At 40.2% G+C, this 144179-nt stretch overlaps 1 protein-coding gene across 2 annotated transcripts; it reads left to right on the top strand.

The window, feature by feature from the left end:
- The first annotated feature begins 46170 nt into the window (after positions 1-46170).
- Positions 46171-108243, top strand: SLC6A17 (solute carrier family 6 member 17). Of its 2 annotated transcripts, none has more exons than XM_075195923.1 (12): positions 46171-46294; positions 70504-70887; positions 74789-74946; positions 77709-77835; positions 81610-81791; positions 82378-82488; positions 82570-82811; positions 85448-85640; positions 90181-90373; positions 97600-97759; positions 99298-99460; positions 107276-108243. In XM_075195923.1, the coding sequence occupies exons 2-12, from the start codon at positions 70605-70607 to the stop codon at positions 107642-107644; spliced, it is 2181 nt and encodes a 726-aa protein (XP_075052024.1). In that variant the 5' UTR covers positions 46171-46294; positions 70504-70604; the 3' UTR covers positions 107645-108243. The 2 variants fall into 2 exon arrangements, with proteins under 2 accessions (XP_075052024.1, XP_075052023.1); XM_075195922.1 differs by lacking the exon at positions 46171-46294 and adding an exon at positions 46346-46544.
- The last annotated feature ends 35936 nt before the right edge of the window (positions 108244-144179 follow it).

Here is a 144179-nt window from a genome sequence, read left to right as displayed (position 1 = left end):
ATCAGCAGGAGATGGACGATAGCGCTGACCACAGCGGCAGGACTCAGCGGCACACGGAGGTAACCAGTAGCAACCACAGGAACCAACAGCGATGGGAAACAGGAGTGCAGCGCAGGGCCGGAGCTGTAGATCACGAAGTGTAGCAGATGGTAATGAAAAGCGGCAGTCTCGAGGAAGTCACAGCAAAGATGAGATGAGAGTGTAGTGCACGGAGGCAGCGGATAGTAATCAGCTGGCAGTCACGATGTTGAACACAGGCGAGTTGCAAGCAGGAGACTGTAGTGCACAGAGGCAGCGGATAGTAGTCAGCTGGCAGTCACGATGTTAAACACAGGCGAGTTGCAAGCAGGAGACTGTAGTGCACAGAGGCAGCGGATAGTAGTCAGCTGGCAGTCACGATGTTGAACACAGGCGAGTTGCAAGCAGGAGACTGTAGTGCACAGAGGCAGCGGATAGAAATCAGCAAACAGACTTGATGAGAAGCAGGTGAGTGAGGTAAAAGCTGGAGTGCACGGAGGCAGCGGATAGCAATGAGCAAACAGTCACATTGATATAAAATAACGTTGAAGTGGTGTAGAAGACTGTAGTGCACGGAGGCAGCGGATAGGAATCAGCAAACAGTCATGATGATAAAGTTGATGGTAGAAGTGGTATGGAACCACAGTAGTAGAAGTGGTTTGGAAACCACAGGAATCAGCAGCACTGAATACACAAGTAATACAGGAACACCTTCAGAGACTCATGAGGAATGAGACTCCAAGATCAGGCAACGTGGTAGTGACCACAGGTGCTTAATATAGGGAGGTTGCCTGATCTGCCAATTAAGTTAAAGGGGTATACACTGAAGTATAGAAAAGGGCTGCGCATGCGCAGACCCTCAGGATGGTGGACGGCCACGGTTCCTAAATGTCCGGGAAGAGGCACTCACGGTCCGGTGAGTGACAGTACCCCCCCTTTTAAAGGTGGGCACAGAACGCCTGGAACCGGGCTTGTCCGGATTTTTGGAGTAAAACTTCTTCAAAAGGGCAGGAGCATTAAGATCTTCAGCTTTGATCCAAGAGCGCTCCTCAGGACCAAAGCCCTTCCAATGAACGAGGAAGTGGAGGACTCCTCGCGAAATTTTTGCATCTAGTACCTCGGTAATCTCAAAATCCTCCTCCTGATGGACTTGAACTGGCTGCGGAGCTGAGGGAGGAGTTGAAAAACGGTTGATAATAAGAGGTTTGAGCAAAGATACATGGAAGGCATTAGAAATCCGAAGACTCTTAGGAAGAAGGAGTTTCACACATACTGGATTGATAACTTGAATGATCCTATATGGACCAATAAAACGAGGGGCGAATTTCATGGATGGAACCTTCAAACGAATATTTTTTGTGGATAACCAGACACGATCTCCAATTTTTAGTGGTGGAATAGCCCGCCTCTTCTTATCAGCGAAAGATTTATATTTGACAGATGTCTTCTTCAAACAGGTTCTAACCTGAGACCAGATATTTTTAAAGGTCTGACAAACAGTCTCCACCGCAGGAACTTGGGTGGGCGGGAGGGCAGGAAATTCCGGAAAAGACGGATGGTGACCGTAGACCACAAAGAATGGAGTTTTGGATGATGACTCATGGTACATGTTGTTATGGGCGAACTCAGCCCAAGGGAGTAACTCTACCCAGTTGTCTTGATTGGCTGATGAAAATATCCTTATAAAAGTCTCAAGATCTTGATTGACACGTTCGGTTTGTCCATTGGATTGTGGATGGTAAGAAGATGAGAGTGCTAATCGTATGCCCAAGGTTTTACAAAGGGCTCGCCAGAATCTGGACACGAATTGTACTCCTCTATCAGACACAATCTCAGATGGACATCCATGGATACGGAAGATCTCTTTAATGAAATGTTCAGCCAGGATAGACGAGGAAGGCAAACCAGACAGAGGGATGAAATGAGCCATCTTCGAAAATCTGTCCACTACGACCCAAATAGTGTTATGGTTCTTACTAGGTGGTAAGTCAGTAACGAAATCCATACTAATATGGGTCCATGGTTTGGACGGAATGGGTAGTGGTCGCAGCAACCCTGCTGGGGTTCTGCGGGAGGATTTGAATTGCGAACATAATTCACAGGAAGCAATGAACTCTTTGACGTCTCTCCTCATTGAAGGCCACCAGTAACTTCGAGAGAGGATCTCAAAAGTCTTGTGTTCACCGGCGTGTCCAGAAAAACGAGAGGCATGGAACCACGAAAGGATTTTCCTCCTTAGAGTAGGAGGCACGAGGGTCTTCCCAAATGGTAGCGTTTTGGTGGATGAAGCAGCCAGTGAGATACATTTGGGGTCTAGAATGGTATGGTTGGAAACCTCTTCTATATCAGAGGATGTAGCAAAGGCTCTAGATAAGGCATCAGCTTTTTTGTTCTTGGCAGCTGGTTTGAAGGTAATTATTAATTCAAAACGGGAAAAGAAAAGAGACCATCTTGCTTGACGAGGGTTCAAGCATTGGGCAGACTGGAGATATGACAAGTTCTTATGATCCGTGAAGATCGTCACCGGATGGCGAGCTCCCTCCAACAAGTATCTCCATTCCTCTAATGCGGCTTTGATAGCCAGTAATTCCTTGTCTCCGATGGTATAATTCTTCTCTGCGGGTAGGAGACCCCGAGAATAGAAGGCACAAGGGTGGAATTTTTGCTGTTCCGAGCGTTGGGAGAGAATAGCTCCTAAGCCCACATTAGAGGCATCTACTTCTAGGAAAAAAGGGAGTGTCACATCAGGCTGACGAAGGATTGGAGCCGAAGAGAAGGACTCTTTTAATGTTTGAAAGGCTTGAATAGCCTCAGTAGACCATTGCTTAGGATTAGCCCCTTTACGAGTCAGGGCCACAATAGGAGATGCAATGGAAGAAAAGTCTTGAATGAAGCGTCTATAGTAATTGGCAAAACCTAAAAAACGCTGGATGGCACGAAGAGTAGTTGGCTGGGGCCAGTGTAGTACAGCATTTACTTTGTCAGGATCCATCTTCAGACCAACTCCGGAAACAATATACCCCAAGAATGGAATCTGGGGTAATTCGAATGAACATTTTTCTAATTTACAGAACAATGAATTTTTCCGTAGCCTGGAGAGGACTTCTGCCACATGTTGGTGGTGAGAAGGCAGGTCCTGTGAAAAAATCAATATGTCGTCCAGGTAGACGACGACACATACATATAATAAGTCCCGAAAAATCTCATTGATGAAGCCCTGAAAAACAGCGGGGGCATTACATAGCCCGAAAGGCATTACCAGATATTCGTAATGCCCGTCTCTGGTGTTAAACGCCGTCTTCCATTCGTCACCGGAACGGATTCTGATTAAATTGTAAGCACCACGAAGATCCAACTTAGTAAAAATACGGGCTCCCTTAATGCGGTCAAATAGCTCAGTGATCAACGGAATGGGATACCGGTTCTTGATAGTAATGGCATTGAGTCCACGAAAATCTATACAAGGGCGTAATGATCCATCCTTCTTTTTGACAAAGAAGAACCCAGCTCCAGCGGGCGAGGTGGAAGGTCGAATGAACCCACGCTGGAGGTTCTCCCGTATATATTCAGATGTAGCTTGAGTTTCAGGTAACGAGAGTGGATAGACCCGGCCTCTGGGAGGAGTCTTGCCAGGAAGAAGATCAATCGGACAATCCCAAGAACGATGAGGAGGAAGACGTTCAGACTGAGCTTTATCAAAAACATCGGTAAATGAAGCATATTGAGGAGGGAGTCCCGGTGAAATAGCTGAAATGGAAGCTTGCTGTACCTTGAGAGGAATGACTTGGGAAAGGCAATGATGGTGACATTCAGGCCCCCAAGACGTGACTTGAGGGGTGCGCCAGTCAATCTGGGGAGAATGACACTGAAGCCATGGAAGGCCTAGGACAATCGGACTTGTCGTAACAGGAAGAATTAAAAACGATATCTCTTCATGATGCAGAGCACCAATCTGAAGGGTTACTGGAGACGTACTCTGGGTGATGAGACCGTTGATGAGACGTGATCCATCGATAGCCGTCACAGTAATGGGAGTTTTTAAGGTAATCATTGGTAGAGACCATTGATTAACTAACGATTTGGAAATAAAATTTCCTGCTGCTCCGGAATCAATCAATGCCTGTGACTCAAAGGTCTTGGTAGCAAAGGAAATAGTCACATCAAAAGCGCAGACTTTAGATTTCATAGACGATGGAGAGGACTCCAGGGACCCTAACTTCACCTCTCCAGAACTAGTTAGGGCCTGGCATTTCCCGATCTCTTAGGGCAGGAGCTGAGGACATGAGTGGAATCAGCACAATAGATACAGAGTCTATTCTTGACTCTTCGTTTCCTCTCCTCAGAAGATAACTTGGAACGTCCAATCTCCATGGGAATCACAGCGGGTGACACTGGACGAAATTGAGGGTTAGAGCGAAAAGGTGCTTTAGCAGAAGTCGTTTTCTCAGCCTCTCTTTCACGAAATCTCATATCAACACGATGGCATAGAGAGATCAAATCTTCAAGTGACGAAGGAAGCTCTTGGGTAGTCAGTGCATCTTTAATTTTATCGGAAAGCCCCTGCCAGAAGGCGGCAACTAGGGCTTCAGTGTTCCACTGAAGTTCAGAGGCTAAGATCCTAAATTGAATGACGTACTGGCCTACAGTATGAGATCCTTGTCGCAGACGGAGGATGCTGGAAGCAGCGGAGGTCACACGACCTGGTTCATCGAACACACTTCGGAATGTAGAAATGAATTTGGCACTATCTTGTAATATTGGATCGTTCCTCTCCCACAGAGGGGAGGCCCAAGCCAGGGCTTGTCCTGAAAACAAAGAGATAAGATAGGCCACTCTGGAACGATGGGTAGAAAAATTTTGAGGTTGGAGCTCAAAATGGACTGAACATTGGTTAAGGAAACCCCTACAAGTTTTGGGGTCTCCATCGTACTTTGACGGAGTAGGCAGGTGAAGCGTGGAAGCTATAGACACCTGGGATGGCAATGGGGAAACGGAGGAAAGCACAGGAGCTTCAGTAGTAGCTGTCACAGTCTGTCCAGATGTACCTTGGGAGGTTAATGACTGATAACACTGAAGTAACAGCTGTTGGCGGGCATCCTGTTGCTCCACACGGCTAACCAGATGTTGCAGCATCTCTTTGGCGGTAGGTTCCACATCTGGGTCTGTCATGGCCTGATCTTACTGTCTCGGGCACTAGGAGTCTTTACCCAGGGATCACCAGATGGTAGGCTTACCAGAGCAATGTAGATGGTAATAGGGTACTCTGGTAGCTGGGTGATCACGGAACATGAAATGATGGCCGATGAGATGCTCAGGAAAGTCTATGACTAGCAACACTGGTAATAATGAGGTAATGATACACAAGGAACTGTATGGACAAGGACACGTGAAGGTAGTCAGTGGTCTGCGATAGCAAGTTGTACCACTGCTATAGTGAGGTGGAATGTCCAACAGAAACAAGGAGGTGATGAGAGTCAGCGGTCTGCGGGTAGCAAGTTGTACCGCTGTCTGAGTGAAGGAATGGAATCCAAGTGGAGGTATCCAGGTAGTCAGTGGTCTGCGGTAGCAAGTTGTACCACTGCTCTGTGAGAGGATAATGGAACAGGTGATACCGGAAACAGGGATCAGTGGTCTGACATCAGCAAGTTGTACCACTGCATATATATGTGAGGAGGTGCACGGGGGAAGACTGCAACACAGGATATACACAGGCACCTTATACACGATCCACAGTAATATGCACAATATAGGTATATATATATGTAAATGACTGATCAGGTCTGCAATCTAGAAAGTCTCTTGAAGTAGTCCAGCACAATGATAACACAGTCAATGATGGCAATAGACTCAGCGGATAGCAGACTCCAGAGAGAACCAAACACAGTCCAGCAAGATATGCAATACACAGCACAGTCAATGAGAAGTATGCATACCGTGGTTCAGCAGTAGCAGTCAGATGGGATTGCAGCGGTACCTGAGCGGCTGGAGGCCGACTGGATAGGAAGTCCCTGGATAGGAGAAGCAGCGGTCTAGCAGGTGCAGCGCACAGGTGAGTAGACCGACAGGGACACGAATCCACAGGAGTCAGCAACACGTGGAACTGGACTCATAGGAAACCCAGGAGAATGGAGATGATCCAGCAGAGGGTAGTAGAAGAGATACAAATCCAATGCTGACAGGAGGGTAGAGGCCAGTGGAACACGTGAAGGCGTGGAGAGTGGATCAGCAGGAGATGGACGATAGCGCTGACCACAGCGGCAGGACTCAGCGGCACACGGAGGTAACCAGTAGCAACCACAGGAACCAACAGCGATGGGAAACAGGAGTGCAGCGCAGGGCCGGAGCTGTAGATCACGAAGTGTAGCAGATGGTAATGAAAAGCGGCAGTCTCGAGGAAGTCACAGCAAAGATGAGATGAGAGTGTAGTGCACGGAGGCAGCGGATAGTAATCAGCTGGCAGTCACGATGTTGAACACAGGCGAGTTGCAAGCAGGAGACTGTAGTGCACAGAGGCAGCGGATAGTAGTCAGCTGGCAGTCACGATGTTAAACACAGGCGAGTTGCAAGCAGGAGACTGTAGTGCACAGAGGCAGCGGATAGTAGTCAGCTGGCAGTCACGATGTTGAACACAGGCGAGTTGCAAGCAGGAGACTGTAGTGCACAGAGGCAGCGGATAGAAATCAGCAAACAGACTTGATGAGAAGCAGGTGAGTGAGGTAAAAGCTGGAGTGCACGGAGGCAGCGGATAGCAATGAGCAAACAGTCACATTGATATAAAATAACGTTGAAGTGGTGTAGAAGACTGTAGTGCACGGAGGCAGCGGATAGGAATCAGCAAACAGTCATGATGATAAAGTTGATGGTAGAAGTGGTATGGAACCACAGTAGTAGAAGTGGTTTGGAAACCACAGGAATCAGCAGCACTGAATACACAAGTAATACAGGAACACCTTCAGAGACTCATGAGGAATGAGACTCCAAGATCAGGCAACGTGGTAGTGACCACAGGTGCTTAATATAGGGAGGTTGCCTGATCTGCCAATTAAGTTAAAGGGGTATACACTGAAGTATAGAAAAGGGCTGCGCATGCGCAGACCCTCAGGATGGTGGACGGCCACGGTTCCTAAATGTCCGGGAAGAGGCACTCACGGTCCGGTGAGTGACAATTGCGAGCGGTGTCCCGGGTACCTCTCGCTTGCGATCCCCGCTCTACCAGTAAGACACACAGGTCTGATAAGGGAAATCCTCCGCTGGAGACGTCTGGCGTCTGATGTCACAAATCCCCCGTCACCAACGCGTTTCGGCTCATCTAGAGCCTTTGTCAAGGCGTATGTACGGGGTTAAAAGTCAGTGTTCCTTAAATAGTCTGAATAAGTGGACACTAATACATTAAAATTGGGCAGTATTCAAAAACAGGAAATAAAACTAAATAGCCATATACTCAAAATCTAAGTCTCTGACATCGAATTTATCTCTATGGGTAGATCATCATTTACAACCTTTAGTAATTAAAAACCCTTCTTATCTTAAAGATACAGGAGATGTTCTGAGGAAGCTAGGGACTATTTAGTGGCAGGAGGGGTGGTTCCTAGTTACTGCAGACATTAAGTCCCTTTACACGGTTATTACACATGAGGACGGATCTATCAAAGATCTTATAGTGGAGAGCATTCACTTTATTTTGACTAATAATTATTTTTATTTTGAAGGGCAGTTCTATATTCAGCGGAATGGGACCGCCATGGCCACCAGGTTCATATACATATATAAATGTAACATAATAAAAGTAATACAATACTGCTTCGGTTATAAAACATACATATTATAATAGTCAGAATAGGAAGTAAATATAAATAAAATTCCTTAAACAACCTTATAGAAGGAGCGACATCTATGTTACATGTTTGGCTATTTATGCCATTTTGTGAGTGCATACCCCTGAGGGGTTAAGTGAACCCTTGATAGCACGTGGTGTTTATGTCCACTTACCAGTGCACGGATATATACCCTAAATCATCTGATTATATCTACAGTTTGCACTATGTTCTGTTTTATTCTCCTTTTTTATGTTGATCCACGTTGAAGCATAAAGTTATTGGGATCCTTTCAGAAGACTCATCTTTATTCTGTTGGAATGTAGGACATTGAGGAACTGGTTACTTATATTTTTTAATATTTTTCATTTAATGAATTTTGGTCACAATTATTTGTGTTCTGTTATTTGACCAATACTGTTTTGTTTGTCATTCTATCTCTTGATTGGCGCCTGTCAGCAAATTTGTTGTTTGTTTGTCTATATTTATAGGTACTGGTGTGATCTATTCTTTGTTACAAGCTGCCTTTCAGTTTGATCAGTTGTTGCGTCTTTGGACTTATTAACCCTTATTGCCTTGTTGCCAGATATGACAGGACACCTTCAGAGGTCTTGTGGAGTCCATGCCTTTACCAGTCAGACCTGTTTTGGCAGCACGAGGGGGAGGCCTTCAAAAGGCCTCCAGGAGCCAAACCTCAAATTTTCATAACTCTAAACAATCCTGCTGCTTTTTAATCCTTTTTTCTCTTTTTTTAAACAACCTTTCACTTCAAAGCATTTGCAAAGGAGGATACAATGGTCAAGTAAAATAAGATTAATAGGTTTAAGAAAATTCTAAAGATCAAGATAACATTAAATGATAATTTCAAAATTAAAAACTTAAGGTTTTGGTGGCATTAGGCGGGCTTTGTAAAATAGCAAAATGCCAATTATCTCTACTCCCTGAATCCTGTGATCTGGTTTGTGCCCGTGGTGCCTCTAATTCACTGTGGCACATACCAGAACAATGTAACATAGTCACCCTGTGCATTTTTAAAACAACTATCCCAAAAAATGCAATGTTATATACCCTTACAACGAAATTTGACATTTGTAGTACATCACTAAACTTGCTGGTGCAGAAAATCCAAATTAACATTCCCAAGAGAAAACAAGAACAGAAAGACAAAATATATTGATGAAATGGTAATGTGCTATTGTCCAATACCCCATATTACTGTCCCTTGGAATAACATTTACTATAAAATAATGTACACACATATCTTTGCTAAAGTAGAAAAAAGGTCTGGTTTCCATTAACTCCGAGCCCTGATCAATTAAGAGTTATGCATGTATGGTGGTATGGCTTAGCCATTTTATTATTAGGATAAATGGAGACAAAGAGTGCATTTTGAATTGCTTAATGAGGGAAGAGGTCTTAGATGGAATTATCCAGGAAAATATATAAAAATAACAGATAAAGTGGACAAATATGTGGGTGTATGAAAGGTATGTAACAAACAATCAACAATTAAGCATTATTATTTTATACCATTTACACATGTCTGAATTTTACAGAAACCTCTGCAAGATTCCAGGCAAATGTTATATTTACATAGTAACATAGTAACATAGTTGATGAGGTTGAAAAAAGACACCAGTCCATCAAGTTCAACCAATTTTGGATCTCCTGCGATCCCTCACTTATATTTGAAATTGATCCAGAGTAAGCAACCGCCAATCTGTTTCATTTGTGAAAATCCCCCCAGACCCAATATTGCAGTCCTATTTTTACCCTATATCTACTACTATCCTTCATTTTAATTAACAGTCGTATCCCTGGATAAACTTTTTTCGCAAAAAAATTGTCTAACCATTTCTTAAACATATCTATTGAATCTAGACACACAATAGAAAAAAAGGATGGAGATTATGCGCTCACCTCCTGGTGATTGCAGGAGCTGCAAACAGGACCAGGGATCCCTCCCTAGTAATACAATAACAAGCAAAGATTTTTCCTGTGCGCTCACTGGCTAAATGAAAATAATGATTTTGTTGTGTGGTGTATCATATATAGGTATAGGTAACCTCTATTATAAATCAATGCTTATGGCTTAAATAATTGTTTATTTGTCCCTAGATATTATAAACTAAAAAAGGTAAAAACAACAGAATAAAACAAAGGATACATGTACAGGTGCTACCCTGGATAAGCCAAGGTGGAATAAAACACACACTAAAAAACAATAACAGTAGATAGGATCCAAGAATAAAATTGCATATATCTGAGTATGCTGAAAAAGAGTCCAAAAACCACAATAATATATGTGGTGCAGCCGATTGTATGTAAAGTTAGTGTTCCTACATAGTCCAAACTTCCAATAAGTAGGTGTTCAGATGTTACATAGTGTCTTAATTCAACAGAGGGTTGCCCAAGGTATAATCACAAATGTATGGTGTCTCATTTGAATCCTGGAGATAGACGTGAATTATCACGTCCTAATGATAGAGAGATGGCAATAACGGAGGGGGTACTGGAAATAATATACCTAATAAGAGATGGTATTAGGTTAATATGTAACCCACAATTAGTGGGACTAATACTTGCGATTGCGTGACTGCGAGTAATAGGGTCAGTCTCTCGTAGCGGTCCTGCTGATGGATTGCAGCATGCAGAGTGATATTCCAGATAATCCAGACAGCAGTGGGTGATCAATTCCACTACTGTGAGGGTGAGTGAGCGGTCCACATGAAGCGTGCGACTCGCTTCCGGTCCTGACTTGCGCGTCTGAGGTCACTTCCGGTTGGTTGCTATTGGCCAATAGATGAAATGGGGGTGGAGTCCCAACGCGTTTCGTCTTAGAAGACTTTTTCAAGGGAGATGATTACGATGTTGATGGGTGTTGATTTATAGAGCTCCCAGTTGTGTGTTGATCTCTGATTGGGTAATCGCGCTATAGGTTTATCTTTAGTCCGTGGTGTACTCACTCACCATCTCTTATTAGGTATATTATTTCCAGTACCCCCTCCGTTATTGCCATCTCTCTATCATTAGGACGTGATTATTCACGTCTATCTCCAGGATTCAAATGAGACACCATACATTTGTGATTATACCTTGGGCAACCCTCTGTTGAATTAAGACACTATGTAACATCTGAACACCTACTTATTGGAAGTTTGGACTATGTTGGAACACTAACCTTACATACAATCGGCTGCACCACATATATTATTGTGGTTTTTGGACTCTTTTTCAGCATACTCAGATATATGCAATTTTATTCTTGGATCCTATCTACTGTTATTGTTTTTTAGTGTGTGTTTTATTCCACCTTGGCTTATCCAGAGTAGCACCTGTACATGTATCCTTTGTTTTATTCTGTTGTTTTTACCTTTTTTAGTTTATAATATCTAGGGACAAATAAACAATTATTTAAGCCATAAGCATTGATTTATAATAGAGGTTACCTATACCTATATATGATACACCACACAACAAAATCATTATTTTCATTTAGCCAGTGAGCGCACAGGAAAAATCTTTGCATATCTATTGAATCTGCCATCACAACCTTCCCAGGCAGTGAATTCCATATCTTGACTGCCCTTACTGTAAAGAACCCCTTCCTTTGCTGGTTGTGAAATTTCCTCTCCTCTAACCTTAGGGGGTGACTGCGTGTCCTGTGTATAGTCCTTGGGGTAAAAAGTTCCCATGAAAGTTCTCTGTATTGACCCTTAATGTATTTGTACGTAGTAATCATGTCTCCTCTTAGACGCCTCTTTTCTAAAGTAAACATGCCTACATTGGCTAACCTTTCCTCATAACTTAATGACTCCATACCCTTTATCAATATTGTCGCCCTTCTCTGAATCCTTTCTCGTTCCAAATTATATTTTTTATAGAGTGGTGCCCAGAACTGTACTGCATATTCAAGATGAGGTCTTACCAATGATTTTATACAGTGGCAAAATTACACTGTCTTCCCTTGCATCTATACTCCTTTTTATCCATGCCAATACTTTATTTGCCCTTGCAGCTTCTGCTTGACATTGAGCACTATTGCTAAGTCTACTGTCTACGAGCACTCCCAAATCCTTTTCCATTATAGATTCTCCTCAATTAATTTCATTTAATTTATACATTGCGATCTTGTTTTTGATCCCTGAATGCATAACCTTACATTTATCTATGTTAAACCTCATATTCCATTTGGCCGCCCAATCCTCCAGTTTATTTAAGTCCCTCTGTAGAGAAGCTACATCTTGCTCTGATTGTTATTACCTTACAGAGTTTAGTGTCATCTGCAAAAATAGAAATTTTACTCTCTAAACCATCACCAATGTCATTAATAAATATATTAAAAAGGAGTGGCCCCAGCACGGAACCTTGAGGTACTCCACTTAAAACTTTTGACCAATTAGAAAATGTTCCATTTGTCACAACTCTTTGTTCCCTATTCTCTAACCAGTTTTTGATCCAAGTACAAATGTTGTTTCCTAGACCCAGTTCCCTTATTTTGTAAACCAACCTCTTGTGTGGCACTGTATCAAAGGCCTTTGCAAAATCTAAGTAGACCACATCTACTGTGCTGCCCTGGTCTAAATTCCCACTAACTTCCTCGTAGAAACTAATTAGATTAGTTTGACATGACCTATCCCTCACATAATCCATGCTGATTCCCACTAATAATCATATTGCGCACCAAGTAATCCTGAATAATATCTCTAAATATACCTTCCAGTAGTTTCCCCACTATTAATGTCAGGCTTACAGGTCTATAATTCCCTGGTTGTTATCTTGTCCCCTTTTTAAACGACACCACATATGCTATTCGCCAATCCCTTGGTACTGAGCCTGATGAGATTGAATCTATGAAAATTAAGTATAGCAGTCTAGCTATTTCTGAGTTTAGCTCCATACAAACCCTTGGGTGTATGCCATCTGGACCTGGAGCTTTATTTATCTTAATATTCTTCAGTCACCTTTGGACTTCTTCCTCTGTCAACCAAGTATTAATTAATGGTACGGTTTAATTTCCATTTTCATGTATTATTCCTACCATTTGTTCCTCTCTAGTACATACTGAAGAAAAGAAAGTGTTTAATACCTCTGCTTTTTCCTTAGTATCATTTATCAATTCACCCATCTCACTTCTTAGAGGTTCTATATTATCTTTTTTAATCCTTTTACCATTTATATACTTAAAAAAACTTTTTGGGGTTTGTCTTACTTTCTTTTCCAACTTGTTTTTCCTTTTCTAATTTAGCCAATCTAATTTCCTTTTTGCATGTTTTATTACATTCCTTGTACCTACGGAAGGACTCCTCAGACCCATCTGACATAAACAATTTAAATGCACGCTTCTTACTTTGCATTTCTTCTCTTACCTTTTTATTTAGTGTCATTGGTTTAGACTTAATTCTTTTACATTTATTTCCCATAGAAATAAACTTATACGTGTATGTTTCCAACAACATTTTAAAGACAGCCCCACTTTTCTTCCATATTTTTTCCTTCAAAAACTTTGTCCCAGTCTATGTACTTTATAGACTCCTTTAGCATATTAAAATTTGCCTTTCTAAAGTTTAAAGTCCTAGTTGATCCCTTATACCGTTGCTTCTGGAAACTTATTTCCTATGAGACCATATTATGATAACTATTTCCCAAGTGTTCCCTTACTTGAATATTTGATATTACGCCTACATTTTTTGTTGTTGCTATGTCCAGTATAGTCTGGTTCCTAGTTGGTTCCTCTACTAATTGGGACATGTAATGGTCTTTTAGCGTGCTCAGAAACCTATTTCCCCTGGCTGGATCGCAGGTCTCAGTACTCCAATCAATGTCCGGATAATTAAAATCCCCCATAATTGAAACTTGACCTAGTTGTGTAGCCTTTTCAATTTGCTGTAGAAGTTGGTCTTCCTTACTCATACTAATATCTGGCGGTTTATAGCATATTCCTATCAACAACTTCCCTGAACTTTTTCCTCCGCTGGATATGTTCACACACAATGCCTCTATATTATCACCAATATTCTAGCAAATAACTTCCTGAATACTTGGCTTTAACTCTGGCTTAATATAAAGACATACTTCTTCTCCCCTTTTATTTATTCTATCCCTCCTGAAGAGAGTATAGCCTTCCAAGTTGACTGCCCAGGCATGTGTATCATCCCACCAGGTCTCCGTAATACCTATAATATAATACTGCTCATTCATTGCTACTAGTTCTAACTCCCCCATTTTACCTGTCAGACTTCTTGCATTTGCAAGCATACACTTAAGTCTATTGCCTCCCTTAGGTATTTCTTTTTGCTTTAAAAAGGACCTCTCCTTATCGGCTATGCTTCCCTTTCCCCCCTCTCCACCCCCTTGACTCTTGTTAAATTCCTCCTTACTACTCTCAATGTCTATCCCATAAAAACTTGCTTGCCCCTCCCCCCCCAGAGCCTAGTTTAAAATCTCCTTTAACCTTCTAACCATCCTCTCCCCTAGCACAGCCGACCCCTCCTCAATCAGGTGCAATCCATCTCAACAATAAAGATGGCAACTGACCGAGAAATCAGCTCAGTGCTCTAAGAATCCAAAACCCTCCTTCCTACACTATTATTATTTATTATTATTATTATGAATTTTTATTTATAGGGCACCACTAGGTGTCCATAGCGCTGTACAGGGTCAAACGATTACAGTACGAGGTGAGACGGCACAGTACAGTAAACAATAAGCACAGTAACTCAGTAAGCTCAAAACACAGCTAGAGAGGGGGGGAGGGGAGAGGGAGATCCGCATACGATGGAGCCCAAGAGAGAGGGCGTGGATGACAGGGAGACCCCCAGAGGGGAGAGGAGGGAGCGAGAGGGAACGGAGGGCAGAGGGTTCCTCGAGGAGGAGGGCTAGGTAGCTGGAGAGCAGAGTTAGAAGTGGTGGAAACAGGAGGAGAGATGGCCCTGCCCAAAGGAGCGTACAATCTAAGGGGTGGGGTAGACAGACAGAGAGACACAGGGGTGAGAGGGAGAGAAGGAGGAACGGAGGCAGATACAGGGAAGGGGAATGAAGGGGGAGAGGCACAAGATAAGGCAGGAAGTTAAGTGGGAGACCGGAAGGCTTTAAGAAAAAGTTGGGTTTTTAAAGCCCATTTGAAACTGGACAGGTTAGGGGAAGTTCTGATGGAGGGGGGAGCTTGATCCAGTGGAGGGGGGCAGCGTGGGAGAAGTCTTGGATACGAGCGTGTGAGGTGGTAATCAGGGGGGAAGAGAGGCGACGGTCATTGGCAGATCGGAGAGGGCCGGATGGAGCGTGAATAGAGAGGACGCTGGAGATGTAGGGAGCGGTGGAGTTGGCGAGAGTCTTGTATGCAAGTGTGAGGAGCTTGAACAGGATTCTGTAGGGAAAGGGGAGTCAGGGAAGGGCTAGGTAGAGGGGGGAGACAGAAGAGGAACGGCGAGAAAGGAAGATAAGCCTAGCAGCAGAGTTAAGTACAGATTGAAGGGGAGCGAGATGAGAGTGGGGGAGGCCAGTAAGGAGGAGGTTGCAGTAGTCCAAGCGGGAGATGATCAGAGGTGAATAAGACATTTGGTGGCATCTTGGGAGAGGAAGGGCCGGATGCGAGCGATGTTACGCAGCTGGAAGTTGCAGGATTTAGCAAGAGAGAGAATGTGAGGGCCAAAGGAGAGAGAGGAGTCAAGGATCACACTGAGGCAGCAAAGTTGGGGGACTGGGGAGATAGAGGAGTTGTTCAGCGGTATGGGTGCATTTTTGGAGGAAGCGGATAAATTTGGAGTGCCAGGGTTGGGGTTTGGAGCAGTGAGAGTGGACGGAGTGGGCAGGGCGACCGCATCAAGAGCAGAGATGAGGGTTTGATTGTAGAGGGAGACCGCCTGGTTGGGTCAGGCCTGGGAGGAGAGGGGAGAAAGGAGGGCATCGAGAGAGGAAGACAGAGAGGCCGGGTCAAGAGTGTCAAGGTTGCGTATGGACAGAGTAGGTTTGGGCAGGGGGAGAGGAGCAGGAGATGAGGAGAGAGAGAAGGAGAGGAGATGGTGGTCGGTTAGAGGAAAGGGAGAGATGGAGAAGTCAGAGAGACTACATAGGTAGGAGAAGACAAGATCAAGGGAGTGACCAAGGCAGTGGGTAGAGGAGGAGGTCCATTGGGTGAGAACAAGGGAGGAAGAAAGGGTGAGCAGTTTGCTGGAAGCTGGGTCAGTGGGGTTGTCGATGGGGAAGTTAAAGTCGCTGAGGATGACGGAGGGGAGGTCGGAGGAGAGGTGGTGAGGAAGCCAGGCAGCAAATTTGTCAAGGAAGAGGAAGGTGGGGCCAGGGGGCAGTAGGTGACAGTGACACGGAGATGGATGGGGTAGAAGAGGCGGATAGAGTGGGCTTCAAAGGAGGAGAAGGAGAGGGAGGGTTCACCAATCTTTTAGCCACGCATTAACCTCCCTAATCTCCCGCTGCCTCCGTGGACTAGCGCGTGGCACAGGTAATATTTCCGAAAATACTACCTTGGATGTACTTGCCTTAAGTTTGCGACCTATGTCCCTGAAATCTTTCTCTAGGACACCCCTTTTTTCTCTAACTCGGTCATTGGTGCCAACATGCACCAATACCGCCAGGTCATTCCCAGCCCCTCCCAACAATCTGTACAGCCAATCCGCAATATACCAAGCCCGAGCACCTGGGAGACAACACACTGTTCAGCATGCATGGTCCTGGTAACAGATTGCCCTATCTACCTTCCTAATAACTAAATCCCCTACCACCACAATATGCCTGGGTCCCTGAGTAACTGTGGTCCCCTCTTTGCTTGAGAGACCGTTCCCCTGGTTGCTAGAAGAAGCAGTCTCACCCAACTCTACCAATTCTAAACTCCCTTCCACAGTATATTCATCCAATCTGGCAAATCTGCTGGGATTGCTTAGCTCAGAACTGGTCTGCCTCTTCCTCCCTCTGCTACCCCTAGTAACTGTTACCCAGCTGCCTACCTGTGCATCCTCCTCTTTCTCTGCTCCACACTGCTCAGCTAACGCATCAATGGTGAGCTGAAAACTCTGCTCCAGGTTGGCAATCTCTCTCAATGTTGCAATGGTCTGCTTTAGATCAGTTACCTGGGCTTCCAAAGAGACCAATTGCTCACATTTCTCACAGAGGTATAAACCTTGGAACAATTGGTCCAAGTGTGCATACATATGACAAGATATGCATTGAGTGAGATCATCAAGCCTGCTACCACTCGTCTTATTATGACTAACCTAACTTCTTATAGCTTACAGTGAATTTGAGAGTACTAACCTTTGCTAGCCACTTACCAGATTAAACCCCTTACTGGAGACAACTCCACACTTTAAACAAACAGCACACTATTTTAAACTGAAGTTATACAAAACTGAACTGGCTTTAATACATCCTTAAATGTCCGTAATTTTCAACAACACTCTCAACACACCTATATCCGATGCTTGTATTCTCGGACTATTCTTTGACTCTTGCTGCGTTCATATTTGCCACACATGTGCTGTTTTCAGAAACACAAATCCATTAAAGTCTTAGCTTATGTCCTCATATTTTGCCTTGACTACATTAACTCTTTTAACTGCCCTTCAAATCCACAAACTGTTCCCACTTCACTCCAATATGAATACTGACGCCAAGCTTAGTCCCCTCACTGATCACATAACCCATACTAGTTAACTCTCCTGGAATGTTCGGGAAACTTCTGAATTCCAGGTAGGTGTCCCGGACTCCCAGCAGAGCAAGCAAATCTCCCACATCCTGCCCACTTCCTAGTGAAGTGATGCGAATCGCAGGGAATTGCGTGATTTTGCTCACCCCCTTCGACAAAATGACGATTTCATCACAGGAGAGTGGCCAAAGGGACGCAAGTGACACTAACTTGCCCTCCAGCCAGGCCCTCCTTTCCGGTATCTCCCAGAGTTAAAAAAAGAAAAATAGGCAAGTATGAGATAACCTCAGATGCCCTACTCTGCCAATCCTTGCACTTGTAGCCATTAACAATTCCCTCCTATCCTGAAAATGCAAACGCATACTCTCCCATTAGCTCTCTATGCTTATCTTTAGATCAGCTGTTCACAATCAGTGATATAAGCACATTACTTTGTCTTCATGTCACCTGTGGAGCAATTACTTAACACACATAGTGACCTTTTAATTACACTTCCATTGAACATATTGATGCTGAATTCATGTGTACAGTAATAAATCTACTAGTGAGAGGTTTACCAGTACTAATAAGGGTGAATTGACAGCCATGCGGGGGAGTCAGTCAAAGCGTATAAAGAATATAATCTTGATAAAGAAATTATCAATTGTCATTTTCAAATACACAAGAATAAAAAAAGATTACTTTTATTGTATTTATTAAACCAGAACAATTTTTTATCTAAGGACTTGCAGTGCAATTGTGCTAACATTAACTTTATCAAAACAGCCGATCTGAGGGGACTTGCATTTAGTACCCAAGGACCAGATAATTAATATTAGGATGTGGTATGAGATGCCACACAAAGGTCTGTATTGAATGCCTGATGCACTGGTAATAACCCTTCATCAGACTTGGATAAGAGTACTATACAAGGAAACATTGCTCTGTGAATGCAAATTTCAAAGAATGAAGACACCATTTATAATTTATATTTATAAGAGCATGCCTGCACTGGGACATGAAAGCTGAATCTTCTAACAGGGATTTTAATTGAAATAAATAAAACAAAATAACAGAATAAAACTAGAATCCTTAGGAGATATAAAGTTGGTAAATGCATTTAGCATTTTATAACCTCAGTCACATGATCAGTTAATGCTCTTGTCACACACCAGCCCCTTTCACTCTGCACTATATAAACTTGCTCTCTGTGCACCGATAGTGTTTATATTAGACCATGTATAGGTTGTTCTAGGCTTCCTTGCACTACTAGCTTGTACACTCTAGCATTGGTATTTTGGTACAGTCCCATTCTGCTGGTATCCTGGTGCAGTTCTTTTCCACTGGTAGCCTAGGGCAGTTCTATTCCTCTACTATCCCGGTGCAGTTCTATTCCGCTGCTGTCTTGGTGCCGTTCTATTCCGGCGGTGTCCTGGTGTTGTTCCATATCTCTGGCATTATTGTGGTGCAGTTCCATATTGCTGGCAGTATCCCGTTGCAGTCACTACATCACTTACCTCTGGTGCTGTTCTCTGTTAGCATATCTTGGTGCTGTTCCATGCTGGCCCTATACCTCATTGACTATTATTATAGCACCTTATTCTGCCAGTGTCTTCCTTGTAGCTTTCTTCCAGTACTTTTCAAATGGTGTATATATATTCAAAATTCCTGCACACAAACCACTCTCAAGACCTACCCCAGGGGCCCGTGACCTGCGTGGAGCTCGCAGTCAATTTCATCCTGCTTAGTGGTGGGCTCTGGTGAAGGCAAATAAATAGCTGCTACTGATGATGATGATGATGACAGGCGTCACGTTAGACTCCTTGCCCTGGGATTAGATAGTACAAGCTTGGGCTGGTTTCGGATCATATTCTCAGTGCTTCCTGATAACCTTCTGTACACATCCTTACTGCAAAACACCCCTTCCCTTCCTCATACCGTTCACTACTGAAATCGTAAGCTGTTGTAAGTGTCCTTTGGGTTCGATAATGTAGCAGACAGGGCTGCATTTACTGGCATATGTCCTGGTTCTGGGCATGCGATACACTGAAATTTGGCAGATACGTGCCTTTATGAATCAGGCCCATTTTCTTAGGTTTATTGGCTAAGCAGCAAAAATGAGAGAATTTTCTGCAAAAGCAACTCAGCAAGGACATGTCACAGATGATAAACGGTATAGCTATTCCTGCTCTATCTACACAGTGGCCATATTGTATGTGGCTTCCAGTATATTATTTCCAGTGATCCACTGCATCTCATCATGATTCCACCATGGACACTAGGTCAGAATTTAGGAGGCAGGTTTAAAAAACCCAAGTGAATTGTTCTGCTTCTCTTGGCTACATGCCCAGGGAACTGCTAGTCCTATGAAAACTTTTTTCCTGCTAAGTAAATAAGAAATTTGTACTTTCTTTACACATTAATGGTATGAGCTCTCCCTGACATATGGGGTATCTCATTTAGGATGCTGGAGTACAACACAGAGAACTAAAAAGAAGGGAAGAGGTAGTGAAGATTCTAAACATAAAAACATTTCTACCAAGTACAGAAGCGCAGACTGTCCTGCCTATGAATAGAAGATACTAGAATTCTATATGAAAAAATAATTCCCTAAATTAATTGAGCCAATAATGACAATAGGGACAGGAATCAGTTGTTATACTGGATTAAAATTGCACTGCAAGAAGATTTCAAAGGGTAATTCCACAATAAATGAAAACTCATCTTTTGGTGGAATATCGTAATTTGTTAACTATCTGAGATGAGGTGTTCAAGCTTTCAGTGAGTCCCCAGACATCCTGTATGCCTCTGCTGCTGCTCCTAATTCTGCCTGACTGTAAAAATACTAGGTCAGCAGGAACAGGGAAAGTCCAGTGATGTCAGGAGAATGAGTTGCACTGAATGTTCTGTTTTGAACTGAATTATCTTTTAAATCTAAGACACCACCAAAGGCACTAGCTGTTGTATAGCAAAGAAAATAACCAACTCAAGGAAATTGGGTTATTCCAGGGATAGCCTACGGTAAACTACTCTGTCTCAAGTTGAAACAATGACCAATAATGATAACAAAGACATTCATGGAATATATCAGGAGGCCTCAAGTATTTTTAGGTATTATGCAATTTTGGAAATCAATCAAGGGTAATGGAAGGTAATAACTACTTCTATGAATCATCTATTATGGTCTTCAAGCCAGTTGTAGCCAGGTCATATGTCACTAGAACTTTGCAATCTTTGTTTTTGCAGTTTCTAGAATAGAATTACAAGGAATACCCTCTGTAAGAAGTCGGCAGAACTGCATCTAGTCATTCATTTGGTCACAGATTTTCTGTGAGATGCCTGAATTACTATGGCCAAACGAGTGTTATGGTCATCATATTGGTATGGAATCCAAGAACAGACTCTGTTTAGCAAGCTGCTGCATACATTGACAGATAAATACTCATGATGGCTCACACAATCACTAGCCGCTTTCTTCTACATTCTGGCTGCAGCTGATTGCTAGGCAGCCAGGGCGCTTTTTCCCACCTCGTTGGGGTATCTGCAATTGCAGAAATAGGCTGCGGGGGGCTTGCTTCTAATGGAGCAATCTGTTTGGGTATCAGTTGTTAAATGGCAGAGAATGCTCAGCCTCCCTGCCAGTGATAGTGTTCTTGCTGTGTGCATGTTCATGAAGCCTGCCATCTCTGCCTCAGTTCCTATTGCTCTCCTGTTGCCTAACCTACTGCCTGGATTTGGAAATTCCACGTCTGCTGTTGGTCTCAACCTATGGCTTATTTATTGGAACCTCTTACTGCTGTCCTCTCTGACCCTTGGCTTGTATTATTGGATCTTCTTGCTCACTACTTGCCTGAGTTTTGGTCTCCCTGGTTATGCCCATGCATGTCCTAGTCTACATACCCCTTTGCTAGCTGGCACTCAGATAAGTCTCTACTAGCCTGAGCTTAAGACCTAAAGGCATCTGAGTGCATGTGGGAATATTGCACTCTACAGGAAAGGCAGCTTGCTAAAGGTGAGGACCTTATTGTACTCTACCATTTTTTGTAGGGATTCATCTGATGTCCAGCAGGAACCCTAGCAATTACAGGAGAGAAACAAGGTTTGATAAGATTTGAAATGTTTTTTTTAGACCACATCCAAATAGGATATATTAAGAATAATATATAATATAATAATATAATGAGGCTAAGCTGCAGGGGCAGGCTGGGTTGAGGGGGGGGGGGGGGCAGGGTAACAGAGTGACATATGTCTCCCAGGCCAGACTCCTAATGAATTGAATGCTGCAGAAGACTGTCTATGTGCAGCATACGCATTCACTCCATTAATAAAGATTTTTATAAAAAGTGTTTTGAACATATTTTAGTCTTCTGCACTTCAGCTGTACTTCATATCCTAACATTACTCATTGATAGGGAAAGTTATTTCCTTATATGTTTGTTTCCTTCTTAGCATAACAGGTGTAAGGTAAGTCTGGCAGTGAATCAGAGTGAAGAAAAGTGACCTTATTAATCATCATCATCATCACCATCAATTTATTCAGCGCCACTGATTCCGCAGCGCTGTACAGAGAACTCATTCACATCAGTCCCTGCCCCATTGGAGCTTACAGTCTAAATTCCCTAACATACACAGACAGACAGACAGACAGAGAAGGAGAGAGAGAGAGACTAGGGTCAATTTTTATAGCAGCCAATTAACCTATCAATATGTTTTTTTTTGGAGTGTGAGAGGAAACAAGAGCACCTAGAGGAAACCCACGCAAACACGGGAAGAACATACAAACTCCACACAGATAAGGCCATGGTCGGGAATTGAACTCATGACCCCAGCGCTGTACGGCAGAAGTGCTAACCACTTAGCCGCCGTGTTGCAAATTCATGAAGGTTAAGTAAAACGTATCACCTCCATTGTACTAGATGCATTGTCTTGTAGTCTATCCACCTTTGAAAATTTTAATCTGTCTCAGAAACATTCCTGTCCTTAAAGACAGCCATATCTAAGAGACTCTGTGAACTGCAGTCCTTTAAACTGGAAGAATTATTACTGGTTATAAATGAAAGCAATGCTGTACAAAAGGCTGCCTTGCAAGTTTTCAAAAGTTTCTTCAGTTTTCCACTGGTCAGAGTTATTCAACCTGTCCCTTATGCTTCTGCTAAAATGGAGAAAGCAGAAATAGCATGCTCTACATGTGAAGACATGTCTGATAACATGTATGGAAATATCTGAATTTATTCATTTACTTTTTCGATTCCAGCTGAGATTATCTAGCCTCAAAATAATAATAGTAAAATGGCTAAAGTATATCATAATCATATCTGGTCTCCTAATGAATTTTTCCCATCCCAAAAAATATGTATTCAACGAGACCAGTTATGGGCCAAAAGTAAATCTACCAAATCAGTGACAAGAAGTTCTCCTAACACATGAATCAATATAATCGATTAGCAGGTATGGACTAGGAACCTCTTACTTTTTCCCCAAAAAATACTTCAAGAGCTGGTCTAATTCCACCCTTATTTCAGTTGTGCTGCTGAAGAGAATGTGAAAGAAATAATGAATGTTGTAGTGGCCTGGAAATTTATAGTTTAATACAAAATTAATTCTAATTTCTGGTCGGCTGTTTCAGGTATTCTCCTACATAATACTTACCATTTAGTCTTACATTGGGCTCATGTACAGTTGGATATGTTTGCACTCCCAGCATATGCAGGAGAAGATACACACATGAAAAAACGCATTCATGTGTACATGTTTAGTTGGATGCATCTCAAGATGCGCCTAAATGAACATCACTAGCATTTGTGCCTGGCGTACCTCAGTAGTAGCAAGTGTTTATACATACACCCCATTATAATGTCAATAAAGTGTAGAGATTTGGCTTCGCAGTGTTAGTAGTAAAGGTGACTTTTGCATTATCCTATTAGTGCACAGTATAGTAATTTAATGAAGTGTTATACACAAATACAAAATGGGAATCTTCTTTCATGTCATGATCTAAATGTAAATATCTGTTTGTTAAGTAATATAAATATGTGTCCTGACTTCATATAACAGCCACACAATGATTTAAGTACTCAGCCAGAGAGGTCAATCTGCAATCAGAAGTGACTAGCTAGTGTTGCTGATTGTCATCATCATCATCAGTGCATCTTGTTGCACCAGCCCTCCTGCACCGGTCTCCTGACAGGTGTACCTGCATCTGTGTCCAGGTCTATTTCAGTCACAATCACATGAACACTTCCTTACTGTCCTCGCCCTATGCGTGCCTGTCCCTTCCTTTGTCCATTTCGTCTCTCCAGTTGTACAGGGTTGCAAGTGCAAGATATGTCGGAATCTGCATATGGACATATGTGTATGTTTTCTGTGTGCATGTGCAATAAGTAATTGCCTAAGTGACAAGATAAAACAGACATACATTCAACTATACATGAGTCCCATTGTCTGCTATACAGCTCAACTTCCACCACGTCCTTTAAGTATAACATGAATAAAAGAATTCTATAAATATTATAAATACTAAAGTATTAGCATAAACATTTGATAAAATGATGAAACAATGGGCTTTTTACCACTTCTGAACTTCTGCCCCCTTATGTCTGGGCATAGTGGTTGTCCACAAATGAGAGCCTGCTGATTTCTGAACCATAGCTTCTCAAATTCCAGTTCCAAAATAATGAACCCATATTATATCTGATTTCTATAACTTGGGTCTTTCAAAAACAACCCTCTTGGTCATTTATTAAACTTGCCCTGGAGAATAAACATTAAGGGCCTGAGTCACTAAGTAACGTATCTGCTGATTTTGTGTGTATTGTTTGCAAAATCACTCTGCGCATGCTCCGAACTGGAAGATACGCAACAGAACGCAGCCACGTCCAAGTAATCTTCAAGTGCAAATGACACTTAATGTAGCCTACGATTTCAGGGAGGTAACGTGGTCGGGAATGGGCTGATGCACGTAGGTAATATACAGTAACGACATTCTTGTGCAGCCACGTCCAAGTCAAGCGCTACTTTTCTGCCATATCTCTTGCTCCAGCTAGAGGTCTACTCTAAGCACCAATTACTACTGATGACGGCTGAGGATGTATGCTGCTACATGTGTTTGCAAACAGAAGCAAAATGTCTGTTATGTACAGTATATATTAAATGCACCCTAATAAATGTTTTTCAAGGAAAAAAAGCATTTTTTTTTTTTTTTTTTTAAATGTCCATGTATAATCATAAATGTCTATAATATTGACAGGTAACATTAATTGAATATATATTTTTTTTCTGTGCATTCTTTAGAGATTTTATATCCCACATATGTATTGTACGTAACCTGCAGTGTAGGCAGGGACAGACTGGGAACTTAAAGGAGCCTTGGTAAAAAGTCTGAAAGTGGCCTAATTTAGGTGGAGCTAAATAAATGGTAGGCGAGGCCCAGTTTGTGTATGCACCCAGTGTGTCTGCCGTGTGCCCAGAGTAAGTGTGCACAGTATGTGTAGCTGTATACGTGTGTCCTGTTCTTGTCACTTTCACCTCCTGTGGCTGCTGGTGTTTTTAGCTCAGATGCTGCTTGTCTGGATCCTGGAATGTTGGAGGCCCTCCCTATTTGGAAAAAAATGGGTACATGAAATTTAGAAAACTCCAACCATGCCCACATTAAATCAATAGCATATACATTTACTAAATAGCCATCCTCTCCCCAAACTCAGCACCACATTCAATTAATAGACCCCAAGCTACCCCATCTTAAATTAATAGGCCCCACCAATAAATTAAATTGCCCCACCATCCACCCACAAATAAAATATTACATTAAATAATTAACCCCCTTCTAAACACCACCATTAATTTAATAGCCTACCTCCCACAAACTTTATATTAAGAACCTCTTCACACTCTATTTTAAGAACCCCCCCTCCCTTCCATCCCTCGCACTTAATATTAAGAACCCCCTCCCTTCCATCCTCACACTTAATATTAAGAACCCCCCCCTCCCTTCCATCCCTCACACTTAATATTAAGAACCCCCCTCCCTTCCATCTCTCACACTTAATATTAAGAACCCCCCTCCCTTCCATCCTTCGCACTTAATATTAAGAACCCCCCCTCCCTTCCATTCCTCACACATAATATAAAGAACCCCCCTGTCACTCACCGGACTGTTGGTTCCTCTAGTTCTAGACATGGGTCTCTCTCTCTCTTGCCGGTGCCTGTCTTGCGCCACGGCCGTCCACCATCTTGACCAGAGGTTTGCGCATGTGCAGACCTACAGACTGTTAAAACCTTGTTCCTATCCTCATTGGATAATTAATTACTCCTCACTACTTAAGACACCTGTTGCCCTATTACCTTTGCCTATTCTTGGTCCTCATTCCATTGAGATACCAAGGAGTTTCCTGTTCCTGCTTATGGAACCTGTTTGCTGTGTACGCTACCTGCACCTGGACAAGTCTCTACTCCACACAAGTGGTAATACATGCCCGCTGTAGACCATTCCACGCTACCTTGTATTTCACCTGCTCCTGGACAAGTCTTCATTCCACATCAGTGGTAATACCTGCCAGCCACAGACCACTCCATGCTACCTCGTACCTTACCTGCTCCTGGACAAGTCTTCATTCCACATCAGTGGTAATACCTGTCAGTCACAGACCGCTCCATGCTACCTCGTATCTTACCTGCTCCTGGACAAGTCTTCACTCCACATCAGTGGTAATACCTGTCAGCCGCAGATTACTCCATGCTACTTGTATTCTACCTGCTCCTGAACAAGTCTTCACTATATGCTTGTGGTAATACCTGCCAGGTGCAGCTTACTCTGATTACTTCGTATGTTACTTATTTTCGGGACTGAGTTCTATTGTGCCTCGGTAGTATAGCTGTGAGTCGCCGACTCTTCTACTACTATATGATTGGCTGCTCGCATAGACTTCTTTCAGTTGTCAAGCATCCGCCTGTTTTATACTACCTGCGTGCTAAGCACTTGAAACTCTCTCCTCCTATTATTACTGCTCATCATTCTGCCGAGTTACTATTGTTTCTACTGTTCAGAGACTATATATATATATATATATATATATATATATATATATATATATATATATCATTGACATTCCTTCTTCCATTCAGTTTAAGTAGTGCCGTGTATCTATTGTGCTTAGCTGTATCGTATATTCACCATACTCCCCAGGGGGCCACGACCTGCACAGTGGAAGCTGCTAAAACCCATACTTCCTTGCGGGAGTTCCTGGAGAAGACCAGCCACTGTGTTAGACTCCGCGCCTCTGGTGAGTAAGGCTACATCTGGTGAATTCTGGGTAAAACTCCTAGTGCCCGTGACACCCCCTCCCTTCTATCCCTTGCACTTAATATTAAGAACCCCCCTCCCTTCCATTCCTCACACACAATATTAAGAACCCCCCTCCCTTCTATCCCTTCCACTGAATATTAAATCCCCCCTCACAAAATATATATATATATATATATATATATATATGTATTTTAAAAGCCCCCATCACACTCACACACTATTAATATACCCCTTCTTCCCTCTCACACTATCTATATATTAAAAGCCCCCCCCAATCACACACTGTATAAACATACCCCATGTTCCCCCCTCACCCTCACACTTACCTTGTAACATCTGCTGTCTGAGAGATGCAGACAGCCTCTCCTGCCACTCTGCATGTCTGGCTGCTTCCTCCTATCAGTGCTATAGATAGGAGTCACGTGAAAGGTACCGTCCCGTGAGACTCTTGTCTATAGCTCTGATAGGAGGAAGTAGTCAGACACAGGGATCCATGCCATGGCCAAATTAAGGTGGCTGGTTCCGAAAGAGGGACCAGCCACTCACTACCACACTGACTTTCACCGCTAGCACCCATTCAAAAAATACATTTGGCGGCCTCCTGAGACCAGTGGCCTACCGGAAAAAGTCCCGGTAGGTTGTATGGCCAATGTACCCCTTCAGTGTCTGGTCTAGTAGAGCAGAGTAAACCTACACCTGTAGTCATCACCACACGTATCTTGAGATCCATTCCTTTGGGAGTTGTCGAAGTCGTATAATTGGATGAACTAAAGTATATTGGTTAATATGTCAATGGATAAAAAGAATCGGCGCTTCTCTATATACAACCTGCTGCTGAAAATAGACACATACAAATTTATAACAAAGGTTCAGCGCATAGCTAACAATATGACCAATGATGTAAATGAAGGACACAGACGGAGGTAATGTTATAGCTCTTTTGCGGAGAAAGTGATAATTGAAGGTTCTTACCCTGCTCTTTTCCTCTTAGTATCGGTGGAATTACTTCCACAATCCAGTAGCTTCCGTATGTACACTCCGGGATTGATGTCCTGATGGTTGTTATCCAAACGGTGTTGTTACAATCCGGTTACAGTGTCCTCACACGCGGTGGAACGCAAGTGGACCGCATATGTCCTTCCGGCGCTTACTTTCCTCACGGGTGCCCACTGTGTACAAAATTCAAAGATGTATTCTAATGTGTATGTTCTCATCCGACGCGTTTCGTCCTTAACGGACTTTTTCAAGGATGATGTCACTTGTAGCTGGTGTTCTTTTTATAGGGATTTTCAATTAACTTTATTGTTCATGATAAAATGCGCACATTAAGTAAAATTAAAAATGTTAAAAATCAAATTCCTGATTTAACCCTAATGGGGTTAAAGTTTTCAGTTTATATATAAACTCTGTCTCTATTTTTGATAGAGCTGCAATGTAATTTCCTCCTCTCCAAGTTTTCGGTATGTATTTTAGACCTATAAATTTTAATCCTCCAGGATCTTTATTGTGGTGTAATAAAAAGTGCTGAGGTATAGTGTGAGTATTGGTGCCATTCTTAATATTTCTTATGTGCTCACCAATACGTATTTTTAGTTTCCTTTTCGTCCTACCCACATATTGGAGGCCACATGGGCACTCCAATAAATAGATGGTACCTTCCGTATCACAAGTAATTCTGTCTTTGATGGAATATGTTTCGTTAGAGGTCCTGGATACATAGGTTAGTATTGGACTTGTTGTGCTAATATTTGAATTCCTACAACATAAACAATTGTTGCAATAGAAAAAGCCTACTTTAGTATTTTTAGCTTTTTCTTTTTGCACGGGTAAGTGGCTTCTTGTAAGCATATTTTTCAAATTATCAGCCTACTTATATATGATGGTGGGTTTCATAGGAATGATTTGTCTTAGATGTTCATCGTGTAAGAGAATGGGCCAATGTCTTTCTATGATGTTCTTTATAATGTAGAAATGACTACTGAATCTAGTGAGAAAAGTGGTGTCAAATTTCTTTTCATCTTCTCCATTATCTTTGGTCTTATATGTTATAAGTGCATCTCTATTTATTTCTTTCATACTTTGGAAAGCCTCTTGTACAGTATTCTCGTTATAATCTCTGTTTATGAATTTTTCCATCATATTTTCTCCTTGTTCAGTGTATTCACCTAGATTGGAACAATTTCTTCGAATCCTTCTGAACTGTCCTTTAGGTATGTTTTTTATCCATAACGGATGGTGATTGCTATTAGCAGGTAGATAGTTGTTACAATCCACTTTTTTTTTTTTTTTTTTGTAATTGCTGGAATCTTTTTTTTTTTTTTTAAACTCTTTATTTAAAGAGGAAACAACAGAAAAAAAATACAATCAACACCAATGACATGAAAATATTAACATTCAAAATGTCTCCTCTATGTTTTATATTTTTATATGGGTAGGGAGGGGGAGGGGGAGGGGGAGGGGGAGAGAGAAAGAAAGAGTGGGGGGTAGGAAGGCACAGATTATGTTACCAATATAGCTGATAAATAAATAAGCAAACAAACTCGGAACATTGCTAGAGAAAGCTAAACCACACACTTATATAGACTACCAAAAAGAAAACTGGTATACCAACATTTCTCACCAGCAGCGCACCGTATCCAACCCGGGGGATCCGGAGGCGGCCCAAGAGCTACATTCCGTCTGCAGGAGGGGGAGCCGTATTGGATAGGTAGCTACGGCTTTCTAATAAATACCACGGGGCCAACACCCTGTCGAAGTTATGTGATTTATCATGAAGGTAGCACGTTATACTCTCCGTGCTTGCGGCATGTCTTATGTAAGACCATAGCTCCTGCATAGAGGGAGCCCTAGGATCTTTCCAGTGCTTTGCTATTAAGGATTTAGCAGCTGCCAAGATATGGGATATAAGCTTATTTGAAGGCCCGCTCTCGTCAGGTATAGGGCGAGAGAGAAGGAATGACCAGGGGTCCAAACTTATCTGTTGTTCTGACACAGAGTTTATGAGTGAGAGAACCATGTTCCAGAAAGGAACTATGCGAGAGCAGGTCCACCATATGTGTAACATCGTACCTCTTTGGCCACATTCCCGCCAGCAGCTCGGAGTGGTCGTAGGAAACATTCGAGATAGCCTATCAGGAGTATAGTACCACCTATAGTACACTTTATAGGCTGTTTCCTTAACTAGTGTAGAGATCGAGCTCTTGGCAATCCCCTCCCTGACCCCCTCCCAGCATAAGTCGTCTGGAGGAAGACCCAGGTCCCTCTCCCATTCCCGCTCATGTCGGCCTGGAGCATCGAAAGTGTAGTCTATGAGCCAGTTGTATATCTGGGAGATCATCCCTTTAGTGAGGGGTGAATGTAGACACATATATTTAAAGGAGGTCGGGGCCCGGAGAACCTCCCGGGGGGCAAAGACATAGCGAAGTGTCGGACCTGGAAGTACTCAAAGAAAAGCAGACGAAACGGTTCAAAACTATGGTGAAGTTCCGACATAGAAGCCCAAGTTTGATTGACCACCAGGTCCGAGACCACTCATATTCCCGCTGTTATCCAGTGTTTAAATTGCTGCGTGGAATTGCCAGGAGGGAAGTGTGGGTTGCCCCAGAGAGGAGTCAGAGGTGAGATAGGGGAGGGCAATTTATATTTGACCCGACATGAGTCCCAAAGGGATAAGCAGAATTTAAGGGATTGAAGAGAGGAGGCCGCTGGTGGCCTATCTGTATTGGTCAAGCCCCAGAGTGATGCCATGGAGGGTACCCCAACATAGTGGGTCTCCAGGTCCACCCACGCTATAGACTTGTAAGGGGCATAGCTTACCGTCACCTGGGACAGATGGGATGCCAAGTAATAAAATTTAATATCTGGTAAGCCCCTGCCTCCCCGAGCCCTAGGCTTTTTAAGCACTGCTATTGAGATTCTAGGGGGCTTGGCACGCCATATAAACTTTAAGAAGGAGGAATGCAAATCTTTGAACACGGATTCGGGGACCCTCAGCGGGAGGGTTTGAAAAAGATATAGAAGTTTCGGGACCAAGTTCATCTTAATAGCAATAATCCTCCCCAGCCACGATATTATATAGCTCTTCCAAGTCTCCAAGTCCTGTTTTATTTTTGACAGAAGGGGGGGAAAGTTTTCCAGATACAATCTATCATAGGTCGAGGTGATATAGACTCCAAGATATTTGATCTTACTCGCCTGCCAGCGTAGTGCAAAATTAGTCTGTAAACTGTTCCTGAGGGATGGGGAAGCATGAAGGAGCATGGCCTCTGACTTAACAAAATAAATTTTGTAGCCAGATAGGAGGCCATATTTCTCTATAAGTTTATATAAGGCGGGTAAAGACTCCTGAGGATTTGTCAGAGAGAGAAGTATGTCGTCCGCGAAGAGAGAGACCTTAAATTCCCGCGGCCCCACTGTCACACCTGAGATCGACGCCGACTGTCTGATCATCGCCGCCAAAGGTTCTATCACAAGTGCAAAAATTAAGGGCGATATGGGGCATTCCCTGTCTCGTTCCATTGGAGAGCGAGAGAGGGCTAGATAAAGATCCGTTAACCAAGACCCTAGCTGAGGGGGAGTTATATAGGGCGGAGACCCCGGTCAAAATTCAGCCGAGAAGCCGTACGCCTTCAGAGCAAGGGTCATAAAATCCCAAGAAATTCGGTCGAACGCCTTCTCGGCATCCAGTGAGAGCATCATGGCCGGGAGACATCTTTGGTTAATGATTTGAACCAAGTCTATCGCGCGGCGAGTATTATCCCTAGCCTGGCGACCCGGGATGAACCCCACCTGATCATAATGGACCAGACCCGGAAGGACTTCGTTCAAGCGGGTGGCCAGGATCTTTGCATAAATCTTAATGTCAACATTAAGGAGGGAGATGGGACGATAGCTTGCGCAGTCGCTGGGGTCCTTCCCCTCTTTATGAATGACTACAATACGCGCCTCTAACATCGATTTAGGGAAGGGATCTCCATGTAAGATAGCATTGAACAAGGTGCGTAGATGGGGGACCAAAGTCTGGGAAAATCTTTTGTAATAAGCTGCGGAGAAGCCATCGGGTCCCGGAGCCTTAGAGGTTTTTTGGGCCTTGATGACTGCTAGTATCTCTTCCGACGTGATTTCCTCATTTAGTTGTTGAGATAGGTTACTAGAAAGGGTAGGGAGATTTGCTTGTCTCAGAAAGGCTGCTATAGTGTCTGCAGGTGCTTATGTTGAAACATTTCAAAAATTAGTAGAAGAAATTGAAAACATAAAAGAGAATGAAAAAATGAGATATAATCTCTCCAAAGGAGAACATAAAGCAATTAAAGAACTAAAGAACAACACTGAAATAGTTATAAAGCCGGCTGATAAGGGTGGTGGTGTAGTTATATTAGATAAAATTCGATATCTGGAAGAAGCAGAAAATCTTCTGAAAGACACCACCACCTATAGAGCTCTAACAGAGAACCCTACAGAGAAATATAACAAACAACTACTAGAACATTTAGAAGAAGGCCTTTATATGGGGATACTTACAAAAGGTGAATATAGTTTCCTGTATAATAAAAACCCGAGAATACCGGTATTTTATCAACTCCCAAAAATTCATAAGAATTTGGAAAATCCCCCAGGACGTCCTATAATATCAGGAATAAGATCCATCACTTCGAATCTCTCACATTATGTTGATAAATTTCTCCAAACTATTGTAACAGCACAAAGAAGTTATCTACGTGATACTACTCATGTCCTGCAAATTCTTGAAAAAATAAAGTGGGAACCAACGTACATCTTGGGATCATGTGATGTAGAATCACTTTATACTTGTATTAACCACATTGATGGATGTCAACACACCTATAAAATGTTATGTGGTAAAACTGAATTAAAAAACCAACAAATACAATTCATCATGGGTAGTATAGAATTTATACTCACCCACAACTACTTTTGGCACGAAGGTACTTTTTATCAACAGGAGAGAGGGACTGCTATGGGCAGTCGCTTTGCACCTAGCTACGCGAACTTATTTATGTCGCAGTGGGAGGAAGATAGTATTTGGTCTAACAACATCTATAAGGATCACCTTATTTGCTGGTATAGATTTATCGATGATGTTTTTTTCATGTGGAATGGGGAACAATCATTATTGAATCTTTTTTTACAAGGAATAAATCAAAATGATGTAAACTTAGAATTTTTATGGCAAATACAAGCATTGATTTAATACAATTTCTAGATTTAGAAATTTATGTAAGAGATGGAAAGATCTTGTCAAGAACTTACATTAAAAAAGTGGATTGTAACAACTATCTACCTGCTAATAGCAATCACCATCCGTTATGGATAAAAAACATACCTAAAGAACAGTTCAGAAGGATTCAAAGAAATTGTTCCAATCTAGGTGAATACACTGAACAAGGAGAAAATATGATGGAAAAATTCATAAACAGAGATTATAACGAGAATACTGTACAAGAGGCTTTCCAAAGTATGAAAGAAATAAATAGAGATGCACTTATAACATATAAGACCAAAGATAATGGAGAAGATGAAAATAAATTTGACACCGCTTTCATCACTAGATTCCGTAGTCATTTCTACATTATAAAGAACATCATAGAAAGACATTGGCCCATTCTCTTACACGATGAACATCTAAGACAAATCATTCCTATGAAACCCACCATCATATATAAGTAGGCTGATAATTTGAAAAATATGCTTATAAGAAGCCACTTACCCGTGCAAAAAGAAAAAGCTAAAAATACTAAAGTAGGCTTTTTCTATTGCAACAATTGTTTATGTTGTAGGAATTCAAATATTAGCACAACAAGTCCAATACTAACCTATGTATCCAGGACCTCTAATGAAACATATTCCATCAAAGACAGATACGGAAGGTACCATCTATTTATTGGAGTGCCCATGTGGCCTCCAATATGTGGGTAGGACGAAAAGGAAACTAAAAATACGTATTGGTGAGCACATAAGAAATATCGAGAATGGCACCAATACTCACACTATACCTCAGCACTTTTTATTACACCACAATAAAGATCCTGGAGGATTAAAATTTATAGGCCTAAAATACATACCGAAAACTTGGAGAGGAGGAAATTACATTGCAGCTCTATCAAAAATAGAGACAGAGTTTATATATAAACTGAAAACTTTAACCCCATTAGGGTTAAATCAGGAATTTGATTTGTGGCCATTTTTTATTTGAATGAAACAATGTTTCAGTCTTAATTTTTATCTTTGTCTTATTCTGTATTTTTATTTTAATCAATTTTGATAGTTTTATTAATACCTGTGATTAATGTGTGTAACAATGGATTATTCACACACTATCACGAAGATTTTTAACATTTTTAATTTTACTTAATGTGGGCATTTTGTCATGAACAATAAAGTTGATTGAAAATCCCTATAAAAAGAACACCAGCTACAAGTGACATCATCCTTGAAAAAGTCAGTTAAGGACGAAATGCGTCGGATGAGAACATACACATTAGAATACATCTTTGAATTTTGTACACAGTGGGCACCCGTGAGGAAAGTAAGCGCTGGAAGGACATATGCGGTCCACTTGCGTTCCACTGCGTGTGAGGACACTGTAACCGGATTGTAACAACATTGTTTGGATAACAACCATCAGGACATCAATCCTGGAGTGTACATACGGAAGCTACTGGATTGTGGAAGTAATTCCACCGATACTAAGAGGGAAAGAGCAGGGTAAGAACCTTCAATTATCACTTTCTCTGCAAATGAGCTATAACATTACCTCCGTCTGTATCCTTCATTTACATCATTGGTCATATTGTTAGCTATGCGCTGAACCTTTGTTATATATTGGTTAATATTGTTTTGCCGTGCGATTGCGATCCATACGCCACGTAACACGTGGCATGGTGCGATCGAAAGGTAAAATACGCACGCACACACTCGCATTACAACATTTAGTTATTTATATAATTCATATTCATATCGGTTCCGTTACACTGTAATTTATGAGCAGATAGTATTTGGTTTATTATTAGTCTATATATATATATATATATATATATATATATATATATATATATAATGATTATATGTACACTTCAGTGATATTCAAGGTTCAGGTTATAGGAAAGGTATCATGCCTAGTATCATATTAAAACCCTATCCATCAGCAGCTGTCCGGTTCCATCGCCGAAGATATCGCATATTGCATACTCTAGTTACTGATGTTAGGGAATAAACCTTTGTATGATGCTGGCTATGAAATGCTAATTTACTGAGATGTAACTGGAGCTTTGGCGGGAAGAAAGGAGCTCATCCCCTGGAGAGACGACCCCCACCTTTGGATTCCTTAGATTGAATCAGCTTTTGACCTGTTTAGCCTGGACCCATCTGATGTCTGGACCTATAGAAGCAAGCTATGTCATCTCTATTGTTCACTGTAACACTGTACTGTATATATATTAGCTGCACCCCCACCAGCCTCAGACTTCACTGATCACAGTATTCAAGGGTGAATCACTGTCCAGGCGTGCCCGTGGTTAGCGCAGCGAGCGCATGCGATAGCAGCGGTATGTATGTATCTTTTGGTATTGGCTGTACTGTAATGTATCATAATATAATAATGTATTGAATTGTTGACTATTTACATCTGCTAAAATAAATTACTCTGTGCGTTAGAAACACAATACAATCGCTTGGGCAATGCTTATTTGAAAACGATAGAATTACTTTAATAATTTGGGGGCTCGAAGATGAGTTACGTTATCGGCAGGTATGCAACGCTTACGGTATTCGGTTCCTCGACAAAGGGTGGATTTACGGACGTGTCGCATACGGGAAAGAATGCAATGTGTTTAAGACCTGTGGTTCACTTTGTGTTGCGAAACCGAATGTCCGTTGTTGCATAGACTGAAGGAAAGCTAATTTGAATCTAGGGACAAGAAAGAAAAATGTTTCTTTTTATTGTCATTTTGCGTTTTAAAAGGGTATGGCATTGCATAAGGTATGTGTATTTCCTGCATTGAGTATGTGTACTTCCGGTATTGTTGCCATGTGTGTAAACAGTCATGATCATAGTCTGTTATATATACATAGTGTAATCACTTGGTTAAATCTCTGAAAAGATAGTGCCATTGTTTGGGAAATTTATTTTCTGTAAAGAAAACAAAGGTTATGTGTGTGTATGTGAATGTTATTTATACATAAAGGCAAAAGTATACTGGTAACGGAATATAAGTTTTGTTCGCGCGCTCAATGCTAATCACGACGCTTACTGATAAATTTGAGCGGTGCGAATCGACCGCATGGTAAGGCCGTGATGGAGTATTGAGAGGGCAGCGGGGTTGTTCGCGTGCTCGGTGCTAATCACGACGCTTACTGTGACCGCATGGTGAGGCCGTGATTGAGTATTGAGAGGGCAGCGTGGAATTGTTGAAAATTGAGAGCGCTTTAGTTCAGGTGTGTCTGACGGGGCATGGTAAAAAAGGTGACCTGACAATAAAGGTTCTGTTCTAGGGCTGAGCAGGATATAAAGAAACCTTTGTGTGAGTGGTGTTCTGTTCTAACAAAGAGCAGGTGATAAAGAGACACCACAGAGTATGCATGGCAGGCATACTCGAAGCGAAAATAACAGGTTTTCACGGCATTCCCAATAGTAATCGCAAAGTTTACTGATAGTTAGTATCCGTAAGCGGTGCGATCGGACCGCATGGTTGATTTAGTACAGCCGTGATTGCGACTTGGGAGATGTGGGAGGAAATACGCTGCAACCACTGATATTCTTGATTGATATCGGTTGCTAACAGTGGTAAAGTACTCAAACTAGGAAAGGCATTGATATTTTTAAGGGGACGTACCTGTTGAAACCGTCCACGGATAAAAATCTCTAGTAGGTTCTGTTTGAAAGGAGAACAGGTAAAAAGTCTTTTTGTGTAGCGTTGAGAAATAGGTTGTTTTTACAATTGATACGAAGCAAACGCTAGAGATAGTTCATTTTGTGCTGCCTAATGAATGGCCGGTTGGTTCGGCGAAGTATGTTATGTATAATAAATACGGTGCGTATGCAACGGCATACTGCGACAAATGGGTCAAGATGACCCGGGAGTGTGTGAAACCTTTCATTGCACTGCAACAGCGATTCCAGCAACTAGTTCAGAACATTGTGATTTGGTAGGCTTATATCCTGTCCGCACAACAGCAGTTCCCAATGGGAAAGCGGACAGAGATGGTGTAGTTCCCATGAAACAGGTAGCAATGTATTTTCCATGGACTAAGACGGAACTATTTACAATTATGTCTGATTTCCCTGATCCTTGCAAAGATTTGGCCAAGTGTCAGAAATTTATTAGATACTTGCACATGAGCCTAATAATAAAGATTGGCGAGTGTTGTTTAAAGCTTGTCTTCCTCTCGATACTGATATACAAAAGTTCATTAAGGATTGTAGGTTGGAGAAGGATAAACCCTTAACTGAGGATGACAATCAGGACAATATTGGACGTATAATCACAGAGTTGGCCATATATTTTCCAGTGACAATGGAATGGGGCAAAACATACACCATCAAACAAAAAGGTAATGAGATTACAACTGATTATTTTTCTAGGGCTCTAGTGGCCATGATTAAGTACACAGGAATATCAGATATAAGGGTAAATCCACATTACAGGGAGATAGCTGTTGCAGTACTAATGGACGGCCTCCGGGAGGATCTAAGGACCTGAATACAAACCTCTTTTCCTAATTGGAGAGGTCTCACGGTAGATGATATTAGAGAACACGCCATAGAACATGATAAATATAGATGTAAAAAGGAAAAAGCACAGAATGATAGGTTAATGATGTTGGGTATCCAGGTGTTGGAAAAATTACATTCACAACCCCAGAATTATAAAAACCACTATAAGGGACGAAAGAAACAGAAATCTTTAAAGTGTTTTAACTGTCTTAAGAAGGGAGATTTGAGGAAAGATTGCAAAGAAAATATTAGAGCCAAAGCTAGGAAATTAAGACCAGACAAGGCAAATAATACTCGGTGGTAAGTATTAATGTGCAAAGTTTAGAAAACACTGATTTAAAATGTAATTTTTATTGATGTTGCTTGTTTGTTTTATGTTGTCACATGTTTGCTTTCCTAAATCGCTGGCCGATGGTAAAGAATGAGAATGTTTGGTTTGTTTGTTGTTTAAAGATAACTATCTTGTCTTTTCTTCACAGATAAAGGTAGACAAAAGAAATATAGACTTAGTGTTAAAAGGGGTGAGGTAGAGAAATAGAAGGATTACTCTTGAAAGACTAATTAACAATGGATCATTGGAGCATTCTCTGTTTTAAGCTGCAGTGACACACGATAATTTGTTTGGCTGAGAATCATTATCCAAAAATGAAAAGTATATACATACTTTGCTCCAAAATATCGTTTTATGTATTTCAGAGAAAATATGAGTCACTAAGAGTAAATTTTTCATTTCTCTATCATAAGTTAGGAACGTCCGTTGAAAAGGTATGTAGTCAATGTGATACAGAGTTCTTAATGAACAAATGACGGACAACACTGGATTGCACGGTTGGTTTAAGACCTCCTAGTCAAGTATGGGGAGGGTCATAGTTTAGCAAATAGCTAAGGGAATCAGTGGAATGAATACAGCCATTTTCCCATAGAGTCCAATCCAGCTGTCATTTGTGTTGTAAAATCTCCCTTTCTACATGTATGTTTGTATTCAAATCTTTGTATTGCCATTATTCATTGCTTTCTTATTTCTCATTCTTTACAGAAATGCTAGTACCCCTCTATCTTTCTCTCTCTCTCTCTCTCTCTCTCTCTCTCTCTCTCTCTCACTCTCTCTCTGCTCTGGTAGAGATAAAAACAGACACAGTCTCATCAATGGGGCTAAGACATATTTTTATTTTTTTACATAAGACAAATTCAGAGATACACACACTAGATTGACATGAGTTACAGAAACAGTCAGGGGTTTTGTTTTCATGTGTATAGAGACTGCTGATTTTAAGCAGAAAGGTTCTGTTGTGGAAATACGATTCATGTTTTATAGATTGCATATCTGTTTTGTTTTTTGTTTTTGTTTTGGTTCGTGCCTCCTGTACAAAAATGTGCCTTTATATGGATGCACAAAGGGTGGGGAGGACAGGAGGACAGAAGAATGCTAGATATGCATCTCTGTGTAGAACATTGGAGTAGAATTTGTGCCACAAGATACGACATAATGTGAAACCCTAGAACATGTCGAATTTTCGTGTTTTATATTTTTTCACTGTTAGACAGACATGTACTGGATACTGTTATATTTGAAGAAAGTGTTATAGAAATAGACCCCTTTGTCTTTCTCACTTAGTCAAGTAGCTGAATGTGAGGTACTGAGAATGACATGTGAGTTGGCAGAGGGAAATCGATTGATATACAGTGGTCTTCAGCATTTTTCTAGTCTAGGGGGCGATGTTGAGGTGACTGAGAAATCTTTTATAGCAATACCAGCACATGAGTAGGACACTACATAGAGGACTTTATACAGTGACACAGTTACCAACTGAAGTAGCTGCTAGTAAAGTCCACACTTACACACACGACCATACATGGCTGTCACACCAGGGCAAACATAGCTGTCAAATAGACAGCAGGGTTTTACGTGACAGCTAACAAATCTGTTTTGTTTTGTTTTTCGTTGTATTGTTTTAGTTTTAAAATGTGAACACACACACACATGCACACATACACATGTTGGTTAATATATGAAGATTTGTGTTACCTGAAGAATTAACTGTCTGGAAGATGAAGAGATGTGGTGAGGAGTCTGGTGGACTCTGAAGAGATGGACAAGGTAGACCAGTTGCTCCCAAAGTGTATCTTCCAGACCCAGCGGAGGCAGCACATGGTGTGGCTCAGCTGGGTGCAGAAGGTAGGTGCAAGCTGATAAGAGTATATTGGGGTGCACCACACATTTCGTCTCAAGCTAGTAGGACGGCAACGTCCTATCTTGATTAAGAGAATGTCAGGAAAATGATACCAATAGAGCCATCCCATATCCCTCCTGCAGATGGGTTTTCCTCCAGGTAAAACAAATCCACGTCATCCAATTACCACCATGCAGGATCCTCAAGTATACACTGGTGTACCAATGAAATATGTCTGGGTAAAGGTGTATTGTAATGTGTCTAATGTATTACTGTGTCATACTCAAAGCTTTTGTTATTCAATGTGATAGTCCTAGAGTTATAATAGATGATAGGGGTATTCATGTTATTGATAACAGATGTATAATGTATGAGTAGTGGTAACAAATCACATACTTTCAATTAGCCATAAACCAGTGTGAACATAAAGTAGTGGTACTAGGTAGAACGAATTGAATAGAATAAGAGTTGGAACTTGATTGAAGTGACTGATTGCTTCGGCCACTAGTCCTTCCCCGCTACCAAAAGATCACTCCTGGGTAGCCTCTTAACCTGAAAATTTTTGAAATGTTCTTGACCCCTCGTGAGATGAGATTGTAACTGGGAGGCTAGGTTAGACCTTGAGAGAAGGTAAATAGTGAGACAGTAACCAAGAACGTCCAAAACACTGTTTCCTGAAAAGTCACACTAACTGTCAGGATGTTGGATCGGGAGAGTAAGTTGTGGAACAGAAATTTCTTAGGCTCAGGTTATTTGACAAGACAGGAACCAGGTGTAGGCTACCAGCATCACGGCTTCAAGGGTAGCAGAGACACACTGGTGCCCATTCCACCCACTGCAGAGGGGCCAACACTCAGAGTAGGGTCCAAGGGCATTCATGAGTCTGTTCTGGAAGGCCTCGAATGTAGTTAGTAGCACCTGAGCCAAAGGCTAAGACTGTTGTCCAGCATGAAGTTGTAGTTTTTCCTGTTTTGTGTTCTCTCATTTCATTCTCTTCTCAGGACGGTCAATTGTTTTGATTACTAGCATGTGACAGAGGCTGGTTCAGGTAATGATAAGGAGGTATTGGGGATGAAGGAGAAGTTATTAGCATAATCGGTACAGCCAATTACTCTATTCAATTCAGGGGTAAAGGAAAATTTGGAAAGCTTGGAGAAAGTGCAAGGGGGTATTGTCTGAGTAGCATTACGTCTGTAAGTACGGCGACCGCATGGTTAAAAAGAGGTACACCCAGCGATGCCAGTCCAGTAATATTCGGACTTGAGCAGGCATCCTTGAGAATGATTATCATTCTTGGGTGGGTAAGGTTTTAGACCAAACATAGTGCTGGGCGTGCTCTCACGTGCCTCAGTGATTATATCAAGTAGGATTAGTTCTCTTTCCACTAAATATTCTTGAGATACTCGAATTATGGGTGGGAGGTCATTAGGGAAAAAGTACAACACCTAGGTCCCTTAGTCTGGAGTCTCCCAATAGTTTGCAAGTCGATCACTAATTCAGGTACAAAGAAACCAGAGTATTGGGAGACTGGGAATAACGAACAGACAATAGCCCACCCACAAGTGTCGATGAAAAGAACTGATGACATTATTAGAAGTGTGTATATTAACGCAAGCTGAAGGAGATTGTATATGACATTATTGATAGACATAGGATGATGCTATTGATGAACATGAATTGTTTAAATGTATTCCGAGCTTAAAGATATGCGTTGGATAGATTAACCTGTTTAACTTGAAGAACTGTAGTAGAGTATTCTGTATAGCAGATACATGTTCTATTGTACTTTGTACCTTTCCAAATAATGTATTAAGTGTTTTATTGCACCCTTGAAGGGCATACAAAAGGTTATCTCCAAGCTCCAGAAGTGTACGGTTTATAGTAAAAGAAGAAGTCGTTTAGAGGATTAAGACTCTCTCTGATAACTTGTTTAGAGCTACAAACAGCGTGGTCATACACCAAGGGGGACTTGTAGTACATAACAATGAAACGTGGTGCTGAGATCCTGCATAAAACATCTTTAAGGTGTATTAAGTTTATTATACTATCAAAGGGTGGACTGTCAAAGTCATATAATTGGATGAACGAAAGTATATTAGTCAATATTGTTTTGCCGTGCGATTGCGATCCGTGCGCCACGTAACACGTGGCATGGTGTGATCGCACGGTAAAATACGCACGCACACACTCGCATTACAACATTTAGTTATTTATATAATTCATATTCATATCGGTTCCGTTACACTGTAATTTATGAGCAGATAGTATTTGGTTTATTATTAGTCTATATATATATATATATATATATATATATATATATATATAATGATTATATGTACACTTCAGTGATATTCAAGGTTCAGGTTATAGGAAAGGTATCGTGCCTAGTATCATATTAAAACCCTATCCATCAGCAGCTGTCCGGTTCCATCGCCGAAGAGTTACGTGCAGTTTAAAACAAACACACGCTGTGCTCAGTATGCGTGCCTTAATGATTAAGGTCCAAAGAAACTTTTACATGAGTGTTTCAACAGTATCACCAAACATGTTTTTTGTTTTGTTCTATGAATTAGATATAATAGACTTCACCCACTACCACTGCCATATCAAATATCCTATGTATATGACTTTAACACACTCCAACACAAATGCACATACTTAAAATAATAGTACAAACATTTTATCTAAATGAAAGCTTGGAGTCCTTAATGCTGTATAAACAGCTACTGTTGCCAATGGCTCCTCACCGATCTATTGGCAGTCACAATGGTTCTCCACAGATTCCAGAGATGGTACTTTCTTTCAGATAATGTCCCAGATTGTCTTCAATGTGTTTCATCTATTTGACTTCCTCAGGGGGGTATGTACATCCATAATTATGGATGTTTATATAGCGTATTAGGAGTGCAAATGAGATTAATGAAAATAAGCTTCAATCTTTTCACACATTTGGTACAGGATCACTTGGTTTTATTACAGATCTTTTCGTTTATTGGGGAAATACTATACACTATTTGGGGCCTATACCTTTTCTGTTTCCTTAGAAAAGTACATTAATTAGGCAAGATGCTCAAAACACATTTATGTAAATGAGTTCAATATTTCTATACATTGCACTTTTAATAGCTATTATTATAGCAGGAAAATTTGTGGATTTTGTTTTTTGCTATGTTCCGAAATCAACAATTAGGAAAGAAACCCTCTAGAAACCAACGTTTGCCCCTGGATACACTCCCTAACCACTTTATTACACCACCATAATCCAATGGGAATTCTTGATTTTTTTTTAATCCGATGGCATTATTGCATTTTTTAATCCAAAGGGAAATGTCCTTAATTTATAATCCAAAAGAGAAGCCAAACCAGATCTTCTTGTTTTTGTTGTATAAACCGGTGGTAGTCAGCATATCGATGCTGACTACCCCAACAAGACTCACCACGACGTGACTATTCCGAAGGAGCTGGTTCCCGACCCTGCCCGATGACGACTCCTCTTCAGCCCAACCCCAGCCAATGACGATGAAGCAAGAAGGCGGCTGCAACTGATGATGTCATTGAGCATGCCAATGGCATTATCGCTGTTGTTAAGGGGATGAGGTAAATATGCACCCATGTACAATGTATAATCCTTTCTAAAATACATTGCATATTTTGTGGCCAAAAGTTTTGAGAATGACACAAATATTGGTTTTCACAAAGTCCACCTGCAATTTTGCCTAAGAACACAACTATGAATAAAGAATGGTACCAAAACATCTTCCAAGAGCAACTTCACCCAACTATCCAAGAACAATTTGGTAATGAACAATGCCTTTTCAAGCATGATGGAGCACCTTGCCATAAGGCAAAAGTGTTAACTAAAAATTTGTGGTCAATCCTCAAGAGGCGGGGGGACAAACAAAAACCCACAAATTCTGACAAACTCCAAGCATTGATTAGGCAAGAATGGGCGGCCATCAGTCAGTATGTGGCCCAGAAGTTGGTTGACAGCATGCCAGGGCGAATTGCAGAAGTCTTCAGAAAGAATGGTCAACACTGCAAATATTGACTCTTTGCATAAACTTAATGTAACTGTCAATAAAAGCCCTTGAAACTTAGGAAATGTTTGTAATTTTACTTTAGTATACCATAGCAACATCTGACAAAAAGGTCTAAAAACATTGAAGCAGCAACCTTTGTGAAAACCAATACTTGTGTTATTCTCAAAACTTTTGGCCATGACTGTACAGTGTTGGTTAAGACACTTGTGGAAACCCCTACTGGGTATGTACACAATGCAGTCCTATAGTCCTGAAGGGACTTATTTAAATGTGTTGACATGATTTGAATGCACTAAAATGTAAATAGCAGTATAAAAAAATGCACCATATCACATAGTTCACTTTTACTTTAAAGACTCGCCACTCTCCCCAAGATTCTTGCTATGTATACCACATTTGTAAACTAACCAAAGTACATCCTACATGAGAGGTGCTCAAACCCGATCCTCAAGAGCCACCAACAGGTCATGTTTTCAGGAATTCTGTCTGCAGAAACAGGTGGGATAATTACTGACCCAGAACAATTGGACACATCTGTACTTGTTACTTATGTAGTATTATTACTTTTCCCTTCCCGTTCATTTTGTAAACTTGTGAGCAGGTTCTTTTCCCTAAGGGGCACATTTACCAAGAACTGCATAAAATGAAAAATAGTTTTCAATCCTTATTGCATTGATAAGGATTAAACTATTTCTCATATTAATGAAAAAACCAACACAGGACACACCGTTCCGAAAAACAGCTGTTCCTGTGAAGTGTATGACTTACCTAATACTTTCTTTTTTCTTGTGATCCTTCAGTGATGTTCTTCGGCTTCTTTGTAATTGTTGTAAGCATGCGCCAACCGCAAGACTCTCACATGTGCACAGAGCAGCATATTGTAAAACAAAAAAGACAAATTAGCATGTGACAGGGAGGGATCACATGATCCCTCCACACATACACTATGCAGCTGCCTTCAGTGACATTTTTCAATTATGTTAATGTACTCCAGCTTCAGCTGACGTACATTAACAGGTTAAAAAAAAATGATAATTTCTTTTTTTATCAAACTTTAGTAAATAATGTTACTGAGCAATGCACATACACTGTTATGGGGACTGCTCAGTAAAACGAAGAGATATGCAAAGCAGCAGATATCTATGATATCTGCTGCGATGCAGTGATAGTAAATACGAATTTTGCGGTTAATCCTCGAAAACTTCAGTTTTCGGGGATTGAACACACTTTTTAGTTTCGTAAATAGGCCCCTTATTGTATTTCTATATCTCCCCTGTTTAGTTTTACAAACAATTATTACTATTATAGTATCGTGATATAATTAAAATCACTTCTGTGAAATAAACTAGAGCGTCAGAATCTGGAATACTAACAATTTTGTGCCTGATATATTTTTTTTAAACTGTGCAATGAAACTGTGTGCTTAATATTCATATTTAAATCTCTTTAATCTTCCATATGCAGAAAGCTCTGTGTAGCTTTCTACTGAGGATAATCTGCAGAGCCAATACTGTATGTTTTTGCAGCTGCTATTTTATAAGGTTTGATGTGTCAAGTAAAGCTCCCTGTTAGCTCACTTATTGACCAGCTGGTGTTTCTCAGACACATGCAGGAACATCTGAAAGATGCTGATCAGGTTTCCATGGTGACAGATCCTCAGCTCGGGATGCTCAGAGTCAGAAGGGTTGGAATCACAGAGCTATTTATAGGTTGCTATCAGGGCACTTATGGAAATAGGTCTGCAGAGGACACGTGCAGAAGGGCCTTCTCATCACCTTTCCTAGAACACAGTAGCCACAGCATGTCACCTGGACTATCACCTTAGTAAGACAACTGGTAGGACAAATACAGTGTTGTCAAACGGAATTGACGAATCTAAAGGTTTACTTATGGCACGATGTAGAAAATGATATCCCACTGCATTTCAACACATGTAATGGACTCCTAGGATTTGCTATACACTGGCATTTATGATAAAACTCCACATAGCCGTAAGACTTCTGATGCACAAGCCGATTGTTTTCTTAATGGAATGTGCATCTTACAAAAATATGGTCCAGATGGTCAGGCTTATAAAAATAACGGTGGCGTTCAATATCAGTGTGCTGCATGATCTCCTATTTCCAAATTAGAAGGCTCTTCATAAAATGTTCAAGTTGAGATTTAAAATGCTCTCAACATTATGCTAAATGAACGGTGTGGCTTCATGAATTTCATTTAAAGTCATATTGAATTAAATAAATAATTTTCCAGTGTGGTGTAGTCTATGTCTATTAAAAACGACATGTAAATCAATTATTTTTTATCATTATTATTATTTTATATCATTTTTTATCATTATTATTATTATCATTATTTTTGATAACTGTATGTCGCCTATTTTAACATCTAATAAAAAAAGAGGGAGAGGAGAGGAGAGAGAACGATAAAGCCCCGTGACTTTCCTCCCCCACCAGCTGCTTTCACGCTTTTCCATTCACAAGTGACAAGCATCTCTGGGTGACTCAAGCTTTGCGTCAGCAGCAACCATCAGAGCCTGGTGCGTGGGGATGAGGGATAGTGAGCTCCTTTCTGCAGGCAGGTAAGGTGATCCTCCCTGTACAAGCAGTCACTGTGAGTCTTGGGGAGTGGGCTCTAGTACTCACTGAGTGGGTTGGTGGTCTGTGGTGCCCCCTTGGGTTCCGACGTCAGGCCTGCGTGCGCAGCTCCCGTTGGCACCCGGTCAATGGATACCAGGTCCCCCCATCCCTCCCAGCCTTGATCCGTGAGCAGAGTCCCTCCTACCTGCATTAATACAAGCGCATCCATCCTCGCAGCATCACATGTAAAGGGTAAGACTACCAACAATTTACGCTCATTTCTATTTCTTTAATCTCTCTCCGCTCTTTTACTACGGTAGACAATATGGGGCAGGAGACGCCATCCTATTTTTTTTGGGGTTGCTATATGGTTTGGCAGGGTGACATTGAAGGTGTTCGCACCTGCAAAGGTCATGTCATAAAGGTTCTAATGTATTGGTACCCATGAGAACAGTGAGTTAAGCAGTGCAGTGAATGATTGAAGGAGGGTTTCAGGTAGATAAAGGACTTAGTAAGACCTTCACACTTTATGTGTGGTTGTGTCACCTGGAGGCCTGGACACACCTGAACACAAGAGGGGGTGATGTGCAGACGTCAGACACAAGCTGCATTGAAACCTTTACAGGCTGGTAACCTAGATCTCCCGAGCCTTCCCTCTCAGCTGCTACGATCAGTGTTTGACCTTGAATTCCATTCTGAGATGATCTGAATATTTAATTCCCGCGGCCATGACATTGTATGTTGACATTCGCTGCAGTCTAGTATCATCTTTCATTGGGTCAGGTGGATATGTGTCTCGTTGGGCAGCGTGGATTCTAAAATGTCAGGACAATTAAGTAATTTATGCTTTACGCTAAAAAGTACATTGCTGCTGCAGAACATCTTGGTGATGAAGCATGCAACGTCATGAATTCATTACTAATTACTTGATAGAGGAAAAAAATGATGCCTGTCTGTTTAGCTGTAATGGAAATTCTGCAGTGGCCAATGCCCTTTCTGTGTGTGGTCATAGTATTCTCCAACAGCGTGGACACATGGGCAGACATGTGAGCAATGCCGTCATATATCACCTGTAGCAAGATTGATTTAAAAGGGAGTCTATAGCCAACTGAAGACGAATAACACACAGACCCAAACTCTTGTTTTTCTTGGGAAACAAATGATGTCGTGACTTCATAGTGTTATAACAACTCTCTTTCTCGTGTCATAAATATATTAGTATGACCTTTGCAAGCAGCCATATGCAAGTTGTCAATTTCTGTGCAGTGTCCTACGGAAACCCAATACACATTTGTTGCTAGAACATGTTGTTTCCTAATTTTGATGTCATGCCACAGACAAACATCAGTGCTTTTCAGTGACCATATTTTGTTTTCACACTTATTACTACGCCATAAAAGAGGAGTGTATACCAATTTACACCTCCAAAGTCATCTTTTTTGTTTTTCCATTGAATAGGTTATAACTCTAAATGTTCTGCATTTCTATTCTCTGTAAAGATACATATGTGTAAAGGATGTTATGCAACATTCTTGCTTATACTTTCTGGTGTGTTGCTGATAAATGTATATAAATAAATGGTGATGATGATGATGATGATAAAATGTTGTATCTGTGATCCCAGCTTAATGTTTAAGATGCACTGTTAAGTTAACATGCCCCTTTGTGTCTACAGAGCCATTTGGTACTAAATTAATGTGAACAATAATTTTGCCATTGATTTGTTGCCTGGAAACTGTAATAGATGAGTACACTTTTGATTTACTGTGTATGATATTACAACTGTGAGATGCAAGGCTATATTCCCATGACATTTTAATCTGTGCTGTCTAGAGAGTCTTTAGCTTATGAATCCATGTGCTTGTTTTATGGAAAGGTGTAAAAAAATTTTTACAATCAGACCACATTTAATTGTGTTGCCCTTGTAGCCAAATGTTTGTCTTTGACATTGAAGCTCTTACAAAATCATAACAGATTGATACCTGATCTGATGCTATTAGTAAAAACATGTTTTGTTTCAGATGCATTTTTACTTAGAAAACACCATAATATTTCAAGCATTTCTCTTATATAAACTGCTTTTTTGTATACCATTTTCAAAGATTTGATAAAAACATCTTCAAGACTCCTAATCATTATTAATGTTTTCATCAAGTTTGTATGTACATATAATTTAATCTTTAGTGATTCTGTAAACTATAATTTGAGCAGAATTTAACAGGTGGATGCCTGCTTTTTTATATACAAGCTGAAAGTCAGCATGCCCATTGTATATTATTACACACTTTGTTCTGCAATAGCAAAACATGTTTATTGTTATTGCTACTGTTTATCATTCTTATTATTATACCTATTTTTAATTTATTGATTTATTACATTCTTGTTAATATATATTTAACATAACTTTATAGATTTGAAGCAGTGTAACAATGGATTATATTACTTAGTCACCAGGGTTGTACAATCCACATGGCTGTAACTGACATGCAAATCAATGCTTTGACAATATGTTAGATGCTTGACCTATTGCTTTTTTATCTGGCACAGTTGGTTTTAGCTCCAAATAAAATAATCCTACAAGTCTTTCATTGAATGTAATATTATACATTGTAAATGTAAGTATTTTAGTATATGAGACATGGGTGTGGGGGGTGAGGAAGAGAGAGAAAGAGAGATGGAGAGAGAGACAATGAGAGAGAAGGTGAAAGAGACAATGAGAGAGAAGGAGAAAGAGACAATGAGAGAGAAGGAGAGAAAGATAATGAGAGAGAAGGAGAAAAAAAGAGAAGGAGAGATAGACAATGAGAGATGAGAATGAGACAATGAGAGAGAAGGAGAGAGAGAAGGAGAAAGAGACGAGAGGAAAGGAGAAATACAATGAGAGAGGAGAGAGAGACAATAAGAGAGAGGAAAAAGAGACAATGAGAGAGGAGAGAGAGACAATGGGGCATATTTAAGAAAGCACGATAGTGCGCTTACCGGGAAATTAAGGTTCCTCCATGTCCTCCGCATATTTATGAAAGGTGCATCGCAGCAGATATCGTGGATATCTGCTGCTTTGCACTGCTCTTCATTTTTGGGAGCAGTCATCATTCAACAGTATGGTGACTGCTCCCAGCCGCAATCTAACAAGTTCCGAAAAAAAAAATTTTACGGAAACTTGTCATGTTAATGTACGCCAGCTGAAGCTGAAGCTGGCGTACATTATCATAATTGAAAAAATCCAATGCTGTCAGCTCTGTTCCGAAGAGCAGAGCTGGACAGCGCATGTGTGGAGGGATCACATGATCCCTCCCTGTCACTCACAGCTCTCTCTCTGCAACGATAGTTGCAGAGACAGAGCAGGGATCTTTGTGCGCATGTGCAGTTCTTCAAAATGCACATGCGCAATTGAAGGATGAAGAGGAGCTGGAGGAGATCCTGAGACAGCGCTTCCGAAGAGGGGGGTAAGTATGATTTTTTTTTTATCACAGAAACAGCAGTTTTTCGGAACTGCTGTTTCTGTGATCCGTTGTTCATAAATTTGAGAAATAGTTCAATCCTTATCCTTGCGATAAGGATTGATAACTATTTCTCATTTTTGCCGATGATTGATAAATGTGCCCCAATGAGAGAGAAGGAGAAAGAGACAATGAGAGAGGAGAGAGAGACAATGAGAGAGAAGGAGAAAGAGACTATGAGAGAGGAGAGAGAGAGACAATGAGAGAGAAGGAGAAAGAGACAATGAGAGAGGAGAGAGAGACAATGAGAGAGAAGGAGAAAGAGACAATGAGAGAGAAGGAGAAAGAGACAATGAGAGAGGAGAGAGAGAGAGACAATGAGAGAGAAGGAGAAAAAGACAATGAGAGAGGAGAGAGAGACAATGAGAGAGAAGGTGAAAGAGACAATGAGAGAGAAGGAGAAAGAGACAATGAGAGAGAAGGAGAGAAAGATAATGAGAGAGAAGGAGAAAAAAAGAGAAGGAGAGATAGACAATGAGAGATGAGAATGAGACAATGAGAGAGAAGGAGAGAGAGAAGGAGAAAGAGACGAGAGGAAAGGAGAAATACAATGAGAGAGGAGAGAGAGACAATAAGAGAGAGGAAAAAGAGACAATGAGAGAGGAGAGAGAGACAATGGGGCATATTTAAGAAAGCACGATAGTGCGCTTACCGGGAAATTAAGGTTCCTCCATGTCCTCCGCATATTTATGAAAGGTGCATCGCAGCAGATATCGTGGATATCTGCTGCTTTGCACTGCTCTTCATTTTTGGGAGCAGTCATCATTCAACAGTATGGTGACTGCTCCCAGCCGCAATCTAACAAGTTCCGAAAAAAAAAATTTTACGGAAACTTGTCATGTTAATGTACGCCAGCTGAAGCTGAAGCTGGCGTACATTATCATAATTGAAAAAATCCAATGCTGTCAGCTCTGTTCCGAAGAGCAGAGCTGGACAGCGCATGTGTGGAGGGATCACATGATCCCTCCCTGTCACTCACAGCTCTCTCTCTGCAACGATAGTTGCAGAGACAGAGCAGGGATCTTTGTGCGCATGTGCAGTTCTTCAAAATGCACATGCGCAATTGAAGGATGAAGAGGAGCTGGAGGAGATCCTGAGACAGCGCTTCCGAAGAGGGGGGTAAGTATGATTTTTTTTTTATCACAGAAACAGCAGTTTTTCGGAACTGCTGTTTCTGTGATCCGTTGTTCATAAATTTGAGAAATAGTTCAATCCTTATCCTTGCGATAAGGATTGATAACTATTTCTCATTTTTGCCGATGATTGATAAATGTGCCCCAATGAGAGAGAAGGAGAAAGAGACAATGAGAGAGGAGAGAGAGACAATGAGAGAGAAGGAGAAAGAGACTATGAGAGAGGAGAGAGAGAGACAATGAGAGAGAAGGAGAAAGAGACAATGAGAGAGGAGAGAGAGACAATGAGAGAGAAGGAGAAAGAGACAATGAGAGAGAAGGAGAAAGAGACAATGAGAGAGGAGAGAGAGAGAGACAATGAGAGAGAAGGAGAAAAAGACAATGAGAGAGGAGAGAGAGACAATGAGAGCGAAGGAGAAAGAGACAATGAGAGAGACGAAGAGATTATGGATTTCCTCAGTTTAGTGAATTTATTTTCCCAACTTGCTCTTGTCATACTTTTCCAACAAAAAATTCAAGTGGTGATTTTGGCTTGAAAAAAAGTGAAGGTCATTTCTGATGGACTGGCATATAAATAGTTGCATTTTTGCACAAATTTCACTCAATTTTACACTAGAGCTCACTTGTGTGCATGGGTACAGCATTCATAAATTTTCACACTGCTTTAAGTAGGGCTTAGATATTATTATGATCTCCTTGCAATGGCACAAACTTATGATTAAGCACTGGCCTTAGTAATCTTTTAATTGTTTGATAGCAAGGGATGTTTTCACCCATGTATCAAGTAAAGTATTTATAATTTTTTATTTTCATTGCATTTTAGTGAGAGATGAAATGTAAGTGCATAAACAGGTTACCCATTGAATTTTCACCAGCAAAGTTTGGTGGTTATAGACTTTCAGCTTCTGATTGGTCCTCAGGCATCCCTCACTCCACAGCGTCACACAGCTGTGGTTTTCAGATGGGGCAGTTATACAAACCATGGGGTCAGAGCTGAGGGGCAGAGTTAATTAAATCTAGATGGCAATGTAGCTTTATATTAAACAATTAATACCAATTATTTTGTTTGTTATTAATATTGACCATTATTACAATTTACTTTAAGTACAAACCCTGTGCTAAGTCAATAAACAATTTATGCCAAAATGATATTGCTACCATGCTAGAGAATACCAAATTGAACATAATTTTTTTTGGTAATATTTCACAAAATCCCCTGAAATGATACATCATCACTCCTCCAGTTAGTAGCAAATGTCCTCATAAAACCAAACAGATATCTATAATGAAGACATTTGTATATATTTTTTTAAATGTGTATGATTAAAAAACTGTTCAAAATGACAAAATAATATCAGTCATAAAATCTCTTTTGATAACACTGCTCTTTAAACCAGATCATTCCTAACCAGTAAACTTCTTAACATATTTGCCTGAAGTTTGCCTTGTACATCACAACTGATAAAATATTCTGGAGAAGAGTTTGGTTGACAGTGACTCAATCATTCTGGATTATAGTCTACACAATGGAACATTTTGAATTAATTTTCAACATTTCTGATGGAGTTAAAGTAGCTGATATATATTTTCCCTAAGTTTTATTTTAGATTTTATCCACCGTTAGTTCTTCCCATGTATATTTTAATTCCTCAAAAAACACGTATAACATTAATCAAGACTACTGACAATAAATGTAGTTTTCTTGTTATGTAATTAAAAAACTTTATTTGCAACTGTATGTAGATGAGATAATACATTAGACACGTCTCTGGTAATGTTTGTAAACCTACTGATTCCCCCCCCCCAAAAAAAATTTGCACACATGGCCTAAGTGCTTCACTGAGCCCCATAGCAAACCTTGGGTAGCGGCCAATGTTGAGAAGAGCAGAGAGACGACTACCTCTGACCATGCGTGGTCTGGAGTGTTAGCCCCTCAGAAGAGGACTCAGCTCTGCTCTTTCCAGAGCAGAAAGTGGGCCTTGCAGTGTGCTCTGAAGGCTTTGTTGGTTGGTGCAGGGGCCTTGTAGGGAGGGACATTTGGAATTTTTGGGCCTCCCTCACCTCCAGGAACCATAGCGGCTGCACCATCTGCACACACAGTAATTCCGCTACTGATAAGGCCACAACATAATCCATTGATTCACCCAAACATCGCCATAATCTTCAGGCCACTCCCCTTTTGCTCATTTTCAAAACAGGTCCCTGAAAAAATGGTACTCTTGTATGGGACATATACAGTATACATTCTTCAGTTTATACATGGGCTTGAAAGCAGGCATGATATTATCTAAGCAAGCATTAACTCAGAGAGTATTAGTATCAGCTTAAATCTACAAAGGGGACCTTTTGACCCAATGTGTGTGTATATATGCTCCGTTTTTAGCTATTATTATTTAGCTGCTACATATAGTGCAGCTCTGTTAAAAATGAAGCAGATCTGACCTCCCCCACTTTGGACGTGATCGATTTTGGTGCAAGGTGGACAGGTCAGTGTGGCGCAGCACATCTCATGGTAATGATTAATCTCATTGCGCATTATCTCTTTACAGTAACTCCTCCTCTGACAGCTGATAGTGTAAAATGGGCATCTGCAAGGCAATATGAAGGAAATAGTTGCTTTTCCTCCATATTTGCCTTAATAAATATCCCCCACGGTGTTTAACAGCAAACTTTTAAGCTTTTTAATTTTGTTGCAATACTTTATTTTCATGGTCTGTGCTATAAAGCACTTATATTTTGATCCCCCAGTAAGGAACACAAGAAGTTATATAAAACTGCAAAATCTTTTTGGACTCATGTAACGACACTCTGGTCATCTGATCCTATTCAGCCACCGTTTTATTCATTTTCACTTGTTTCTTATATAATGTATTGTGCACAATCAAAATATTAGTGTATATCAATCTTATATATTTACATATTTTCAATGTTACACTTACTAACTTTTTATGTCTGATTTTTCCATTGAAAAGAAGTAGGATACAGAATCAGTAGACATTCCAATAGCCTGAAATTAATTAAGTCTGTTGCTTAGTTTTGAAGATAAGAGTTATTTAGTTGTTTTATCTTATTCAGTGTATTTGAGACACTGATGTTCTTATATGTTCAAATTCACATAATTCACATAATATATGATATATGTTATAATAGAAGATAGTACTCAACAACGGGTGAGAATTTCCAACGTGTTATCTCATATCATTGCATAAAAAAGCATTGTATAACAAAAAACTTTGCATAGCTAAAGCAGTGAAGTACAAGCTGAAATAACTGATAACATGTATGGTCATGGTTTAAATAAACACAAAACAGCTATAGTAGCAAAAAGCACGAAACTGAATCTTAGAATAATAGACAGGAGAAGTCAGGATTTAACCTTGGCTAACAGGAACATGCGCATGCAGGGCGTGAACCAGCAATATCGATTAGCTGTTTGGGAAATGATACAAATATGTGGTTGAAGAACAAAGACAGAGTAATATCCAATATTAAATAATCAATGGGACATGAATATTTCAAATTTAGCACTAAGTATCTGACTGACTTAAAGTTATTGTTTTTATTTTTGCAATAAAGCCCCTTACCACTCACCCTTTTCAGTGCTTGCAGACCCATTGAAGCATCAGAGTTCACAACCTGGCATTGAAACGTAAACTACTGTAGATGCTCTTTATCAGCACAGCTGCATTGACAGTTTGCATCTGCTGGAGTGTACTTTCAATCTCCATACTGTACGCCCTGTAGAATCAAGGGGTCAGCAGTTGTTGGCAGCCTAAAAGTTGCGAGTTTGTCCCAAACAATGGGGTCCACAGTATTTATGGTCCAAGATTCTGCTACTTAGGGGGAACAGGGTGTATTGTAAATTACATTTTTTCTGTGAAGTGACATATCCACTTTCAATTAAGTTGAAAAAACAAAAACATAAACGATCTTCAATCTAAGCCACACTCCTCTTGATTCAGCTTTGCCCTCTTCTACTTAGAGGGGTAAATTCAGTTAGCTGCGAAGTGTCTCGTGGGCATTCCGGAGACACTATACGACGGAGATTTTAACAGAAATTTTTCCTTGCGCTCCATAGAGGTGCGAGGAAAACTGATCTGAGAATTTTGCTGTAATAACAGTAAAAGTGAGCAGCCGTGATGTTCTCAGGATCATCGCGGCTCTAATGAGAAGGGTCCTCCATACCCTTTGTTTTCATGTCTGCATTTATTTTGTCTGCCTTGTATGTCCTGGTTTTATGTATTTCCCTACTGTACACCGCTGCGGAGCACTTTTGCACCTTCCTTACATATCTACGATAATAATAATAATAAGTTGCTTCCGTTAAATTCATAAATCCAAAACATCCACATTTTCCAATACATCATTGTACTCCTTTTCTACTATGCCACCTATGGAGTAATTATGTTTAGTTTGATTTCTATGGGTATCACAGTTGGTATGTAGGTTTAGGATTGTGTTGACTGCCCCTACAACTAAAACGTTTATTTGTTAACGCCTCTCCAACTGTTAATTTTATACAGACAGTATTCAAATTAGAAATTGGTGATATTTTCAAAACAGTTCTGCAGAATATTCCCCTTCTTCTGCATTTGGCCATGATAGTTTACATACTTCATCCGTGGAATGTGGACTTAAATGTTTCCAGTCCTACTTCACCACACAGCAGAATGCATTCTCCATCATCATCCTAGCTCTATTCATAGACTATAAAAGCTACAATACAGTGCAAAATGGAATTCTGTAAAACTGAGAACCAAAAGAATAATTTGAAAGTTGTATTCCTGGAAATGTATACCTCTGCAAAATGGCCTGTTCAACGAAATTTGATATGCACAACATGTTGCTGCAATTTCGCTCATCTCTAATTGAAACCTTAGTCAGACCTATGTCAATCACATGAGTGGACTAGATACTGTTTAGTTCATAATGATAGATTTGTAAGTATCACGTGTATTAATCATAATAAATCACTAGTTTCCAAAAGAGATCATTGTGATATTCGCAGTCAGACGCTAGATAATGTGTCCATCTACTGCCTCCTAAATTAAAAGTTATTGTTACCAAATAGAGTGTCTCATGCGATAATAATTAATCAAAACATCTCTAGCAGAAAACTTATTAGTGTAATAGTCTAGCACTGTGAGCTTCGGTCTAATAGCTCAAACATATATCCTTCAGTTAAGAGGTATAGATTGATTGATCAGGAACAGCGTCTATCTAAAGGCTAAATATCTGCTAGAGAAGCTGAATAGATACTATAGTTGGTCATATAACAATATGCACAGAGATGCCAGCATTCACTTTCTCAAGTGAGAAGCACTAATGGCTGAACAGAAAGCAACGTCTGTCTGATAACTAGTTATAAATGGTCTATTAAGATGCTGAGTAGAAATATAGCGAAAAGGAGTACAGCGTCCACAGAAACGCAGACGCGCGTTTAGCTAATGAGCTTATTCAAAGGCAAACCGAGGCAACCTTTTTACTCGCTATTTAAAGTGTATGGCCACGACTCCAGTGACGCGAGTCCTGGAGACGTGCATAGTAACAGGGATCTTGGACCCGTGATTGACTTTACACTTGGCCGCGCCTATGGTGACGTCAACCCCAAAGAAAAACATAGCAAAAGTCAGGATGAGCGGGCTCGGATTTACAGAATCAGAACAGCCCCGAACAGTGCGGATCCAAGCCCGAACCGAGCACTGTTCGGGTATTCCCGACGATTAGCAAAACTCAAAACGAGGCTATGACTCATAATCCCACCGTCGGATCTCGCGATACTCGTATTCTTTAAATTCCCCGCTTGCCGCCGCCATCTTCAGCTTTGGAGATATTTGTCATTAGCAGTGCCAGAGGCTTTTCTCATATCTTTTCATAGCAGAGTTGATATAACGATCTAGCGTTTTAAATGCTTGTACATGTGTCAAATGTGCATTTCAGCTATAACTTCTTAAGTGTATATAACATAAAAGCTTCATTCATTGCTGAGTTAAGTCAGGGTTTTCAGCATGACAGACAATATCAAGCTTCTCTAAGTGAACAAATGTCAGCGAATGAATAAAAATGTTGACATATTACAGGTTATAGCTGATGTTATAAAACAGGTCAAAGCTAAATCAAACAATATTTTGAGCAAAGGACAAAGTTGAAGCAAACCCAGCCACAACCACCATAATTGTCTGAGACCCAGTGCAAAGTGGGACAGAAGACAGAAGACCTGGGATGTAAGTAGACTTCTGTCCAACTATAAAACAGACATTTGGACTTGTTTATACAAGCTCAGTTTGGACTGATATTTACTTCTCAGAAGTGTTTTATTTTATTCCTATTTTTTCATTTTGTTTTCTTCAGTGCACTGATGATGTATTCTTTTTTTGATTATTTGTTTTATTCTTATCTTCAAGTTGTTGTTTTCCTCCTGATATATACATGCACACCTAACATACATACTGAGCAAGGTATTTACTGACTTCAAACACGGTTGATACACTATCTATCACCCAACTGGTCTGGTTTGTACCATCTGCATTCATACTTATTACCATTACACTTGGGCATTTGTGCTTATTGTGGCTGTATGCACACCTATACTGCATAGTTACAGTACTTACTGCACAGGGCTATTTCAATGAAAACTTGCTATTGTCACTATTTGTTGGTCACCTGAAAACAATATTATAAATATCTGTGTTATGACAAATAACCAAGTATGACACAATTGGAAAGTCAGCACTGTTAATGATACTATATAACAGGCTTGGCTAACCTGTGGCACTCCAGGTGTTGTGAAACTACAAGCCCCATCATGCTTTGCCAATATATAGCAGCTTATTGCTGGAAGGGTATGCTGGGACTTGTAGTTTCACAACACCTGGAGTGCCACAGGTTAGCCAAGCCTGTTATATAATATTAACATAATGCATAATGTTTGGAAAACCATGTTTCATTAGATTTACTTTTAAATGAGGTATACATGTATAAATGATGTTAATAAAAAAAATAGGACATTTGGTCTCGGACTGATCAAAATATATAAGAACTACATTGAAAATTAAAATTACAATTTTGGATAGAGTTCAAGAAGTTATACATAGTTCAACTCTGGAATACAGCTTAACCGATCTCCCAAGTACTATGAGAGCTCCAATGTTCCAGTAATGCATTATGCCCCCATCTATGTGAATTTTTCCATTCAGTCCATTCTTTGAAGGAGAGTAACAGTTAGAGCAGTGTGACCTCCATTGGGTCAGAAGAAACAACAGTTTCCGAGCGAGTAGAATGATGTATTCTAGCACAACGTATAGAACAGAGATGGTTTTGGTTCTAAAATCAACTGTAACCTTAGTCAAGATTTGGTTTTACACAACAGCTAAAACACATTTGAATCACATGCATGTATCAGAGCTGCTTGGCAATGAGTGCTGCTATTCACAATATTTTCTACTAGTGTGTCTAAATCCTTTTCTATGTCATAATAACCCAGTTGTTATCGCATTTACTGTGTAAGCAGCAGAATTGTTACGACAGCCTAAGTGCCTAACGTTATATTTATCTACATTAAAAGTCATCTGCCATTATCCTTACCGACTTTCCAACCTTTTGGCCTAAAAACAATATTGTGAGGTGTTCAGAATAGACTGGAAATTAGTGGAAATGAAAGTTATTGAGGTTAATAATAGCGTAGGAGTGAAAAAAAAAATAAATCTGGATTTTAGCACTTTTTATGCTTTTTTAAAAAAAAAATCAGAACCCAAAACCCAAAATCAGAACCAAAACCTTGAGTAGGGTGTTTTGGCAAAACACATTTGAACCCAAAACCTCAAGGTAATCAGAACCCAAAACCCAAAACCCGAAAAGTGGCCGGTGCACACCCCTAAGCAAAAGAGACCCTAGAACCGTGATTGACAGATGCTGTAGCCAATAAGGAGTGCTGAACTATATGATGTAATATGTAGATGATCAGCAATTATACTGTATTAAAACAATATGTATGATGTATATAAACAATTCCTCGCACTGTGCTGAGATTGTATTGTCTTTAAATTGAGTAGATGTCCCTAAAGGGATTTATATGTAAACTCTTTAGATCCAAATACTGAGTGATATAGATTATTATGATAAGATTGAATAATGTACATTGGATTTAGATATAACTACTAATCATAGATAATAATTATCCATGAAACCAACATAATTATGATACCCAGAAGGACTATATGCACAAAAATAATAATAAATAAAAATAAAAATAAAATTAAAATTATATTGTGACTAAACTAAGTGAGAGTAATGTAACACATTCATGTTCGGATGAGTGACTGAAAAAAGGTAAGTAAACTTATTTTGTGAGAATATTAGATATATAGTGTGTGTTATTATACTATTTATTATTTTAACAAGCATTAGGAAATTATATAACAAACTACACTTCGCTGGGAAAGGAAATGTAGTTTTGTCCATATAGTGGCAGCGAGTGATAGATAAACTATGTGGTTATAGTATAACTTATTGAGTGATACTATAACGAACAAAAAATACATTGAGGACTCTAATGGTCCTTTATTTACAAAACTTATGGATAATAAATTCAACATAAGTTGTTATGTATAGTTACCATCGTACTTTAATCAGATTTTTCAGTATATAGTATGTATTACGTTTTTATTATTAACTTCCAATTATCAATGTATGTTTTACTATACATATAGAGTATAGTATTTTCGTGCCCTTAACTCAGATGTTTGCTGTAAATAGCTAGACCTGTATTTGATATACAGCCATAATAAAATAACTGACCTTAAACGAGGCTCAAAAAAAAAAAGGAAGAACAAATAAATATAATTATGGATTATGTCTATATATAGTAGCAATCAATGAGATATTACAGAAATACCATAAAGTTGTTAAAATCATTTAAACCATATGGGTTTAAACTATTCATAAGAAAAAAAATTTTTTTTACTTTCTCTCTTAAGTAGTTCTTGTTGAAGATTGCCCCCTCTTAGGCCAAGTATACTCTGTTCCATCGCAAAGGCCTGGAGTGATTTTGGGTCAGAGTTGTGGAACCTCAAAAAATGTCTTGCCACGGTTGTGAGTTGTTTATAATTCTCCTTGTCTTTCTTTGCTCTTCTTGTAATACCTACATGTTCCAAAATTCTAACCTTGAGTGGTCTAGTAGTCATACCTATCTAATATATAAAAGCCTAGCGGCGTGTGTTAGTGTGTGTGTGTGTGTGTAAAAAACTAACGGGTGACAGAGTGCTCAACCTGCAGCGCCACCTGCTGGGCGGAGTTATATACTACACTGACCTACTAAATTCTTAGCATTATCTAATATATAAAAGCCTAGCGGCGTGTGTGTATGGCGATGAAGATGACAAGAACCTTTTTAACACCTTAAGTAGCTTGATTTGACTAGAATGCATGAGTATCTTGCACGGGTTAACTTGTGTAACATAAGTTATACAGGCAAGTTAAGCAGTAAATGACATTAGGTGAATTAGAATTTAAAAATTGTTTCATTTTCCAGGTTTTTGAATGTCTCTCGTTATATTCATTGGTCAGTTTCATGTATTGACATGTGCGGCATAAGCAACATTTAAAGAACCCCAGTGGTTTATTAGTGGTTTGTTTTTCTTGGGTTAAGACACTATGGACCAAATGATCTTTCAAGTTCTTAGACCTCATTGAGATTTTGTCACCAACAACTTTATTTAAATCTTCATCAGATCTTAAGATGCTCAGATGTTTCTGAAAGATGGTGGTGATTTGTTTCCATTCAGGACAGTACTTACCAATCATACGGATTCTTGTATCAACGGGTTTCACTGTAGGAGCACATAGATTAATGTTTCCCTATCTTTTAAGTCAGGCCTGTCCAACATGCGGCCCTCCAGATGTTTGTGAAACTACAAGTCCCAGCATGCCCTTCCAGCTATCAACAGGTTGTCTACTAGCAAAGCATGCTGGGGCTTGAAGTTTCACAACACCTGGAGGGCCGCAGGTTGGACAGGCCTGTTTTAAGTTAACCATTTTGCTAGCTTTATTAATAGTCTTATTGCTATAGCCTCTACATGTAAGTCTGGATTTGAGTTCTTTCACTCTCAAATCATAGATATCATCATTAGAGCAGTTCCTTCATGTTTGAAGCATTTCCCCTTTTGGAATTCCTCGAATAACTGCCGGGTGGTGTGAACTTGTCGAATGTAGTAGGCTATTAGTGGCCATTTGTTTGTGATAAATATCGGTACTGAGCTTGCCATCCACTGATTTGAAAATGGTCAAATCTAAGAAATTTATTTTGGTCCCATGTATTTCTGAAGTCAATTTCAAATTCAACACATTAGTATTGAGAATAGCAGTGAAGTCATTAAACAGGGTCACATCACCATCCCACAGGATAAACACATCGTCAATATATCTCAGCCACATAACAATGTGACTGGTATATAGATTATTTGTGTCAGTTAATACAAATTCTCTCTCCTACCACCCCAAAAATAAATTGGCAAAGGTGGGAGCCATCCTTCAGCTATAAAAAAGCAAACAATTTGAAAAATAGCCTAGTACAAAGTACCATTCCACCAGAGATCACAAAAAGTAGCAAGGAAGGAACCTGGATGAATGAAAGTGCCACAGGATTTTACTATTGTAACAGATGTATAGCGTGCAAAACCAGCAGGGTTAAAGCTGCTAAACCAGTGACAAATTTCACATCTACTGCTACTGGGGAAAGTTTCAAAATAAAGGACAAACTCACCTGTGACTCAACAGGTGTAATTTACCTCCTACAATGCCATTGTGGCTACCAGTACATAGGGAAAATGATCAGAAAATTGTCTACTAGGGTTTCTGAATATATAAGGAACATCAAAAACTAACTTAAAACCCATAGCGTTACTGAGCACTTTCTTGAACATCATGAACATGAGCCCACCAAACTGCTCTTTTTGGGGATCAGCAAGGTTAAGAAACCATGTCGGGGAGGGAACTTCGTCAAACTAATCTCACAAGCAGAAACAAAGTGGATTTATAACCTAAAGACCTTGTCACCCCATGGTCTTAACATTGAGATCAATACCAATATTTTCCTCTAATCGAGCTACTTCATTCGCAGTTTTGAATTTCACTACACATTATCCCCTTTGCCCGTACCATCTAACGTTTAGGCAATCTGTGAGTATGGAGGGTTCTGTTTTATACACTACCTTTTAACCTTCAGAGTCCGCTACATCCTTTGAATAATGTTATATTAATCATTCGTCTTTGCCATACCATTTCTGTTTTGAGCCATCTCAAATTATATTTTATTTATTATAAGAGTCTGATTAATCTGTAGTCCACTTAACCCATGTAGGAGATCACTATTTGTTGATTAGGCAGTTTATACTCATTTATTATTTATGTATTTATTTCTGTCTATTACTGGACACTGCTTAATATCACAACCTTTTGTATATGCCACTAGCGGCGTATAATGCATATCCCTCCCATAATGCAGTGGACTTCTCTAGCATTAGGCACTGCTGTATATCAACACCTGCATATGTAACACATTCATGCAGCTACAGCTGTCTTATAGTTTGATTGGCCGTTGCAAGTAAAATATTCCTGCAATGTATCATTATGTACCTACATATAATAATCTGAATGTTAATTATACGAATAGTATTTCTTCTTTTACAATTACTCTTAACTTAAGACTGTCCAAACAGTATAGAACTTGTTTTTGTTTTGGACTTTCACATGTGCCTAAAAGGGCGAATGAATCCTGCCCAGCATGGCCCCATCTAACTGTCAATGGCTGGAGATGACCAGTGATGAAGTGTAATTGCTAATTGAGTCTCCCTTTATATTGAGAGGACTTCACCTCACACTCAATTGTAATCCAGACTTCCCTGACGAAGCTTGCATGGGCGAAAGGCACAGTACCCAGGATTATTCATCAGTCAGCTCATGAGCATTGCCTACATTGACTTTTCATTCCTACTACTATCGGGATGGAGAAACGGAGCTAATCAGCGCATGCGCAAAGGATTAAACACACACCGCAGGAGCACAGCCACCAAACACATCTGTTCGTATCACAGTGGCAAAGAGGAAGGACGGCTCAACAGACCGGATTCTCCGGGTAACATTCCAGCTACAAGGGTAAGTCAGAATGGATACCCCCGTCCTGCAACTTCTCAGCCGCCACCAGCATTACTTGTAAGTGGAGACCTTGGGGCACATTTATCATTAATCGGCAAAAGTGAGAAATAGTTATCAATCCTTATCGCAAGGATAAGGATTGAACTATTTCTCAAATTTATTAAAAAGGGAACACAGAAACAGCAGTTCTGAAAAACTGCTGTTTCTGTGATAGAAAATATCACACTTACCCCCCTCTTCGGATGCGCTGTCTCAGGATCTCCTCTTCGTTCCTCTTCTTCCTTCAATTGCGCATGTGCAGTGCACATGCGCACAAAGTCCCCACTCTGTCTCTGCAACTATCGTTGCAGAGAGAGCGCGCTGAGTGACAGGGAGGGATCATGTGATCCCTCCACACATGCGCTGTCCAGCTCTGCTCTTCGGAGCTGAGCTGACAGCAGTGGATTTCTTCAATTCTGATAATGTACACCAGCTTCAGCTGGCGTATATTATCAAGACAAGTTCCCGAAAAAAAAAAAATTCCGGGACTTGTTAGATTGTGGCCAGAGCAGTCACCATTCTGTTGAATGGTGACTGCTCGCAAAAACGATCAGGAGTGCAAAGCAGCAGATATCCATGATATCTGCTGCGATGCACCTTTAATAAATTTGCGGAGGGCATATCGGGACTTTAATTCCACGTAAGTGCACAATAGTGCACTACCCTGATTTGTTAAATATGCCCTCTTATCCCTACACGTTTGTGCAAGTTTGTTATTCTGCCTTCAGTGGGCTGGCTATAACTCTGCAACTAGACTGTGTACCCTGTGCCGTGCTAATCTGAATTGGCTTCTTAACAATCAAATAAGGATGGACTTAACAGAATAATTTGTATGCCCCCAAAGGGACAACTGTTCTTGAATCAATACTGATACTACATTTATCAGTATGTGGACTTATATATTTCGTTGGACTTGACTTGGATCTGACTTTTCATCTACACTTGAATATATTTAACTTATTCAACCATATTATCTACATAAGTTGTCATACTGTCTCTTACTGATACCTATTCATATTATAGAGTAATTTTAATCTTTACATCCAGTGCACTTGCTTTTGTCAACTGTTTAAAACTAATATACAGTTTGAATAATATTATTGTTTGTAGCTTAGTCATTTATCACCATCATCCACTACTTTTTCATCCACTCTACCCAGTTGTTCAATTTATATTGCGCCTGGGATATCTTTGTTTTTACTGTTCATTTGTAAGTGGTCAAATTTTCCATAGGAAACTACAGATGCAATTCTCATGTAGCTCCTTATACAAAATATATACACATTATTTAAAAATATTTGCATAAGCCACTCATTAAACAAAGCCCCTTTAACACTTTACTTCTGCTAATCATCTCAGTGGTATAGCTGAGGGTTCTTGTTTACAAGTGTAAATTGAAAGGCTTGCTGCCATCAATCCACCAGTGTGGATTTATAGTCCAGACCCCCCAAAAACACTGGTAGATTTATAATGCAGACCCACCAAATATCTTGTGACTTTACAAAATAGACACCCAGATCTCTAGTGACTTTACAATGCAGGCCCTATATCTCTGATTATACAAGGCAAACACCATTTATTTGTGGGTTATAGAATGCAGATGTCAGGTCTCCGGGGGTGACAAGATGCGAACCTCAGATCACTGGTGCTTTACTATGCAGGCTTCCAAGATCTCAGGTGAGGACGCAACCCAGAACATTGCAGCTGGTTTGAAGAAGAAGTAGTAAGAAGCTCTCATAACAGTAGACTGCTCCAGGCACTCAGGTGGATAGCGATTAACCATTCATCAGTCAGAGTGCCAGGAGCAGTCTAATGTGCTGTTACAACCAAAAGAGTTGATACAATGGGCAGTAAATTATATATTCTGGAAATAATGTCCCTGGAGTTAGACATGAGAAGCTAAATCTTTGACAGTGGGATTGAAAGCTTAGCAAGAAAGATGAGCAGCGAAGCTGGCATGGACAGTGTCAGGTATACAACTATCTTAGTATGAGTCATATGGATTTTATATTTTGATTAGCCCCAGGGAAAAATAAACTTACAATATCAAAGACAAATCTAATTCATTTGCCTTTGCAGTTCCAAAGGCAGCAGAGGCTGCATATATGTCTATCAGGGACACTGTACTATTCCACAAGGACATTACCTGGGATCTGGGGGCAAATTTATATCTATCCCACAACATAGTTTTAGTGTTTCAGATCTGTGGAGGTACATATTTTAGTAGGTGCATATTACAATATAGGCCTGCGGGAAATGTGAGTCCAAAGACACATATTGAAATGCCCAAAACATACACTTACAGCAGTTGAGCTACATGTGCCACTTTATAAACATTAAGTTAACTTTGGAATTCCTTAACCAACAAAATTTCTGACCAGCATCAAAATCCTGCACTGGAGCTCGGGCTTCACTTTACACCAAAGTAACTAAACATTGCTCTTTCTATGGGTGAAAGATACAATACCTTTAAAGGGATAGGATAGGATAGGATAGGATAGGGAAGACCCGAGAGCACTACTCGATTTAACTGCTTCATATAAGACAGAGTTATTTGCCCCATGTAGAGACTGGCTGTTAAATCTTATTTGCAAAATAGGTGAAGAATTCAAGGTAACATTCAAATCACGCTTTGACTCACAGAAGTTAAATCAACGGACTTCCTGTGGTTTGCCACTAATATTTAGTTTAAAGGCTAAAATGATTGAGAAAGAACTTTTAAAAGGTTAGGCAAGCTCACCACACACCAAGAAAGGTAGAGCAGCATATCATCTGCATGCAAACAGATGTTACAGCCTTTGGATACAATTTATTACCCATGGATTGAGGGAAAAATACGTATAACCTGCACCAAGACTTACATTGTTCAGCAGACCAGCATCTGGGTAATCGCCCAATCCTGCTGTACTCCCAGCTAAGCTCAAAGAAAGTGAGGACAATAGAACCTTATGGATGGCCAAAGGTTCACCAGTAGCAACACTGGGCCTGATTCATAAAGGAAAGTAAAAATTTTAGTAACTTTGCACTTTGCAAAACCACATTGCATTGGGAGGGAGAGTGTAAATTTAAAATGTGATAGCAGATTTATAGTTGGGGTAGGAAATGTCCTAGATTAACTTTACATTTCAGTGTACAAATAAAGCTATCAAGTATTTGTGTGCTACATTCTAAGTATTTAACGTATGTACAAAATAATAAACTAATTTGCACCCCTTTCATTGTAACATGGTTTTGTCCAGGAGAAAACTCACTATTTTTTATGCCTTATTTTCCTTAATAAATCAGGCCCACTGTGTGCAAGGTCAATATTTTTCCAAACATTGAAGATAAAATCATGCTCAGACAAGATTCATATTGCTTTGGACATTTAATGACATGTTTTCACAGCAATGAGTATGTTTAGGCTTTGGAATCACAGGTTGTTCAAGAGGGGAGAAGAAAAATGCATTGCTCCAACTCAACAGGGCAGGTACCACTATGCTGCTATACCAAAAATACGAAAGAAAGACAGGATCTAGTAAAAGGTACATTGTGATGATATATTTAGGGCACATCAATTTGCTTGTTTAGGTCGATTCCTGCTCTACACATATTGGAAGTGCCTAAAGGTTGATGCCCCAATAGTGCTGACTACACATCTTGGACCTCTGCCAAGAAACTTTCCCCCCAAAAAAGTAGGAAGTGGAAACTGGGTTACTGTGCAAGTCCAGGTTACGTTGGATGCACTCTATTCTGAAGGGCACACACATAGTTCCCATTGGAATATATCTGATGCAAATAGGGAACATTGTTGTTTCTGTCACTTTCACGCTAGGAAAGTATGAATTCTAAACTGTTAGTCAGGATTAGCACCACCATAAGCAGAGGCACATCCTCTAACATGCCACTGGTCTTCACCAGGAAGCCCCGCAAGGGAGTTTGGTCTAGTTTGCAAGGTGACAAGCAGGTCACAGCCATCTGCCCAGGTTCTAGACGTGACAGGCTGGTACACAAAAGCCAATGAGCATGCCAGGACAAGCCAGGTAGTAAATGGATAGGTGGAGATGACACAAAATCAGCAAGCAAGGAGAATGGTCAGGACAAGCTGAAGTTAAGCTCACAAGCAGAGGTTCAAGATCAGGAAACAAACTGGTGAACTGGTACACAGAAAATGCCATGGAAAAGCATCACAATGAATGCTGAAGTAAAGGAGACCTAATATTCTGGCACCATACTGTGCAGAGAGCTGGATTAAATAGTTAATTTGAAATAGGTGGGCAATGTAACAACAGCGTTACCAAGTGCCCACCACTAGAGGGGGTCCAACTATGGGAAAGAGGAGTCTACCTGGTAAACAGAGCACTAAGACTCACCAGGAGAGGAGTGCTGTGAATCCAGATCCCGATAAGTAATCTCCGGGCACATATATTGCAAGATGAACAGTTGAAACTGTGGTTTCCCAAATATCCACAGTAGCTAAAGTTATAAGCTATATGTACATTAAACAATGTCATCCCTCTAAACCACTCTTTCAATAAAACCCCCAAGGTAACCCCGCCAATTCCATACAATTTGGGTAGCTCTGACTAATAAAATTAGAGTACCATCCACTTTAAGAATCATCAGATGCCAGTCCTAATTTATGTGCATACTTGCAAAAATCAGATTTTGTTTTGTGAGAAGAGTTTAAGAGAATGAACTTGAAGAGGTAAAGAGTACACATTACAGGAGACCAGCCTGATTCTACAGGTGTCTACATATATGGCAGCTAGGAGCATTTGTGCAAAGTACAGAAATGGAAGTTGCTCAATCAAGTTGTATAAATATACAGCAGGTGCTAGAAGGAGAGGGGTTATCTAGAAAATAGACATACAAAGACAAATTCCACAGCCCACTTTTGTGAACCAGTAAAAGAGATGCTATTTTATTTGTACATAGAATGCAGAATTCTTAGTTACACACATTTGCAAATCTATCATCTGTGTCCAAGCATGTGTCACGGGCACTAGGAGTTTTACCCAGAATTCACCAGGTGTAGCTTTACTCACCAGAGGCGCGGAGTCTAACACAGTGGCTGGTCTTCTCCAGGAACTCCCGCAAGGAAGTATGGTTTTAGCGGCTGCCATTGTGCAGGTCGCGGCCCTCTGGGGAGTGTGGTGAATATACGGAACTGTACAAACTGGATGGAAGAAGGAATGTCAATGATATATATGCATAGTCTCTGAGCAGTGGAAACAATGGTAGCACGGCAGAATGATGAGTAGTGATAAAAGGAGAAGAGAGTTCCAAAGTGCTTAGCACGCAGGTAGCATACAGCAGGCAAATACTTGACAACTGGAGAAAGTCTATGCAAACAGTCAATCAACAATGTAATAGGAGAGTCAGCGACTCGCAGCTATACTCCCGAGAAACTATAGACTTTAGTCCCAAAAATAGGTAACATGCAAAGTAGTAGAGTAAGCTGCTCCTGACAGGTGTTACCGCTGGCATGAAGCAAAGACTTGTCCAGGTGCAGGTAAGATACAAGGTAGCATGGAGCAGTCTGCGGCTGGCAGGTATTACCACTGATGTGTAGAGAAGACTTGTCCAGGCGCAGGTAAGATACAATGTAGCATGGAGCGGTCTGCAGCTGGCAGATATTACCACTGATGTGGAGAGAAGACTTGTCCAGGTGCAGATACGATACAAGGTAGCATGGAGCGGTCTGCGGCTGGCAGGTATTACCACTGATGTGGAGAGAAGAACTTGTCCAGGTGCAGGTAGCGTCCACAGCAAACAGATAGCACAAGCAGGAACAGGAAACTCCTCGGTGTCTCAATGGAATGAGGACCAAGAACAGGCAAAGGTAATAGGGCAACAGGTGCCTTAAATAGTGAGAGGTGATTAATTATCCAATGAGACTAGGAACAAGGTTTTAACTGTCCGTGGGTCTTGCACATGCGCAATCCTTTGGTCAAGATGGCGGACGGCCGCGGTGCAAGACAGGCACCGGCAAGAGAGAGAGAGACCCATGTCTAAAACTAGAGGCACTCATAGTCCGGTGAGTGACAGCATGTGTAATAGTAGAGCAGAGACTGCACCTCAATACTCTCAATTCTCTTGGTTTCCATAACTCAGGACACTGCTATATCCCTCCACTCCAAAGTTATGTCTGTATACCGAAAGTGTACCTGACTTCTTCTGTTGGTAATCACACATCCCTTGGTATATGATGAACTATTATGACTTCTTGTACCAGATCTATGCTGACAATAATCAAATTCATCTGTTGATTCCTCAGCTCTTCCTATCTTTACCATTTTGGATGGTACATTCTTATAGTGGTTAGCATTACTGCCTCACAGCATTGGAACCGTGGTTTCAATTAAAATCTGTGTGTGTAGAATTTGTATGTTCTTCTCGTGTTTGCGTGGGTTTCCTTCATTTGCCAAGTTTTCTGCCACAGTCCCGATAAATACTTATAGGTCAATTGGCTTTTGACAAAATTGACCCTAATGTGCATCCTTGTTAGGTAATCTATACTGTAATCTTCAATGGGGTAACAACTGATGGGAAGCATTCAATATTCTTTGGAAAGCACTGCTGAATATGCAGGCAATATAAATGATAACATTAATAATCACATATTACTGAATTATCTGCCAATTTGGCTTGTATTTCCCATGGCTAGAGTGTGTTTCACTTTTCTCCATGCCCTTTATATTACCAGGTCTTGCAAACAGGATCCTCTTCAGTATTTCGGTTTGCATTAGCGTGTAATGTGGCTACTGTTTGTATATTGTGTAGATGGTCTGGATGGCAATCTAAACACTCTGCACATTCCAGAATGACCTATGTCTGAGAGTATTAGTGGGCTGGTTAGGGTCACAAAAAGTCGTAGCTTGGAGTCTATAACGTAAATGTATTAATCTGCGATTCTAGCGAATATTCGGTGACTATGCCAGGCAGTTTTAAAATGGCAATGTGTTTAAAGGCAACTTTTACATTAAAACACATTGCCATTTTAAAATTACCCTGCAAAGTCTCCAAATATTGAAGATTTGCTAGGATCACAGATTAATACATTTACCCAAATGTGTGTTCTGCACTCAGCTCTTATCTACTAGGTGGTCTTTATGCTACTATCTGGTTCACATTGTTCCCTATAATTAATCAATTTGATAGATCAATATCACACATTTCCAGTGAAGAACATGGTTGTAGCCCATGATATGCTATTTTAGTTGTACAATCCACATTATATTTAATAAAGTCTACCCCATCTATATTTACATATGATCCCATTTTTTAGCAATGCACTAGTAATGATATATCAGTATTACACCTTATTTTTGACCTGTGGCATAAAACGTAATAAGCAAACTGTATGTTGTTAAACACAAATGCTTCACCTGTCTCTTTTCTTTTTAGATCTCTTTTGCATGGAAGCCAGTATTAAATAGCTTCTTTGTGCTGGATTATTTATCTGCTGTATCCTCCCCCTCAATCTCCAGCTACCTCCTCTTCTCCAAATGCCTAAACAGAGTAAAGTGACTCAGCGAGAACATAACAACCAGCATGTCACGGAATCAGTTGCTGACTTGTTGGCCCACGAAGAGCCAATAGATCACAAGGCAAGTGCCCTAAATGTAGCGGGAGATGAATTTAAAGGAAAACAACTGGAAGATAACACAGAAGTGGAGGACAGACCAGCATGGAACAGCAAGCTACAGTATATATTGGCACAAATCGGATACTCTGTGGGTCTGGGCAATGTTTGGAGATTTCCATATTTGTGTCAGAAAAATGGTGGAGGTGAGTGGGACATGTTCTCTGAATTAGTTTGACAGGGATACAAGTTTAAGGTTTCTAAATTTTATGCAGATATATATGTCACACCACTGCACTAATGAATAGTTATGTGTTTTATATGGGGTTGTATGGGGTTTTCATTAACACAAAAAATCCTGGTGGAAAATGACAGTCTGACATTTTGCGAATTTAGCAGTATTTTGAAATTAAAGCGATTTATATGTATTGTCCTGAAGTCACAGAATGTGATACAACATCAGAGTGCACACAGCTTGTAATTAATACAGTATGGAATCAGCCAGCACCTCTACACTATTTGAAACCTTCAGGGCTTATTCACACTTTTTTGCTGTAAATATGTTTTTTAGCTGCTAATTAACTCCTGAAAACCGCATTAAAAACAGAATGAATATGCGTTTGTTTCCAGGATTGGGTCCTAAAATTTTAATGTGACACAAACAATTCTCATGTAAACACCATAGCTATAGATTGTATTGGTAAAAGTGCAATGCATCACAAGTGCATTGAAAATCTGTAAAAAAAAAGTATCTCCAAAACACATCTAGCTTGTGTTAGATTTCATGTGCAAATGGGTGAACGAACCCTCAGTTAAAAGGAATTATGGATAAACTCACAGCAAGGTTGACTAAGATCATGCAAGCAAGATATCATCATCATCATCACCATTTATTTATATAGCGCCACTGATTCTGCAGCGCTGTACAGAGAACTCATTCAAATCAGTCCCTGCCCCATTGGAACTTACAGTCTAAATTACCTAACATACACGCACACACAGACAGACAGAGAGAGAGAGAGACTAGGGTCAATTTTGATAGCAGCCAGTTAACCTACCAGTATGTTTTTGGAGTGTGGGAGGAAACCGGAGCACCCGGGGGAAACCCACGCAAACACAGGGGGAATATACAAACTCCACACAGATAAGGCCATGGTCAGGAATTGAACTCATGACCCCAGCGCTGTGAGGCAGAAGTGCTAACTACTGAGCCACCGTGCTGCCCTCTAGAACGTGTTCATGTGCTTTCATTGTTTCAAAGGATCTACACCTAAAATACAAGTTGTCATAAAAAAGAGCTAATAATAGCATCCACAAATGTAAAAGTTTTACTGTCAACAATCTCAGTGAAGGACACCATAGTTAGGCTGGGTACACACTACAGTGTTTTCAGCCGACTATTGGGTCATTAGAGCGATAAATGACAGTTTGGGCCAATATCGCATTTGTGTGTACACTTAAACGATGAACGATAGTCTTTCCAAAGTACAGATAGTCGTTTTATTGTTCAGTAGATCTGTAAATATCATTCCAAGATCGTTCCAATCCTGCAGTGTGTATAAAATCATGATAATTGCTCAACCAACTACCGGTAGTTCCTCAAACAATGAGCCCTTTCTGGGCGTGTATATTTACATTTATGAAGTTGTCTTTATGATGTTGTCTCTACGTCTCCCATGTGGTGCGGTGTCAGAACATCAGTCAAATGAGAATAATGTATTTTATTTAAATTTATTTAGCATATTGCTGTCGGGAGACCATATATTGCATCAGTGTGTACGGAGTTTTTGAGACGAGGTTATGGCAGGCAAAAAATACAGTTCAGATGATAAATTGTGCAAAAATAGTTTAAAACGTTTATAGTGTGTAGGTAGATAACACATTGGTGTTATCTACCGACACACTACACATTACATGTGTAGTGTGTACCAAGTCTTACTTTTTCAGTTCTATAACCTACAACAGCAGCTTTGTCAAGGTATGGGAGCATTTACAAATACATTTGACACAATTGCTCCCAGGAGAGACCGGCCAAGCCGCTTAGATCTGAGAGGATGGATGGATGGATTGTAAAGGACAAAGCTGAAGTTAATTGGTTGGACCATGTAGAATCATGAGAACAAAGTCAAAGTCGATGATCATGCAAATAGTAATCTGCAAGCGCTAAAATTAATCCAATGAATTCGCAAGTAAATTCAATAGTCTCCCTTCACTGACTAAATAGAGTAAGTGCCATCCCTATAACTTAAATTAAAAAACTTATACCAAAAATACAGACAGTGCTGCTAATCATATAAAGTGTGGTTCAAACACTTCTTATACTGATTTCAATTGAGCAATATTAAAAATATAGTCTATATAATATTAAAAAATAGTTTTGTAATTTAAATAATAATAACTTCCAGCTTATCTGAAACTCCATTTTAATAAATACATAAACATGATATTTTTAAAAGAATAAATATATATATATATATATATATATATATATATATTATATATATCCACATTAAAAATATATTCAGACAAATGACCACAGTACTGCAAATTAAGTTGCTTATTAAATGACTATTCTTCTTGTTATCTCAATTAAATTTGGTCAAGAATGCAGTCTTTTGATAAGAGATATTTTTTTCCCACAATAGACTTAGAATAGCAAATATGATTGAAAGTGAAGATGTCACAGTATACTCTGGGCTCAAGGAACACCATGCCTCACATAGGTTTTTATATTAAGCGGGATATTATTCTATACAATTACTTGGCTAAATACCCAAATCTAATGTCATACCAAAAAGTATTGCCTAATCATATATCTTAAAAGCATTTGGAATATCAGTCCTCATTTATATTCTATTCTTAATGTGACATTTGTTTGATACAAATTATTAAAATAGCGTAACACATTAGAGATAATACAAATAACTCCACTTGTCTTTACCCTAAGGCCAAAAGTGCAAGTAGGAGAAGAAAAAGAAATCAAGAGAATAGGGGTATTCATGTCATCAAGTAGAGAGGGCAAGGTGTACGATGACGCAACCTGCTTCATCATGTCATCTCGTAGGTGTTTGGGAGTTCTTTCAACAATATATATATATATATATATATATATATATATTGTTGAAAGACAGTTTTCATCTGTTGAAGCCATCAAATAAGTATTAATTTTATATATATATATATATATATATATATATATATATATATATATTAATACTTATTTGATGGCTTCAACAGATGAAAACTGTCCCCAAGGACTGGTGGGACTGTGAGGCATTCAATGACACATGTAATTTGACCATGGCTACCCAATTATATACATCATCTTCAATGCTTCTATCTTACGTAGCCTCCTGACTCCTTTTCTCCTTGGTGGTCAGCCTTTCATGGCTTTCAATGGTTATTAAGTGGGAGCTTCTGCATAATAACCGTAGGAAAACCAAAGTTGGCTACGGCAGCTGGTTGGGGTGCGACATATCGATGCCGAGTGCCCCGACAAGGCTTACCCCGACATGAGGACTCCAAAGGATGGCTTCCCGACGATCATCGATGACAACTACTCTTTAAAGCAACTTCAACCAATCACAATCAAGTAAGAAGCTGGCTCCATTTCATGACGTCATTCACCATGGCGACGGTATTATCGTTGTTGTTAAGGGGGTAATGTAAGTATGCACTCATGTACTATGTAGAAGGCTTTGTAAACTACACATGTACATGAGCACATACTTACATTACCCCCTTAACAACAACGATAATACCGTCGCCATGTTTAATACATCATGAATTGGAGGCGGCTTCTTACTTGATCATGATTGGTTGAAATCGCTTTCAAGAGTAGTTGTCATCGATGATCGTCGGGAAGGAGCTCTTCAGAGTCCTCAAGTCGGGGTAAGTGTTGTCGGGGTAGTCAGCATCGATATGCTGACTACCACCGAAATAGAATGTAGATGTGTTTATGAATAAAAAGAAAGAGTTCCCTTAAATATTTTATTTTTATTTGTCGTTTGCAGTTTTTATTTTGGTTATGTATTTATTTTGTTACTTTTTTGGCATTTGAACCCTCCTCTTGTTTTAGGACTCTGAATTAATTCTTTATTTCTCTAGGAGCCTACATGGTCCCCTACCTGATCTTGCTCATTTTAATTGGCATTCCTCTCTTCTTCCTTGAATTGGCTGTCGGACAGAGAATTCGCAGAGGCAGCATCGGAGTGTGGAATTACATCTGCCCTCGACTGGGAGGAATTGGCTATGCTAGCTGTGTTGTAAGCATTAGCTTCAAACATTTCTGCTCTGGTTTTTCCCCAATAAGCTACAGTTGTCATAAAGGGCTTTGATGATGTTTCTTTTGTGATCAATACTCATTAGTCATGGTTGGAAATGTTATGTATAATTTTTCAAACTGTATTCTGTGTTTGCTTACTTCTGATATAGACATGTCTATACTGCTTTTGGCAGGCCAGTCATATGTAAAACAATTTGAAGGAAAGCAATTTAACAAAATAAGTGCAATATTTATTTTATTTCTTCCCTTATATATTGTCTATCTGGATACAGTCTTCATTTTTAATCAGAATGTTATGACTTTTCAAAGAACAACAATTAAACAAGAAATGTGAAAGAAAGATACAATGTAAAAGTGGCGGTGAGAGGAAACTAGGTAGGCGACTGGCTCCAAATACCAGGTTTTGGTATTTTATAGACATATGAGTACTAAACAATGCAGTCATAAGCAATAAGAACAGTTACCAACTTTGGAATCATTATGAACAATCAGAAGGCAATCAACACACGGGGTAAATGTATCAAGCTGAGAGTTTTCTGGCAGGTTTGAAAAATGGAGATGTTGCCTATAGCAACCAATCAAATTCTAGCTATCATTTTGTAGAATATATTAAATAAATGATAGCTAGAATCTAATTGGTTTTTCAAACCCACCAGAAAACTCTCAGCTTGATACATTTACTCCACGGGCTCCAGATCTTTTCAATAGGTCATTAACCATTTTTTTTCAGTGTGCCGCAGTGGGTGATGTAGAGGATTTCCTTTTAATCCGGAATGCTTTCCTATTCTAATACAGAAGCAGAATTGGGTAGCAAGGCCACTCCCTCCACCAACCCCAGAAAGTGAAAACACAAATCCTAGCAAGATTTTAGGAAGACAGTGGGTAGAACCAAAGCTGAATCTATAAACCCAATGTTGGAATGTGAGTACTACTATCCTTAGGACAAGACCAGGTCATGTGGAGAAAATAGCTAGGAGCAAATTAAACCTTTTAGAGGAGGCTGAATGCAAAAGGCCCATTTCATTCAAAGTATAAAAAAAGTATTTGAATCAGTTTATGTGTGGCTGATTTGAGCATTGTGGGAAGTACCTCCAAGTATGATGATGTCAGTTGGGAAAACATACTTTTCTCAAGTCACGAAACCAAACCTAATCGGAGAAAATTATGTATTTATAGATTTAAACAGGCATCTATTAGTATTATATAGAATTACCAAGTGTAATGATTAATTGCCTAATTGAGGTAAAAAATAATAAAAAATGCATTTGAACAGAAATCTGTTTTGGTGCTAAAAAAAAATACATAAATAGCTATAAACATCAGATTTAGCTCATCTATCACCCTTCTTTCTGTACAAGGGCAGCTACTGAGGTACCAGACTAATTTTTAGTCCATAACAAAAACAAGGCTTGCCCAGAACCTCATTGAAACTGTGCTTAGAATTCCATCCATAGTAACCATGGTTTTCTGCCATCTTACTGACTTGGAATGGCAAATGAGGACTTCCAATCTTGGCAGATGTTTTTGATTAATAGCCCTTTGTTCCTGGAGGTTCAAATGATAGTTAGAACAGTGGGAGACCAAGGATTTCATAGTTGCCAGAGCACTGTAGGCACTGTCGGCTGGCATCAGAGAGAGTATTCGAGGATTATACACACATGTGGTAGTTAAGCACAAGTGTACTAGTGGGAATAATTTCCATATAACAAAATTAAATCCACCAAAAGTGAGGAAAGTGGGTATTAAGCAATGGAAACCTTACCACAGTAGTGTTACTCGGTTGTCTTGATCAACCGTGCTGTAGCAGTGATCTTAGTTTTATCATTTGCAAGATATGTATCAGCTATCCACAACTTTTAACGTGCATACCTGCCAACAGTGCCAATTGCCAGATTCAAAAAGGGATGTGGCTTGTCAGAAAAGGGGTGTGGCTTGGAGGGATCTGGACATTGAAGGGAGATCTTACATGGAGCTACAGATGCCCCACAAAAGAAGAAATACACCGCATAAGATTTCTTAAGTCAATATGAGAATAAAGGAATAAAGGGAGTAAACCATTTACAAATTATAAAAAAAAAATATGACAGTACAATATACCATTCAGGTTTTTCAGGTGTCGTTTAATCTTTAAAGGCTACACAAGTGCATTTCGTCACCATAGCACTACTGCCACCTAGATCTCAATGCATACTATGGCTTTATTAACCCCACTGCAGTGTTAATTACTTTCTCAATTGATGCAAATTAGACATTTTAAAGTAGTTTATTCAAATCTGCTAATAAATAGCACTGTTATTTATTAGTGTTATTGTCGTAATCAATGTAAGGACATCTTGGCAAATCTATATCTAAGCTGTAAGTAGTTCACTGTAGGCCAGTTTTAGCCAGCTTCTATTCTGTATTGTATGAACCATTCCGAAATGCAATTTTAATACTTTGGACAGCCTTTAATTAAATACTTTAAAAGAACAAGAGAACATCTGATCCTTCTGCAATTGGAGCGTAGAGATGGCTGCATGAGCCTTTTTTTATTTTATCTTTTCTGCACTATTAAAAATTCCCCGTGACAATGCTCCTTTTGAACAATTAACAAGGCAAGTCATTCTATCACATAACATAGATATGTATTCATTACTTTAATTACATTATGTGAACTGAGAGTGCATGTAATTACATTTGGTATGACAGTAGGACTTTTCAGTGATCTTGGTATCAATGTTATTCTCTCCACATTTTCCTTAGGTCTGCTTCTTTGTTGGGCTTTATTATAATGTTATCATTGGATGGAGCATATTCTATTTCTTTCAGTCCTTTCAGTACCCTCTGCCTTGGAAAGAATGTCCAACTGTGAAAAATGGAACTGTGAATAGTAAGTCATTGCTAATATGAAGGAGAGAGAGAGAAGAGAGGGAGTAGAGAAAAGAGAGGGAGGAGAGCGAGACAGGAGAGTGGAGAGGGAGAGAGAGAGATATAGAGAGGATAGAGAGAGGAGAGGGAGAGGAGAGAGAGAAGAGTGGACAGAAAGAGGAGAGAGAGAAAGGAGACGAGAGAGAAGAGTGGAGAGAGAGGATAGAGAGAGGAGAGGGAGAGGAGAGAGAGAAGAGTGGACAGAGAGAGGAGAGAGAGAAAGGAGACGAGAAAGAAGAGTGGAGAGAGAGAGGATAGAGAAAGGAGAGGGAGAGAGGAGATATAGAGAAGATAGGAAGGGAGAGAGGAGAGGGAGGAGAGAGGAGAGGGAGGAGAGAGAGTTAGAGAGAGAGAGACAGAGAGAGATCCCAGCTCTTTGGTTTCAGTCATGTTGATAGAGGACGAAGGGATTTTACATGTGTGTAACCTCATATTTATACCCCAGGGAAACAGAAAATGGTCATAACCAATAATGGTGTTCCTGGAGACTAGGGGCAATAAAAATACAGAGGTTATTGCTAATTACTTTGGTTTTACTTAAATTACACTTTAGGAGTACCAATAATTTTGCACAACTTGATTTTGAAAGAATACACTATTCTGTAGACCACTGGTTTGATTACTAGTCTCTGGTAGTGTAGATCTCTGAACATGCAGAGCTGACTATCAAGTTCATTAAAAATTATATGCAAATCACCATACTTCGTGTGTATGGTAATATTACACTCTAGAGGCATATGCAATAAATTTTATGTGTAATTTCAACTCCTGGATGAGACAACGCTTTCAAACTAAGAATGTAGGGAAATTGACATTTGGATTAGGTTGACTAAATGCTACGCATTTGGCATGACCCAAATCTTGATAAAAACTCATAGTACTCAAGACAAATTCAAGATTGAAACCTAGATTAGGTTTATGTCTGCTACAAGCATACAAATACCAAAAACTGTATAAGCAATACACAGGTCCTGATCTCAGAATAATTTGCAGCACTTTTCAACTGCTTGAAAGACAGGCTTGAATAAATATTGTCTTGTATACTAAATAGACTCTTTTTAGCTATTAACATTTCAGTGCAGACATGTGACACAGAAATCACACATTGACTAGATACAATCTCTTAAGGCCCACATCATTTCTGGGCTGCACATGCTCCACTGGGAGGCCAGAAACATAATTTTATCACAGTTTAAAACTATTTTGAAGACCTGCATTCAGATTCATTTAAATAAAAAAAAATTGCTCACACAATTACCAAGCACTCTTAGTTGTTTAGTTTAGTTTATTCAGACATTGTTTCAGTTTACATTACTACTAAGGAGTCTCCATTCAGAAGTGAGAGCTTCTAAAAAAAATCCTATGACAGCCGTTACTCTCATTTAATTCCTTGCAAAATGATGTCCCCTCCACGTAAAAAAACTTATCCCTTACTAATGGCAGTACTAAAACTATAATTCTGTATTACCTCATATACCATCTTGATTATTTTAACACTCTGCTAGGCAACCTTAAATGATTCTAACTGGCAACTGTACTAGTATGTGGCTGCCAGATTGATCTTTCTCACACTTGATTCATCAAGGGATGCATACTGAGCAGAATGTGCGTTCGTTTTAAAATGCACATAAATAGGGTAGGCGTATGTCCGAATTCAACAAGGAATGGATGTGAAGATGCGTGTGGTGATGAATTACGGGTGTAGGTCTGCTGTACTATACAGGATATGTCCAATACATATGTGGAATATAAACTCACAAAAGACTGAGTAGAAAAAAAACTATACAACTAATATCACCAGTTAATAATATAGGCATTGAATGTCTATTGTACATGAAATAATTTTTTACAGTTGCTTTGATTGCAAACACATGTAATAGCATGCATGCTCAGCCGTCATTACTAGTAATCGGCACTTAAACTAGACCTGTAGCTGGAACAAAAGATACAGCTAAGAAACAAGTACTTTTGAGATGTCCAGAGCTTGAATCAGAGGCTGCCGTAAGTAAGTGTCCCTTGCATTTGACGATGAATTGAACGTTGCTGCATTCTGTGACATTTGAGCCGGTCCTCGGAATATGCAGAGTGATGATTGTATGCACAAAATCGCTGGTTACATTCCTTGATGAATCAGGCCCTAAATGTTTTAGTAACTGTGCAATTCTTTGTCGGTCATTGCACTGGCTGCATATTGTGATGGAAGCTGTAATTTTTTTAGCAGCGCATAGTGCGGAAAAAAAAAAAAAGTCCATTATTTTATTGCCTTTGCAGCCGAGAGTTACATAACTGTCACATTGAAACATATCCATTGTGATAAAGTTACTTGTTAATTTGGAGCCCTTTTTATCTTTACTGAGCATGTCCAGGAGCCATGTGGCCATATGAAACTGGAAGCTGGTTTTAAAAGCTTGAATACTGACTGTTTTGTCATGTAACACACAAATACTTGATAGCTTATTTGTACACTGAAATTCAAAGTTGATATTTGTGTGCTACATGAAAAAACAGTCAGTATTTAACTTATGTGCAAAACAGAATACTAATTTGCACCCCTTACATTGTAACATGGTTTTATCCAGGAGACTGAAATAAGAAGTTTCTTAAGTTAAGATCTTTAATGAATCAGGCCCAAGATGTTTAAATAAATAAGGTAGTTATAATTAACAAAAAAGTTATATTATATCTAACCGCCCTGAAAGAAAATAATATTTGTTTTCTAGGGGGTCTGGACAATAGCCCTTTTCATTTTTAAATCTTACAAAAGTATTTTTATTTTATTGCAGCAATAAATTAGGTCTTTTAGCTTTGCTATTTGTTAACAATGCCATCCTTAAATGACGTTAACAGAACAGGTATCGAGTCTCTAAAATACTACCACGATAGTTGATAAATAGGCATCTCCATAAATAGTTTAGATATATCTAGATACATTTCTGCACATGTGGAAGATCTCTTCATGGGCAAAGGTACAGTACTCACAAGTGGTTGAAGAGTTGTCAGTTGTTTGTTGCCCCACAGTGCGTTGACCAGAAGTACTCAAAGTAACTATCTATAGTTATAGGACCACACTGTCAGTGCTCATGGTAATTACTTTAATTTCTGGACTGATGGTAATCAGTTTAACGGTACTGGCTACCCCGACAGAGAAGAAGACGACAGGAGGAGACTGAATGCCTAGTAGAGCGACCTGAAAAGAAAACCTACTTACCAGGATGCAGATGTCTTCATGGGATGACTCGTTGTGTTGCCGACTGTGCAAGATGACGTCATCACAAATCGTACCGGTGGTAGTCAGTTTAACGGTACTGACTACCCCGACAGAGAAGAAGTTGTGTGCTGCTGACATCTTGCACAGTCGGCAACACAACGAGTCGTCCCACGAAGACATCTGCATCTTGGTAAGTAGGTTTTTTTTCAGGTCGCTCTACTAGGCATTCGGTCTCCTCCTGTTGTCTTCTTCTCTGTCAGGGTAGTCAGTACCGTTAATAGGTACTACACCCTTCTGGACAATCCCTGGATATTGCATCCTGGTGAAAGTAATGCAGTGCAATATAGCCTGGATGGATATCAGAGAAAGGGCAAATTAGTGAAACTATCAAGAGAACACAGGCTAAAGTAGATAAGAGAGTGTCCAGGAAATGTTTAGCCAAATTACATGTTTTAGATTTGATTTGGTTAGTACCAGCAAGTGAGCTGCTGAAACATATTTTAATGATACATTTGTTATGTTTTCCAGTGGTAGAGGCCGAATGTGACAAAAGTTCAGCTACAACATACTTCTGGTATCGGGAAACTCTGGATATTTCAAATTCAATATCTGAGGGTGGAGGTCTCAACTGGAAAATGACCTTGTGCCTATTGTTTGCCTGGAGCATTGTGGGGTTGGCCATGATTAAAGGCATCCAGTCATCAGGCAAGGTAATGGAGGGGCTGCTAAAGAAAGACAATGTCATTTTAGCTGTGTACATTAAATAGGAATATTAAAAACAAAATCAGTTGAATAGTGGACGATTGGCTTGATAGCAGATTTTTACTTTTTCAATAATTTGACAGTAGGTTAGGTGGGAAAATGTTATTTGATAATCAAGAAGGAAACTTCCAAACATAAAAAACAGTAAATTATAAACAGCGTTCTATAAATACACAACTCTCACTACTCGTGGGATCTCCATCAGTGGTGGGTCTAAGAATTTTTCTGCCTGAGGTGACATGGACATTCTGCTTTACAAAAATCCTAATAGCAATGTATTAGTAAAACAAAATATTACCATATTATTTTATATTAATAATCATTGAAACAATAGAAAATAATAATCTGCATTTTTAAATCAATTCTTTAGATGCTCTCCAAATCCTGAACTTTGGAAGGGAGCTGCATCATACTGATTTGTGGGCAAGTAGGAGGAAATAAGGAAAATGCAAACATCTTATATGATTATAGCATTTATGCCTTTAAAAGTGTTACATAATTTGAAAAATAACAGTGAGATGTATTATTTTTCAGGTAATGTACTTCAGCTCCCTCTTCCCATATGTGGTACTGATATGTTTTCTTGTCCGTGGATTACTGCTAAGAGGATCTATTGATGGCATCCTTCACATGTTAACACCAAAGGTAGTGTTCAGATTTCACTTTCACACAATCACACTCCTCCAGTGATGACAAAGTGTCTAATTTGTTCTATGTCCACTCTAGATTGAGAAGATGATGGACCCACAGGTTTGGAGAGAGGCAGCAACTCAAGTTTTTTTTGCTCTAGGACTGGGCTTTGGTGGTGTGATTGCATTTTCAAGCTATAACAAGCAGGATAATAACTGCCAGTTTGATGCAGCTCTTGTCTCTTTTATCAACTTCTTCACCTCTGTGCTGGCCACTCTGGTGGTATTCGCTGTCCTTGGCTTCAAAGCCAATATGATGAATGAGAAATGTGTAGTACTGTAAGTACACATGCATACGTACCTCTTTTTAACAACTCAGTGATAGATTGTATTCATTTTTACATACTCAAAATAAACAACCAAACCCCAAATGTATCTTTTGTTTTGCTGCTGTTAAAACTTTTATCTTTGACCCATTTATAATTATACTTATGTACAACACAAACATAATCTGTAATTAATTCACGGAAGCCCTTCTGAGCACTTCAGTCAAGAAATGCAACCTATTGCCTATGTGCCCATAATATTTTATTAAGACCTCCCAATATCATCTAGTACTGTTGTGTAGTGTATACTCTTCTATACCAGGGGTGGGCAAACCAGTCCTCAAGGGCCATCAACAGTTCATGTTTTTAGGATTTCTTTAATCATGCACAGCTGAGTTAATCTATTTGGCTGGGTCAGTAATTATCCCAGCTGTTTCTACAGACAGAAATCCTAAAAACATGAACTGTTGTTGGCCCTTGAGGACTGGTTTGCCCACCCCTGTTCTATACTATACCCGAATGTCTTCTTTTCATTGTTTTTTTATTTGCCATCTCATTTGTTTAATAGAGTTATAAAGAAATTGATATATAATTGTAAAGCGCTACGGAATTTGCTGGCGCTATATAAATAAATGATGATGATGATGATAATAATATTTCTGCTGCAAGACTTGGTGTGCTGCATGTAACAGAGCCAGCAGTCAGTTTTCCAAACCTTTAATAACTTTTTTGGCTTATTTCACATGAGCTACAGACCACCAGATTTATAAATGCAGCCTATTGTACCAGGAATCAGACATCTAGATTATGCATGCTAAGGAAATACAGAGATTATAATGTCACAGCTAAACATTACCTAGATTTCAACTGGAAACTATGCAGAGAAAACATGAAGAAACAGAAACATGGAGTAGCCAGAAGTATGGCTTTGACTGCCACCTATGTGTGGAGGGAGACAGAACGAGTCATTAACAGTATAGCATTACAGACTGTTCTTTTATCTATTATGAGGTCATGTGCCTTTGTAACAGGTCTTGCGATCAGAGAAGTCAACTTTTATTTTGTTTTATTTTCAGTAACTGCTCTGTATGACAGACAGACTGGGGCATTCCTTATGTAAAATTATCTAGTTTCAGTTGTGCACTAGGCACATATCAGAGACATTAAAATTAGTTACATTGTGCATGAGACTTTTAAATATGGTACACTGATTGGAAAAATGGCATTATGCTAATCACTTATCTGAGCTGTTCTCTGTCTCTCTGCTGACAATGCTCTACATACATCAGTGATACTAACTGGCCTGCAGCGCTGAGAAGACTCCTAGAGCAGAGGCAGCCAGTGGAGTGATTAACAAACTAGTCAGGCTACCTAGCATTCTGGTTGTACTTCTTGTAGAACTTTCTCCCAAAATAGGTCCCCTTTAGGACTTGTGGAACTGCCGTCTCCATCTATAAACATTTACAATAATTTTTCTGAACTCTAAAACATTTTTTTCTTGTCTTACATAACTCTCTTTGGATGATCACTATAAATGGTATGAAATCATGGAGGGTGCAATATTTGACAATATTTTTATCAATTCATTACAGATTTCGAGCTTGATTTAGGGTGGGCAAATCTAATGTACACGTAAATATACAGCTGTCAAATTGCAGCCTAAAGTGTGTTTTTTTTAATTGCATGTATCTGAATCCAAATTCTTATAAAGCCCTTACATTAGCCAAAACCGTACATTTACACATACCCCAAAATGTAATCCTAAACACAGCATAAGACTACACTCTAATCCAATCCTAAATCCTAATTCTTAATGTAGTTAAAGTTCTAATGCTCTCCTGAATCTTAATAGAGCTTAGATCTGGCCTTTCACATGCATAAAGTGTACATGTTAAAACATGAATAATTATTTTTTGTTATATGCAAAGTAAATTTGGCACATTCTATGTTTGGGATAGAGCTGTATGTTACTCTCAGGGCCGGAAGTATAACTAGATATTTGTGGGTCCCATATTACAATTTTGCAGGAACCCCCATGTACTGCCCAAATGTTAAAAAAACCCACATATGCATATGGTGCTTTGAAAGAGGAGCCTGCTCCTCACCCCACCTGCTGCAGGCCCTTATCAGGTGCTCTCCATGCTACTATGGTAACTATGCCTTTGCTTAGGGCCATTCCAGTTTCTAATGCTGCAGAGACAAGCAGTGCACCCTCCATGATTTTTAAAGCATATTTCAAAGCCAGGCCACTTTCATGTAACTAGGCCTTTGATTTTCACTCTCTTCCATCATTGTTGCCACTCCTCTGATTGGCAGGAGGAGATGCACATTATAAGCATATGAGTTCACCATGCAACATCTTCTACATTGAGGATTTATAGGGGATAAAAATAGGACCCCAATGAAAATCTCCCCTGTTGATGTCAGCCCATAGAAGAGTGGCGACAGAGACAGGAGGAGGGAGAGGGGAACTCTGGACAGATATAACCCTCTCCCTGCCACTTCCTCCAATACCATTCATATTTACCCCACCTGATTGCAGGAATGCCTGTGGTTGCCCTCTTTATAATAGTGCTCATAGCATTGCACAAGAATGTAATACTGTATTCAGTTCCTTGTTGTCATGTTTGCTTCTTTCTCTCTCTATAGAAATGCAGAGAAAATTCTTGGCTATTTGAATTCTCACGTTCTGAGCTTTGATCTTATCCCACCACATGTGAACTTTTCTCACTTGACAACAGCGGACTATGCGGAAATGTATCAAGTCATTAAAACTGTGAAAGAAAATCAATTTCAAGATCTCCACCTGGATGCCTGTTTGCTAGAGGATGAATTGGATAAGGTGTTTGTTTATTTGTTATACATCACAGTGATTAGCCTAATGGAATTGCAGTGTTTATCACTGTATCCTCTTCAGATAACACACAACAAAATGAAATAAGCAAGAAAGAGCAGTAAAAAACTGTCGGTGATAACTATGTATCACGGTTCTCACTGGCAAAGGCTCCTCCATGTTTTTGCAGCGGTGCTTGCACAACCACAATGTCTGTTCCATTAATAACAGCTCAGGATTTAGTTAACCTAAGAAAAAAATATATTTATTCATATTTATGTCTCATTTAAATAGAAAGGGATATTGGTCTTCCCCTCACCAGAAAATAAATATTATTATTTTTTTGGAGGCGAAAGGGAACATAGATATAATATAAATTACATATTGGGCCTGATTCATTAAGGAAAGTAAAACAAACAAATTAGTAACTTTGCACCTTGGCAAAACCATGTTACAATGCAAGGGGTGCAAGTTTATTATTTTGCACATAAGATATATGTTGTCTGTTTTTTCATGTAGCGCATAAATACTTGATAGCTTCCTTGTACACTGACATTTGAAATTGATCTAGGACATATCCTATCCCAATTATAAATCAGTCCCCACATATTAAATTTGCCTCCCCCTCCAATGCAACATGGTTTTGCCAAGGTGAAAAGGTACTCATTTTTTTTTGCTTTATTTTCCTTAATGAATAAGGATCACTATATTGTGATGTAGAAAAGCTTTTTTACATGGACTTTCACTTCATTGGGCATGCCGGTTAATTCATGTGCACAGAGATGGAGACTGACCAGGCAAACATGTAACTAAAAATAATTTTTTGACCCAGAAGGATACCAATCAGGAGCTGAAAAGGGACATATTTACCTATTAGATAATTCTTATATACCACAATCTAAATGTTCTAAAACAATATTTTGATAAATTTATATATTAAATATATTGCAAATTGCATGAATGATTTTGGTTGTGTGCACCATCAGATTGTCATTCAATGTATTCAGATGAATCTGATCCAATGATTGTTCAATTTGCATAAGGTGGATTGTTTTAAATGTATGATTTTCTATGTTGATAAATATATTTTCATTTAGATTAATCGTTATTATTTGTTTGGCAGGTAAAGTTTAATTGAAGATAACATATTTGCTCCTTTTTTGTCATGTGTTTTTGTTAACGCTGTGACTAACTGTTAGCACTCTGGGAAAATCTTGCTGGAGCAGTGGAGTGACACAGCTGCCTTTTGATAACAATGGTCAAATGATCATTTTATTATTTTAATTTGCCTATGTGAGGTGATTAATGATGTATAGACCAGTAAAATGATTAGCCGATAATGTTAAATTTGTTACTTTTCGGTAGTATATTCTTATGTCACATAAGGGAGCGCTATAAGTAATGGAACAAATTACACTCACAATTTTAGGAAATTCAATATATTTTCAGTAGCAATAGATAGGTTTCATTCACCTCAGGAACATGAAAATTGTTTTCCGTGATAACATGTAAAAGTGGGATGTTTTGAGTGAGGAAACATTATGATCAATAAGGAAAGCTGAGAAATTAAAGGACAAGTCCACCCTTACCAAAGAGTCTATTTTACAAATAAATCCTCTATCCCATCTTTGCTCATTTGTTATATATACTCTCTGCTCTCAGCCCTGTAGATCCACACAATTTGTAAGTGGCAAGCTGTAGCTAAACTTGAAATGTATGGAAAGAGTACATTATTTAATACTATTAAATAATAATAAGAATGATAATAATTTAATACTACTGTGTACAGGATGCCTAATATTTCAAAAATGGAGGAGTGTTACTCATGTGCTTAACTTAACAGTCAATGCTATTTATAATTAACATTGAGCGTTAAAGAACAATACATATTGATTAATTTATAAATTTTAACTATAATTAAGAATTACACTGTCATTTTAAGTCAGTAGTTATATAAGCTTACATATAATATTGAACAGCATGTTTTATTGCCTATTACAAATGTTCTCACATGGTGGAAGTATAGTTGTTAGCTCTGTAACTTTTCTCAAACTCAGTGGATTGTTATTTTTCATTCTGCTCTAAATCAATAGGTAAATGTGCTGCCATGTATGAGCTGATGGTGTTGTATAGAGCTCAGTGTGTTCTGCATGATACCTACCTGGTATTGTACTTGGGTTAACCACCAGGCTTAGCGCAGTCTCACTTGCCTCTGGATGTGGTGGGTAAAAGGTAGTACAGGTGCCTCTTCACATGCAGGTTTAATAACTGAAGAAAAGATGTAGTGTAGATGCAGCAGGTGACCTTAGGCATAGTTTCCACTGATGACAAATAATTGCACCAGGTCATCTTTTGTTGAATAAATAAATGAAGAAAAAAAAATATTTATTTATTTACAGTCAGTATATACACATACAGCTCTTTGCCTTAACGTTTCATCTCATGGCAGCACAATAAATGTTGGTTCACGGTGTTAGTAATGCCATTAATATCTGTAGTAATCCACCCATTATCCAGTTTAGTTGGTGTACACAAGTTTGTTTCATCTCAAGTTTGTCTCCAGAGCTTACAAAAACTCACATTGGGAACTATCTTTGACTCCTGCACTGTAACTGTTCTCCTAACTCCACTTGGTAAATCCTGCTTATTAAGGCATCATCAATTCTCCTATGTTCTGACACCCCCTCTACACATTGGCTCACTCCAGCACTCTCAGATTCTGACTCACTCTTAAGTATTGCTCCACTGTAACACTCTGTCACACTCGAATACTTGTCTAAGCGTACACTTGCTCTGCCTTTATTATCGGTTTTGCCTCCGTTTCTCTCTGGAAACCTACTTTGACCCCGAAAAATCTCTCATTCTTTTCTCTCTGTGTTTGCATCACTATCTCATTCTCTTAGCTCAGCTTCACACCTGGAAATTTTTCCAGCAAGGAAGTAAAATCATTTAAAAAGTGTAACAACAATCACTGGAGCAGTCTGTGAGAAGTTAGATGGTGAAGAGTTATAGAAAGTGAATGTGGACCAGTGAGGAAGGTAAAAGGGAAGAGTGGTTGAGAAAGAGGTAACATATAATAAGGGCACACAAGGGAACTAATAAATATGGAAGTCTCCCAATGATAATACCTTTAAAAATCTTAGATGGATGTTGAAGCTGCTTGTTGATAATGTAGATTGGCAAGAACAGGAGGATAGCATGTAAGTGAGTCAGTGAGTAAGGGGGTGTTTACTGTGCTTTGTATGTTACAGGCCATTACTACTACTACTGGGCCTACTACCTTTATTGTTATTTGACCATGATATTGGGCATTACTGGATACTAATGTCCAACTTATAGGACATTACTGGCAACTAATGGACTTTACTGGGCATTAGTGGTAGCTAAGAGGCATCATGATGTCTTAGTAGACATTAGTGATGAGTAATAGACATCTTGTGGGGCATTAGTGACAACTAATGTGAGTCAAATTTAGCATTACTGCTACTAATGGGTATCTAACAAGGCATTCATTTTACTGGTGGGAATATTTCTGATAATTGTAAAGCGCTACGGAATTTGCTGGCGCTTTATAAGTAAATGTTGATGATGATGATAATTAGAAAAACACCACCCCCATAATTTACTTCATATGCTACATATTGCATCACTCCTCATATTCAACCATTGCTTTGACTTCACACCAGGTAGGTATCCCTGGAAATGTTTTCCAATATTGACATCTCTGTGTTTTTTCAAAATATAATCAGCTTTTATAGCAGTGGGCCTTGTTTATTCACCTGAGACATTAGTGCTTTAGTTCTACAGTGCAATAAATGGAATCAACAATAGTACAAATATAGTTACATTGCTGGCATTGTGATAAATCCCAGTGACACTGTATGTCAATGTACACTTGCGGGTGGAGAAGGGAAGTATGGGAACCACTGGTTTCTATTCTTATACTCGTTTACAGGTTTCTACTAACATTACAAAATGCTCGTAAATGCATGTATTTTGATTAATGTATGTGTAAGGCGTAATGAGCCTTAGACACAAATTTGTAGATATATATTGTCTGTTTCCAATTTCTTATTTAATCCATGACATTTTGTATAAGATTCTTAATCACTGCTAACTGAAACACATCAATATATCGATCAATCACTACTCATATGATCTAACTTGATTAGTAAGCTTGACGTTCTTGACAACTGATGTGTGTTTTTGATGTGCAAATTTCTACATTATTTTAATGGTGGTTTAGAGATTTGTAACTCAGACTTGCTTCTTATTATGTTAGATATTTCCACCATTCATTTGGCATGTATTGTCAGTCACTATATGACAAAATAATCATATTGCTATTTGGTATTTAAAATTGCAAGACAATTAGTGCCAGATTAGTTGTTTAATGATGTAGTGGAAGCCTACTGGTACATTAGTTACCCTGAAAACCATTCTCCAGTGAACATTTCAAAGTTAGAATTAGTACTTAGTAAAGTGCAGTGTTATTCTTGATCAGAAAATGAATCTAGAAGATGCTAATTGTGATGTTATGTTCTCACAGGCAGTACAAGGAACCGGATTGGCATTTATTGCTTTCACTGAGGCCATGACTCACTTTCCAGGCTCTCCCTTTTGGTCCGTTATGTTTTTCTTCATGCTGATTAATCTTGGGCTAGGAAGTATGATTGGCACCATGTCGGGTATTATTACTCCTCTAAATGACACATTTAAAGTACGAAAGGAGGTTTTGACTGGTAAGTAGCTCTAAGTAGTCTTTATTACAATATATTGTTTAGAGATGATATTTGTGTTGCCTCTGACCATGTCTGTGCATGGCATTTCTCAGGCATATAGGGAGGGAGAGTAACCAGCGCAACCCCAATTATTTTTAAAAGTTGTTTCTTATGTCTATATCAAAATAGTTATCTTTGTATTGATCTATAATGTATTCAGAAACTGGTTTTAAATGTTCAGTGCTTCATTTTCTAACAGTTTCAACCTTTTGGTATAATCTTTTGAGTACTTCATTGCTAAGCTGTACATCTTGAATTGTTTCTGGACCCTTTCTTCTTCACCTTTATGTATATGGAAGCTTACCAGGTTCCGTCCTTCAAATATAAATGTGTAATAATTGGTCCTCTGATAATTCTTTATATATTTTATTCTTTACTAATATGTTAAACTTTTACTTTTATTTAATTGTAAAAGGCTGAAGCCATAATTGAAACTATTTGAGGCTCCACAGGTTGAGAACCATGTCCAATGTTCACCACTTACAAAGAAAAGGTTTTAATATTGTCACATTAATATGAGATGTCTATTCTACTGATTTAAAAAAAAATAAAAAATCATATAAAACATTTGTATGTTATCAGCTGCAGGTGAGTGCTCTGTCAATAAAACAATAATAGTTGTCAGATACGCAGAACACCATACCTCCTAACATGATCCATTTTATCTGCACCCATTTTTACTCTAATTTTGTAAATGATTCCCCAATACTAATTACAAAAACTGATGTTTTGTTTCTATTTTTTTGCACCCCTTACATTTGCCATTCAAGGCTATTCCAATATAGAACAAAAGAGGGGTGGAGTAGAGGGCTCTATTCCAGGTATAATGGATGATGTTAGCACATATCAAAGTCCCTAAGAGAATCTACTCTTCATTACATCCCTCTGTTTGTGACATTATCTTTTCCAGAAAGCACTGCTTAGTTGGAAAACCACTTCATTATGGACTTAGTATACATTCTACTTTAAGTCAGATTACAAAATCTTCAAGAAGGTTCTATGGGTCCATAGGATGTGCTCCAATTTTTTTTTAGCAAAATGCGCATTTCCATACTAGGCATGTGCACCAACAATGCATACGTATACATGTGTATCAATTTTTTTTGCATGTTGTTGACTTGTGTCCCTTACGGCTGGAAAGACAGAATAGGACAGGTAAGTGTAAGCTGAGTATAGTAAGATTGTGTAAACATAATTGTGACATAAATAGACATGGACGCATTGCCTTTTTATCCTTAATCTATTGACTAATTAATTGAACAAACGTGAAAATTAAACTTAGTTTTGCAGAATAGGATATTATAATGAGCTTAAATATTTTGGCCTTTAAGCTTTTTAGTCAATCACAATGTCCTGATTTTACATCTATATCAACCAACCTATCAGCAAAATATTTGCTATGTTTTAGTATTGTACAGTCATGGCCAAAAGTTTTGTGAATGACACAAATATTGTTTTTCATAGTTTGCTGCTTTAGTGTTTTTAGACCTTTTTGTCAGATGTTTCTATGGTATAATGAAGTAAATTTACAAGCATTTCAAAAGTGTCAAAGGCTTTTATTGACAATTGCATTATGTTTATGCAAAGAGTCAATATTTGCAGTGTTGACCCTTCTTTTTGAAGACCTCTGCAATTCGCCCTGGCATACTGTCAATCAACTTCTGACTGATGGCCGCCCATTATTGAATAATCAATGTTTGGAATTTGTCAGAATTTTGTGGGTTTTTGTTTGTCCATCCACCTCTTGAGGATTGACCACAAGTTTTTAATGGGATTAAGGCCTGGGGAGTTTCCTGGTCATGGACCCAAAATGTTGATATTTTGATCTAGGAGCCAGTTAGTTATCACTTTTGCCTTATGGCAAGGTGCTCCATCATGCTGGAAGAGGCATTGTTCGTCACCAAACTGTTCTTAGATGGTTGGGAGAAGTTGTTCTTGGAAGATATTTTGACACTATTCTTTATTCATGACTGTGTTCTTGTGAGTGAGCCCACTCCCTTGGCTTAGAAGCAACCCTACACATGAATGGTCTCAGGATGGTTTACTGTTGGCATGACACAGGACTGATGGTAGCTGTCACAAACACGCTCCCAGCTGCCGTGACTTTGGGGTGTTTGCTATATGAGGTTGCACACGATTCCAGCCCTCAGTCTCTACCTATCACACAGGTTATAGACTTACTGAATCTCCCCCAAACAGCGCTCACACCCCCAGACACTTCAGGTTTGCCACCACCTATTGAATATGGGTAATAGGACCCCAATATTCTGTCCAACACTGACACACAAGGCTCCTAGCTATCCACAGACTAGCAAAACCCACACCAGCAAGCACAGGGTTAACTCTTCATACCTCCAGACTGTTACACAAATGTAAATGCAAGCACTCACCGCTTGTTAATCAAATGTATCAACAAATCACACACTGGGTTAACTTGGTCAAGCTATTTCTTCTTAACAGGCTAATAGATCTGTTAGAGTATCAAGAACGCAACATATTAAATTATAGATTTAATATACAAAAGTACAGGGCATACAGATATAACAAATAATGAATAAACAATTAACAGGTTGACATACACAAGCAAAACAGTCTAAAATAAAAGGTGAGGAAGAACAATGCTTTCAAGCACCACCCTCCTTTTAAAGCTTTCAGTCTGTTATTCTAACTCAATCAGCATGGCAGTGTGATCTCCAGCCTTGTCCCCGTCAACACTATCACCTGTGTTAACGAGAGAATCACTGACCTGATGTCAGCTGGTCCTTTTGTGACAGGGCTGAAATGCAGTGGAAATGTTCTTTTTGGGATAAAGTTCATTGTCATGGCAAAGAGGGACTTTGAAATTAATTGCAATTAATATGATCACTCTTCATGACATTCTGGAGTATATGCAAATTGCCATCATAAAAACTGAAGCAGCAGACTTTGTGAAAAATAATATTTGTGTCATTCTCAAAACCTTTGGCCATGACTGCATATGATCCATCACTGGCATTCATCTATAACTGTATATTTGTTTTGTTTTTGCACAAATGGACTGTCTTAGAACACAAGTAAGACCCTAATCTGAACAAGAACTGATATATTTTGTGTTTCAAGGATTGCTGCATTTGTACACATAAGCAAGCAAATCAGTAATTTAGTGATATTTTTGAATTGTTTATGGCTTGGCTGTTTATAGTATATGTCAATGAGGCTAGACAACTCTTCTGATACTTCAAATGAGGGATACCTAAGATTCCTTGTGATAAAGCCCACTTGTGTTCTCTGGCCTCTAGTCCCCAGTCTTTGGTAAGTGGTTCAATGTAAAAAAAAATTCACAAAGGAGAATCCCGAGAGTTTATGTGGATTTACCTCTAATTGGATATCCTCACGTTTGCAGATAGATTTTTGATGTAAAGATGGTAAATAACTGGGTACAAGCCACTTTTTACTGTTTTGGCATCACAAAATGCATCAGTTATTTGCTAAGTATCTGCAATATGAGTAAGCAGTACAGGTGTCCTATCAGATGTAAGTGCCGTTTAAAGCAATTCAGGTGTTCATAGCATGGAAAAGCAAGATGATTTTGATCGAAATTTTTTCTAAGGGTCAACTTTTTTGATATTTATGTGCATTTTTATATGGTTCTTATGTGTATAGCGATTGCTGGGTCAGATGTTTTTTGTGTGCATATAGTTGTGTGGAAAAATTATTTTGTAAATGCCCATATAGTAACTAAGAGTATGTCTTCCTTGTTTGCTAATGCCACCCAGTGTACTTTTTGCTCTATGTATGCGCTTAGTGTGGTTCTACATTTGTTTGTTACATCTAAATGAGCAGTTATCAACACCATGGTCCATAGACAACATTAGTAGAAGTTTTCTACACACTGATTAGACACTGGTTGGGGCCAGTGAAGTTGGTAGTAGAGACATCAGAGATCAAGATAGAGGGAAGTGTGTCAAGGAGGCTGCTCCTGATCACAATAAATATGCCAAATTGAGTGATACTGGAGATATAAAGCAGCAGCATCACTGGAGCAGAATACATGCTGTAGAAGTAAGGGGGAAATAGGAGTGCAATAAAAAATAGACATATGTTAATCTGTTGCCAAGAATTTAAATGCTGAATAGTGTTCTGTTTCCTGAGCGATTGCTTGGGTCAATATTGAGAATTGGATAATAGATTGTTGGATGGGGCTGGGTAGGGTCTATTTGTCTTGGTACAAACTGTTACATATGACAAAGTTAGGTGGAGATAAAAAGTTCCTCTAAGATGATTTTAGGAAATTAAGCTGTAAGATTAAGTTAAGGACATCGAAAATAATACTTTTTTAACTGCTAACTGTGTCACATGTTACACAAGAAAGTCAATGGGAGCTTAGGGAGGGTAATAAGATGCTGAAACAATCTTGTAGGAAGAAGGGTTTGGGGTTCATTGAGAACTGGGCTGATTTCGCTATTGTTTTCAGATTCAATAGGGACAGTGTTAGTTGGAAAGACTGTTAGAAGGAGGTTTTAACCCTTTCACTGTTACAGACATTTACCTTGCATCCACACACTACAGATCCCTGATATCCTTGTCCATAGGAGTTAAGTCATAGTTGCAGTTAACTATTGGCTGCTGATTACTTATAGAGGATTTCATGGCTACAATTGCCATTGAGGATGTAAGGATGACTTCTTGGTCATACGATCACTTCTGGTTCTGATTATATGAACAATTCCAGTTAAGTAAGCCTTGAAGTGCAGCAGTCCAATCTTCTTAATGTTTGGGGGCTTTTGTCAATCATGATGTTTTCCATTCCAGGCAATTAGTGAACATTGGTCTCTTTCTGGGAGTGAATGGTGACATTTTTGTTTTCTATCCACTTCCTGAGCCAGTAAATGCTGCTTCCATGTCACACACATAGGGAGGAAGGGGAATTTTTTCCCTCTGGAAACATAAGAGAGCCCAGGATTGACTCCGTGACAGTGAGAGAATGACCCTTTGGTCTTTTTATTACTCTCTGGGCTCATCAGAGAGTATTTTAGCCTATTTACTCTGTTGCATGAGAGGCAGTTCCTACTTCCTTGTGATAGTGTTAATAAAAAATTATAAGATTAAATAAAAATAAAGTGAAAAAAGTTACAAAGAAATAACACACATATATTCTATATCCCTATAAATGTAAGTCACAAAATATATTTAGGGGCATAATTTTAGGGTAACACTAATTGTGTGAAAATAGCAAAGAATTTAATTATGGTTTAGCTTTATATTTACAATATTGCATGTTGTGGCTTGTGCATGTTTTTGTTGTATAAAACTAGAGATATGCAGCATGAGCTCTATATTTATTAAGTGGACATATTTTTTATTCATTATGGGGGACATTTATCGTCCACACAATTGTGCCACTACAAATTCTAGTATGCACTTGTGCCCATGTGCATGCCAGCGCTTGTAGTTATAGATAGCCAGGGAGGTTAAAAAGGTGCTGAAATATTTTTGTAGGAAGGAGGGTTTGGGGTTCATTAAGAACTGGGACTATTTTCTATTGCCTTTAGATTCTACAAAGGGCCGGGCCAGTTGAAAAGAGATCTTCTTGAAGTTTTGTGTCCCCGATCATGTGGATTTTTGCTTTTGTGCTTCCACTGTGACTGAAGGAACAACATTTTCACAACTAGCATAGAAAGGAATTTGTAACTGAGGGTAGTTACACTGTAAGTCATTTATCAAATAAAATTAGAACAGTTATTGGGACTGGGACAGTGCCTGGGAACCATGGAATTAAATATAAATAAATATAGTTTTTAGCTAAACACAAAAATCCCAAAATATTCTAAAAAAAGTGAGACCACTTCCATCAAATCGCAGCCTGACTCCTCCCGGTGATTTAGTGTTGTGTATTGTGGCTCCTCTTCTTGTAGTTACCCACAAGCTATGCTAAGCGCTACTTCTGCAATGCTGCTCTCTGCTTCTAACACTGTCATGTTAGAAGCTGTTGAACACTGCTCCGCTGGTGCCCCAATGGCCTTCAAGTTGACAACCAGGTCGCTTCAGTTTGAAAAGGGCCTGCTCGGATGCTTTCCTTTATCACTGCACTATCATAAGTAGTCATTCAGATAGCGAGCAAGAGGTGTAATTGTATGGTGTGTAGGTCTCCTCTCTCTTTCTCTTCCTTGGTATCCCTTGGGACCCTCTTCCCTGGGACTGTTTTGCCTTGGATCCTCTCCCCTTTCAACCTCCCTTCTCTTCTGACTCCCTATTCCCTCCACTGGGATTCTGTCACATAGCACCTTCTGCTTTCTCCCGATACCATCTTCTACTTTCTTCTTTCTATTGCCCATAGCAACCAATCGTATTTTGGCTAACATTTTGCATACATTCTAGAAAATGATAGCTAGAATCTGATTGATTAGTAAAACACCTACAGTTTTCCTTTTTCTACAGATATAATAAATCAAACCCTAAAACCCACAAACCCTGTAAATATAGTTACTGCTAGTGAAAGACAAGAAAAAACACCACTTTCCTTTAAATGGTACTTTTAAAATATAGAGAGATAAACAATAAAATATATTCTTGGTGTATTCTTTTCTAGATTTGTTTATTCCTATTCTGTATATTATGATTAATTTGATGTCTAAATAAAATGGTTTTAGCAATGACAACGCAAAACTGCAAATACAGATGAGTAAGTACTAATGAGAGGTTAATAACACCTACTGTATTTATAACAGATGTTTGTCCCTCTTTGAACAATGTTTGTGTGACTGAAATATATGCATGTTCACCAAACAACCAATGTATGTAGACAAGCATACACAGACCCATTGCTATTTATGACTGCTGAAAAGAGTTTCTTTAATTGAAGCACTGAAAAGTTTTTCTCCTGTTTTAACTTTGATAATGGATTTTTGCAGCATACGATCTGCTCTTTTATTGTTAATCATGACATAGCTTGTTTGCTACCCAAAGATTTATGTATATGCATCACTTTGGAGAGTGCAGACTTTAATCTTGGCATGTTTATGGTTTGGTGACTTATTTGATTTAATTTTTTTCATAGCAAACTCAAGTGGATCCTGAATGAGGAAGTTCTGCTGATAGCTGAACTGTCCCGATCCTCTGTGGGTTGCACGTATAACTTGCATGTTGATACTGTTGCATTCATGCACATCATTTCACTGTATAATTTTTCTTTCTGCTAATAATTGTAGTCAGCTGTTGCATCCTTGCCTTCCTGCTGGGCTTGATCTTTGTTCAGCGCTCTGGGAATTATTTCGTCACCATGTTTGATGATTATTCTGCCACACTACCACTCACCATTGTGGTCATCCTGGAAAACATTGCAGTAGCTTGGGTGTATGGCACAAAGAAGTAAGAATTCTACCACTCCCTGTCTGTCAAACACATTGGTCTTTCTGTCCTGTCCTTCATTTACAGACTACATATTCAAAAGCTGCAAAATAGAAATATGTGCAAATTGCCTAATAACTCGTTTTCTCCATGATGAAACAAACACTATGATGTAAATACATTTTGGCTTTGCAAAAAATGGGCTAGCTATAAAACAATGCTCTTTTTCCCTTTTCAATTTACACATTAGTTCAACCAAATGGGTTTTTGCTATGAATAATATTTGTGTCCGTCCAGTATTGATCATCTCTGGCTAATATCGTCAGCAAAATGCAAAATATAAATTATATATATTTATACATGTATAAATCTAAATGTATATATATATATATATATATATATATATATATATAAATATATACATATATATATATATATATATATATATATATATACACACATATATACATATATATATATATATATATATATATATATATATACACACACATATATATATATAACTATATATATATAACTATATATATATATATATATATATATATATATATATATAGATATATAGATGTAAATTTAGGGGCCAATTTATTAAACATAGAAAAGCCTATCTCCCTATCTCTCCCTATCCCTCTACTGCCAGCTATCGCCGTCGGTAGCCCCTGCTCACGAAGAGATACATCAGCCTTCTCCAGCTATGGCTTCCCCATACAAATTAACAAGGACTGTGGTCATACCCCGCAATCCTCCATTTCTTCTTTTCAGGAGTGAAGCCCTTACAGCATCGGGCCAGTATTACTGGGTAGATGAGTATCACTTAGCTGCCCCGGACATATTTTTGTAATCAATTGTGGCAATTACAGAATTTCAATCACTGCCATAAGCGGCTATAGAAAATCTGTTTACCACCGCATATTACTAAATAAGGTCCAACATCTCCACTTAATACATTTCTATTTCAGTTCTAGTCACTATAGTTGGCTATTGGTATCTTGCTGTAAACTGTACATAATATATAAAGGGTTTTCAAGATTTCAGAAACTCCATTGCAAAATAATTTTGTAAAGTCCATTCTGATTTCTCCTGATTTTCACCAGAACGGGTGCAATCTACAGTACACAAGGAGCAAATTGGCTTACCAGACCTTACAAATATTATTTACAGAATTGTATAAAATAATATTAATGATATTATGTATTTTTGGGTTTGATTAAGGGAAAATGTAGAAATTTCTTTAAAATGTTGCTTTTATGTGATTTCAGCAACTTTAAGTTACAGATGGTCATCTACAATTAGCCTATGTACAAGCAGATACTGTAAATAATATCATTTTTAAATTGTATTACAATAAAAATAAACATAAAGGGCAATTTCTTTATTGACCTTCCTGCACTAATTCTTAAAGAAATCCTTTTATTATCATAGGATAATTGAAAACCACCACGTCGCCCCATTCTGCAAATCAGCACCAAGAAATATTTGTGTTGTTTGTGAATTCTTAAAGGCATTGGTTCAAAAAAGTTTTGTCTCTGTATTTTCAGATTTATGCAGGAGCTCACAGAGATGCTCGGGTTTCGTCCATATGTCTACTACTTTTATACATGGAAGTATGTTTCACCAATCTTTATGGCAATTTTGCTGTCAGCTAGTGTAATTCAACTAGCCATCAGTCCACCAGGATACAGTGCATGGATCAAAGAACTGGTGAGTAAAGTGTACTGTTCCATACAGATTACAGATTGTTGAGTCAATAAAATGTTAACACTCCATAAAGTTCAAATTCAAGGTTAAAAACAGAAAAACAAATGATAAAGGTTTTCGTAGCAAAAGTATCCAGAAAAATATCTATACATTGTTGAGTACATTTCTCATACAGTAGCTTGCTCAACTGCTCAAACGTCTACTATAGTGATGATATTATTATTATTATTATTATTATTATTATTAGCTTCACATTTGCAATTATATTAGCACTGAAATAGGCATGTGTACTCTTATTGGCAAGTGAGGTATTGAATCTATAAATTGAGCAGAATAAAGAAAAACACATGTTGCTGAACTGCTAATGCCCCCTACCCCCTTGAATTTTGCCCACCATGTCACCATGAAATAAAGTAACAGAGACTATAGTATGACAAATCTAGGTCACAGTGTTTAGTAAATAAACTGGAAAAGGCAGAATGCAAAAGCACTGTGTACACTAGCTGACACCTTCTAGAGGGCCCCTCTGGGCCTACCCTAACAACCATGAAATAGGAGAACACAACACACACCCTTGTCTGGCCCTAGGATGTACTCACTCTGACCCTACCTTGACTTTGACCATGATCCTCCCATGTGTAACTAGATTTAAATGGAGCAGCCTCTTGTCTACCATAGGGAACTTTCTGTGGCTCACTGTCAAACAAGGTGCCTTGTAAAGGGGTCATTGCCCGCCATCCATATTGTGACCTACTCTAGCCACTCCAGTACCCCCAATGCTGGAGATATGCCTCTCTTCTCTGCAGTGATATAAAAAATAAAATAAATACTGCATGAATCTTGTACATTGCCTAAGGCAATGTTCATTGGGTTGTGCTATCTCAAAAATCACACTGCCAGCTTGAGAGATGGCCCACCACCTATTTATTTGTAACTGATTGCACTATACTACCTATCCATAGGAACAGAAGCTTATATCATAAACATAGCAAATATTTGTGAGTGTACATAGTGAAAATTCTAGGGAGATAGGTAATACAGAGGATGGTAAAAAAAAAACAACTCAGGGCCCCTGGCCAATTGCATACATATAGGAAGAATAGTTGAAAATCCCTCCCTCCATGTCAATTTTGGCTAGTGGTTTTCTTTCCTGGGTCAAACTGTCCATTGGATATGCAATGACATGGAAAACTATCGAACCTAATTTAAGATGTCTACCTGCTGGAGGGCCATCTACCAAATTTTCTGTCTTCTGTTCAGCCTGTGTCTGTGATTAAAATGAACGAATGTAGGTATTGCGCTCACTTGTCCCGATATGAAGATCAATGGATATGATGATGAAATAATGTTCGTCCACTCTGATCACCTCATCCCACTCCAGAATTCAAGACTTCTCCCGAGCTGCCCCCCTGCATTGGAATGACCTCCCACGCTCCATCCGTTTGTCCCCTAACCTGTGCTCCTTCAAAAGGGCACTCAAAACCCATCTCTTCCTTAAAGCCTACCAGCCTTCCACCTAACCCTCTCTCCATGCTCGCTCCCATCCCCTGGTTCCTCCTCTGTAGAGGTGTGCGCTTGCTCCCCCCCCTTACTCCCTTTGTGCCGGCCGTCTGTTTCCCCTCCCTTTAGGATGTAAGCTCTTATGAGCAGGGCCCTTCTCCCTACTGTCTCTCTACCTTCTCTTCTGCTCCTACTCCATTATATTTGCTTTGCCTGGAGCCTCTGAAGTTTTGGTACTACTTGTTGATTGTTCTGTACTGTTATTCCCTGTACTGTCGATTGTTTGTACTGTGTTTGGCGTGCGGGAACCTTGTGGCGCCTTATAAATAAATAATAATAATAATAATATCCAGGCAGGAGCGAGTGTAAATAATTAGGTTTATTAGTATAACAAATAAAACTACATATAGATAAACCACTCTAAAATGTGGAACATAGAAACAATATGATAAAAATAATGATACCACCAATCACATTAGAATAAAGGGAAAAATAAATAAATATAACACTAGAAATCACCAAGTAAAAATGACAAAATATATGAGTTCGGTAAAAGGGCTGATTGGCAGATGGGTAGGGTTGCAAAAACAATTGAGGCTGCAATTGCATGGGGGCCTTGTCATGAGGAAAATAATAACCTGGATTCAGGTCTCCATGCTCACTGAAATGTGCTTCCCAGATGGGACTGTTATGGCAGCTGGCTAAAAATAGTGGCCTGTTCGTGACTTCTGTGCTTGCCTGATGCCTTTTCTCCCTGCACAGCGGCGTACGGAGGATTGTCGGGGGGGGGGGGGTTTCTTCCCGCCGACCTAAAAAAAAAAAAAAAAAAACCACGAGAGAGAGCTGCTGCGCATGCGAAGCAGCTCCGTTTCGCCAGCGCTGTCCTATACAGCAGCCGCGGCGCTGTCTAAGAAGCATCTGCGGCGGTGCTGTATACAATACAGCACCGCCACGGACGCTTCTTTGACAGCGCCGCGGCTGCTGTATAGGACAGTGGCCAATTAGTTAGCGCAGGGGGGGTTTCTAGAGACTCAAAAACCCCCCCTGCGTGCGCCACTGCTGCAATATGTTAATGCTGGACCCAAATGCTGGGGCTAGATCACTTATAAATAACTTATTATATAAATTTATTTCAATTAGTGGTGCACGGGTGTCTATGTATATCATTGTAAATGTACTGGTTTTTGAATTAGAAATCTATTGATTTCGAATGCAGTAGCATATGGTGGAGGAAATGTGTTTTTGTAAAAATGGAATAAAGGAAATCCCATGCTAATTAAACCTTTTTCATCTGTGAGTGACCAACACTTTTTTAGCCTGAATACACAGCAGGGGGTCGTTACCTTTTATCCTGTCTTGCTAAAAGATAGACGAACTACATGAATAATGCAACCTGCAAGTAATTTAAGAACGCACAATTGAATTTTGTTAAATCCAGGATTGGAGAATATATTACATCCTGATGCTAAATATCTGATGTAATATTTCAGACTTTGTGGTGCCAGCTAGGAAGGGGGCTGGGTTACCCCCTGCCAACATGTGTGTCAGAAACAGTATACAAGTGCTGTATTTTGTATTTTAACTGATTTATACCATCTGTAATTCTGGATGATCATTAGTACCTCCAACTAGTGTGTAGGGGTCCTAATAAAAACGCCTATTGCCTGCTGTATCCTGTGACCAATATATAAGAGCTTACACTCTAATCCATTCCCCGACTGTCCTGTGTTGAACCCAGCTTCTCTGTGTCAATGCTCTGCCCACTACCCAGCAGTCCTGATCCATAGTAAGCGGTCAGGAAGTCAGCCCACAGCAAAGAGGCGCTGCAGCAGCTATAATAGCTACCTAGAAGTAAGCGGCTCTAGGCGACCTTGAAGGAGCCTAGTAGTGGCAGCCGAATTCTCCTACAACTATTGCTCAGTTAGCATTCGCAAGTCGGCGAGTGTCTGGTGGCAGGTGACACCAGTTAGAGTGGTCGGTATTAGTCGGTTACCGACGGTGAGAAAGCAAACCAGATAAACTGCATAAGAAGAACATCCCTTCTCCTTCTTCCCTTACAGTGCTGGTGGCGAAGTATGCTCATACATTTACATTTGCCCATAGGAATTGCTCTGTGGGGAAAAATAAACATAAAATGCTAGATGGGACCGGTAAGGTATAGTGGGGTATAACTTACTAGCTTTAAGCAATTATCTGTATGTTTATTGCATGTGTGCTAATCTTATTACATTTTATGGTGTCCTAGCCTGTTTATCATTGCATTTGTACAATTTAATGAAAAATGGATTCCTTTACTTAACTATTTTAAACAACTCCTCTAAGGTAACTTCTTCTCGAAAACCATCACAAAACACACAAACCTATGACTTTATTCTTGTAGACATTCTGTTGACTTAATTAAAAATATAATAACATATGAAGGTATATAATATATAGCCACCCTATTATGCATTACTATTTTGTCATCTGTTCTTCATTTAAAGAAGATATCTAGTCTCAATAACTATATTATCCAAAACAATGGCAAAACCACACCATAAGGTCACGTATCACCCAATTTTGAGTGTATCGTTAGCAAAATCACTCTGCGCATGCCCAGAACTGGGACATATTGCTGTGAACACGCATCCCTACTCCATCCTAGAGCACAAGAACAATATTTTGGGGAGTGAACAGGGCAGGAAAGGGGCGTTTTGCCGTGTTCAATGTACAGTAACGGTGTGCCACATCTGAATACAGCTCTGGCCATCTCAAAGTTGCCGTATCTCTTACTCCAGCTACAGGGCGAGTCTAAGGTTGGATGTGCTCCTGCAACCTTGTCCTGAGTTTACACCTTGGTTCACAACACCTAGTAATGTCTTACACAACTCACTAGCACCCCATCCTGGCTTACTTGCAAAACTGTTGGAAACTGGAATTGTATTGAAACTTCAAAAAAGAGCTTTCATGAATCTTTATTTTGTCCCATGGCACAGCAAAGTATTATAGACTAGACAATTTTTCCTGTGATCCACTGGAAATTTGTTTGCTCTGACCCACTTAATAGGACACAAAGGACTAACTGGTTCTTGTCCTGAAATAGCATCCCTGAATGGGGCAAGCCCGGAACCCATCTCTTTTTCCTGCTTAAGGCTGAGCTAACAGTACTATTGCATATCCCTTCTCCAGGGTCCCAGACCTCTCTCTTTTATTCTGAAGGCCTATTTGGCCTTCTGTATCCAGTGTGTGTAGTAGATAACTTCTGCTCAGTAGACTTGACTAAGAAACTAAGATATGGATGAAGGTTAGGGAAAGCTAAAATGGTACTTCATTCATTCATAAAATTGAAGTAATAATTGCACATAATCCCTCTGTAAGGCATTACAATCTTGTATACATAGCTCTAGGTTCAGATTTCTGTACTCTCTGTTTTCTTCCAGAGAAAGTTAGTGCATTTACTGGAGGTGCAAACCTTTTTTCTACAGGAGGGAGACATTGAGTTTTCGATTCAGTCCTCCTTTAGTTTCTTGGGATGTGAATTTAGTGTCAACAGCATGCTTCGTTTGATCCACTGTACTGTGGATCTCAAGTTTTTGATATAGAAGACAGTTTTCATTGTACCCATTTCCAAAGCCCAGGGATGTCAGAACTTGGGACTCTGTCTTGCAGTTGTCTCCATCTAGTTCTTCATGAGGATAGGACTGTTCTCCAGACAAACTCTCTTTTCAGTATATGGTGGTTTCTAAATTTCACAGGAATGAGGACATAGTGATTCCGGCATTTGGTCAAAATCAGTCCTCAGAGGAAGAGGGATCTCTTTACTTGCTATATTTTGTCAGGGCATTAAAGATATGTGTTAGGAAAACAATAGATGGTAGGAAGCCTGATGAGCTTCTGGTCCTCTACAATGCTTCTAAAAGAGGTTGGATGTCATCTAAACCGACTATAACAGTGATGTATCACACTTAAACTGAAGTGAGAAACATTGTAGCTATGTAGTGAAGGGTCATTCTACCAGAACGCCGAGCACTTAGTGGGCGGCATGATTCGCTGCTTTGGCTGAACTACTGTGCCACATTATGTTCAGTTCATATGCTTACAAGATTTTACAGGTTCAATGTTTTTGCAACTAAGGACCCCTGTCTTGGTAGGAAGGTGTTGTGCACCGCAACTTTGTGAGTATACTCACCCAGAGGGGCAGTTTTGGGATGTCGCAAGGTACTAGGGGCCCACAAAGGATGAGAAAATAGGTTTTTTATACTTATGTTAAATCCTTTTCTCTGAATCCATTGGGCGACACTGAGCACCCATCCTGTTTACTCTCTAGTTTTTCTGTTAAAGTTTAACAAAGTTAAATTTGTTTTTAGGAGGGATTTGTTTTTCTCTCTGGTTCTGTCCTGTGGGGTTTGGTTATAAACATAACTGAGTTCCCTGTAGGATGGGGATATAGAAGATGGAGGAGCATAGCGACTTCGACTTTTCTGTATTTAAAGCGGCAATGCCAGCAGCCGTGTGCAATGTAAAACTGTATAGCCTGCTAAATGAGCTAGCAAAGTCTTTGCCTGTTGGCATTGCCGCTTTAAATACAGAAAAGTAGAAGTCGCTATGCAAACTGACGTGAATACAACTGCTGTCTTTGCCAGGATGTAACAGAAGTAAGTCGGTGATGTAGATTGTCATTTTTATGCTAAGTCTGCATTCAGTTTTTATAGTCATTTTTCAAATCAGATTTTTTCTGCCGGTGTTGTCGTCGTCTGTGACATCAGTGTCATTATGATGATTACTGCCGTAAAAATAAATAAATCACATTTTCTTTGTTATACATCCTGGAAGGTGTCAGAGATCTAGCTAATTCTATACCTTATATGGCAAAGAACTTCATACATGTCCATACTCGCTAGCTAGTCTAGTAAACTTTATTGCTTACCTTTAGTCTGGAGACCTTCAAAGGATTAAGAGAACATAGTGTAGAATACACTGCGCTACCTCCTTCCTCTTCCGATTAGACAGGCAATGTAACCTCCAGGCAGTGTGCAGAGGAGGTCATATGACACAGAAGACAACTGCTACAGTATAGTCTTATTATCTATACTTCTTTATATAACCTGCATGTTCCTACTGCTACATTTCGGTCCCTATTACATCTTTTCACTGTCTATTTTTTCTGCTAAAAACTATAGTCAGCTGATGTTTCTTTACCATCCTGCTGGGGTTTGTTCACTGTTCTTGGAATATAATTATAGTCATTAGTGCAGATTAGTGCAGGCATGGTTATGCCACTGTTTAGCTTTACCACATTTGATGATTTGCAGGAGACTGTACATTGGATTTTATATTCCTGCCTATACTGTGCTATTCGCTCCTTTCCTGTGGTATTATTAACCTTTAAGCTTCTAGCACCAACATATTATGCTGCTTTTCACAGAGAATGCCCAGTCATTCACATCAGTCTCTGCCCCAGTGAAGCTTACAATCTAAATTCTTTACCACATACACATAAGAGTCAATTTTGTGAGAAGCAAATTAACAACCAGTATATTTTGACTGGGGGAGGAAACTGGAGTACCCTGAGGAAACCCAAGTATACACAGGTATTAATGTGCATGCAGGTTTTACATCTTAGGAAAGCTATATTGATATTTTCCATATCCTTTTCTCTTTATAGAACTGGTAGGAATTTACAGGACTTGCGTCCTAGTCAGCGCCCCTCCACCCCAGCCTTCAGAAACGAAGCCCTCTCTTGGGTTGTGCCCCACCCTCACTGCTTGCCTTTCCTCCTAGGACTGAGAGTGTGTCGCTTGGCTGTGACATCATAGCTAAGCGCCACATTCCCAGTGTAACACTGGCATATTGGAGCAGCAGCCAGCAGCTTCACAAGTAAGAAGTTGCAGACTGCTTCTCCTTCATGTCAGCATAGGGGGCACCACAGGGACATTGAAATCATGTCATGTCACTCATGCAGTGGTTTAGTAACCCCCTAACCACTGGCATTCTAGGCAACCACCTTGGTGTGACTAATGGTACCACCAGTCCTGGGAATTTCCCAAAATTCCGCATAGAGCCTCTTAGTGTGGGTTGTATGAGACAACTAATAGATGATGGTTTTCCTCTTCAGCATGTTTGGTGCTGGTTATAAGGCTTGCTTTATGTATCAGAGTCTGTTGTTCTGGAACAGTAAGCTTTTTTGATACCGTCCTTTCTGTTGTCCTGTAAATGTGTCTGTGGATTCAAAACAGATTAAGGTATATATTTTAGTGTGACTATAGATTATGGATTTTTCTCTATCTTAGGGTGCAAGCTTTTACTTCACTTATTTACTATGCCCTTCTTCTGTTTCAGGCTGCAGAACAATTTCTGTTGTATCCTCCATGGGCTCTGTCATTACTTGTTTGTCTGATAATATTAGCAATCCTGCCAGTGCCCTTAATCTTGATTCTTTCGCAATTGCAACTATTACCAGATGGCTCCAATAGGCTATCTGTGGTATACAAGAAAGGTCGTATGATGAAGGATATCTCCAACTTGGAGGATAACGACGAAACACGCTTTATCTTGAGCAAAGTGCCTAGTGAGACCCCTTCTCCAATGCCATCTCATCGTCCATGTCTCGGCCCTGAAAATGCCTCTCCTTTGGATTTGGGTGGAGCATCAAATGGGCGATATGGGAGTGCCTATGTAATGGCAATCACTCCTGAGTCAGAACTTTGATTTTGCCCTATGGTTTATCTTACAACACTGTTAAATGCAATTAACATTATGTTTTGCAAATAAAAGCCCTTTCCAAAAACACCTCCCAGCAACAATTGAATAAAACAATGGAATGTTTGTTTCTAAAGAGAGAAAATGGATGTTTCACCATAAAACAATCTGTCCCGTCGTTGGTACATCGGAAAAAGTCATCTCTGCAACAGTGTTGCTCCAAACCTGGACTTGCTTTTGCTTTGTGAGTTTACACATCCATCCACTATGTATGTTCATACTAATAAGTGAAAGGCTTGTGGGTGTATAGCACTTCATTATTGTTTTAAAGCACAAGTATGATAAGTTACCAATTATTATTCACGCTTCCCCCTCTTGTTGAGTTATTTTAAATATTTGCACCTGTTGGCCACACATACAAGCAAGAGAAATAAAAGCACAACAAAGATGGTTTAGAAGTAAAACCTATATAAAAACTATGAGACTCTGAATAAATGAATGCTGGACATATTAATTAATATGCAAAATATAAACCTACCGGTATTTATTTCTTTTAAGGGCAATATAACTGGTATGTCCATGTTAAAATAAACTTTACCATGCCTTTTTTAACAAACCTGTTAAGCAGTCATAGCAGAGAGATAAAAGTAAGACTAAAGCTGGGTACACACTATGGATAATCTATCCCGATGCGATATGTTTAACAATTTTACCAATGACTGAAAGTCCCGGTCAGCATGTCAATTCATGTGTACACACTTGCACGATTTTTCCACAAAAAGATGCTGAAAAAGATTGTGACTCTGTAAACTCTATGGAGATCTGCCTACACTGCTGGTCATGAGTGCATAGACACTACAGAATTTGCCTGACATTGTTCCATCGCTTATAGAGATTTTTATCAAATGAAGCGATACGATATGTTTTGGTACGATAAAACATGATCGTGGGAGCGTACACACTATTGCGATATTGGACCTATCTGTCGTTTATTGTGTGATTGGCCCTATAATGGGGGGAAAAGCCTGTAGTGTGTACCCAGCTTAAGGGCATGTGAACATAGATGTTTTTTCGCAAAGTGCTTCACATGTCTTTAGGAGATGAGATGAAACAACATTGCTGTAGGTCTATAGGTTTGATCTTATCAAGGACATTTTTCAATATGTTTTTCTTCCGTCACTTATTACTGATGTGCAAAAAGTGCAGCATCCAACAGTTTTTATCCATCATTTCCCATTTTCATTTTATATTGAGTCAGTGTACTCCTGCACAGGAAAAGAAAATTGCTAAAAAAGGACGGGTGAAAAACAGGGATATAAAATATATCTAGTACAAAAGAAATGTTTGAAACTTATTTAAGAAACCCTTTAAAAACAAATAAAAATAAGATAGAAAGGGTAAATCTATATTCACATTATATCTATATTTAATACATTACATAACATTAAAAAGCGCCTGTGTGCAATTAGCTTAAATCACTTTTAAATATAGAAAAATATGAAAAGTAATTGCAATGGTTTCCTATAGAGTAAGTACCTGTTGTATTGCACAGATTGCAGCATACACAAATCAATTTCATGTCCACACACTATGACCTTATGTATCACAATTGTCTTGTTTTAATGATTTAGCTGTACATGTGGTTTGATTGTAAAAAATATTTTTTCACTTGTACAAATTATATTATTCATGAAATAGGCCTCGACTTAAAACACCACTAACCATAAAGCACAATTTGCCTTATACAAAAGAGTTACTAATAACATTCAGAGGTATATATGCAAATGTTCTCATATCTTGATAGAATTGCTTACCATTGTGTCTAGATTGACTGTGCAATTAGACTGTTGTTTTCTGTTTCCAGACAACTCCTGCAAAAAGGGGACTTACATTGTCTACACACAGTGTAACATAAACAGCGAAATAGTACTTGGGCATGATAACACACTATGTGATGCTTAATAATAATCTAGTCGAAACCCATTGGTTCAAGTATGTTGTAAAATGGGTATGTGAATATTATTAGTAGCTCCTTTATATAAGCCAAGCTGTATTTTTATATGTTAAGTGAACATTTAAAGATAATTATTTTTTTCTCTTTTTTTAATTAATGTTAACTTACAGTATATATTTATTTGGTTCATTATTCCGTGGCCTGATTCATGAAAGAATATTCAATTTCTTACTTCAGTGTTGTCATAGGAACAGTTCCGGCTGTAACTGTACAGAAGTGACACTGTTTATACATAAAATAAATTCTCCTTCCATTACCATAGCTAAAGTGGCATGATGTTTACCAGCACTTAAGGGCTTAGGCGAAAACAAAAGAAACTAAATTATATTGCTATCAAATAAGCCTTGGCATAATGATTTTCTTATAATTTAATTATTTTTACTTTTGAAAGATGATTTCAGTCCAGCTGCAGTGAAACAGTAATCTTGCAGAAAGTTGTAGTCATATCCTAATTAATATAGTCTGCTTGGGGTTGGCTGATGAAGAAATGGTTATTGAAACCACATGATTTGATCTAGTGAGCATACATTATACCATGCTGTATAAACCATTTCCAATTTGACCAACTCTGCAAGTAACTGTTCTACACACATAGGGTCTAATGTAGAGTTGGAAGCAGTTTACACTGAAATCATAAGTATAAATTGCATGCTGTAATTTGCACAGGATTCCAAGTCTCACAGATCTTTAGATCTGTGTGACTTAGAATACTATGCAAATAACACAAACCCACCTCTTTATTTGGGTCGGTGTGCATGATACACTTAAGTGTATCAGTCACAGCGGCCCTTTAAAGCAGATAAATGAATAACTAAATTAATGTAAAAAAAAAATTGTGCTCCCCACACTGCAAACAGCACTAGGGTTGGTTAAGGAGATGTTGGGAGAGGGTGCACCAGGAGAAAGCACTCGCAAAAGATACATCTTCTAAAGACCTATCTGCGGCTGCTTTCAATTCAGCATAGCATGTAAAGAGCTATGTTTGCATACTACCTTCCCTGTTCCACCCCTCTAAGCACAGAGAGGTGCAAGGGGGTGATTCTTCTCGGTCGGAGTGCAAACTAAGATAGATCCTTGGCCAAAAGTGCTTTTAGTGCTGATCAGTTAGACTTGCATCCAACTCTACATGAGGCCCATGGAGGGCAAACTTACGCAATCTAATAGTTCTGGGGCTAGATTTACTAAACTATGGGTTTGAAAATGTGGAGGTGTTGCCTATAGCAACCAATCAGATTCTAGCTCTCATTTATTTAGTACATTCTACAAGATGACAGCTAGAATCTGATTGGTTGCTATAGGCAACATCTCCACTTTTTCAAATTCGCACTTTACTAAATCTAGCCCCTGGTGTTAGGCCTAACAACTGGATTGCAAAAAGGCATTTCTTGCTTCCAGGCCACAAGCCAGCCAATGACCCCATGTGCAAAGATTTTTTATTCTATGATAAAATTGGATTGTTTGGCTCGGCTGGCCACATATCATGCCAAATTAGCTGTCAATTTGTTAGTTTAAAGCTGCTTATTTTGCTGTGATACTAATATGCTAAATAATCTGATTCTTTGGAATATGATAGTAGTAATTTCAGATGATGGGAAATAATTCTGTACTAATAAGCCTTTTAAATAAGCTCAATTGTTTCCTTCCTTTTTATTTTTATTACATAGGCACTTTAATGGAGATGGAAATATTACAACTCAGGGTCTCTATGTTTTTTGGTAGCCCCTCTAAAGTATACACTGTGGAATGCAGGACTGTGATACCTTATATCAGTATTTGCAGTGCTTTTCTTGATTCTTTTAAATCTGTTTTTGTAGACTGTTGTGAAATTCATTTTGTGTTGCTGTTTCTTGGTGCAACCTGATCTTGTGATATTTGCATGCATCGCCAGTTCAAGTTTGAATACCCTGACAACAGTGTTTTGTGAAACTCACCTAGTGTCTGCATTTTCTGGCTATTTATGAAGTGTGCACATAATGTATTGCTTTTATTTTAAAGTCAGGGAGAAGCAGTTAATGTACATCTCACCTTCAACCACTTGAGATTAGTACCAAATCTGTAAACAGTTTATTTTCCTATTAGAATGAATATAATTAAGCCAATAGAACTTCACAATATTAGAGCTACATACACTGAACTATGTGTATAATTATATATTATTATATTGTATATTTAATTGTATATGTCCGTGTAAATTATGTCCCTTCAATACCACGTGAACTCCTTTACTTTTAATTTTGTATATATTGCTGTATGCTGTAAAATAACTTTCAAGTTACTTGTATGTGAATGTAGCTAACTGGTTTTGGGATTAGAACTGTTTGTTGCTTTGTGTCATTTGCTGTGTGCTAACAGTTCTAAGTTAACGCTAGGGCTAGTTAACACTGTGTGTTATGTTAGAATAATCTGTGTGCTGGCCTGTATATTTTAGAGCCATATAGAATGTAACCCTCTGTGGAAGCAGAAGAGAAGCAGGATGCACATATTAATGGGATTAAGCCTGCTGCAAACCTTATTGAAAGGATAATATATAGTCACATCTCTGCCACCTGATCTCCTGCAAACACATGCAATTAATGGCCTGGAAGAGAGCCAATCCTATGTAATGGACCAATTAAACACATTTCCAGAGCTCAATATAATGCCTCATCAGTCTCTGAGGGCAGTTCCAGCCGTTATCTGATCTGCCCTAAAAATACATAGGTTTAAAATAGCACATAAAAAATTGAGAAGCACAAAAGAAACAGGATGAGCCAAGCTCTATCTTGGTATAAAAGCACATTGTAATCACCAGATGTTCAGTAATATTTCAGATATATCATACTTGCCAACTCTCCCGGAATGTCCGGGAGACTCCCGCATTTTGTGAGAGTCTCCCGGACTCCCGGGCGAGTGTGGCAATCTCCCGAATTCTGCCCACTTCACTAGGAAGTGCCCCACTTCCTAGTGAAGTGGGCAGAATTAGATCCCAAACGCCGCGATTCCCGGTGAATCGCGGCGTTTGGCCCCGCCCCCGCTGTCAAATGACGCAATTTGCGTCATGACGTCACAGGGGCGGGGCCGAAATGACGCGATTTCGGCCACCCCGCCCCTTCACGCCCCCCTCCACTGGCTGGCTCCCGGAAGGGAGCTGAAGAAAGTAGGTAAGTATGAGATATATATCACAGCATTGTTGCACTGTTAATATATCCCCTGTGTGCTCAGTTGTAGATGTAAGGAGTAACAGAAAGGGCAGTGGTGTTTCAAAATAATAACAGTTAAAAAAAAGAAAGAAAGAAAAAGAGCACAAAACCCCAGCAATAAATAAAATGGATGCAGTCAGATTTTTAAAGAACAAAATAGCTGTAAGTTGGTGGTGTTAGTAATGATGTAGGTAAAATAAATATAATCACCAGCACCATATGCAAAGTTTCAGTTTAAAGCATTGAAACTAATAGTAAAATTGTATCAACCACCAGGAAATATATGCTATAAATACAATAATACAGAACATTCATTCCTACTGATATAGACGTCCAATATACCAAAGTAAAATAATCATAACACAAGTAAATATGGTTAAAAGTGAAATTGCCCTAGTTGCAAGTTCTACTTTGAGAGATATATTTTATACTGTTACTAAGAACCAGATTCAAACTCACAGTAAAGCTAAACTCAGTCTAAATACCTCTACTCAAGCAATGAATCATTTTAAAAGTGACAGAACAGAAAAATATACTAACTAAAATCCAGGGGAGCTCCCTGGTCGAGATGAGTTAGGTGGCTGAATGTAGGGGTTGGCAGGTGGCTCACATCTTTGTTGTCCAGCCTATGTCGAATCATCTGAAGCATTTCTTCTCCATATTTTATTTTGTAGTCATTCACTGGTTTACTCCTCGTAACCTAATGTTTAAGGAGGAATGCTGTAGTTAGTCAGAAAATGAAGCAAATACTTTAAGTCTCCTACCGCATTAATTATTGAGGAGTGCACTGGTTGCTGTTGGCACACAAGTACAGTAATTTGGGAAGAAGGAGATTTATGTGGGCAGCCTGTGGTTACAGTACTGGTGGCAAATAGACCTGGTCCCTGCAGGCTCTTGTCATAACACTTCTTGCTCTCCAGTACCAACTCTCCCACTCTCATCATCTTCTTCGAATGACCATCACCTTCTGCATGTAATGGAGGTATGGGAGAGGGCTAGCAATAAACTGGTTGCAAAGATCTGACTAATAAATACAATAGTATTGAGCGCCTCCATCAGCGTTCAGTTCCACACACACTGCTGCTACCTTGTCCTTAGCCAATTCCAGAATCTGCCTGCCTTCCCTAGTATGGCACACCATTTCCATTGGATTCCTTCTTTAAAATTCTTTATCTTTGTCTCTGCCATGGGCCCTCCTGTCTACCCTCATCTCATGTTTGTCCACTTGTTTGCTCTCCTTATCTGTTTCATAGTTGTCTGCTCCACTTGACTCATGTCTGTCCACATTCTTAGTAAATGTACTTCCACTTTGCCCTCTGTGTCTTCTGTCTGTCTCCAATTGGTTGTCCTTGTTGCCTCATCTGCTCCCATGATGTGGCACAATAGCAGAAAGTACCAATGGAATGAAGCTCCAATTTGGTCTATCTTGCACAAAGAAGATAGCTCCAATGTGTGGCAGAGACATGTGATTATTGTTGAGGAGTGGTTTGACGTGCTGTTGTATAACGCCATTATGCAGCACACTCCAAGTATCTCTTGCCAGATGCTCATTGTGTATAGAGGTGAGTGAAGTTGCAGTAGAATTTTGCCCAAATCAAACGGCAGAACAGGATGTAACAGAGAAGTCCTGGAGATACAATCTTCGACTTTGCCATTCCAGGATTCCACATTATGTGAAATTTATAGTCTACAGATACAAGTGGAAAAAGAATGGTATCAATTAATTATGCTCTGTGGTGTGGTTGGAACAATAGGAGGAATTTACTTATGAAACACCTAAGGTCAGATTCTGCCGGAGAAATGTGCGTACTTCTGCACCCAAATGCGGAATAAAGCATATATTCCATGGGACACCTTGATGATTTCGTTCATCTCTGATTGTGTGTAATAAATATATTCTACTTCCATAAGTATTCTCTCCAGTGCTGTTTAGTATATAAAATAAGGTGTGTAACTGATCAGATAGTACATGTGTACAATGTACATGAAATAAACTCTTAAGTTCTTACAATAATGGATTATGTGTGTGTCTTATTTGTCATTAGTCTTATTATGCATTGAAAATGACATTCCTTTCATCAAAACATTAAGAAAGCTGAAGTAATAATCAGTTTTCCTGTCTGAGCAGTCCTTGGGAATTTCTACATATCCTCAATAGTACACTGCTCTGAAATGAGTGTAGTCACCACCATATATGTCAAACAGTTCTGTTTCATATGGCCAATATGATAACATCTCTAAACCAAAATGTGAAGGGAAGGGAAGTGTTTTAACATTTTTATGTGGTTGCTGTTCCAGGATGCAGTATAGTGGTTTGGCTATTGTTGTTGCAGCAGAACCACATTGAAAAGACAAATCCTTAGTATAGCTTAATAATGTACACAATATACAGTACCTTAAGTTCCTATATTATTTTTTTTTTTTAAAAGATATTTTATTGAATTTTTCTAATGCCGACAATGAGGGAAACAGGCAATACAGGTAAAACAGAATTGCAATGAAGTTTCCACGTAATATAAGCAGCGTATTGTTATTAATATGAAAATACAAAAGAAAATTTAGGAAGAGTTGGTGGAAGAGAGAAGAGAAAGGAAAGAGTAGGGATAGGGGAAATCACTAGCCAAAGCGATAGGAAGAAAAGTAAGGAGAAGATGGTGAACCATAACGAGGCTCGAGATTGGTAGTTAGGGCTCAGAGGCCTTAAAATGCAAGAGGAGGGGAGGCTCCATGAAACTCGGTCCAAGGACTCCAGACCTTATCGAATTGAACAGGAGTGAGGCGGAGAATGCTAGTCATATACTCCATAGACTTGCCAAGTGCGATTGATCACAGAGGGCAGGGAGGGAGGGGTAGGGTTTTTCCAAAGAAGGGCAATTTGGCATCTAGCAGCACTAAGTATATGTGTGATAAGTTTCTGAGTTCATTTTGATATCTTGGGAATAGAGCGCGGGAGTAAGGAATACGAAAGAGATGGAGGGAGAGAAATCTGAGTGATACTGGAGATTAACTGATGGACTGACTTCCAGAAAGGAAGTAGTTTTGGACAATGCCACCATATATGAGACAGGGTGCCCTCTCGACCACACTGGCACCAGCATAACGATGAGGAGCTTGGATAAATCATGTGAAGACGGTGAGGCACCAAGTACCAACGATTGAAGATCTTGCGACTATTTTCGCTGATCTTAACGCAAATAGAAGTCTTTGAAAGGTTCAGGCGAATCTTAACCCATTCCTTGGGAGGGAGCGACTCCCCCATGTCCTCCTCCCATTTAAGCTCGTGAGAATCCTTAGGGGGGCAATTGTATTTTACCATAAGGCGATAGAACGTGGAAATCAAGCCCTGAGAAGAGGAGCGGAGATGACAGAACGAGACCAAGGGAGAAGTCAAGTGTATATCAGTGACTATACGTCGGATAGAGTCATATAAATGTCGAAGTTGTAGATATTGAAAGAAGCAGGACGAGGGGATATGAAAGCGCATTTAAATATCAGCAAAAGAGGGAAAGATTTGTAGCGGAGTGATGTCCGAGAAGAAGTTGATGCCACATCGCATCCAGTAAGGGAATTGAATCGGTCGAAGTCCAGGAGGGAAGACGGGATTGTTCCAAAGTGGCGTCATTCGCCATGAGTTAGGAGCTAAATTATATGAGGAGACTGAATGAGTCCAGGAAGCAAGTGAGAGTGCTAGTGGAGGGGGGAGGCGTGAGGGAGGAGGCCGATGTTGTGGTTTCAGCCAAAGAAGCAAGGAGGGCGAGGTAGTATCTGTGAGAGCAGCTTCAATATCGACCCAAACTCTCTGTCCCGGGGGAGAATGAAGGAGAACACACTGGGTGAGATGGGTAGCCCGATAAAATTTAAGAAAATGGGGAACTCCCAGGCCCCCCTCCTTGATTGATTTATGGAGAGTCTGCATACGAATTTAGTAGCCATTTGTTGGAGGAGTTTAAAGGAGTTAGCGGGGACTTTAAGGGGTAAGGTCTGAAACAGGTATAAAAGACGAGGGAGGATGTTCATTTTAAGGGAGTTTATTCTGCCCGTCCAGGAGATAATGAGTTTGTCCCACTTTAAAAGATTAGTCTTAATGGCTGAGAACAAAGAGGGGAAGTTTGCTGCGTACAGCTGATCGTAGGAGCGAGTGAGATAGATCCCGAGATATTTTAGTTTGTGGGGCTGCCATCTAAAGTCGAAGTTGGTTTTAAGAGTTGTAAGTAGAGTAGAGGGGATGTTAAGGTCGCGAATTTCTGATTTGAAGGCATTGACTTTATAGTTAGAAAGAGTGCCAAAGAGGGAGATGTCCTTGAGTAAGTTTGAAAGTGAGATAAGAGGGCTTGTGAGTGACAACAGGATATCATCTGCGTATAAAGATATTTTGTGATCAAAGGGACCTATTTGAACACCCGAAATATCAGGATTGATACGGATTTTGCGAGCCAGGGGTTCAATCATTAATGCGAAGATGAGTGGGGATAATGGGCACCCCTGTCGAGTACCATTTCGGATTTCAAAGGGAGAGGACTGAAAGCTTTTGGCGAGAACAGAGGCAGTCGGATTAAAGTAAAGAGACACGATGCCCCGGAGGAAAGGACCTCTAAGGCCCATAATCTCAAGAGTCTGCTGCATAACTTCCTATATTATTAGTTAATACACTGTCCTTTGATCTTTCCGTAAAGCCTGGATAGACTCTTGTTTTGGGTTTTTATATTTTTTGCAACTTTAAGAATCATCAAAAAACTTCAATGTTCCAACAATATTGTTTCTGCCTGTAGGGACGCATTGCATTGCTTGATCACATACACAGACTGATCATCTCTTTATTCAGTGGATTAGAAATACAAAATGATGAGAACGTTTCAAGGGGTTCTACAGACGCTTGAACTGTACACAGAGGTCCTAATTTATTAAGGGACGCAAAATAAAGTTATTGTGAGTTTTTTTAAAAAATGCACATAAATTGGGCATACGACGTTCGTATTCAATAAGGAGCAGTTGTAATGAGGCTTTCTTTTGAAGAATACGGGTCTAGGTTCCTCTCTTCTCTAACAATACACTGCAGGATATGTCCATTACATATGTGGAATATAAAGTCCTAAAAGAAAGCACAGAAAATGAAACTATTAAATTAATGTCAGCTGTTAATAACATAGGGCCTGATTCATTAAGGATCTTAACTGAAGAAACTTCTTATTTCAGTCTCCTGGACAAAACCATGTTACAATGCAAGGGGTGCAAATTAGCATTCTGTTTTGCACATAAGTTAAATACTGACTGTTTTTTCATGTAGCACACAAATACTTGATAGCTTATTTGTACACTGAAATTTAAAGGTGATATTTGTGTGCTACATGAAAAAAACAGTCAGTATTTAACTTATGTGCAAAACAGAATGCTAATTTGCACTCCTTCCATTGTAACATGGTTTTGTCCAGGATAATGAAATAAGAAGTTTCTTCAGTCAAGATCCTTAATGAATCAGGCCCATAGTCATTAATGACAAAACATAAAAAAAAAATGTTTTCATTTTTCTTCACAAAATACTCGACTCGACTCTTTAAAGAAGTGCGCTTCAGACCCATGGAGCCGATGGAAGGAGCAGAGCAGAGGAAACTAAGGGACAGGTGTGGGCATCCATGGACAGGTGCAAGGTTTCTCAGTGCCCTAGGTAAACTTTCAACCTGCCGCCCCTCCTCCCTTAATATGCACTTCTGAACCCAATGCACACTTGACTTTTTTAAAATTAAAATACAAATTCCTTACCTCCTCTTGGCTGGCTGTCCTGGTCTCTTGTACCTGTTCTTGCTGCTTTTACTGACTGCAGCTGCTCAATTGCTGCTTGTCTGGATCCTGACATGTTGATGCCCTGTCTGGAAAAAAGACAGGTACATTATATTTAGAAAGCCCCAACCAGCCCCAGTGTTAAATCAATAGCACTCATGTTTAATAATTAGACCTGACTACCTGCAACCAGCCCCATCTATTAAATAGTATTAACATTTAATAAATATAATTCACAGTTAATAAATAGACCTATTTCCCTTCAACCAGTCCTGACATTAAATTAATAGTATTCACATTTAATAAAAGAACTATTAAACCGCTTATCGGTTGACATCTTTTACCTTTTACCATGTTTACCTATACAAGAGTTAACTTACCAACATAAAATAAAGACACAGAGACTTGTTTTGGTGAAATGAAAGCTCAGAAATGTATTGAAAGATAAATATGCTGTAAAGAGGTGGCAAATATAAGCAGACCAATCAGCCCCCAGGCCACACCTGTAAGTTGTAATCTCTGTCCAAAATTATTTGGACAAGTCTAGGCATTAAATGCCAATCTTCCCCATTTGGCACAATAGCTGAGGCCCGCCCGCCTGAGCGAAGCCCCATAACACCTAAGGGTTATTCTGACTAATTGCCCAATCCCTTTAGGAGAGAGAGCCTACCATGCCTCAAATGTGACCAAATTGGCTGCTGATTGGGCTGCTTACCACCTTAGCTAGGATTCCAAAACTAGGAACCTAAGCCTGCCACCAACGGACCTCTCATAGCCAAACAAGAGAACTAAAAATCTGCTCGACAGAATAAGCCATACCAATCTCTGACAAGTGTACCCCATCTGATCTATAAAACTGTGGAAAACAAGCTTTGATTGACGGATAGCTGATAAACTCCCCCCCTACCTCCATGAACATTTTTCTCACTGCTCTGTTAACTTTCCCACGAGCCTTTTCAATATGAGCTGGTCTATTTGCTCCCCTCTAATTAATTCTAGGGATGATGTCGGACCAAACGAGGTGAACTGCTGGCCAATGTAATTTAAATTCTCCAACATCCGATTAAATACTATCAATGAGTTCTAAACCCTTCCACTTACCCAAATCATTCCTCCCAAGGTGAATTATAAACACAGAAGGGCGCCCAAACTTTATCTTGCTATCCCTCAGAATCTTCAATAGCGACGCCCATCGCAAACCCCTAAAACCTAACCATCTAACCAAATTTGCCCGGGGAAATTTGCTCAAATGAGCAGGGCCACTTTTACCGGCCCAAAAAACAAATTAATGGCCGACCAGCCAAATATTCTTCCCATTCTGTTGTGAACCTGCAACATGAAGTTAAATGTACATAAAACAAATGTCAAGACATAACACATAGCAATTAACACTACTACAGTCGCGCACAACTCCGGGTGACCCATGCGGAGGTAAAACCGGAAACCCCGGGGTGCCACAAGCCAATCAGGCCCCCGGGGAAAAGAAATGGAAAAATCCCTTCACGCCTCCTTTTAACAAGACAAGCAACTCATGTCACGGTTCAGCCTTTACCACAATGCATCATTAAGCCTAGAGTGCAAAAGATGGCCTAACAGACAGTCTAAAACACTTTGACCTCCACCTACCCAAATCCATGATATTCTGGTCCGATACACCTTCCTCAGCCACTACTGTAGCCGCTCCTGTTCTAAAAGAATGAGTCCCATAATCTTTATTCAATCTGAGTTTAGCAACACAATTCTTAAAGATAGCGGAAAACTGGAACTTCGTAAGGGTGTACCCATCACAGTGCCTAAGCCAATTACCACCAGGGGCAGCGGCCATATCTCTATACAACCTTGTTAACTCAACCTGGCAAACTGCAATATCCTGATTACGATGCAAGCTAATCCACCGCGCCCTGCCCAACGGATCAGTCTTTGATCTATGGATCTTACAAGCTATGCTATCATTCTTTAAAACAATATTCTTGTGAAGTAACCCCGAACCAATTGCCAATCTAGAGGAAGCTAACATCTAGTCTATTCTAAAGGCACAGAAACAAGCCGTTGCAAAAGCCACCCCAAACAAAGCAGCCTCAAACTCATCGTTAGCCACTAACGGAACAACATTCAAAAGATCGACTAACAATCCCTTGTCAATAGGTCTACGCTTGTCTTCCACTGCAGGGGAAATCCTAGCCCAACCTCTTAAAGCTTTACGAACCAAAATATGCTTAGTAACATCCCGACTGCCATTAAGCTGAAGAAAAAAGGAAATACCTGACAGAGCTAACACAATAAAGGGCTTAGATTTACCTGCCTGAAAACAATGCCACACAAAAGACAGGATGCACTGCTGCTCAGTCTTAACTTGAGCCTCCCTTGATGTACAAAACCCTTTCCAGGACGACCAAGCCTCCTGATATCTCTTCAAGGTGCCGGGTGCTAACAAATAATTATTATTATAATCTGCCAGAGAAAATCAGGGCATGAAACACCAACATCATTAGCATCAGGGGCTAGCAAGTGAAACTTCTGCCAATCAAATCTAGACAAAGCATCCGCAATCCCATTATCAGACCCAGGCACATGCCTTGCACTAAAGGAAATGTTACACGTTAAGCATTTATACACCAAATGTCTCAATAATCTCAAAGCCGGAGGGGAGGTAGCCTTCTGATTATTAATAGCATACACAACCCCTATATTATTACACCAGAAAGTTATACTTCTATTGCGAAGAAGATTACCCCACAATTCCATAGCCACAATAATTGGAAACAATTCTAACAACAAGAGATTCTTTGTGAGACCCAAGCCAAGAAAGGGGCCATGATGCCGCACATCACTTCCCGCATAGGTACGCACCAAACCCTGAAGAACCGGCAGCATCCGTAAACAATTGAAGCTCAACATTATTGGTGGCAGGCAAGGCAAGTTCACAAACAAACCCCATTGAAACTTTCCAAGAACAAGCGCCACATAGCCACATCATCCCTAATTTCCTTGGATATCCTTACAAAATGACGTGCTTTCATAATACCAACCATAGCTCTCTCCAATTTCCGGCAAAAGACCCTACCCATAGGGATAACACGACAAGCAAAATTAAGCAGGCTAAGCAGTGATTGCATCTGTTTTAACTGCACCTTACAATCACCCTGAAATGAATCAATCACACCCCTCAACTTAGCCACTTTCTCCATAGAAAGCCTACAACACCCCGCTCCATTGTCAATTTCAATACCCACGTATAACAATTTCTCCGACGGGCATTCTGACTTGTGCGCTGCCACTGGAACCCCCATCACCCTAATCAATGACTGAGCGGAAAACAACAAATCCTGACATACCATTGACCGACACGGCCCAATAAACAAGAAATCATCCAGGTAATGTGCAACACTCTAGTGCCCGGACCCAGCAACAAAACACCAATGAAGAAAACTGCTAAAACACTCAAAGAATGCACAAGACACCGAACAACCCATAGGCAAACATTTATCGACATATCAACCATCCGGCAAGCGAAAACCCATGTATCTAAAGGAAGAAGGGTGCAAAGGCAGCATCCTGAACGCTGACTCAAAATCAAGATTTAATAGCCCCGCAACTTTGCACTATCAACAAAGCATCCTCAAAAGACTGATACACCACAGAATATTCAGACTCTGCGATCCCATCATTCACAGACATGCTACGTGTGTGAGACAAATGCTGGATCAACCGAAATTTATCCACTTCCTTCTTCGGTACCACACCCACTGGGGAAATAACCAAACCCTGAGTAGCAGGGACAGAAAAGGGACCACACATTCTTCCCAACAACACTTTCTCTTGCACAATCAACAGCAACTAAAGAGCTGATTTCAAATTCCTGGGAGAACCAGCATGCACTGTACCACTTACCGGCAACTTAAACCCAAACCTAAAACCATCCCATAGAAATTCCGAGGCCAACCTATCGGGGTACCAACCCAGCCATTTACCTAGCTCTGACAATACAATGGGCGAAAAAGTCCTACCGAGAAATAGCTTAGGTCTATCAGTGGGAGTTGGACTGCTCCTCCTAGTGCATTCTGTTCTGGGATGCCCCCCTCCACATGCGGCATAGGCATGCTTAAACCTAAAGGCCGCACTTCTCTCACAATGACCTACGTTGTATGCAAAACATTTCCCTCGAAAGGGCTGACCATATTTAACTGGGAGTTGTCTCTGCCTCATCAAACTTATCACTTCCTCCCAATCTAGGCTGAGTAACCTCTAGCCACCACACTACGTCCTTACATCACAAATCTATCACCAGCAAACCATCCTGCTTTCTGCGAAATGCCTCATCATATTGCCTCCACATGATGCCTTTAGACCGGGTATACATCCCCTGGATCAAGTATATGTACTTGATAACGTTCATGTGCTCCTCCTGCCTGCTCTCGAGGTAACAAGCAGCAAAAACCAGGAATCCCTTTAACCAGTTCGAAAAACTTCTATATGCCTCCTCACCCACGCAAGAGCGTGACCTTGCTGCTGCCAAAGCATTCTTAGCTTAATTAGTGATGGCAAACATATCCACAAAACAGCTTGTGCGTATCTTGCCACGCACCCTGCCTCTAATGGCCCGCAGGACGGCTGTATTGGAACAGCGCACCACATCATCTCTCGATATCCTGCTCCCTTCATTGGAGCCGACACCTTCCAACCCTGCCCTACGGCGGGTATTACTCAACTTCCTCTCCAGGAGCTTCATTAATCTCATGTCTGAACTCCCGGACCTTGCCGGAACATCACTCCCAGAGGTAGAAGAGCTTGAATCAAAGCTAAAACCCTACGGGCATGCTCACCAACTGATACACGACCACCACCATACACACGTGATGATGGTCCCGCCATGGCCGTAGATGAGGCTTTCGCATAAGAAGCGCGCCTGGACCCACAACCTGAAGCCATACCCACGGCCGAACCTGCAGAGGGAGAAACAGAAAGAGAGCTTCCATGACCAGGAGCCGCAGTCCCTGCAATCACCGGCAGTGCCAAATTATGATCTAACAAGCTATGGTCAGCCACCGCGACCGGACCTGTTCGCTGACTCGGGTTAACTAAGTTTGAGGCAACCGTGCAGGGGACGTGTCGAGGAGCTGCCAGGGAGGACGCATGACTCTGCCCTGAACCTGAACCACCAGTCAAGATCTGCACGTCGCGAATACCAAATGGCACTGAAGGTGTTAAAGCAGATGCCTGCGAACCCTCAGACCCTGCAACCACCGAAGAAAGCATAACTGTGGAAGAAGCTTTTGTGGTTAAAACAAGATTACTGGGACAGGCAGGAACAGAAAAGTAGGGACTATAAGCAGAAGTGGGGGGGGGATAGTAAGGAGGAAGCCCAAAAGGTGGGCACGAAATTGAGTAAGGAAAAGAAGGGAGGGCCTGGCTATGGGGAACCCATCCGGAACTAATGCTCTGCCATGGAAAGGATGGCTGAGAGGACGGGAAAGACATATGACTAGGACCCTGACCGGCAGACCAAGGAGGAATATAACCAGAAAAAGGGGTGCAGGATGTGACTGGGTGGCCTGAAGCAACATTGGAGGCGTACCCAACGGCTGAACCACTGCCCATAGCCGGTGGAAAACCAAGGGGGGAGGATGTGGACACCATCTGATGTAGTGGGTTGGAACCCACGGAACAAAGGGCCAAATTACACTGGGAGGAAGAAACCGCAGAGGTGGAGGGGGGAAAAGTTAAAGAGGAGGAAAGGGGGATATGATAACGAGGAAGAGCAGGGGGAAAAGAAGAAAAAAGAGAGGGGAGGAAAAGATGTACCAAGAATGCCAGGGGGAGGTGAAGGGAAGAAAAATGTTGCTGCAGGGGAAAGGGGGTATGAACGGATTGGGAAAAGCTGGGAATAATGGGAAAAGACTGGGAGGAAATTGAACTATAGGGATCCTGGGGAAAAAAACAGTGGATGACACCTTGCACCATGCCTTGAGCTCCCAACTCAGCAAGCAAAGGATGAGACATTTGAATAGGCAAAGGGGGAGTGGGAAGGGTCAGAGGGTTAGAGGTGGTGGGATCATGCCTGACTATATTTACAGCATCCCCCCCAGCCACCGTGCATGCGCAGACACTTTTTTTTACCGCTGAAGCTACAGCGGATCCCCCTCACTTGCCAAATACTCAGCCAGCGAGGGGAGGGGACGACTCATCCAGCGGCGAGCCCTGGACTCGCCGCCTCTAAGAGGCGGCGGGGGGGGACCCGAACCCTCTTGGCCCTGAGCATTCTGACGGAAAGGAGGAGAGGGGAGGGAGGGGAATGTGAGAGAAGGGGGAAGGGCAAAGAGAAAAAGAGGAAAAGGGGAAAAGAAAAAAGTAAGAGGGGAAGAAAGAAACCGGAGGGTAGGATGAAAGAGAAGGAGCAAAAGAGAGACACACAGAGCAGGATATACTCACCAGAAACTCTCCGGTCGGCAAGAGGAAGTTAACTGCTCATCCCATACGTTATAATTCTTCCTAGATATAAGCCTTCCCCTACATCCCTTCTGATTGGCTGACTCACTTCCCACTACACTTAGCTAAACTCTTGCTATACCTCATACTTTTCACCTACATGCACCCTCAGCGTTTACATCACTTCAGGCTAATTCCAGCCCTCTGTTATTCTTCCCCCAACCAACCCAACATTAAATTAATAGCATACACATTTAAGAAATAGACCTAATTATCCCCAACCAGCCCTGGCAATTAGTTAATAGCATTTACATTTAATAAATATTTTTATTTCCTACAACCATCCCCAACATTAAATAAGTCAAATTTAATGTTTAATAACCATCCCTCCTTCTCCCCATTAGGCCCCATGTTCAATTAATAGCCCAAAACCACCCCAGCATTAATTTAAAGGTCCCATCATACAACCTTAATCAAGTTTGGTGTTATGGCCTGATGCTTTTCTGCACTAAGTCCCTACAGGTGCAGTTCTGAGTTTTACCCACTAGTGGCCGCTATGTGGATTCTGTGTCCTCACTCAGCTGTTAAATGTTATGCTGATCATCAGACCATAAAGACTGACCCGTGGCAATCATTCCCTGCTGGTTTATTGTTTGTGTTAGAGCTCTGGATATCTGCATGTGTTTCAGCTCTGGAACCCTGTTTATGTTACAACTCTGGATTTTGCTATTTATAATTACCTGGACTTTGGACTCTGATTTCACTCTGACTTCACTCTGCATCTCTGGAGCCTGGCAAGTTTAAAAGACTTTTGTTTTGCATATTATTTCTGGACATTTTGTTTCATCCCTTGGCTGGCCCTTCAGCCACGGACATCCACCCCTGCCTGTATTCACAATAAATATTTAAGTTTACCATCATCACTGTTTCTGTGCAATAGTATTGTGGAATATACCTGAGAGCCGTGACAGAATGAACCAGCCAAACTTCATGGATCTCGCTGGGGCCACACCTGTGTCAGCTTTTGCAGACTCATCTATGCTACAGGCATTACAAATGGACATAATCCTGCTACGCTCCCAGCTGGCTAAGTTTTCTACCTTGCTTATGGACCCACTCAGAAGGCTGTCAGACTCTGTCTCTTCTAATGCAGAAGCAAGTGATTTGTCTCCACCAACCCTCTCTGCTGTGGAATCTGTGCAAGCAGCACGTTGTAATTGTGCTCCTACAAATTTGCAGTTTACTAAGAACTATGGTTTAACTAATTCCCGGTTCACAGGTGGTCCACGCCCCCATCTCTCCGAAGAGGAGCGGCGGCGCAGAATAACAAACAAATTGTGTTTGTACTGTGCCAGCAAAGAGCACTTCTTACAAGACTGTCCTATCCGTAGACCACGTCAGCCTACTGATCCATCCCCTGTTGTTTCCTCTCTGCATTCCAAATTTGTTTATGTTCCATCATTTATTCCTGCCTCCAGTGCCAAGCTTCCAGCTCCTGCCTCCAGTGCCAAGCTTCCAGCTCCTGCCTCCAGTGCCAAGCTTCCAGCTCCTGCCTCCAGTGCAAAGCTTCCAGCTCCTGCCTCCAGTGCAAAGCTTCCAGCTCCTGCCTCCAGTACAAAGCTTCCAGCTCCTGCCTCCAGTGCAAAGCTTCCAGCCTCCGCCTCCTGTCCTGAGGTGCCAGCCTCCGCCTCCTGTCCTGAGGTGCCAGCCTCCGCCTCCTGTCCTGAGGTGCCAGCCTCCGCCTCCTGTCCTGAGGTGCCAGCCCCTGTTTCCAGTGCCAACCTTCCAGCTCCTGCTTCCAGCTCCTGTGCCAAGCTTCCAGCCTCTGTTTCCAGTCCTGAGATACTATCTGCTTCAGAGAAGGCGCTACCCTTTCAGTCCGCTCAAGAGACATTATTGAAGGTCCAGCCCGAGTTGTTGATCAATACAGTTCAGCCCGAGTTGCCAGTCTATGCGGTCCAGCCCGAGTTGCCAGTCTATGCGGTCCAGCCCGAGTTGCTGGTCTACGCGGTCCAGCCCGAGTTGCCGGTCTACGCGGTCCAGCCCGAGTTGCCGGTCTATGCGGTCCAGCCCGAGTTGCCGATCTATGCGGTCCAGCCCGAGTTGCCGGTCTATGCGGTCCAGCCCGAGTTGCCGATCTATGCGGTCCAGCCCGAGTTGCCGGTCAGTGCGGTCCAGCCCGAGTTGCCGGTCAGTGCGGTCCAGCTCGAGTTCTTACTCAGTGCTGCCGCGTCCGAGGCTCCTCACAGTGCTGCCGCGTCCGAGGCTCCTCACAGTGCTGCCGCGCCCGAGGATCCTCACAGTGCTGCCGCGTCCGAGGCTCCTCACAGAGCTGCCGCGTCCGAGGCTCCTCACAGTGCTGCCGCGTCCGAGGCTCCTCACAGTGCTGCCGCGTCCGAGGCTCCTCACAGTGCTGCCGCGTCCGAGGCTCCTCCTACCGCTGTCCAGTTCAAGCTGTGTGCCCAGTCCGGACCTTCAGATGAATGTGCTCAATCCGAGATCCCTGAGATGTGTGCCCAGTCTGAGCCTTGTGAGTCAGGTGCCCAGTCCGAGGTAACAGTTGCCAACCCACAGCCAAAGTCTTCTGAGTGCCCACCCATGGACTCCTGTGCTATAATTGCCAAGGCTACCGCTTGTGACCTTCCCATGTTTCAGCCTCTGCCTTTTGATGGGGACCTGGATCAATTTTGTGCTCTTACACGGCAGTGTTTCAATAATTTCCGTTTCAATCCCACTTATTATGCCAATAGCTTTAATCAAGTAGCTACCATACTAATGGGTTTTAAAGGAAAGGCTCTGGAGTGGGCGCTGTCCTTGATAGAATCTGATCACCCCATTCTCTATCATACCAGTATCTTCATCGGTGCAGTGGCAAAGAAATTTGGACCACCCTCTCTTTTTGACACAGCCTCTGATATCATAGAAACTTCTATATCTTCACCGGAACCAACATTATCTCTAATGCAAGCTCCAGCATCTGCCGATATTCCAGCTCCTGAAGCAGCTATATGCTCCGCTCCGGTCAGGAGATCTGCATCTGAAAAGAAGTCATCGTTCCAAAGCCCGTAAGAAGAAAAAATCTGCTGTCTAGATTTTGGAGAGGAAAAGAAAAAAAAGCGTCTGGAATCCGCTTTGTTTAGGGGGGCGTACTGTTATGGCCTGATGCTTTTCTGCACTAAGTCCCTACAGGTGCATTTCTGAGTTTTACCCACTAGTGGCCGCTATGTGGATTCTGTGTCCTCACTCAGCTGTTAAATGTTATGCTGATCATCAGACCATAAAGACTGACCTGTGGCAATCATTCCCTGCTGGTTCATTGTTTGTGTTACAGCTCTGGATATCTGCATGTGTTTCAGCTCTGAAACCCTGTTTATGTTACAACTCTGGATTTTGCTATTTATAATTACCTGGACTTTGGACTCTGATTTCACTCTGCATCTCTGGAGCCTGGCAAGTTTAAAAGACTTTTGTTTTGCATATTATTTCTGGACATTTTGTTTCATCCCTTGCCTGGCCCTTCAGCCACTGAGATCCACCCCTACCTGTATTCACAATAAATATTTAAGTTTACCATCATCACTGTTTCTGTGCAATAGTATTGTGGAATATACCTGAGAGCCGTGACATTTGGTTATCTACCAAAAACATCAAATTAAGACAGCAATCTCGAAAATTCAGGCCTCGGTACATCGGGCCATTCAAGATGATCAAAATAATCAATCAAGTAGCTTTTCGATTGGAGTTGCCCAAATCCTTGAGGATTCCGTCAACATTTCATTGTTCTCTGTTCAAACTGGTTACATTTTCCTCCAGGTTCTCACCCTGTGTCCAGACCAGACCTCCCCCGATTATGGTCGAAGGAGAACCTGAGTTCGAAATAGAGAAAATCCTGAACTCTAAGCTTAGGAGAGGTCAGCTCCATTTCTTGGTCTACTGGAAAGGTTTTTGGCCCAGAAGAAAGATCCTGGGTTCCTAGTGCTGATATCCATGCGGATAGGCTTAAGTTTGACTTTTTTAAAGAGTTCCCCAAGAAACCAGGTTTTAGGGGTTTCCTAAACCCTCATCAAGGGGGGAGTACTGTTATGACTCGCCGAGATCTCTGTCAGAGTAAGTAGATAGATAGATAGCTAGATCGATAGTTAAGCTGGGTACACACTACAGGGTTTTTGTCCAATAATCGGCTCAACCAGCCAACATACGATCGCTCGTTCGAAAGTCGGGTCAGTGTGTGTAGTGATACGATGGCCGAAGGTCTGCCCAAATAGACAATTATCGCCTCATTTGGTTGGTTGTACCGTTCAATTTTTTACGATCAATAACCTAACGATCATGTAGTGTGTATGCACTCATGCTGACGATCTCCATAGGGTTTACAGAGTCGGGCTCTTTTCAGCTGATGTTAGCACTGAATGTCAGAGTGAATAAATGTAGAGAGTTCTGTAGAAGGAATAATTCATTTGTTCGTTCTGAGGCAGAATATTTTGTTTCAGAGTCACAGAAGCTAACGAAATTCGTTAAGATGCGGATAGCTGTAACAAGGTGGTTTTAATCAGTGTGACAATGTGACAGTAGTGAATTAATGAATAAATATTGTGCTGTCATTCTCCGGACTAGAGGACCAGACAAAGGACCAAATGAAGAGCACAGATCTGAAGGTAAATCGTGTCAGTGTGTATGCATGAAACGCCAGACTGATCGGACCTTCAGTCATAGGTATAATTGTTTCAGATAGCATGTCGGTCTGAACAATTCTTCAGTGTGTACCCAGCTTTAGTTAAGAATAGGTAGATAGGTAAGTTAGATAGCCACTGTGGGTTTAGATAGGTAGTTAGTTTAGTTCTTAGATAGATTTGCTAGTTAGATTAGCTAGGTATTAGATAGGGTCAGTTAGGTGTGTTCTCTGTCAGAATCTGCCCTCAATTCATGCTGTCATTTCTATATTATGCCTCACCTGGCCAGCCTGTTTCTCCTACGTCATTCACCTGGCTTCCTCATTATCACCTGCAGCCTATGGTTCTGCTCTCCTTAAATAGCCGGCTAATCCTCTGCAAAATTGCAGGTAATACATTTACCATAGTGTTCTGCTCCCTTGTATTTTCCCTGTTACCTGTTCCTGTTGTTTCCTGCAGGCTTGTTGTATCCCCGTGTACCAGACCGTTTCCGCTCCTGTCTACTCTTCATTGGATTTCCCTGTGTATCGACTCAGCTCTGCTTTGACTCTTGTCCTGTGTGGATTTCCCATGTACCAGACCTGATTTGGTTCTTGACTATTCTACTACCTACTCACCAGTTCCAGTCGGCTATCCTCTGGACCCTGGTAAAGTTGTGCTCCCAGGCATGGCTCCGGTGTGATCTGCAGCTCCTCAGCTCATCCTAACCTTATACGGAGACGCAGCCCCTGCAGCATCTCTGCGCTCAGATTTCAACAATCTCCCAATGGCTCCGGACTCAACCTTGCCACAGGTACTTTGAATGTATACATATATCACTGTGTGCCTGTAATTGTAGTTACCCCTGGCAACCACCTAGGAACTGTTTCCCTCCAATCTCCGGACTCTCACCAGTACTGTGGGTTGTAGTTACCCCTGGCAACTGCCTACATTCAGTTTCGTCATCTTTACTGCAAGTTCCGTTCCTTTCCAGACAAGCACCAGTACAGAAGTTGCTGTGTGTCACGAACACGCTCCCAGCTGCCGTGACTTTGGGATGTTTGCTGTATGAGGTTACACACGATTTCAGCCCGCAGTCTCTCATTACCTATCACACAGGTTATAGACCTACGGAATCGCTCCCAAACACAGCGCTCTCACACCCCCAGACACTTCAGGTTTTGCCACCACCTATTGAGTACTGACAATAGGACCCCAATATACTCTCCCACACTGGCACACAGGCTTCTAGTTCCACAAACTAGCAAGACCCACACCAGCACACACAGGGTTAACTCTTCACACCTCCAGACTGTTACACAAATGTAAATGCAAGCACACACAGCTTGTTAATCAAATGTATCAACAAAACACACACTGGCATTCCAAGGGTTAACTTGGTCGAGCAATCTCTCTTCTAATAGGCTAATGGATTCTTTAGAGTATCAAGGACACAACTTATTAAATTATAGATTTAATATACAAAAATACAGGGCATTCAGATATAAAGAAAAATAACGAATAAACAATTAATATATTGACATAACAAGCAAAAAAACCAGTTTAAAATAAAAGAGATAAACGTACAGAGCATAACTTACTTATAATCTGTATGCCTGGGACAGGCAGAGAAGATGGACAGTACTTCAATTAGATTAATCCCCAAGAAGCAGACAGTTTTTCCTTTCATCGCACAGGTTTTTAAGCCAAATGAAATGGGGTGGTCTTCACAGGGGCAGTGTTTAATGTTAATAGGGGGGTAGGGATATCCCCTGGGTGTCACTATACTTTGCTCACAAATATTCCCAAAGTCTTGGCCTGTGGGTAATTCTTCACAGACATATCTCAGAGGAATAACACCCCCCCTCAATAAATCGGTCATAATCTCCCGCACATTTAAATACCAAACATAATGGAATTATGACAATGTGAGATACCTTTTCCAAAGATATGTGATTTTTAGCTGTTTCCAGATATTACCGGAGCCTGTCATTCACAATCCTGGTGTGATTTCTGCTCCTCCGTATGGAGTAACTCCCAGATTTCCCAAAATATGAACTATGACAACATTTTCCTTTGAAGGTCATATTTCTATATACCTGTATAGGCTTTCACATGCTGCCTGCAAGGATCTCCAGCTGGGAATGGCCCCACAAAGTCTATTCAAGTGTCCCAAAACTCTTTGAAGCCAAGACAAGTGACATGGTTATCTCCTCACACTGGGATGTGCAAAGCCATAAAACATACTTACATCAGACTCTCTGTCTTTAAATTTTACACTTTAAAATTATCAGTGGATTAATTTGATATCACCTATTTATCACCTATTTACACTATGTTCACGACACTGTGTATCAAGGGACTTCTCTATCAACTGTTCCTTTATTTATTCCAGTGGCCACGAGTGATATATCAGTCTTGACACCATCCACTCAGTGTCTCTCCTGTCTCCCTCCTGCACTTCCTACTCTACGGCCTCGGTAACTCTATTCCTGGGTTCGCCCCAGCCAGTGCACATCTCACAACCCTCTGTTTGTCTGCAGCCAAGCCTGTCCCCACCACTAGGGGCAACAGTGAACACCAGACATTCAGAGCAGACTCCGGGTTTTTCTGTACTGGCTGAGGGGTTCCTATCAATTTTCATACTGCATTCTCTTTTGATTTTTAAAGCAATAATGATTAAACGTGTATGTGATACCTGGAAACTGCAGGAACTAGGACCCTGTGGAACAGGACAGTGTCACAGGGTAATACAGAAGAGACACTAGGACCCATGGAAAACCCTGTGCTGAGAGGTTGGCTAAAAAGTTCCCACCTTTGAGAGAGAGAAAGTATTGTTGGGGGAAGGAGCCACAGAGAGTGTGCTGAGGAGACATTGTGGAGAGGAGACACGTTCTTGTTGGATACTGTTATGATAAAAAGTGGAGCCAGTGCTGCTGCTAATGATCAGACTGCTGCTGAGAGGTGTGTTGCCAGCCAGAGAGTTGCAGGTGTAAGGACATCCTTAGAATGGCTACAGAGAGGCTGTTGATGAGAACAAAAGTTGACAGCAGTGAGACTGATTGGAGTTGGGAAATTTACATAACAAGAAACAGGTCTGTGTAATCAAAAGTACTCTGTATCTCCCACTCAAACCAGCGTATAGTCTACATTTAAGGAGCTGTGAGTTAGATTTACAGAGACATTTGATTAACAAGTGGAGCGAATTACCCACCCTCCCAGTACCCACATGCATGACCCTAGTTATACCTGAATTACAGATTTAATCACCAGTGCCTAATATGGCCTCTGGTATCTGAAGCATCTTGCAACCCATCATAATCTGAATATACTAGCAAAAGAACTAGTGATGGGTAGTTCACGAATGATTAGTTCAAATGAATCTTCAAAGTGAACTAAATCATTTAGTTCACAGCTCTGACAAAGATTAGTTCACCAGGAACTAAAACAAGTGGGAGTTAGAGATAAAGCCAAGCAGCTCCAGCAGCCTCACTCACTGTCTCATTCACACTGGCTCTTTTCTTTCTATTCAGCTCTCTCATTTAATACTCATGAGTCAGTACCTCTAAACTACCAAAGGTGGCACTGCTGTGCTCAGACATTGTGTGAGACTCTGGAGCTGATCACTGAGCTATGAGTCATTCTCCTCACTCAGGAGTTCATTAGTTCATCTAGTTCATTTCACTCTTTCGAATCTTTTCACTCTTTCGAATCTTTCCACTCTTTCGAATCTTTTCAATCATTTAGTTCATTTAGCTCATGAGTCACAGGATACATTCCCTTCCCTGTCAGCTCAAGACACACTGCACTGCTGAGTGCTGCATTAAACCTTCAAGAGAGACACAGGGGAAGCGTTGCCCATAGCAACTAATCAGTTTCTCTCATTTTATAGGCTCTGGTAGATAAATGACAGAAGCCGATTAGTCATAATTGCCAACATTATGTTGGTTACGTCTGGGAGTTCCTGGAGCGAGGTATTGGCGTAGGGGGCGGAGCTTCGTGAATTGTACCATTTTGGCCCCGCCCCCAGTGATGTGATGCCTATTTGGGGTCTTTTTACAGCTGTAAAAATTCCCCCCTAAGGTTTGATACATCTCCCCTATATCCTGATTGCACTGATCTCAATTTTAAAAGCAAAAAAGTGACATTTTATAATACTCTGCATTTGGGTCTTTTTCATTTGCATATTATGGAAATAAAAAATAATAATGAAAATGTAATTAACTTTGCAGAGCTCAACATGTCACTACTAGTTTTTGTATAAGTGATTGCCCTTTTTAAAATATTAAAAATGATCTGACATATTAAACTTATCTGATCATTTTAACAGGACTATAACTCATCTAATGAGATGTAGTATATATGCCTACAGTATATGTAATAGACTAGACCTATGTCTCCAATCACTTCTCTCAGCAGTGTTCCAGAGCCAGTGATCTAACTGAACTAACTGAGCTTAATGAACTAAATGAACTACTGAGTGAAATGAGTGAAATTAACTACTGAGTCAAATGAGTGAAATGAACTAATCTTTTGAACTAATCTTTTGTGTGTACTAGATCAGAATGAACTAATCTTCAAAATGAACTAGATTTCCCATCACTAAAAAGAACAGCATCACTGCTGACTTTCACCTGCAAGATCATATTAGAGTACAATGTTAACCATCCTGGCACTGTGTTATACCTGAGACAGCAATCTTCTCTTTTTGATCATTGTACTGAAGTTACAAGACTGCCATTAACATTGTTCACAGGGGCACTCAGCCAAAACTAAGCCTCATAATTCCAAGTGCCTGTTAGAATTCGCGGCTCCCCGACGGGACGCCGCAACTCATTTCCAGTGCCTCAGGACGTCCTGGCCGTCTCCATGATGACCGGGATGTCACTTCCGCCCCTCATGTCCTGGTTGCCTGGGCAAAAACCGGGACGCGCTGTCTCGCCTGCCGCAGCGCCCGGCCAGCTGTACTATAGCCGGGCGCATGCGTGCAGTAGAAAGTAATACAATGTTTTTTATCCTGTGTGGTAAAGACTACGATGTTTATATTGGGAGATGCAATCTCCTTCAGTCTGAGTTGGTAGGTTCCTTTTTTAGTGGAATCAACTCACTATAATATGTCAGAGAAAAATAAGCCCGCGCTCGGTATATACCACATTATATATGGTACCAGCTGCTTGGCAACAAGCCCGCACTCGGTATATCCCATATTGTATGTGGTACCAGCTGCATGGCAATATAAATGCCCATATATGTATACAAAACAGAAAGAAAGTTGTCAGCGCTTATCCTTTAAACTGCATATCTGTATGTGTCTAGCAAAATGAAAACATGAGGTATTAGTTCATATTTTGATCAAAAGACTTAAGCCTGCATCCCACGTCAAGGGTACCTCATTATATGCAGGTCCTACACTGACCTATATGCTTTAAACACTATTAAAATGCAGTTAAAATCAGATGCACTCACTTCCCAGGTATAGGGGTTTACATCTAGCAAAGGCTGGCTTGTGAGCCACACCCAAATGTGCCTTAAATAGGCTTGATGGACAGCTGCTATGACAAAAAGGCAATATTTTGAAACAAAACCAGAGAAAAATAAGCCTGCGCTCGGTATATCCCACATTATATATGGTACCAGCTGCTTGGCAACAAGCCCGCGCTTGGTATATCCCATATTGTATGTGGTACCAGCTGCATGGCAATATAAATGCCCATATATGTATACAAAACAGAAAGAAAGTTGTCAGCGCTTATCCTTTAAACTGCATATCTGTATGTGTCTAGCAAAATGAAAACATGAGGTATTAGTTCATATTTTGATCAAAAGACTTAAGCCTGCATCCCACGTCAAGGGTACCTCATTATATGCAGGTCCTACACTAACCTATATGCTTTAAACACTATTAAAATGCAGTTACTATAATATGTTTTTACATACTCTGATTTTTGTAATAGGAGGAGTCTCGTTGGCACTCTGCTCCTATTGGTTCCTCTCACTACTTAAGGCAGAGTCTCTCTGCCAGTTATAGCTCCCAGTGTAGCTAGGCTCCCTGTTCCTGTTTCTGCTCCTTGATTGTTTTTGCTTAGACCTGATCTCCCGTGTATGACCCTTGGCTTGTTTCTGGACCCTGTTGTATTGCCTGTGACCCCTGACCTCGGATTGTGTTTGGAATTTCTTTGTCCTCTTCCGGCCCTCGATCCCTGCCTGGATTTCACTCTGCCATTTCTTCTACCCTCCATAGCTGGGTACTCCCCAGTCAGCGCTCATCTCTCGACCCTCTGTTGTCTGCGGCCAAGTATGTCCCCACCACTAGGGGCTCCAGTGAACACCAGACTTCAGAGCAGACTCCGGGTTTTGATGTGCTGACCGGAGGGTTTCCTAACAGTGCCTCCTGTCTGTTCTGTTCTAACATATACACTTATATAAAGGCTGGCCAGTGAAGACATTTATGTTAATTAGTTCTGCTGTGGATGGACTTCTTAAAGGGGATTCGCTAACTGTGCTATAATTTGCTTGTGGTGTATTGTTTGAAATTATTGTTATTTATTGTATTAGGGACTAGAATTGTATTACTGTATTTTTAGACAGTTTATGGGAACTAGCATATTTTAGGGTTAGAATAATATGGCCGCAGTGCAGAATGCTGTTGGGCCTCCAGTCACGTGATGGTAATCAGAAAGTATTCAGAGTACTGTGAAGCATAGTCATAACCAGGGCTGCCAAGAGGAATTCAGGGCCGCGGTACAATAAATTCATGGGGCCCCCTCATAGTTGAGTATGGTAAAAAAAATTGCGCCGCCGCGATTTTTCAGAGGTGTGGTCATGCATTTGGGGGTGTGGAAAATGCACCATTGGGGCGTGGCTAACACATCAAAATCACTAGGCTCTCAATTCACCCGAGCGTCATATATGTCTAAGCACTCCTGACTTTTAGGACATCTAGCACCAAAATGTAGTATAGAAAAAATGCAGTGTGTACACAAAGAGTTCAGTCTTGGCCTCCACCTTACATTGGGTACAACACTCACCAAAAATTGACATTGTCCCTACTAGAATCACAACATTTCACATACTGTAGTGCTCTCTCCTACCGGTTCTTCTCACTTTCACCACCTGTTGCTGCATGTTTCTCTAGTTGCGGCTTGTCTGGATCCTGGAATGCTGGGGGCCCTATTTGGAAAAAAAGAGCTACATTTAGATAATTCCAAACAACCCTGGCGTTAAATCAATATCATCCACGATTAATAATTAGGCCTTCCTCCAGCTCCAATATTACAATAATGTACCCCTTCATCATCACCATGCCTTATGATCACACTGTGCCCTCCATGCTGCTTTTGCCCCCTTCATCTGGCTCCCCTTCATCACACTATACTATGCTGCTCCCCCCCCTTTTTCAATCCCACTGTGCCATGCCTCCCCCCCTTTTTAACCACACTGTGCCATGCTGTCCACCATTTTTTAACCCCACTGTGCCATGCTGACCCCTGTTTATTAACCCCACTGTGCCATGCTGCCCCGTTTTTTAACCCCTCTGTGGCCCCCCTCATTTTTTTAACCCCTCTGTCATGCTGCCTCCCCGTCTTTAACCCCTCTGTGCCCCCCTCATTTTTTAACCCCTCTGTCATGCTGCCCCCCCTGTTTTTAACCCCTCTGACATGCTGCTTTCCCGTTTTTTAACCCCTCTGTGCTCCCCCTCATTTTTTAACCCCTCTGACATGCTGCTTTCCCGTTTTTAACCCCTCTGTGCTCCCCCTCATTTTTTAACCCCTCTGTCATGCTGCCCCCCCCCCCGTTTTTTTTAACCCCATTGTGCTCCCCCTCATTTTTTAACCCCTCTGACATGCTGCTTTTGCGTTTTTTAACCCCTCTGTGCTCCCCCTCATTTTTTAACCCCTTTGTCATGCTGCTTCCCCATTTTTAACCCCTCTGACATGCTGCTTCCCCATTTTTTAACCCCTCTATGCCCCCCTCATTTTTTAACCCCTCTGACATGCTGCTTTTCCGTTTTTTAACCCCTCTGTGCTCCCCCTCATTTTTTAACCCCTTTGTCATGCTGCTTCCCCGTTTTTAACCCCTCTGACATGCTGCTTCCCCGTTTTTAACCCCTCTGATATGCTGCTTCCCCGTTTTTTAACCCCTCTATGTCCCCCTCATTTTTTAACCTCTCTGACATGCTGCTTTTCCGTTTTTTAACCCCTTTGTGCCCCCCCTCATTTTTTAACCCCTCTGTCATGCTGCCCCCCCCTGTTTTTTAACCCCTTTGTGCCCCCCTCGTTTTCCCCCCTTCACTTACCTTTTCTCCTTTCTTGGTCTTCTCTGCTGCTCTGTGCTCCATTGCTCCAGACTGACTGAATGCTGGGCATGACATGATGACATCACACCCTGCATTCAGACAGTCTGAATAGAGCACAGAGCAGCAGAGAGGAGGGATGCCGGCTCCGCGATCAGGTGAGTATGTTTTTTCTTTTTTTAAACTAGCCTGTTTCCCCCCACCAACGACCAAGCATTCCCCCCCCCCCACCCGCCGCAAAAAATAAATAAATAAATGGAAAAAAAAAACGTTTTGAAAATTTTAATTTTTTTTTTAAAAAAAATCAGCAGCGCAAGGGCCCGGGCCGGGCCCTCTGACATGCCGGGCTCGGGTAATTAGTACCCGCTCCCCCCCCTCTCAGCGGCCCTGGTCATAACCAAATTGTTTACACTAAAGAAGTAGTGACAAATAGGAATATTATTATTCCCTTTATCAATCTGAAGTAAGGCCCGATTGTGTCGCCCATAACAACGGCCCAAGTTAAATGTACTCACTATAAAGTATGGCAATTGATATACCTATTGGCTCGGGACAGTGAAAACTGTATTCATATTGTATTTGTTGCTAATCATTCTTTGTCCAGTCAGATTCTTAGCAATCCTTAGCCATTCAGAGGTTTTAGGATTCGCTAATTATTATAGGCGATTTATCCGGTCATTTTCAGTGTTAGTGGCTCCTATTACTGCCCTTACTCGAAAAGGGGCCGATACTGTTAATTGGTCTTCCACTGCTTTGACATCTTTTAAGGCCCTCAAAGATGCCTTCATCTCCGCACCCGTCCTCCGACATCCCAATTCCGGATCTACCTTTTATTATTGAAGTAGACGCCTCTGCATAATAAATCTGACATCACTTACATTTTTGGTGTCCTACTTGTATTGGGGAATCGGGGGTTCTCTGATTCCCTGCCGTGCCTTGACTAAAAGAAGGGCATCCATATGCCAGGTCATTTTAAGACAATATTACCTCTTGTGTATGGCCCATCATTACATTATATTTGAACAGGATAATACACCTTTTGCATCTCTTTTGAAGTCAGACCAACGAATTGCACAGAACTGTGTAACCTTTTTTGGCATCACTGGGCCCCCGTACCATAGCAATAACTGAAATGGCAGCTAAGCAAGAAGGAAGGAACAGACGGGAGGTCTATGTATATGCTAGGGGCTTTCCCATGACAGCGTGGGATATCCCCCTAGCATATAAATTAAGGGTGTGCACCGGCCACTTTTGGTGTTTTGGATTCTGATTAGCTTGAGGTTTTGGGTTCTGATTTGTTTTGCCAAAACACCCCATAAAAGGTTTTGGTTCTGATTTTGGGTTTCGGGTTCTGATTTTTTTTTTTTTTAAAAAAAGCATAAAAAGTGCTAAAATCCATATTATTTTTTTTTTCCACTCCTACACTATTATTAACCTCAATAACATTTATTTCCACTAATTTCCAGTCTATTCTGAACACCTGACACCTCACAATATTGTTTTTAGTCCAAAAGGTTGCAAAGAGGTAGCTGGATGTCTAAGCTAAGCGACACAAGTGGGCAGCACAAACACGTGGCCCATCATAGGTGGCTGTGTAGGCTTGAATGGCCTTTTGCTGCTCCTCCATCCTCTGCAGCATATAGAGGGTGGAGTTCAAGCGCGTCACTACCTCTTGTTTTAGTTGATGGCAGGGCAGGTTCATGCTTTTTTGATGTAGCAGGAACAGTGAACGTAGTTTAATATCTGATACTAATATTTCTGCACTGCAGGAACAGTGAACGTACTTTAATATCTGATACTAATATTTCTGCACTGCAGGAACAGTGAACGTAGTTTAATATCTGATACTAATATTTCTGGACTGCCTATTGAAGTGGAATCTCGACGGGATTTGGTACCGGGGACACAATACCTCCATCAACCGTCTAAATTCCACTGCACAGATGGCGGACACTGGATGCACGTCTAACACCAACATAGCTGTTACGGCCGCAGTTATCCGCTTTGCCATAGGATGACTATATAGGAGTGGCACTGCAGTGGCAGACAGGATAGCAGTTTGAAAAACTAGGCCCCAAAGAGCACATAATGCCAAAAAAAGAGTTGCAAGATGGAATTGTCCTTGGGACCTCCCATTCACCCTTATGTTGTTGAAATAGGACATGCACACTTTAACAAACCAATCATTTCAGCGACAGGGCCTACAAAACTGTGGCTGAAATGATTGGTTTGTTTGGGTCTCCACACAAAAAGCTATTCATCTCTCCCTGTACAAACTAAACTGGCTCTACTGAGACAAGATGTCGTCCTCATTCTCATCCTCTGATTCCTCGCCCCCTTCAGTGTGTACTTCCTCATCCTCACACATTATCAATTTGTCCACGCTGGACTACACAACCACAGGTCCCTCTGTAGTATCTGGAGACCAGTGCTGTTCTTGATTGAGGAATTGATTATTCATTTTTATGAACATCATTTTTTTAACGTTTTGCAGAAGCAACCTCCTTCGCCGCTCACTGACCAGGTTCCTCGCTGCACTAAAAACTCTTTTCGAGTACACACTGGAGGGGGGACAACTCAGGTAAAATATAGCCAGTTTGTACAGGGGCTTCCAAACTGCCTTTTTTTTCCTGCCAGTAAAAATAAGGACTGTCTCACATGTCTACTTGGATGGTGTCAGCAAAGTAATCCTCCACCATTTTTTCAATTGTGACTATTTTTTGGGACTGCAGAAACAGTGAACGTAGTAATTTAGATTGCAGTACCTATTTTTTGGGACTGCAGAAACAGTGAACGTAGTAATATAGATTGCAGTACCTATTTTTTGGGACTGCAGAAACAGTGAACGTAGTAATATAGATTGCAGTACCTATTTTTTTGGACTGCAGAAACTGAACGTAGTAATATAGATTGCAGTACCTATTTTTTGGGACTGCAGAAACAGTGAACGTAGTAATATAGATTGCAGTACCTATTTTTTGGGACTGCAGAAACAGTGAACGTAGTAATTTAGATTGCAGTACCTATTTTTTGGGACTGCAGAAACAGTGAACGTAGGTAAATTTAGCAGTACTAATATTTCTAGACTGCAAGAACAGTGAACGTAGGTAAATATAGCAGTACTAATATTTCTGGACTGCAAGAACAGTGAACGTAGGTAAATATTGCAGTACTAATATTTCTGGACTGCAAGAACAGTGAACGTATTTTAATTTAGCAGTACTAATAATTCTGGACTGCAAGAACAATGAACGTAGGTAAATATAGCAGTACTAATATTTCTGGACTGCAAGAACAGTGAACGTAGGTAAATATTGCAGTACTAATATTTCTGGACTGCAAGAAAAGTGAACTTAGGTATTGCAGTACTAATATTTCTGGACTGCAAGAATATATTGCTCTAGATTTTTTTTTATACTTTTTAAATTCTTTTTATGATTTGTTAATAAGTATAAAATTACTATGGACTTATCAGAACAAAGCACAGGACAAAAGCACCACTGGACTCAGCAGGACAGACACTGGCCAAAGCACCACTGGACTCAGCAGGACAGAGCACAGGACAAAAGCACCACTGGACTCAGCAGGACAGAGCACAGGACAAAAGCACCACTGGACTCTGCAGGACAGAGCACTGGCCAAAGCACCACTGGACTCAGCAGGACAGAGCACAGGACAAAAGAATAAAGCACCACTGGACTGATCACACAGGAGCAGGAGCACCACTACCCTACAACCTCCCTCTTCCCTGATCACAGCCCAAATGAAGATGGCGAATTTATGACATCCGAGTCTAGCGAGATCCGACGCGAGACTTGGATGTCATAGCCTCGTTTCGGATTTTTTTCCTGGGCGGAAGTACCCGAACAGTGCTCGGATCCCGTCGGATCCGCACTGTTCGGGTGGGCTCGGATTAGCGGAATCCGAGCCCGCTCATCCTTAATATAAATAGACCTCAAGTCTGTTCATATTTCATTCTGTGGCGGATGATTTTCCATAAAAGATCAAAGTTTAGCGTTGTGCTGTTTAAGGGCCTGAGTCATTAAGTAGAGCAAAGCTAAATGAAATAGAGTAACTATGCACTTTGGCAAAACCCTGTTACATTGGAGGGGGTGGTAAATTTAAAATGTGGGGAGATTTATAGTTAGGGTAGGGCATGTCCTAGATCAACATTAAATTTCAGTGTGAAAATAAAGTTATGAAGTATTTATGTGCTATATGATATAAAATCCAGTATTTTCTTTATGTGCAAAATAATTAACTAATTTGCATCCCATGCATTGTAACATGGTTTGTCCAGGAGAAAATTTACTTATTTTTCTTTGCCTTGCTCTCTTTAATGACTCAGACCCTAAGGGTTTAATTTCAGGTCATCTGGCAACAAATAAGGGTATTCATTACTGACAAGAGACAGAGCACTGATCCTAAAGTTATTGGGCCTGATTAATTAAGGAAAGGAAAGAAAAAATAAATGAGTGACTTTTCACCTTGGCAAAACCATATTGCATTGGAGGGGGAGCTAAATTTAAAATGTGATGGCAGATATATAACTGGGGTAGGGCATGTCCTAGAGAAACTTCAAATTTCCGTGTACAAATAAACTATCAAGTATTTGTGTGCTACATTAAAAATCAGACAGTATTTAACTTATGTGCAAAATAAAAAACTAATTTGCACCCATTGCATTGTAGCATGGTTTTGTCCAAGAGAAAACTTTTTTTTTACCTTACTTTCCTTAATGAATCACGCTCATTGTGTCTGTGTATATAACAATGTGTGTATCTTTTTTCATCCTGTATAGACCACAGAACAGTGGTGCTCAGACTCAATACTCAAGAGCTACTAACAGTTCATGTTTTCAGGATGTCTTAATCATGCACAGGCGAATTAACCAATTTTGTAGGTCAGTTATTATCCAACTTGTTTCTACAGACAGAAATCCTGAAAACATCATCTGTTGGAGACTGGGTTTGAGCACCTCTGCCATAGGATCAGGCCCAGGGTGGCCGAATTGCAGGGCTGTATACTGTTCTTGTTTTCTCATTACTTTTTTTCATGTATGCCTGCTAGCAGAAAAATCAATAATCATTAAATTTATTGATTTATTGTTTTATTATCATGGCCTGTTTTAGGGGTCTTCAGCAATAAAAAGTTATTTGCATACAGATGGCAAGTTTTACATACTTTTTAAGTTATTCTTTAAAACAATCTTTTGTTTTGCTATTATAACAAAACTAACATATATTTAAACTTTAGATTAGGAGATGGGCAGCAGGATGTGACAAATGTGAAAATGTGAAGATCAACTCCAACTTCAGAGGTAAAAAGCTCAATAACTTAAGAATCACAAAAGACCATCTAGTCACACCATACATTATGCATTAGTAGTAGCAGCCCTATGCTTTCTTAAATTTCTCAGAACGGCCTCAGGAAAGTTATCTTATATAACAATAAGGCCAAAATTACCGGGTTCTTACAGTACTCAAGGGAGGATAGCTTATGGTTTTTGAATTTCAGCAAAGAGACCTTCTGTACGTAGATTAACAATAATGCCAGAAGGGTTTCAATACCCACTATAGAGGGATCATTATTCTAAAAGCATTATTAATTTTTCAAATACATTTGTTTTTAACATACTAACAGACACAAGAGGGCAGTGTTTCATAAACTGTTAAGGAAAATAGATTATTTTCAACGTGTTGCAGTCTTTGTTATAACTAAGACTGTTCATTGATCCTTGTGTTCTGCTTTGGTTTTGGATTTGAATCTGGATTAACATCGTGTTTTGGTTTTGGCAAAACCGCCCTTGCATGTTTTGGTTTGGAACCTGATTTTTTTCTAAAATCCCAATTTTTTTGTTAAAATCACATATTTTTGTTTTTATTCCCCTACATTATTATTAACCTCAATATCACTAATTTCAAGTCATTTGCAGTCAATTTTGACTACCTCACAGATCACAATATTATTTGCATACACTTTCAAACATAGACTGCAGCAGTTCTTGCCAGTGATAAGAAGAAGACCATTGTCATGCCTGGGCATAAAAACAAAAAATCCACCTCTGATGTGTGGAATTATTTTTATCCAAATCCTGACAACAGTTGTCTAACCATTTGTAGCATTGTAAAGCCACAGTCAGTAGAGGTAGGGACCTTAACCATCCAGGAACCTCATCCATCTTGCACCATTTGAAGAGAGTTCATGG

The sequence above is a fragment of the Mixophyes fleayi genome, chromosome 2 (genome assembly GCF_038048845.1).
Source record: "Mixophyes fleayi isolate aMixFle1 chromosome 2, aMixFle1.hap1, whole genome shotgun sequence".
In the NCBI taxonomy this organism is placed as follows: domain Eukaryota; kingdom Metazoa; phylum Chordata; class Amphibia; order Anura; family Limnodynastidae; genus Mixophyes; species Mixophyes fleayi.
The sequence above is the reverse complement of the archived record's forward strand: the minus strand, read 5'-3'. Positions and strand labels throughout refer to the sequence as shown.

Excerpts from the sequence above, each read along its gene's own strand:
- SLC6A17 (XM_075195923.1), top strand. The coding sequence starts at position 70,605 with ATGCCTAAACAGAGTAAAGTGACTCAGCGAGAACATAACAACCAGCAT. Across the intron at positions 82,489-82,569 it reads TTCACATGTTAACACCAAAG|ATTGAGAAGATGATGGACCC; the intron begins GTAGTGTTCAGA and ends TGTCCACTCTAG. Across the intron at positions 97,760-99,297 it reads TGGGTGTATGGCACAAAGAA|ATTTATGCAGGAGCTCACAG; the intron begins GTAAGAATTCTA and ends CTGTATTTTCAG.